Below are 140,364 nucleotides of genomic sequence, written 5' to 3'. Positions count from 1 at the left end.
TGCTCTCTGTCAGCCATTGCATTATTCACTATTGTGTCTTGTTTCCTCTATATCCTGAATATTTCCATGTCTTTCTGATCTTTTTTTCCAGCACTCCCCTCTGTCTCTTCCAAGACCATTATTGCAAATGATACACTATATGGACAAAAGTATTCGGACGCCTGACCATTACATTGTAATGACATTGTATTCAAATACATATACTTTAATATGGAGTTGGTCCCCATTTTGCAGCTATAACAGCTTCCACTCTTCTTGGAAGGCTTTCCACAAGATTTTGGAGTGTTTCTGTGGGAATTTGTGGCCATTCATTCTATAGAGCATTTATGAGGTCAGGCACTGATGTTAGACGAGAAGGCCGGGCTCGCAATCTCCGTTCCAGTTCATCCAAACGGTGCTCGATGGGGTTGAGGTCAGGGCTCTGTGCGGGCCAGTCAAGTTCTTCCACACCGAACTCATCAAACCATTTCTTTATAGTCCTTGCTTTGTGCACTGGGGCACAGTCATGTTGGAATAGAAAAGGGCCTTCCCCAAACTGTTGCCACAAAGTTGGAAGCATAGCATTGTCCAAAATGTCTTGTTACGCTGAAGCATTAAGATTGCCCTTCACTGGAGATAAGGGGCCTAGCCCAAACCCTGAAAAACAGGTGTGGCCAAATACTTTTGTCCATATAGTGTATCTCCCTAATTCTCTGGCCTTGCTTCTACAGCCCCCGTATAACTCAAATGTCAATTCAGAATGGACATTTTTAGACACGACTCAAATCTGACTTTCTGAAGCATGCTAATACAGGCTGGATAATCAAAACTGAAAAAAGCCATGGTGCTATCTATATGCTATGAGATGTTAATCTGCTCTTATATTACCAGGCAAATTCATTGTAAAAAGAAATCACACAAGATTATAACAGGCCATTTGCCTAATTTCAGCTCATTGTTTGGTTTCAGTATAGAATGAGTAACTGCATCAAATTCGAAGATTTTGATTAAGAGCCTCTGACTCCACCACAAGCACCAGCAAGTTATTCTCTGCACTTATAACTGTGAAGAAGTTATTCTGAGTGTACTTTCATCCAATTACCTCCTATTTCCTATGGTTCTTGTCATCAAATGTAACACAATGCATCCTATTCATTTCACATGATTAATGCCCTTTAAGATTTAAATGCTTTAATCAAACATTCCCAAGCCTTATTTTACAAAATGAAAGGGCTTTCAGGCTGAATTAACTAAAGGAGAAAGCACAATATTGATATATTTGTTTTAGTCCCTCCTGTGCCCTAAAGCAAAATCAGTTAAGTAAATACAATGATTAAAGATGGTTTACATTGCCATCTTCCATGATAGTGTGTTACATATTTTCCAATACCCTGAAGATGTTGTTTCTAAATCCTATTATGGTCTATAACAATATACATGTAATAATTTAACTGAACAGAAAATGATTCGAAAACGTATATTCTCCTCTGTAATACAGGTACAGAAGTGCAACCTTAGGTGTCCAATTTTAGAAATATTTATTGTAGTGCATCGTTGTAGAGCTGAGTTTGTCTTAGGCCTATTCAGAGAGCAAGTGATACCAAGTTCAAGAAGAGACCATTGCCCCTTTGACTCAGACTAAACCTCTGCTGGTAAAACGTAACCACTACAATCTTTTGACGTAACGGTCCACTGAATGAAGTCTCTAGAGCCCGTGAACATATCCTTGAGACGTGCATGTAAAATTTCAATAACAATAAACAATTAACAATAAAGGTTATCAGGTCACTACTTTCACAACAACACACACACAACGACACCAAAATACACGAAAACAGTGAGAGGAGAAAATAAGCTTTTTGTTTATTATTTCATTTATAGAATCACACATTGATAAAACATCATTCTTTATAGACTCAGAGGTTAATCTAAAGCGAGTGTGCTTTCAGACCATAATCCTGTCTGTTAATGGATCAAGACATATGTAAAATGAAATAATGACCGTTGTCAGTGGGCCGTTGATGTGGGCCCGAGCTGCACATATAGAGAGGAATGCAGGGCTGAATATGTTAAAAACAGACCTGTATAACCTACATAATCTTTTTTCTGAAAATGATAATATACTCTAATTAAAAAATATCTTTGGTAAACCCGCTCGCAGCCCGAGCTGGATATGACCGTGGACGTATACTGCCCTCCGCTGATAGTAAATGGAAACTATAATACCCATCATGCACCGTTTTAAAAGCGCCCGTTTTACGTCACGACGTGCGAAGTGAGAGCGAGCGAAGGAGGGAGAGGGTGGCCATATTGAATTGCAAATTTCTACAGAGAAGAGACAATAGAGAACGGAGTTGACCGAAGTGGATTTCAAGAGAAAAGAAACCTGTTTAAAAAGAAGGAATTCAAGCCTCAACTGAATGATACAACTGACGAAAAAACATTCACAACGACAACGGGTAGATATATATGTAAATATTCCTTGCTTGGTCAAAGAGAAACAAAACAAACTTAATAGTTAACAGACCGATCTTGCTGGCAAGCTAACCAAATGTGTTGTAGCTATCTGGCTAAACGTGCAGTGAAGCTAGCCCACAGCGATTAGCTATCGGCAACGATAGCGTAGCTAGCTAACTAGACTCTACCTAGTTAACGCCAGTGCGCGGTAGACTGGACTTTTTAAATAAGTAGTTGGCTAGCACTGCAAGGTAACTCTTAATATTTATTACTGCGTTACAGCTAACCCGGTAGCCAACTGGTTAGCTTGCTACTAAGTCGAATCATTACCTAGAACATCTGTAGCTAGCTAGCCATAGCTAGCCAGCTAGTTGCTGTAAATTTGCCGCTTTGTTGGCAGCCTGCTAGCCAGCCAGTTTGTGCGCCTGTGGGCTTGAATCGAAATCTAGAAAGTTTCACGAGTTTCTCAGAACTTACTCTCGCTACAGGTGACGTTACGTTTAGCCGTCTAGGTATAGTTAAATTTTTCCATTTTATTTGTTTTCTAACTTACTGTGTTTGGATGTATAGTGATCATAGTCTGGCTAACTAGCTAGCTAACTGTCTACGTAACCATTATTTGATTTTGGTTATAGCTAGCAATCGGTCGCTGTAGTATTTTTATACGTTTGCTAATGATGTTGACTATATGCGGTTGATGTTGTAATGTCGAAATGAGGGTCCTTTGGTTTCTACACCTGCCTTGTGTCCAAATGTCAGTTAGCTTCAGACTCAGCTTTCTAATAAATGCTGCGCGACGATATGGCTGAAATGTATGAAATGGTATGTTGTTAGCTGGGGAGCTAAGTGTCGCTAAACTGTCGGATACCTGTGTACCGTTAATGAAGTTAGCCATCTGTCATATCATTTGTCTTTCTTTTGAATGCTTTGCCGCTTCGCCAGCGAGCAAGATAACCAATCAGATGTGGAATAACGAATCTCCAAGCTAGTTAAATTAGCCAACGTTAGTATTAATTAGATGAGCTAACCAGTTGCTCAGCTAAACTTATTGTAAAGGATAACTAGTTACTTAGATAGCTAACTGGGCACTGTTTATGTGAGACAACGCGCCAGCTAGTGAGTGTAGTAGAGAACCAGGCCTCGCACAAAGTTGGAAAAACTTTGGGACATTTCGACACTCTGAAACACTTTGATTTTTTTTTTAAGATAAACATGGCGGCAATCCTACAACTAGCTAACGTTAGCCGTTTTGTTTGCTAGCTAGCTACGATGCATTATTGTTGTGACGCAAGTTTACTTTCTTATTCAGCTAGCAGTTACATTAACAAGTTACATCTCAGTTTTTGTTGAAATGTATTTTTTTCCCCAAGAAGGTCGTTTTACTCGACTAGCCAGGAAGTTATTAGTTAGCACTAGTATTCGCGATCGTGTGCGCGTAACGTGTAAGCACTACGGAGAACCAGATTTTCACGAATAAACCCGGTCTATTTCATTTTGTGTAACAAAGTACCTGAATACTTTTAGCATGGAATTCTGTGACGTTTTTGTGGTTAATGGGATTTACTTTGAAGAAGGGAGCTTGTTTTGTTTTGTAGGCATCCCATACATGTACATACACAAGGAAATGTGCTGCATAAAATGGAAGTATTTTTACAGTAATGCTTGTACCTACAGTGGTACCTGTTGCCCCGGTTTGGGACTGTAGTGTAGCATAGGGATAAGGACCAGGACTCATAACCTCAAGGTTGCCGCTGGGGCACTGCTGTTGTACCCTTGGGCAAGGTACCTCATCCAGAATTGCCTCAGTAAATATCCAGCTGTATAAATGGATAAAAAAATGTAACCTATGTAAGTCACTCTGCATGAGAGTTGTCTGCTAAATGCCAATAATGTAATGTAATGTACTGTGAGAGTCTGTGGTGGGAGCTGACCTGGATCATCCTGAAGCAGTTAGTCTGAGTAGTTACATGAGTGACTTTGCCACCTGTTTGTCCTTCTGTCTGTGCATTCTGTGTGTCACCTAATACTCTTCTCCTTCGTCTGGCAGGTGAGACAGATTTGAGTTGCTGGCTTAATTCATTGAGAAAGCCGCAGGCTGCGACATCCGTACGTACGCTGGACCGAAAGAAAGTCAGAGGGGCCAGAGACACTGTGAAAAGAGTTGGCAAGACCAGTCAACCCCATTTTGCTTTTGGACTCATGATTGCTCGTTGATTTATCTTGTGCGATTCGCCTGTCAAGAGGAGGAACTTTTCTGTGAAGCAAGGGACCCATCAAAAGAACCTGAGAACTTGCAGATAAACATAAGCTTAGTTTGCTGACCATTAAGTGCAGGAAGTGTAATCAGAAATATTTCAGAGATAAGAAAATTAAAACACGAAAGCTTTGAACTATTTTGAAAAAAAAAAAAAAAAAAAAAAAAATCACAGCTTTTTGAACTCAGAAAAAATCAGTTCAAATTGCCTTAGCAGTTCTGACACAGGACTTATATTCCACAATACACGTTCACATATAATTTTCTATATTGTGTACGGGTATATCATCTATTTATTCTTATAAATACTAATTTCTCTTCGTTTGGAAGAGTTGATGTGTACATAGACCTGTTCATGTGTCAGGTGCTCTCTTTTTTTGAGAGGTCTGCGTTGTACATATTGTATGTGTATATAAATGCTATAAGAATACAAAAGCTCAGAACTAAGTAAAAACAAAAAAATCAGTTCTCAATTTTTTAGAACTGTTTACACCCCAGGGCATTAAGATAGCATAAGGAAACCTACAACGAAAAGAGTATTTTGAATAAGGCAGGTCAAACTTAATTGTATCTGCCTAAGAGTGTCCAGGAAAAAAAATGGCTACAGCAAGAACAGAGAACCCTGCCTCTGTCGTCATGGGAATGAACAAGCAGAACGGGCAGCTGAGAGGACAGCCCAAGCCAGCTGCTCTTCAGTCAGGACCCGCCAGCTCTCAGGCAGGAAAGGCACCCAGTGTCCATCAGAAAGGAGGGACCGCCACTCAGAACAGTGGTGGCATCAGGTGAGGCCCTCTTAAACCGCTGGCCTTCCCTTTCTCCTCCGAGACTAAGGTCTGCCACCATATCTTCTATGTGAGCTCACCCACTTGCTTGCTTCAGACTTCAGCAGCTTTGTCATCCTGCTCGGGTCTGTGTTTGCAGGTTCGGTGATGACTGGAAGAAGTGCCTGCAGCTCCCACCCAAAGACACGCGAGTCAGAACCTCAGTAAGTCTCTGTGAACACGCCGGACCTCTGCTTCATGCCTGCACTGCAGTCGTGACTCAGAACACTGTATTTCGGCGTTTTCAAGGGCTGTCATGGTTCATTGTCTCCTGGGGCTTTTGAGGGTTTAAGAGCGTGGTGTGATCCATGTGGAAATGGGACACCAGGCTGGCTCATCTTGGAATTATTTAACACTTGCCGCCCACCACATAAATGCAGAGTGGGAAATGCAAAATTTGTGTCCGGGACACATCATTTATGTGCTCCATAAATGTTCGATTTAATGACTTGTACCTTGCATTATAAACCACATCTCTGCAAATGTTGCTGTAGTAGCTGTTGAAACCAAAATCATGTAAACTGCTTTGTGCATACAGTAAGTCTTCATGGTCTCAAGGTCTCAAGATTTTTGCCTTTTTTGATTGATTGAAAACAATCAATCAATATCAAAACTACAGCGCTTTTAGAATCTTAATTATTTCCATTGCTTTCATTTGTAATTATTGCTGATGCACAGGTAGACCTATTGTATGGTTGTCCTTGCCTGTATATGGTAGCTGTTGAGTTGTAAGCATGCACCCTCAGTGTTTAGTAGGTGATAAAAATGCCGTCTCTGCACACATCTCTGCTGTATTTAACTACTTAATACAATGATGCAGTCACCTCTGGACTTTAGTGAAATGTTGTGCTGCGTGCTGAGCGCTCTCCTCTCCCCGTCTCTCAGGATGTGACGGCAACGAAAGGTAACGAGTTTGAGGACTACTGCCTGAAACGGGAGCTGCTGATGGGCATCTTTGAGATGGGCTGGGAGAAGCCCTCTCCTATTCAGGTACTGCAGTTTGACCCTCCTCATTTCCTGGCATCAGAGGCCCTTACTGTCCGTGGTTTTAGTCCCTTGCACCCTTTGCATTGTTGAGCCTCTTGCATGGGGAAGTGTATGCCGGTCTCATCTGTCGGAAACACGCCTTCCCAGGCATCAGCCCTGTTTAATTACAGATGTGAGTGTGGCTAATGGCTAGCTTTAATGGCCGGGTGTAATTGACAGCACGGTATTGGAAGAAATAGGTCTCTGTTTTGGTCTGGATCATGCAAAGTAATAGTGCTGATTTTGTATCATTAATGGATTGAACAAAATTGTTTTGCTAGAGGTCCAGGTAGCTGATGTTGCAGCTATACCATGAGAAATGGAATATCTGACTAAAGAATTTCCATAATCTTAATTGATGTTGCTTGATCATGGGAATAATCATGCTTCATCAGCTTGATTGTGATGTGGCAATGTAGCAAAAAAGAAGAACATTTGAGATGAAAACATAAAACTGAAACGAGAGTAGTAAGTTAGTTGGCTACATTTATTCGTTTGGCAGACGCTTTTACCTTTTGGTACCTACCTTGGTCTTAATTTGAAAGTGCCTGTTTTCGTGTCTTTGTGTTAACCCGTGTGTTCATCTCCAGGAGGAGAGCATTCCCATCGCTCTGTCTGGCAGGGACATTTTGGCCAGGGCCAAGAATGGCACAGGCAAGAGTGGTGCCTACCTCATCCCCCTCCTGGAGAGGATAGACCTGAAAAAGGACTACATACAAGGTGAGACAGAGTGCTGCTGAAGTGTACCAACAGACTCGCTCTGTCACTGTGTGGGTCTACCACAAGCGATTACCGCATGCGCTCAGAGCAACGTGTTGATTTACACTCTGATGCACACACACTGCACATTTGCAGTTACCTAACAGGATGCACCCCCGCAAGGACTTAATGCGTGGTGAGACATTCAGGAACTAACATACGGACAGATCTGCTGGCGCCGACATCTACGCCCACGTACTCCCTCTGTGGAAGTGGATGGGCTCCATGAAACGTTGGCACGCGCCCTCATTCTGGTGCCTTGTGCGCTGTGTTTTGATGACCCTCTCTCTCTCTCTCTCTCCCCCTCTCTCTCCCTCCAGCTCTGGTGATGGTCCCCACCCGAGAGCTGGCCCTGCAGGTCAGCCAGATCAGCATTCAGCTCAGCAAGCACCTGGGCGGTGTCAAGGTCATGGCCACCACAGGGGGCACTAACCTGAGGGACGACATCATGAGGCTGGATGAAACGGGTAACTGAAAACAGATCACCATCTATACTGGAAGGGGAGGGACAGGGGTGTCACAGCAAGCCACAGGGGCTGGTTACATTAGCTAGCTACATGTGTGGTTTAATGCTTTCTCCACTGCTGAACAGGCATCAGACTTTAGCCTGTACAAACAGCGGGGAGCCGGTGTAGGACGTGTGTTATTGGTACTATTTGCAACCCTGTAGCCTTTTATAAAAATACAGCAATGGCATTGGATGCATCAGTGACACAGAACTGATGTGGGGTGTTGGACCCTTTAGAAGAGAACTAGTCTTATCCCCTTGTTCCCTGAGGTGAGAGCTAATCTAATGCTCTGGTGTCACACATCCTGCAGATGCTCCTTATTTTATGGTTTTATGCAGCTGGTGTGTGTTGATATCCCGTACTGGGGATGAACAGGTGCAGGTCCACCACATGCCATACTACTGGTTTACAAGGGTGTTGACTCTGTATATTTATCAGCTGTGTAATTGAGTTGTCATAATTGTGGTTCATGCTTTTTTTTTTTTTTTTTTTTGCTTCATTCTTTATTTATTGTGGGATATCTCAATAGAAAAGATGATTGGTGCAGCTTTGCTGTGTAGTAACACATACTGTTCGTTTACATGAATGTTCATTACATGCAGCAGATGTACCTACAAAAAAGGCTATTTCAGGTGGATGCTGTAGGTGTAAAATCAGGTCAGAAAGTCCGGCATTATGTTGTAGGACTCATGTGGATGATGCATTCAGCTCCAGGCTGCTGCTCTCTGCAGTGAGCTGTCCAGGCCGCAGGAATGCAGCAAGTGTGGGTTGTTCATGAGGACACGCTAAAGCATGGGCCTGGTATTTGATGTGCTGACGGGCGTTATCACACAGTGCTACCGGTCCTGTATTGTTTGCCCATGCAAAAGTGTGTGGTTGTGTAATTCAGGAATGTGCAGCACAGGCTTGGGTAGGCACCGGAGCTGTGCTGTACTTTGGATCGTGCTGAATTTAACGCTCGTCTACTGGTGTAGATTTGCCTGTGTGTTGTGCAGTGGGGCTTTGCGGAGCCCCACACAGGCCTGTGCATTGTGCCTGGTCCTGATGACCGTCCCTGTCCTGACTCTTCATCTGTCCCCCATGTCCTTAACAGTGCACGTGGTGATAGCCACCCCAGGCAGGATCCTGGACCTGATCAAGAAGGGCGTGGCCAAAGTCGACAGACTCCAGATGATGGTGATGGACGAGGTGAGGAGGCCCGAAGTGTGCGTTTGACAGCTGCTGTTGTTGAATCTGGAGTGCTGTGTGGAGCTATTGAGAAAAACACGTGTTGTTGTCTCCACTGCAACTATCATGAGACAGGAGGAAGTGTTTCCGCCATGAATAGAAAGTGTGCTAGCAGCTGTTTACCATGTAATGCAGACTGATTCCTGTTCTGATAAAGGCTATGGAGGCATGCTCCTCAGCCCCCATCCTGCTTCTCACTACATCTGCGCTAAATCATATAGGGATGGCTGAGTTGGTTTACTGAAGTTCTCTGCCAGGGCCCACGTTGAACTGTTCGTTTTCTGTGTCCTACAGGCGGACAAACTCCTGTCTCAGGACTTTGTGGTCCTTATTGAGGACATCATCAGCTTTCTCCCCAAGAACCGTCAGATCCTGCTCTACTCTGCCACCTTTCCCATCAGTGTGCAGAAGTTCATGGTGAGGGACAGCACTTTTCTTTCTTTCTTTCTTTCTTTCTTTTTCACCCCATCATTGCATCCTGTGTCCCCGCTCTGAATGCTGTACACAGGAAACCTTGACCACCTGGGGCTGTTATCTGCTCTGGCTGTTTTTTTTTTTTTTTTTTTTTTCCCGTTAGCCCACCTGTGCTCACTCTCCCTGTCCCCACCAGGCCAAGCACCTTCAGAAGCCCTATGAGATTAACCTGATGGACGAGCTGACTCTGAAGGGCATCACCCAGTACTACGCCTACGTGACAGAACGGCAGAAAGTGCACTGTCTCAACACGCTCTTCTCCAGGGTGAGCACACTCATGCGTACTCATGAAGGAAAAACCCGCTCTCACAGTCAGTGTTGAATACAAGGACACGGGGTGCGTTTCCTTGACATGTTTCTCTCAGAGAAAGGGAATGCAATGTTTCTAGGCTTGAATGTCAGTCTCGGTGCACTGTTGTCATGAATAGCCCGCCATACTATTATTGGTTCATCTGATCCTTCTGATCTCCTGATCCTTCCATCTGATGCCTCCTATTGCTTTTCAGCGGCATTTGGAAAGTTGGCCAGTGCATTCAGCTAGCATGTTTTTTGAGATTTATGATTTCAGAAATTTTCATTGACTAACATGGATAGAATATACAGAATCTGAACATTCTGTCATGTGCAGCTGATCTAACAGGCTGCTGCAGCTGTCCACCGATAGTCTTTTGCTGGAAAGTTGGCTGCTGCAGTGGCCAGAGAGAGACAGGCATGATTCTCATGCATTCAGCCTCAATTGCATGCTCTGGCGCTCCCTTAGAAATCTGTTCACAAGTCTTTCATTAAAAGAACAACTGGGCTAGCAAGCAAGATGGCTAGCAAATTCTGTTTTCAGCCAGGTGGCGCACTCCTGGCTTAGCTAGCTGAGCTAAGGTGTGAACTGGAACAAGGTAATGATGTTGGTACTCTGTGAGTTGTCAAGCAGCTGGTTAACAAGCTGACCGACTCAAAATCAACTAACTTGCGGAACTAGCTATGAAAGGTGTGCGCTTGTCGGCACGATAAGGTCTCAATTTGAAAAGCTTGCTTCAGCCAGTTGACCGCAGTTGGCAACCCTAGTAACTACTAGCTACCATGCTAGGCCTTTTTCAAGCCAGCTTAGTTCATCCACAGACTTTCCTATCTGGTTTCTTGTCGCTTTTTTCCAAGCGTACTCTACATCTGTATACACACGTCCAACCCACGTCTCAGCTCCTTTTGCCATTTTTACAGTTGCAAATCAACCAGTCCATCATCTTCTGTAACTCCACCCAAAGAGTGGAGCTGCTGGCCAAGAAGATCACCCAGCTGGGCTACTCCTGTTTCTACATCCACGCTAAGATGATGCAGGTGAGCATTCGTTCTTATCGCACCTGGAGCCTTCAGGTTCCCGAGCCAGCAAAAGAGGCAGGAAAGGGGAAGCAGTGATTGGTAGAAAGGCAGAGCTCTGTGTGAGTCAGCAAAGCAGATGCAGGAAGTGAAAGGATTCACGGCAGCATGAAGACATTTTCACATTCACTGGTCTTTAGTTTCATGCCTGCTGGTCTTGGTTTGAATCAGACATTCTGTCATACCCTGGTCGTAAGACTTTCACCTTCCTTTGTCTTAGTTTGAATCAGACGTTCTCACTTACGCATTCTCACTTATGCTGGTTTTAGACCATTCTCTCATACAATAGTCTTAGATTGTAAAAGATTTTCACTTTTCCTGTCCGTCTTAGTTTTAATTACACATTCCATTACACAGTCATACCCTGGTCTCCGTTTTAATCGGATATTCTCAGTTCTGCTTGTCTTACCAGTTTGTATGTGACATTTACAGGAGTATAGGAACCGTGTTTTCCACGACTTCAGAAACGGACTGTGTAGGAACCTGGTGTGCACAGGTAGGCATTCCATTCTGTTCCACCTGCTATACCTGCTGGCAGACTTTCATAGCCTTCCTCTGGATACTTCAACATCCCAGTGTCCGTTGCCTTATTGGTAGGTGGTGACAGCTGCTGTGTTTCAGTCTGGTTACCGTTTTACAAGTTTTGCCTGCGAACGGTGTGCATTAGCTTCCATGTGTGTTGGAGGAAATGTAGATAATCAGCGCTCGTGACATACAGAGCTGCCAAATCGGAGCCAGAGCCGGGGGTTTTGCTGCAGAGGGATCATTTCTGCCTGTGCCAATGCTGCCTTTACATACTTTTGTTGTGCAAAAGGTACAGCCTTTTGGGTTTCCTCACTGCAAACAGATGTGTGTCGATTTGTGGTGTGAGACATGGTCTATGCCGCCACTGTGGTGTTCTATATGAAGGCTTCCGTCACAATGTGGTTGCATGTAATGGTACTAACATTCTCAGCGTACATGTGCCAAATAGGAAACAGTTTTGTGTGTGTGTGTGTTTTGAGACTAAGAATTTCCTAAGCTGCAGTACTCGGTTGAGAAATCCCTTTTGGGCCGACTTCCTGTAAGGCCGTAGCACTTGAGTAATGAACAGTAACTGTAGTGATGTCATTGGTAGTGCAGGAAGATTTTGACTGTCTGCTCTAAAGTTTTCACTAACATCTAGAGAGGAAATGGGGCAGCATTAGTGCTGTTGTTAGATTCTGTTATCCTGGGTAAGGGGTATTCAAAAGTCTTGAATTGTCCACGGAGTTCATAAAATAGAAATTTGTCTTTGCGCTATCTGGTACTCATGCTGGGGCTTGATAGAAAAACACTTGACATCTCACGTATGTCATAGATGGCACAGATTTGGCACAATAAGGGCCACAGTGCAAAATACTATTAACCTGTTAAGTAAAGAGAGCATTAATTTGCAGAAGAAACTACTGTACTAACTACTGCAATTTGACAAATGTATAACCAAAAAAAAGACATTTTATAGGCAAGGGCTCTCAATCTACTTACACTTCTGACTTCAGTTTTGCCTAATATTGGAAGTCTGCATACTGTGCACTGTATTTTAATTGCATGACAAATGCTCTTGCCCAGCAGTGTTTAAATTGTTTTCATTTCCCATATTACCCCATATTATTGGCATTTGTCACATAGAAATGTGCACTGAACAGCACTAGCATGGTATGCTCTTTTGAAAGGGCTGTTTGCAGGGCTTGCTAGTTTCAGATATCCTCAGTGCTCTATGTTGCCCTTCATGGTGCTCTTTGTTCTTAGAATTAAGAAACCATTTAAGAAATAGACCATTTAAGTCTATTGACGGGCAACTGTTCGTTCAATAGGTGTGGGAAATGGGTTATTATGGTTGTCCTTTGGTAAGAAGTCGTCATATTTGTATGTGTTTTATTTGTTTTTGTCCACACTTCCTTGTCTCCCTTTTCAGATCTCTTCACTAGAGGAATTGATATCCAGGCTGTGAATGTCGTCATCAATTTTGACTTCCCCAAAAACGCTGAGACTTACCTTCACCGCATCGGGCGATCAGGTGAGGGGGGCATCTCGGGCTCCACCTGTGGAGGGTCTTCTGCATGAGTGTAGCCCAGCAGTGCCACTCTTCCTCTCTATCTACTGTCGTTTCATGGGCCCCTTGTCTTTTTTTCTACCTCCTTTGGTTTCATGTTGTTCAATAGATACTGTTATCTTTGCCAACTAGTTATATATCAATATATACATGAATATAAATGGGCAAATCAATATGTGCACAAATATGGCTTTGAAAAGCAAATGCTAAAATCGCAGACATTACAGTTCTTGAGACGTCTACTTTTTAATGCAGTTATTGATCCTGTTCTTTGATCAGTGAGGCCCAGATGGTAACAGGCACCTGTTAGTCACCTAACATCCACTTTTCATCGTGCAATTACTAACTCCCGTCACTCTCTCTTTCTCAGGGAGATTCGGCCACCTTGGTCTGGCCATCAACCTAATCACGTCAGAGGACCGCTTCAACCTGAAGGCGATCGAAGACCAACTGGTCACCGACATCAAGCCCATCCCTGGCAGCATCGACAAGAGCCTGTATGTGGCCGAGTTCCACTCCGCCAACCCCGACTGCGAGGCACAGGAGGGCGAGAGAGACGCCGGTCACCAGCAGGGGGAGCTGCAACGACCATAACTGGTGAGACAAAGAAAGTGGCATGCTGAAATCAGTCAGCTGGACAGAATAGCACAGTGAGAAGAGGAAAGACTCATTGTTTTAGTCCCTGTGCCTAACTGAGGTCTGTATTTGCACAGTAGCTTGGATGATAGCTTGACAGGTTGAAGATGGGACAGAAATATGACCAGTGGAAAATTGGTGATGATTACAGACTGCTAAACTAGGAGTTGCTGACAGAGAAACTTGATTAACTGATTATTTGTGAGTGACTGCTCAAGGTTTGAGGGGGAGTACAGACTGATTGAAATTGTCTGACCGAATGATTAGAGAGAGAAAAGAGTAGAGACTCTGACTGAAGTATGACCCGCCGCTGTAGGAGGACACGAGTGTGATCACCATTTTTAACTGAATGCTATCTTGTCTGTTTTCTAGGAGAATAAGGCACCTGGCTTATGCACGCACATCTGCTTCTGCACAGACATCAGACTCCTTTTCCTTTTCCTTTCATTGTTCATTCCCTCCCAGTTTTTTTTCCATCTAGATACTCTGGTCATTCTGTTTGTTTTTAGTCTGTCAAAATTTGCAACACGTTTGTAAGACCAGCTGTTTTGCTACCAGCCCCCAGTCAGTTGACCAACATTCAGGGGCTACCCAGCCAACCAGTTTACATTTCTAGAGTGCAGCACACTTTGAGGTCAGGTTATTTCTCTGCCAAAAAGACTACAGATGGAGGGTCTGAAATTACAGCCTGTTAATGCAATACATAACCAAAGCCACGTGGAATACAGGTACAGACACGGTGCTCTATAAAGAAAACTAACCTGTTGTCTTCAGACTTTGCTGAGAATCATCGTGATCCGATAGCTCTGTACCTTCCCAAGTGGAACAAAGAAAAATGCTGAATATGAACTGCAGATATTCAGCAGAGGGTGCTAGAATTGTATAGATGAATGCAGGTGGGTGGACTGCAGGTCATAACCATCTTGCACCTGTACGTAAGGAAGGTACAGACTAGTTATTCACACCTCTAGAGAGGGCAGTTATCAATTATGAAGGACATTGCTGTGTATATTTACTCACCACCCATGTGCAGAAAGCACCATGTAGTGTTCAGTGAATAGGCAAGTGCACAGGTTGAAGCTGACACGGCACATCTGTTTCGGCTCATTCCGCAGGGCACGTATTTGACCTCTTGTGTGCTGTCCGAAATCCAGCCTGGCAGCTCAGTAAACCAGCCATCCGGCTTTCCGTTGTGCTGAAACCCGTCACCCAGCTAACCACCCACACACAGTTCACTCAAGTGCCTTAATCGCTCATTCACACGCTCCCACACTGCAAGGACCTGACGGCACGTGGCACAGACTGATCTCAGGACAGTGCTGTTCCTTTTGGAGAGCGCTTTCAGCAAGCGGCTCATTCACACGTGGAGCAGGTGATTCAGTTCAAACTTCCTATCCAATCAGTGACTCCAGATGAACAGTTAATAATGAGGTTGAAGACTAGATGCAGACTGCAGATTTTCAGTGGATGCCACTGCTATAGGGGAGTGTTGGTCACTGGCACATTGCTCAGGGACAGCCTTGATTTAATAGGTTGTAGCCACTAGGCTCAACAAATCTGTCTTTACGAATTAAGACAGGCAAAAAAATTCTCTTCAGTATACAGTTACCTCAAGCAGAATGTTTGACTAGTTGTGATAGAGGGACTTTCTCTGTTCAAGGTACAGTGGTATGGTACAGTGCATTACTGTCTGACAGAAAAGGACGCTGCATTTAATTTTGAGATGACAGGGAGCATAGTGTTGATGTTAAAGCTGAAATAGTTTTTTTTTTTTTTTGTTTGGTTCCTGTAAAGATACTGAATTGCAATGATGTAGATCTTTCCTTGAAGGTGGACAGGCTCATTTTTGAGGTGTCATCTTATGGTACAAGTACAGTTGTTGCTGTGAGAGGTAGGGTGTGACTATCAGTGGCAAGCACTACATCGGAAGAAGCATGGTTTCCTGTGTTGTACTCTCTGGTGCTTTAACTGAAGGTGTTAGCTGTTGGACCACATGGTTGAATTTAACCACCTGGCATGCATTTAAATCGAGACCCAAGGTAAACGTCTGACTACACGCAGCCAGGCAACACCAGCACGGTAAAGAACACAGAAATGGGAAGGCAGTACTATGTTTCCCATAGTAGCACACAAACGCGCACCCTGACACAGCAGCGCACACACGCACTCACATGACATGATGCATACCAGCTACAGACAGTGGACACCGGAATGGCTGGTGCAGTTTACAATGTGAAATTTCTTTTTTCCTGAAAGAATCTGGGGGTTGGTATCACAATGACAGTGTATCATTTTGGACCAGTAATGTAGTTTTTTTTTTTTTTTCTCCCCTGCCCTTATCCTGAAATAAGCTAAATATAGGAGGAAAGTTGGACTCCTTTCCTGGTTCCTTTTTTAGTTTTTTTTTGTTTTGTTTTTGTCTTGTGCAAGTAGATACTGCCTGTTCGGCTGCTGAGTTCAACAGGCTGATAGCCAAAGCTTTTTGCTCCATGTGTCTGTGCCAGTGCCTCCATTTTCAGAGAAAATAAAGTCCAGCTCATTCTCCAATACTCTTCTGTTGTCCTGATTTTTCTTTTCCTTGCATTTGAGTTTGGAAGTAGTGATGGAACAGTGAGCTTTCATGGACTGTGAGCGCCGCTCTTGTGCTTATGCATATGGTTCAGACCAGGGAGCCATGCCGTGGAGACCAAAGTCATTTGTTTAGTTATTGATTGACAGCGCACACTGCAGACTTGTAAGTGATCTGATTGGATGCTTGTAATTAACATTCTTGAAAGGATAGGGGTCTGTATCAGAACATCCAGGAGCTGAAGATTTTGTCATAACTTATAGCTGTGGTTGCTCCAGCCTTGATATGGGGTTCATCCAGTCTCTCTACTCTCACAAGTTTAGGTAGTGTGCCTGCAGCCTGGAAATGGCAGGGTGAAAAGTGTATTTGACCAGCATGCTGTTAAAAAGGAACACATCAAAATGGACTGGCACACTAGGACACAGTTGTCACTTGAAATGGTTCCTTTGGAGGTTACAGAACTTACTGAAGCTGTGAAATTCAGTGAGTTTCTGACTATGGGCTAGAATTGCACCATGACACCTCTGTAGACCTTTTTGCTACTGCCTCTCACATTCATTTTAATGTGAGAGGCAGTAACAAAAAATATTGTTCAGAAAAGCAGCTATGGGTGAAGTAGAAGTGTAAAACTACAAGCTGAGTTCTCAATCTTGGAACTTTTTTTCAGAATGAATCTCCTGTTTGGAAGAGAAATGGAGACAAACTGAATTGAACTTAATGTGGAGCAAAAATCTGGTGAAATCTGACTTGATTTGTTCTTGCAGGGAACGAATTATTGCCTATATGCTTTTGCAGTGATAAGCAAGTCTCCAACATTTTTTTAAACTGATCAACTGGAGGGTATTTGGAGTTAGTATTTTTTATTAAAACCGAAAGGTCATAGCATATCTATGAACAGGCAGCTTTAAAAATGGAAAAGGCCTGATAATACAGATTAAGATTTTTTTGATAAACCTTTAAAGAAGCCTTTTTTTTTTTTTCGTGGTAAGATAACTTGCATATTTTCTCTTTGGGTTTGAGAGCTAAAGTTGTCCTCTGTTACCTATACCATCAGTGTTTGGTTCGTTTGGATCGTTGATCTTGATTGTTGATTTTGTAGCCCCATGCTGCAGCACTGTGTTATTTTTCCCTGATTAAAAAGCATTAATATCAGTGATTTTGGCAGGTGCATCGGCGCATGTATGGAAGAATCCGGCCTGGAGACATCAATCATTTTTATGGTTTTGCAGTGTTTTATTACCGTTTGCAACACATCAGACAACTCGTTATGTATTTCAACTTCTTTTTTTAGTTCAATCTGATTTGTTTCTGAAATGAAAACTTCCAGAATGAAGAAGATGTTAGTTTGCATAACAATTTCATAGAACATATTAAGGGGCCCCAGTACAGGAAATTAAATTTGGTGTGGTTCACCATTTTACTGTCAAATTGAACTGAGGCATTTTAGAGCTTGAGTCTATTTAAAGGGTTTCAAAATGCAGAGTACTTGGAAGTTGTTGTGAAAACATCTGGCCTGGAGCAGCTATTGCACAAAGTTGTTTGGAATCACATACTGAATCTCTGGAATACTACTAAATCAAGCAATGGCCTTGATCTGGATCTGCTTTGTTGTCAGCTTCTCCACACCCAAGCAAATTAATGAGCAAATTAATAAGCTTACTTTTATGATTTTTTTCCCCCTTTATGCAACCCTGTTCTTGATCACCAGTTGTATGTTAGGGTCATCCCACCATGACCTCTGTTCTCACGCAGGAACGCAGAAGAAACAAATGCAATCCTTCGAAACATACAGCCAGTGGCTATTTTAACACAGTGTGACACAGCGCACGACAGGGGACTGGACTTTCATTGGAGGATTTGCTATTATGTCATTGGCTGGCTGAACAGAGCCATGTGACATAGCCAATAACAGACTTTTGGTAAAAAAAAAAAAAAAAAAAACATTGAAAGAACAGTTATCAATTTGACAGCAAATCTGAGAGCAGATTGCCTACCCAAAATCGTTACCAGCACGCTGTTTAGTGTAAAAATAATATTCTGACCCAAGTTTAAAGCAAGGGGCAGAAAGTGCATACACCTTCCAGATGAGTTCCAGATTAGTTTATTTTCTCCAATATGTTCAGTTCATTTTTAATGCAACTATATGAATATGATTCAAGATTTCAAGATTTCCGAACACAGGGTGACTCCGCGGTGAAAATAGAAAGTGTCACATAACACTAAAATGTAACATCAACAGTACTTAATACTCAGATTTCATCATTAAATAAGAAATAAAACATAACATTTTGCAGCATCATTACTAAGTTAAGGTAAATGTAGATTTTACTGAAGGACTGTTCTTTCCCTCATTCTAATTTGGAACAATCAATTAAAAATTCGCAAGACATTGCAGAGATGATTTTTAAACGTTATTACTATTTTTGTTTAATCTTTGTACCGTTGTCTACCTGATGAGTGAATCCGGCCCTGAACTGCTGTGGCATTGTCATCAGCCGCTGACAGGAAGGTAACTTTATCGCCACTTACACGTCTCTATTTTTATTCGCTGAACTGGCTGGAAACGCATGAGGTGACATCTACTGAACCTAATCTTCGGACTGAACTCAACTCAACTGAGTGAACGAAAAACAGACGCTGGTCGGTGGCTTCCAGTGTGCAATGTCTAGTCGTCTCATTAACAATTTTTCCAACAGATTTTCTTCACAAGTTCTTTGCAAAGTCATTGCTGAAAGAACCAGACGAACTGAACAAACGCGATCTTCACGTTGAACTGAAAGAAACGAATCTGTGTTAGTGGAAAGGACGGAAGTTTACCCTCGCTGCAGTGATCTTTATTTGGTTGCCCCTATGAACAGTAATGTAGTCGGTAAAATAGCCAACCATCGCACAGATGTGTCATGAAAATAGCCAACCCACGGGCAAGTTTGTAGCATGTGGGCGGTCCTAAGCAGTAGTCCTTTAGGTTGTCCCTTAACTCTGAGTGTTTTCTGGCCCCAACAACCGCTCCAGGATCACATTTTCGCCCCTTAATCGTATCTTCAACGACTGTTTAGTGAGGGAGGGTACTGATCCAGAATCAGTTCAAGTGTCTGACTGTAGCTACACCCTTAAGCCTTGTGCTGCCGGAATATATCCGTCCGCTTGGAAATACAACGTGAGTATTACACGAGGTGTGAAAGATCATTACTATAACCACGGAATAATGGAAAGTTCAGATTGTTTGCGTTGAAATCCCACAGTGCCGTAAATCTGCCAAAATGGGAAATGACTACATTGCCCATTTTGTGAGACCAGTTGACAGGGAACGTCACTTGATTCACTGAACGGTTGGCTGGCTGCTTAGCTAGATTGCTAACTCGCTACTGCAGTTTGCCATCAAGCAAGTGAGATTGGTGTCTGAAATACTATGCTTGTCAGATTGCTTGAAAATGTATGCGTAGCTAGTCTTTGTAGCTATCGTAGCTAGTCTTTGTTGGGTGAAAATAGAACAGATGTTGTTAATTTACGATATCTAAGTACACTGATTGAGCCTGCGGTAGGTCCGGCTAGCAAGCTAGGTGGATTTCTGCGCAAAGCAACCGCAACAAACAGTAACCTTGCTAAACTGCCAGTGGCAGTTAATCTTCACTGGTTATCTGTTGCTGTCCATTTAGTTGATGGCTGTCATTCGCCTTTTAGTGGATATTTTCCTTTTGTTTGACATCCTAATTGTTTCCATATCTTCTGATTTCTATTAGAGGCTTTTGTGGCTTTTGCTAAGTGAATAAACATCAGATAACCTCACTTAGCTGCCATGTAGTGAAGTCTGGATTAAGGTAGCTATAGTTAGCTGTCTGTTTTGGCAAACGTTTTTTCGTGACCCAAGTATCTAACTCGCTGATGTCGTTTTGACTATAATCCATTTATACTGTAAAAGTTGTGTGGTTAAGGTGTGACGTAAGAGATAACTGGGGAACTATGAACTACACGGTTTCGGGTATATACAAGTGTATGAGGCTGTTTACTATACTAGAAAAAAATGTCCTAAGCTCAGTTTGGACTTGTTTTGTGTCAACATTTGTGGCACCCCACTTGATTCAGTGACTTCAACTCAATTTTGAGAGGTTGCCAGACAGTTAAATGTTGAGTGTCATGTGTTGCATGTTGCATTGTGATCAGTCAACTCTCTCTTCTTGCTAGGAACTATGCTATACTGAAATTATCTTATGCTTAATAGCTGAAGCTAAGCAGTGATGTGCTTAGTTAGTGCTTGGATGGCAGACTTCCTTGGAAAAGCCAGTTTGCTGTTGGAAGTAGTGTTGGTGGGCCGGTAGGGGGCAGTCTTCCCTGTGCACCCAACAGGAGACCATTGCCCCACTGAAATGATGGGTACATTGTGTTGCAGGAGATGCTGTCTTTCACATGAGACAATAAAACTGAAGTCCTGATTCTGTGGTCATTGGAGAGCACTTATTACAACAGTGTCTTTGTCTTTAAATTCCCAGCCAGATTTTTTTCAATCTGAACATCTGATGTTTGCCCAGTTGTTGTTTTCTTGGTTTTCCCTTTTATTCATTCCTGGTTTGGAATCTCGCTGCACTCATGCAAGCAGCCAATGGCTGTTTTCACGCTACACGTTGTACACTGTGCCTTAGTGAATTGGGCGCTCATTGGAGGATCGGTGGTACTCCATCGGTCCATTTCTCCTCCTCCAGTTTCATTGGCTAAATAATTCTTTCCTTCTCCACCTCAATTGATGTGTGGTGAGCTGCTGTTGATCCGTTTTGCATGTTCATGTAATATATCCAGTTTGATGTTTGATGCTCACGTTGGATGCGTGAGGTTCAGCATGCTAACTTTAAAACACTTTTTGTATTGAACACTATCAGTTGACATGAAATGGTTTTTGCTCATGTCAGACCTCACTGGTATATTACAGTATGATTTTCTTTGTTATGTTTTAAATGTGCAATATGTTTGTGCAGTTGCTGACACAGAGAGCCTCATATGGCTGATGCTCGACTAACAACGGGCATTCTTGTTTACCTGGTCGCATTTTATGCTGATCAGGACAGCAGTCCAGTGGTACTTGAACTGAATCCCAAATTAGAAATGCTGTCAATAAAAATGAGACATTGCTGTTATTCAAAAAGTGTCATAATTAGTGAAATATGTTCATCGTCTTTTCAAGCCTACATTTTAAAATAATGTTCGAATGAGCATAAATTGTGTGGCTTGATTCAAGATGCATGAACTTTCAGTAGTTTGCAGTGTCTCTGTGAACTGTAAACTAATACACCAGTCAAATGTGTTGTAATGTTGTCTGCAAAATGTGCCTGTATTTCATTACAACTCCAAGTGTGGTGAGTCCTGTAATATTTCAAGGCTTTCCAAGTGAAAGATATCTGTCTTTTAGATGTCAGATTTTTAATTTCAGCATCAAAACGTAAGCGTTTTTGATGTGCTTTGCTACCTGTATTGGTCCACCCAAAAAATCTACTCCTTTCCTTTACACCTAAATCTGTTTGCACTAAAAACACTGACAGCATTTTGCTGATGAACAGTATGTTCTTTCCATTTGATTACTGTCAATGAAATGCGATCAATCAAAATGATGTGCCGTTTCAGTTTGAGGTCATTTTTTTCCATAATCTCCGATGTAACCATCTTCATCATATTCTTATTCTCTTCCTTTTTTTCACTGTCTTATTTTTCCTCCCTTTCTCACTGCTTTTACACCACTTTCAGCCAATCCAACACTCAACAGTCCCTGCACCTCACACTTGCCCCTCCTCACTCTCTCTCTCTTTCTCTCTCTCTCTCTCTCTCTCTCTCTCTCTCTCTTCCCCTCTTCCCCTACCCTCTCCTCTCTCTTAGTATGGGCAGTGTGTTGGCTGCCAGCTCACCGAATCCCCCTCCAGCTGCAGGGGGCGGTGCTACAGGGGGGTCAGGGATGGTATCTGTGCCCCCTGGGTTCACCATGCCTCCAGTGTCCCCACCATCACCGTCCTCAGCCACTGGTGCTAGTGCTTCCAGCGAGACAGAGAGTTCCCTCCCCAACCCTGGAACCTTTGAGGAATGTCATCGCAAGTGCAAAGGTAAAAAGTGGAGGAAGTGTGTGTGTGTGTGTGTGTGTGTGTGTGTGTGTCTGTGTGTGTCTGTGTGTGTCCGCGTCCGTGTCCGCGCATGTGCGTTCCTGGTCATGTTCCTTTGTGTGTGTGTAGATGTCTGTGTGTAGTATAGATCATCAGTGTGGTCAGATGGCCCGTGTATGTATGTGAGTATTTTCAAGTTACTTGGAAAAGACTGAATCAGCCATCAGGTGATGAAAGGGACTTTCAAAGCGCAGAGGAGATACTGTGCTTTTACAGTGTGGATTGAAGACGTACGGGGTGAATGTGTTCTCTAAAATCCATCACTCTATTTCAGAGGTCTTTCCCATGCAGATGGAAGGAGTGAAGCTGGTGGTCAACAAGGGCCTGAGCAATCACTTCCAGGTCAGTTAAGTCACAGCAGATCACCGCTGGCAGGTTGACGATCAATGACACAGGGCCTGCAGTGTAGCATAGTGCAGTGTAGTGGCAACGAGCAAGACTTGTAACAAGAAGGTTGCTGGTTTAATTCCTGCTAGGGCGTTGCTGCTGTACCTTTAGGCAAGGTACTTAACCCAGAGTTGCCTCAGTAAATATCCAGCTGTAGAAATGGATAACATGTAAAAACTTTAACCTATGTAGGTTGCTCTGGAATAAGAGCATCTGCTAAATGCTTATAATGTAATTTAATGACAATTGTAAAATCATGTGGGTGTTGTTAATTGTTTAAGTGTTTCTGTTTGAATTTGCACAGAAATATACCCTCCTGATGCACATTTGTGTGACATGTCAGACAGCCAGGCTCCATAACAGTATTTTTTACCATGACAATTCAAACTATTTAATCTCTTTATGGGAGGATTTATTGTGAAGTATATAGGGTTAAACTGTCTATGATCCAAAATATTTATCACATATTATTTACGAATGTGGTTTGCAGACTTTCTGGCCCTAAAAGAACCTGTTGGGATGGACATCTTACTTGAGTACTTGTAAGGGAACCAACCTCTTTCTCCTGTGTCACCAGGTGAATCATACAATTACTCTCAGCACCCTGGGAGATTCTGGATACCGGTTTGGCACCACATATGTGGGATCCAAACAAACAGGACCTACTGAGGTACGCACCATCCACTGATGGAGCTATATCACGTGTGTTGTTGCTTCCACTCATTTCCAGTTGTCCGGGTTAAGTGGTTGTGCTTTTCAGGTGCATGTATCATCTGCGTGCTGTGAAAGTTACATTTGGATGAATTTTGCCCTCGTGCATGTTGAATAGTGCACACTGACAGAATCTGTGTTTGTCTGTGTGTGTGTGTGTGTGTGTGTGTGTATGTGTGTGCGTGCGTGCGTGCGTGCGTGCGTGCGTGCGTGCGTGCGTGTGTGCGTGTGTGTGTGTATTGTCATGCTGTACTGTGTATTGTGTTCATCATTAGTCCTTCCCAGTCATGGTGGGAGATATGGACAACAATGGCAGTCTCAACGCCCAGGTCATTCACCAGCTCACCAGCAGAGTGCGCTCCAAAGTGGCCTTCCAGGTAGCAATTTGCTGTACATTTATTTGTGCAATTACACTGTAGTTCAGTGGTGACATTATTTAATCAAGGTCCCTAAATAGTGGTATCAGTTACTTAATTGTACATTTTTGTTGGATTTCAGTAAAATATGGACCACTAAGTAGTATGGAAAGTATTTAAAACATTGTTGCATTAATGTATTGTCTCAATATGTATTGTGGTGTTAGACGCAGCAGCACAAGTTTGTGAACTGGCAGTGTGACGCAGAGTACCGGGGACAGGACTTCACGGCGACTTTGACCCTCGGAAATCCAGATATCCTTGTTGGATCTGGTACTGCATTTTCTGTCAATGCTTATCACTGCTCACAGACAGTTCTTTGTCCCATATTAGTTTGTTTATAATCGTCTTACTCCCTTTTGCCTTCTCTTCCAAACAGTTGTTCAGTATCTGTAGCCAGCTAATCTACAGTGTTCTAGCTCCAGTCTTTTTTAGCATTCTGTCTCTCTCCTCACTCCAGCTATCATGCTGTCTACAAGTTTCCCTGACTTTGACCTTTTCCATCATATTCTGCGTGCATTATGTGTATGACCTCCACTTTCAGACAATTTAATCTCTCAGTTTTCCTCATTCAGTTTATTTTCTGTCAGGTTAGTTAGCTATTTCATTACGTACCACTCTCTGAGGAAACAGCGTCGCTGAGAGCCCAACACTACACATCTAAGAAGACAATGAAAAAACAGAATCCAGCATGTCATCCCTCTACACTTTCATTGGGAAACTTGTGCTGATGCGCTACAGATAAACCTCTCTGTTGACAGACAATGAACAGTTGAGGCCAGTGAGGAAGTCAGTGCAGTGAAGGAAGTTGCATCAATGTAGCAGCAGTGTACAGGATCCCAGAGTGTTCACACTTCCACCCCTGTGTCTCCCAGGCATTGTCGTAGCACACTACCTCCAGTCCATCACCCCATCCCTGGCACTTGGAGGGGAGCTGGTCTATCATTGCAGACCTGGGGAGGAGGGGACAGTCACGTCCCTGGTCGGGAGATACACAGGTGAGACTGAGTAGCTTTACACTGCAGCTACAGTAACCATAGGAATAGCCCTTTGGACTACATTACATAAGTTGTGTGTTACTTCTTTACCAAGTATACGTGCTGTATGGCGTGAACTCATGCGTCAAGTGTGCCATCCCAGTTAGGTAAGCACTTAATTTCCATAAACGTTTCCAACCAGCCCGTGTAAAGTTACTGACAGAAGTACCTTGTTACCCCTTTCTCATGGTGCAAATAAATATAAATTGTGTTGCATGGGATTAGGAGTGCAGTATTAGGCAGCTAAATTAGATGCACCGTGCTGCTGTAAGTTGTTCTTTTTATAAGCATCACCAAGAAATAAATTAAGAGAAAATTATGCCTGTATAGTGACTAATGTTGGCATAGTGGGGCATTGTGCCTACATATTGGCCAGTGTAGCACACCTCTCCAACGGTAAGTGTATGAATTTAGCCAGTACTGAATCTTAAGTCAGCTGTTGCGGTGCCCACAATTTATTGTGTCAGTCCGAGTATAGTAATGACATCCTCTGTTGCTAGGTTAACAAAAGAGGTGATAATTGCTGATAGGACTGTCATTTTAGTATTTAGATAGTAGCTAGATAGTACAATACATTGTTGTTGTGGAGATGCTCTTGTCCAGAGCAGCACATATCTTACAGCTGTTGCATTTTATCCATTTATGCAGTGAGATATTTACTGAGACAATTTGAGTTAAGTGTCTTTCCCAAGGGTGGAACATCAGTGGCTCACCACAGCCCTGCTCGGCACCATACTGAACAAATTGTACCCTCTGTGTCTCTCTCGTTCCTTCAGGGAATAATTACATTGCAACATTGACTGTAGGAGGCGCTGGGGCACATGCTTCCTACTACCACAAAGCCAACGACCAGGTAACATACTTCCCGAACATGCCCTTGTAGGACCAGAGTCTGTAGTATCATGTCTATGTGTGACTCTCCACGTTCATCTTAGGATGAGGATGATGTACTGGAATGAGGTCTCTGTCAGGAAAGTGTTAACACAGCCTACACAGATCAGTATTTTTTGTCCATACCAACCCCCATAATGCATCACTGCAATGTTTAGCTCATGTGTAACAAACATAAAAGATGTCTGCACCTCCGCAGGTTAGGCCAGAACCTGTGTTTTCATCGCACAATTCACCTCTAACCACCAATGTCATTACCAGTTGAGCTAAGGGCAATTTGACGCTAGCTCTGAGGGGAAAAAACAATAGCTAACTAGAAGTAAGAGCAAAAATAAAGGAAACACCAACACTACTTTATACATGACCTTAAGCTTGATGGGAGGTTAATTGCTTAATTAACTTAGGAACCACACCTGTGTGCACCTGCTTTCATTACACTTTTTAGCCTTCATTTACTCAACTGTTTCCTTTATTTTGGCAGTTACTTATGTATCTCAGGGGGTGACATCACTGTTGAAAGTGTTTGGCTACCTGATACCCTTCTGGCTTCATCTAAGACCCAGAGGCTACCTCATTCAGCTCTACTACATGTGTGTGTATGCCATCTGTAATCCCTCTGTACACATGCCTACACATGCCAATTTTTCTCCCACGCTCAACAGTTGCAGGTGGGCGTGGAGTTTGAGGCCAGCACCAGGATGCAGGACACTAGTGTATCGTTTGGCTACCAGGTGGACCTGCCGAAAACCAACCTGCTCTTCAAAGGTATGTCAGTGCAGTGGAAACACGGCAAAGCACACCACAGCTTATTCATCCCCACCACAATGTGCACTAGACAAACATCGATCACTTAAGAAAATGAAAAGCATAAAGTTAAATGATGTTAAATACGGGTCATTCCATCCATATGGACGTTTCATTTTGCATATAGTATGCGGTGCATCCGGTACTGTGTCAAGGGATCTAAGTATGTCTGCTTCCACTGTGAGTCCTGGCTCACTATTCCAAGTAGTAAGAGCCCCCCACGACCGATTTCCCCAACAGGCTCAGTAGACAGTAACTGGGTGGTGGGAGCGACGCTGGAGAAGAAGCTGGTTCCTCTGCCCCTCTCCCTGACCCTGGGTGCCTTCCTCAACCACCGCAAGAACAAGTTCCAGTGCGGCCTTGGCGCCACCATTGGATAGATGTCGGGCCGCAGACCACCGGGACAGCAGAGGCCCGCTCACCCTTAGGCTGACACCCAGCGACACCGAGGATATATAAACTCTGAAAGGGAGTGACACAGCTCAGCACTGATAGAGTGCTGTGAGATTGTCTGAACGGCTGACACATGGGGACGCAAAGACAAAGGGGCTCCACTGTAAGACTGTAAGGCGGTCTGCTGACCCAACTTTCAAGAAAAAAAAAAAAAAGCACTCAGGGTGAGGAAAACACTGACGTTGTCCCTAACAAACTCTCAAATCATGGCAGTTTGTCAATGCTGACTGGTTGTCTCCATGTCAATGTTTGGGGTGTACAGGGCAGTTTGTCTAGTCATGTGATGAATGTATACATTGTTTTCATGCATGGGTGTGGTGGACCAGAGCGCATATGTCATGATAGAATCATTAATTTTAGTCCAAAGTCAAAGTTTTGTTCTGATTGTTTTTTTTTTTTCCTCCTACCTTATTTGTTCCTTTTCATTATGGTACATATGTAATCTATATTATATGTATATATCTATTAAAAAGGATGAATTACATTTCTTACAAAACGATAAGAAACACCTGGATTATATGTGGGTGATGATTGCGTACATGAGTGACCTTTCAGTCAAAGCAGTTTGTTTCAGTGTGAACTAATGGTCTCTGTAGCACAAGGGTTTTTGTGCTGTGAGTAAAAACAAATTAATCAAGCAAAAGCTTCCATATGTACAAAGAACATGTCACCTACAAAAATCTTTGTTTGGTTTTGTAAACTGCGCCAGCAAAGAGGCATCATTCATTTTCCTTACAGCAGGATTACAATAGAAGTTCTGTGATTTTCTTGCCCATTGTAACTTGAGAACTATTTTTTAAGTTTAATAGTTCAGTAGTTTAACTAGTTTAACTAGTTACTGTAATCTTATTACTGACAATACATTGCTCACTAGCAATGATAGTTAAATTTATTTTCAGTTCTCCCACGCAAGCATTTTAACCACAAACATGGTGTTAAATGTATTTCTATTAAGTATTCTGTTTGAATTAGTATAATATAAATTGTAACTAGTTTGCTAGTAGACAAGTTAACTAACTAGTAATTTACTAGTGAATATCACTAGTAAGAAAATAATTATCACTAGTGATAACTGAATTGCCACTAGGAAGATCACAGTAGCTGGTGAACCAGTAAGGGAATTGACTCGTCCACTAATAATAACAGATAATTTAGTGTTAGGGCTTGACATACATTCAGCCCATTTAGAACAGTCCCCCTTATACACTGGAGTGTTTGTAGCACTGTATCAAGCCTGATCTTGAACACTGAGGGGTCTCTACATCCACCATAGGTGCTTGTAAACTACTATGCATTTGTATCGTTTTGTAGTTTTTTTCGGAGGGGTGCAAGAGAAGTCAGCACAATCTCCTGCCATGATAACTATCTTGTAATACTGTTTAACAGCACTGTAAAATGATCCATGAAAGTGTTTTACTCTGCAAATGGGTACATGCTTGAGGAAGAAGTCAGTACCAAGCATTCTGATTTATGGCTACTAAAAGATTTCCACCACACACATCCACCACACACAAGGTTAATTAAAATCAATTCATTTTATGTGGAAGATGTTTTTCTCACTTCATTTTATTTGTTTTTTTTATGCTATCTATGCTTTATAGATTCCCCCTTTTTACACCCATCCACTCTGGTGTATTTTTTTGCTGTAACAGCAAGATACTTCACCATAAAGAAAGTGTGCATTGAATGTAAAGATTTAAAACAGGTAAATATACAGCAGCATATAATAATTAAAAATCAGAGTGAACTTCACTTCTAGTTGACTCTAATGAGAACCAATATTGTACCGTTATTCAGTTTTACAAGAGAGACTTACTCGTGTCTCTAAATCCTGGACAAAAGATCAAAGCAGATCTTTAGAGAGAGACACCTCAAAATAAATTGTCATGCTGAAAAACTTGATGACGTCAAAGTTTTGACCTACTCCAAAAATCGTACAATATGAGCTACAATTGCAAGACGTACATTAAGGAAGTAAAGGTTCTGTCAAGCACACAGTTTGACCCCATTATTATTCAGTGATTGATTATTCATGCTGAACCGTGACGATATGAAGGTGAAAAGCAGGCCACCCTGCAAGGTGTGTCCCTTAGTGACTCCACAGCAGTGCCAAGGCCGTGAGGAGGACGATTGCGGGAGAGGACACCATCCTGGGAGAGAAGCTGAGGTGCGAGAGAACCAGGTAAAAAAAAAAAAAAAAACAACAGTCTTTCACCTTATACACTGTGCTACTCGTTCAAAAGCATTCTCTGGCACCACGTTCTTTCATTCCATTGGATGAAATAATTTCGTTTAAAAAAATAATAATAATAATTCAGTCATTTCATTCTGTATGACTGTTGGTTGTTTAGTAGGACCTAAGTTTTTTTACCCAGCTACTCAGAAATCAAACATTACCTCGTGTATTTGGTGAACAAAACATGTTATTAGTGTAGCTTATCATACATAATCTGTTACTGGATTGTATACCCAGTATGTTTAGAATCCATTTGCTAAATGTGAAAGAGAGCAACTCTTCAATGCAATAGTAGCTAGCTAATAAGAGCTACACACCTGGCAGTAGTTGTAGTTGTGGGAGGGACTGTCGTTTCGATCTTCCTGGAGAAAAAGGAAACATTTCATTTTAAAAACTGTAAATATTTAAAATAATGTATTGTTGAAAATGTCCTTTGTGACTCAGTTGTTTGCTTATATGTGACCATATATATATATTTGTCAGGAACAAATAAGGTAAGACTGATTTCATTCAGAAATGACATTAAGTATGAGTAACAGGCATAACGCTCATTTACTCTTAAACATCATTGCTCCCTCCTCTACACAACTTTTCAACCCTCTCTAAAATTACTGTAGACTTACAGTCGTACTACAGCAAGTGAAGACTGAAATTCAGTAAGTAAAATGGTGTTGGTACCACTAAAGAAATTGTAATAATGAGGTAAGCAAGCGGCAAATACATTTTGCATCATGTAAAATTACAGAGTTAGTGGCATGCTAGCTCTATTTCCAAATATTATGAATTGCACTTCAATGAAAATAATCTTACGGAATCACACATGGACCATCGTCCTTATGGTCACCAGAAAACAAGGTGAAGTTCTGTGAAGGTAGCTCGGTGGAGCACTCAAGAGAATTATTGAAAAGCAGTCCAGAAATGTCTGTGAAGAGAAATGTGAGGAGGGGAGGGGTTACACACATGAATATTTTAAACGGCATTCCTTGCTTAGCAGACAGCCTTATATAAAGTGAATTACATTGCTTATAGTTTTACCAGTTCTGTAGCATAGTGGTAAGGAGCAGGGCTCATAACCAAAAGGTTGCTGGTGCGATTCCCTGCTGGGGCACTGCTGTTGTACCCTCAGGCAAGGTACTTAACCCAGAACTGCCTAAATGGATATCATGTAGAAACTGAAACCTATGTAAGTTGTAACCTATGTAAGATAAGCGCGTCTGATAAATGACAGGAATGGACAGGAACTGATTCTGTTCAGATTCAGCACGTTGCTGGAGGGCTTCTCACCAGCAGTTGGTCAGCTGTAAATTGAACTGACCCCAATTCCATATTTTCCAAGCAGAAGCTCCTTGTGTGACATGCACTTATACAGTCAGATATTTATTTACTAAAGCTATTCATGTTAAGCACCCTGGTCAAGGCACTGCCCCACCTGCGATTCAAACTGGCAAATTTTGAGTTTGAGTTACCAGACTGGCTCCTTAACCACAGAACCACTCAGTTTTCTCTCCATGGCTTATATAAGCCTTGCTAACTTGCACGAATTTTTGTATATAGTCACAAAATATAAATATACACACCATGCATCATTTACCTTATGATGAACTACACCACTACTACTGAATCTTTTCAAGTGAAAAATCAATTGGCAAACACACAGATTGTACTGGACAGCACTGTTGGAGCAGTTTATTGCAAACAGAAGGTTGGGCTTCTTGTTCTCAGCCTAATGTGAGTATCTCCAGCTATTTAGAATACACCTGTGGTTGCCCATGAGAACTCAAGAACACCTACCTTGAATGGTGATGAGGAGGAAGATGTCCCCTCCCTTGATGAACGCTCTCCTCATGAGGTTTTGCTGGCCCATTACAAAAAGGCGAAATGCCTGATTTGCATAGAATGTCGCGCCACTCGAGTCAGTGATGAGGTTTCCGACTTTCCGAGGGTCATCCCAGGCTGTTGACAATAAAGACGTGGGAGGATTCTGAACCACACAATATGTGTAAATTGTTCTCCATCTACAAATGCATTTCTACTTGCAGTAGAATACTTTTGCTAATGAGCTCTCAGCAATAAGTATATCAACAGCCTTGGAAACAGTAAAAATAGTGGGAGACTTCTGAGCTATAGAATATCTGGCCACAAAGTTTATTTCTTTGTGGGGAGGAAACCAAAGGAATTTTGCATCTATAGATGCACTTCCAGTTTCAGAACAACGCCTTGCCAATGCCAATGAGCTGTGGGCAGTAAGCACAGTAGAATATGTTTAGATGCTCTGATGCATTAATGTAGACATACCAAAAAGCTTCATGTCCCATTAAATTCCACTCTATTTGTTTTAACTCCTTGGCTGACACTTTGATGGTTCACCCACAAATGTAAATTTATTATCGCTCGCATCAAGTTGGTGCTTGCATACAGGACAGTGAATGGGTTAGCCCCCTCATACCTAAAACCCCTCTTCAAACCCTGTGTTAACCTCAAGATCGCTGCGCTCCGATCCCGGCCGTGTCACTAGCCGACAGTGACCGGGAGCTCACAGGCGGAACACATTGGCTTCGTTCCGCCGGGGATAGGGGTGGGTACATCGGCAGGGGCTTCGGTCCATTAGCAACAGCGACCCCTACTGGTCGATTGGGCGCCTGTGGTCCACGTGCCAAAGCTGCATATGAAATGTCTTCCTCTGACTCATCTCTGTGCTAGCTTAGCTTGTGGACTGCAGTGCGAAAAGAAGCAGCAGCTGACATCACATGTCTCAGAGGAGGGCACGTGCTTGTCCACGCTCTCCCGGATTGACAGTGGGGGTTGCGCAATGGGACCGAACATCGATGACAAATTGGGCATTCCAAAAATTCGGGGAATTGGCCATTTCAAATTGTGAAGAAAATGGAAAAATGAAAAAAAAAAAAAGATCGCTGCGCTCTGCATCTACAGGGCAACTGACTGTCCTGACCTGAGGGGATTACTCTTCTCAGACACGATCCCTGTCTGTACTGGCCCCTCAGTGGTAGAATGAACTCCCCATGGGGGTTAGGACAACAGAATCACTGGCCATTTTCTAACGCAGACTGAAGATCAACTTCTTCAGACTGTATCTCTTTCGACTTCTATTCCCCCCCCCCCCCCCCCCCCCCCCCGCCAACACCTGATACTTCTAGCATTTGATGTTAATTTTACATTTAGTATTGTGATGTATTTTGATTTGGTGTTCTGGGGACTGTTGTATCATAGTATACTTGGCTTTTGTAAAAATTTACTTGTGGTAAGGCTTGAATAGTGTTATGCTCACACTCACTGGTTTGGGAGTGTTATTAGCTTGGTCTGACACTGTTGCTCACTTAAATTGAATGGATATACTTATGTTCTATTGTGATAGAAGTCGCTCTGGATAAGAGCGTCTGCTAAATGTAATGTAATGTAATGTAATGTAAATAGATGAGTGGCAGTGTAGTGGTACACTGCTGCTGTACTCTTGGTGAAGGTTCTTAACATAGAATTGCCTCCAATATCCAGCTGTATAAATGGGTAATATGTAAAGTTGTAACCTATGTACGTTGCACCAAATAAGAGCGTCTGATAAATGACAATAATATAATGCAATGTCATCAACAACCAAGCCTTAGTAGGAAGGATTCCAGTGGCTTTCTATATTCTTCCTTAGGGATTAGTTTTTGAACTTAAAATGTAAAGTTACTCACTTTGCTGTGTGGGATCAGTGGTGATGCTCACTTGATAGGACATGCGCTGCTGGATGTGGGGATCCTGGTCCAGCACTCCTACAGTGATCTGCCTCCACGCACATGGCCATTGTAGCTGATCATCATTGTTTCCAGACACTAAGCGAGTGTAGACAGCAATGACATCCAAACCTACAACGGCCAAAACCTGGAAGCCATACCCATCTCTGGAATAATATCTTGGGCTGTTGATAAGCCTGTACATTCTGTCAGCAATGAGCTGCTCTGCATTCCTTATCTGCAAGATACGATCGGGGCACTCAGTCTCGGAGAGGTTGATGTCATCGATGGAAAAGCCACCGGTGGAGTTGCCTGCTCCTTTAATCCCCTCAAATTCCACCTGGAACGTCTTTGTGGCGTTTAGGGGCACATGCTGCAACTGCCAATAGTCAGCCGGGGCACCTGTTAAGAAGAGGTTGAATCTTGAAGGTGCCAGTATTGTAAACACCAGTAATTGTAGGTGGCCCTGTAGCATAGTGGTTAAGGAGCAGGACTCGTTACCAAAAGGTTGCTGGCACTGCTGCTGTACCCTTGGACAAGGTACTTAACCCACAATTGTCTCAGTAAGTATCCAACTGTATAAATGGATAACATTGTAAGACGCTAACATTGTTTAGTGTGTGCTAAATGCCAATGATGTAAATGATGCCCAAATCCTGTATGAGTGAGAAATACTTCAGAACATCATTTTGATCTCATGTTGTGATATGCAAAACTCTGAATCACAGCCATAATTTACTTAAGTATAAAAGTATTTCATAGTATGATACAATATTTTGCCCACGTAAAGAACTATATGAAGTAATAATCATTTTTATTCCTTTTTAAACATGATTGGAAAATCTACAATATAAATATTTCCCCAGTGATGTAATAATATTTACAACGGATTTTTAAATAAGGCTACAGCCTTTTGGCATGGACCTTTTTTGGTGTTACTAGACGTGGTAATTTTTAAATGTTTTTAAGTCCTGTTCTGTCGTCATGGCCACATTAGTGCCTCAACATCATGGGATTTGTGAAAGCTTTAAGTCAAGAAAGTTATCATAACAATTAATCAGTGTTATTATTTACATATTAGGGATAGTAGCCAATTACAAGAAATTTGTGATGAGGATCGCTTCAACTCAATGAAGTCATATGTCATTTTGTTTTGTTTTTTTGTTGTGATGTATGTTGGCCTGAACACTTTACGTGAACCTGTAGGAAGAATGTTAAAAACAAATTAATCACTGGAGAACTGCACACCATTCATGAAGTCCTGAGATGTCACTTCATCAAACATTAACCAGAGTTTGAAGGAAAAATAAGGATAAACACAATGTTTTTGACAGCTATCACTGTCCAACGAGCACAATTCTTTTCAGTGGTAAATTTTGTTACTGTGGATGTCACTCAATGAATCAGGGAATGCGGGATGTGACCCTTTATTGAGCAGTCTCCTCTCTGACAGAAAAAAAACTATGTTAAGATTGTAATCTTATTCATAATAATTTCTACCTGTAATCTGGCCCACGAGTCTCCGAGTTCCTGTTGGGTCTCTGTCATCTTCGAACTCTCTGATCCAGACGTTGAGCTGATCAGACTCGTTCCCAGTGTGGTAGTAGTAGAACTGCAAGCATTGAACTGTGCAGGCTCTCCTGGGAGTCATCCTTCTGCTCTCCAGTTTGGCCCTGTCTCCCTCCTCGCCTGTGGCTGTGCTGAAGTGCATGAAGAAGTCTGTTCCTGTGGATGCAGTGAGGCACAGGAGAGAAATCTCTAAGAAACATCTGCCGACATCATAAAATTTTTTTTAAAAAAATCAGCATGAAACAGACTGTGTTGTGCTTTCACCAAAATACAATCCTCAAACATGATCCTTAAAACATTCAATTTAGTACCTAAGTATTCAGATGAGATTCCAAGTACAAAGCTAAGAGTAAGTCAGTGGTTTTGGTTTGGTGTTTTCCTCACCCTTCAGCTGAGATGAAGAGAAATGTTTAAGACAGCATGTAATGCAAATACAAAGGAGGTCATCTTATAACAATGACATGGAGCGTGGAGCCCGCCAGCGTACTGCTAAACTTTGAACAGGTTACAACTGAGTGAAATACAAATTCCAACCTGGAATGAGATGTTGTAAAAATGCACACACGCATAATAGATGATAAATGTGCTTACCATTTTGGGGAGATGTGGTATTTGTTTCATTTGTACCACCGAACGAAGATGTGGACACTATGTTATAAGATGAAAGGGAAGGAGACATTTGAGAGGGATAGAATGACTTCTGAACATTATACTGTATGTTACATATTGCATATATGTATACATAGCATTTATGGTTTTACTGAAGTGGTTCACTGAGGACCTAATTCCATAGTCTCCATAGTCTCCATAGGTTATGGATTTTACACAAGACTGAAAGGAGATATTTAGAAAAACTGCTCCTACAGCAAACTGAGTAGGGATGGGGTGACCCCAATATTTACTGTATGCCGACTATGTTCAGCTCCTCACATTTCAATTTCTGTTTATTCACCTGCAAGCATATCAAGCGCAACAATGCAAAACAGTTTATGATATGATATGATACTGATATAGGGGCATGCGGTAATTGATCATGTGAAAAAGGTAATTGAAAGGGAGGTCGAGATGTGCATATTAGACTCATGAGTGAAATGCTGAATGAAATACAAATTCCTGGACTAAAAATTGACTAAAATATCATAAAAAATTCACACAGACAAAATAATTCATAACCTTCCTACCACTGTAGGAAGATGTGGTATTGTTTTCATTTGTACCAATGAAGGGAGATATGGACACTATTTTATAGAATGAAACAGAAGGAGACATTTGAGAGAGAAGTATGACTTCTGAACATTATATATATCATATACTGTATGTATACATAGCATTCATGGTTTTAGTGAAGTGGTTCACTGAGTACCCATTTCCATTGTCTCTACAAGGAGGTTTTTTTTTGGGGGGGGGGGGGGGGGGGTGATTTTAGAACAGATTAAAACTGCTCCTTCAGCAAACTGCATGGGGATAGTCAAGGTCAAGATGTGCATATTAGGATAGTACCAGCATTATGTGGATGTCACCTTACTCAGCACACAATAGATTGTGATGGATAAAACTATAAAACTATAGTGTATGGAAGAATAGAACTGGCTTTTCAGCTTGTTACCCAGTAAAGATAAATTTCATCAGAGCGGTAAATTTCTACATTGGTATCTGACAATTTGCAGGTTGGCAAGAATGGGACTTAATGGGGTCAGAGGGCTGTACAGAAATAGACACCTGTTGACATCCCCAGGCTGGTGTGCCCGGAAACAGGACCTCCAGGGCTGTATGTCACGCTCTCCCAGGTGGCATTGCTCCTGGAACACCGGGCCATCTTACACAGAGTCTCATTCTCGAAACTGCACTGCTCCAAAAAGGCGATAGAGGATGCTGCAGGTAATGTTGCAAACAAGACATAACACATGCTAGTCAAATTCTGTCAAATTATTTTATTTGAATAAGCAATGTCCCGTGATAGCTTAATGGGAAACGCACTGCAAGTCATTTGTTTCGACTGGAAAACACTTTCCAGACATACTGTTGTTTCTGATGGAGTATGTCTTACTGTTGAGTTTACTGATGTGCACAAACAATCCATAAAGAAACAAAGCTGACAAAAATGTACAGTTTGTACAAACCTCCTAAATTTCACAGACTTCCTGACAATTTATTTATTATTAATATCACTTTCATTGCCATATTTATATATGTCATTATTTTAGTTGAATGTATGTTTGAATGAATGTATATGTTAAACTGGCTCAAATACACAAAGGTTTAAATAATGAATCAATATCAGTGATACATCCATTCATACTGTAAATAATGGATGTCAATAATGCATAAATCACTAGTGCTGTACAACCAAGCACAAATAGCTTGTCTCTTTTAGTGAAAAAAAAATCACTTACTGCAATTGTATAGCCGATTGAGCCTCACAACATCGGTTTGACTCATTTCCAAGCGCTGTCCGATCACATCCTGGAACTCGGGTAACTTCGTAATAATAGTCGGCCCTGTTCTGTTAGCAAATTCGTTCTTGCCATAGTGCATCACAGAGGTGTAGTCATATTGAGTATCCAGTGTCGTGGTTTCATTTTTAGAGTACTTCAAAAAATTGTGCTCTCGACCTTCATAACACATGACAGTAGAAGTGAGAACCTGGCTTACTGCAACAATTTTGCTTTGACTACTGCATTAAAAACTTTCAATAAATGGCTTTGCACAAAGCACAAGGAGCTCTAAGGCAAAAAAGGGCACCTCCCTGCCCGCCCCCCCCCCCCACCCCCTCACTAACCACCACCAACTTCTCTGTCTTATGAGGAAACACGCAGATGTTTTCATCATTAAAATGTTATTACTTTTATATGAATACATTTGTAGTTACGTTATTTGCAAGTTTAAATTCTAAACTAATATTATAAACAAATTTAAAGACAAATATTTTGTATAATGCTACTCGATTGTATAGGTCTCAAAAGTTTATTAATAAATGAAATGACGAAAGACTAAAAAATTACTACTCAATTCCTTAATTTATCTTCATTTTCCAAACAAATGTAAAAAATGAACAAACCTGTTAAAATGTTTTCCCACACAATGGTGACATAGTCATCCCTGTCATACCTAGACTGCTCATGATAGAAGCCTAAGGCATGTAAAAACTCGTGCTCCACGATACCAAGATAATCACATCCGAGGCCAATTGAAAGGATCTGCCCACCTATTCGAGCATTCCCAACATAAGAGAAGCACCTAACAGGAAGAGAAAAAGAAATTATTCATGAACCATGAGCCATATCAGAGCAATCCTTGATTATTTGGCTTTCTTAATTGCGTGAAAATTATTACAACAATTAGGGACCATACCCTGCATCTTTTTTCACTGACACATAGTTTAGTTCTGTATCCCGAGGCTTGAAATCCATGCATGTTTTCAGACGAAATTGTTCAAATGCTCTGAGAATAACTCCTTTGGCATTCATTTCTGCATTAAAGATGTGAAAAACATTAAATAAATGAAAATAATTAACCATATTATAGATCACAGCTTCATGGTAAATATTCCTTTCGTGATTGTTATTTAAAGACCAAGAATCCAACACCTCACAAAGGAAATGAGCAATATCACTGCCAGTGGTGGTGCCATCAGGACATTTTTCTTTCAGTAAGTCTAAACACAGATCAGTCTCAGTCCCCAGACAATCGAAAAATCCCACACTGGCCAGTATTAACTGTAACTTGTTTGCTTGGCTGATTCTCCTTTCCTGTGACCTCCTTTGTCTCCAGCACTGAGCTCAATGCCAAGACATCATTGAGTGGCCGCTTGGCAATTCTCTGAAGCCTTTGTGCTGCTATTTCCCACCACTTCACTTACCAAGACCACTTTCAAAAACGTAGGGCACGGGGGATGTCCATCTGTACTCATTTCCCAAAATTGCACTTCTCCGTGGACTCTTCAGTTAAACAATGGGAAATCCAATCAAACTTAACAGTAAACAGACACCCCTACTGTACAGACACAATCAAAAATTATCCACTGATCAGAGGTGGACACCCCGGCTTCAGAAAGTAAAAGTCCTACCGTGTATTTGTTCTAGCCATTCACTAAACAAGATGATTTCACTAATTAGCTCCTCTACCCGGCTGAAGAGTTGTGCTAATTAAATTCAGCTGGTGTAGTGCAAGGGTGGAACAAATACGTGGCAGAACTTTTACTTTCTCAAACCAGGGTGTCCACCTCTGGTACTGATAATACATATCTACATATACAGAAAACAGTGACTAAACTGTATAGTTAAAATTCCAGTTGGAATATCCATATTTATTTATTATCTGTCTCATACTTACACAATAGAACATGGAATGTGATTGTGATGTATTACTATGATTATTATAAATAATAATAATAATGTGTTACTATGAATCATAACAGTTTACGTAATCATTTTATGCATACATTGTGTACTTTGCGGTGCCCATAGTCTCACCTTGGATGGGGTTTAACCCAAAATGGGCATTTCTCCATTGTTCCAAAAACTGTGTTATTTCTGGGTTGCCATTATACATGTTTCTTAGACCACTTAGCCAACATGCTTTAAAAGTCACAGATAGAAATGGCAAACCCGTAGAATTACACTTTATAAAGCTAAAATCACTACTAATGGTTTACCCAAGTATGAACAGACATGAATAAAATCACCACAATCCACACATAAAGTGACAGCAGTGAAACGTGTCCATCATATATCTGAGTGCATTACAATTATTTAATATTAATTATTATATATATAATTTAATTATTGATTAAACTAAGGGAAATTGTGTATCCTTAACTCCGCATTTCAAAATCTGAACCTGGCCCTAATATGCGAGAAGCTCTTATACAGGGTGTAAGAGGAGAAAAAAATGCAAAATACAAAGTGCATTGTGAGGCACAAAAAATTAAGCAGTTTGAATTGTACAATCACCATGGAATAAATAGGTTTATTAAATCTATTGATTGGCAGAAGAATTATTTTTATGGTATCCACTTCCCCAGAAAAAGGTTTTCGGTTTTCCCAACAAAGGATTTCATGTCACTGCAACTGAAAGTGTGCTAAACCAATGCTGAAAGAACATCCATTCAAAAAACAATTATAAATACAAATAAAAAAGTAAACTCACCTGCAATATATCACCTTCAAGAAGATTCAGGTCTAGATTGTGAAAATAACAATGCGATATTAATGTTTTGTCTGGTAGTGCTCACTTCTGACCATCTCCTTTGCTTATTGTCTTAATGCAATGGCACTATGTATGACTGCCACCAAATTACGAGTTGGTTGGCATACCCCTTGTGAATAGCAGCAAGAGATCAGCCCATTTGGGGGTGTCCTATGGTAATATGTGCAAAGGACTAACTCATCACAAACAATTGCTTGTGGTCCGCATAACCTCATTTAAACACTCAAAACGTGGACCATTTACCCTGATATTTCGTACTAAGTCTATTTTAAAAAATAATAGTGTCTTACCAATTCTGTTTTAAAAACAGTAGTAATCTGGCTGTACCTTTGTTGATCTTGGTTATGTCCAGGTTGTCAATTTCCTCAAGAACACTTACTGGACAAAACAAATAAATACATTTATAAAATGAATACATTTCAAACATGAACAACAACAGGAACAACAATGCATTTCTTTATATGCAGGGCCCTGAAAGTGCTTTCCAACTTCTTTCAAGTAAGAAAATCTAAAAAAATTAAAGGAAGTGTTGAAACATACCTACATACATATTGTGTACAGATTGATTCAAAAGTCACTAATACACCTTGCTGGTTAAGATATCTTTTGGGACTAGGAGCACTACAATAACCAACCCATCTTGCCTATGATATATTCTTGACATTTTATTTAAATCTTCTACAGGTGTGTAAGATATAAAACGTTCCTCACTGAGGTGTTGCATTGGCGACCCATATAGTCAGATTATAGTGAAGTTGGGTGGCAGTGTAAGTCATTCTGGATAAGAGCGTCTGCTAAATGCCAGTAATGTAATGTAATGTAACGTAATGTACGTACATTACTCCTTAGCGAAGTTGACGCCAGTGCCAAGCAAGCTGTCTGTCTCACCATTATACTTTGAAACTACACATGTGGCCATGTTTAGTGACATCACAGCTCAGGCCAGGAGCCGATGAATTGCATTTTTAAACAAAAAAATTTAAAAAAAAATGTAGAACTCAGAAGAGCATGCAACTATTCTTTTCTGGTATCCACCAGATGATATTTAAATTCATTCAACTACATTTACATTTATTCATTTAGCAGACACTTTTATGCAAAGCGACTTACATAGGTTACAGTTCTTTACAATGTTATCCATTTAAACAGCTGGATATTTACTGAGGCAATTGTGGGTTAAGTACCTTGCCCAAGGGTACAGCAGCAGTGTCCCAGCGGGGATTGGACTGGCAAACTTTCAGTTACGAGTCCTGCTCCTTAACCACTATGCTACACTGCCGCCCCATTTACATCTAAACTATGTTGAGATTGTATTTAGTTCTAACGATATTTTGGGAAAATGTGTTATTATAACTATGCGGTAAATGCACATAGCTCCTGGGGACATTATTTTTTGGAGCTTCACACATGCTTTATGACACACTAGGAAAACTGATCACTTGCTTTTACATGGTATTATTTCCTTTATGGAATATAAATTCATTTAGGTCTTTATTTATGCAAACAAAAAACACCTCAGTTATAAATCAAACTCCAATGGAAGCTAAAATAGCTCACTACAATGTCAACTGAAAGCATGCACTGCAAGCGTTAAACACATGCGTATGACCTGAATAGTATTCTGCTCATACTGACTGGTTTGGGAGTATTGTTAGCCTGGACACTTTTGCTCATTTGACTTGAATAGCTACGCTTCTGTTCTTTTGTGCTGGAAGTTGCTCTGGATAAGAACATCTGCTAAATGAATGTCACATTACGTAATGTCTAGTTATTTCAGTTCTAGTCAGCAGTGTTTTATAGTGACAAGGAACTGGTCCTACAACCCAAAGGTTGCTTTTTCTATTCCCAGGAGGGACACTGTTGTTTTACCCTTGGTTGACATGCTTAGTAAGAATATCTTCAACAAGTTGATATGACTCTTGCCAAGCGAAATTATCCCTAATATAGATCCCTGGGGCAGTTGGCGGGTTGTAGGACCACACCAGATAAGGAGCTAGGCTTGTACAACTGAGGGCTGCTGCTTTGATGCCCAGGTGGACCACTGCTGTTGTACCATTAGGCAAGGTACTTAACCTGAATTGCATCAGTACATATCCAGCTGTATTGATGGATAATAAGTAAAAATGTAAGCTTTTAATCTGGTTTCAACCTGTTAGGCAAAAATAATGTAAGGCTAAAAATTTACAGTTGCCAGATGGGTAAATAGCCAGCAATACCATCCAAATGGATGAAGTCCATCGTGGCCTGCCACTCCAGACAAACTTAACTGATGACATACACAAGACGTCGGTTACAGATATTTGGGCTGGTGTGTGTGTATGTGTCTAACTTAAACAACATGGTGCTCTGTGGGGACCAGAACCACAAGCATGCATTTATTTTGCGCTTTCATTCCTCTGAATAGCCATTTCCTAACTCAAAATGTGTGCTCACCGTTGAAGAATGGTTGAGGCTGTTAAGATACAGAGACACACACACAAAAAAAGAAAAAATAATGTCACAATTACTTAGCATGGAAGTAACTTATAAAATATAATTGTAATAACATTGTAAAATATAAATTAATGTTTCATTTAATGTCCATGGCATACAATTAAATATTTTCTGATTATTTCAATATATAAACGCATACATTTATTTAGTTATTATACATATAATGTATAATAATATACATATAATACTATACATATCTCTCCCAAGATCATATGAAATGATAAAAAGCACATGTGTGGATGCTTACCATAGACAAGGTTTCCTGAAGAATCAAGCCCACAATGAGAAAAGACCCAAAAGACATTTTTTTCTGGTTGTCCTGATTTGAGCTTTGAGATTAACTGACAGCACTACCTGTGCATGACAATGGAAACAAAAAAGCTTGCCTCAATAGGTCTGTTTAAACAGGAATTAATATGGGATAAAAAACATAAAAAACAAACTTGCCTGAATTTGACCACATAATCTAATGTACTATACCACAATAAAACCATCCAAATCCGTCAATACCCAGACAGTGTCAACAACAACCTGTCCATTTGAAACATATTACCTTTGTTGGGTTGGTGTTCCTGATTTCTGAAATTGAGCTGTTTTTACCTTCAGTAAATCGCAGATATAATGGAATTCATCTACAGTTCAAACACTGCTCAAACATTCAACCTCCTCTCACATTAACTTCTTTTCTCTGCTCACGAGTTCTCTGTATTTATACTGGAAGGAAATACAGGGAAATACCTGCAAAAATTACATCCTTGTTCTAGCTGATACATTGTCAGACAGGTTTCTTATGTACTCACAGTGGTGAAGAAGCCTGATTTTTTTTTTACTTGCACGTCATCATTTCTTCATGGGTCCCCTCACAGGTGACAGCTTACAGTCTTACAAGTATGACCCACCTCATGCATTTACACTACACAGACTTTGGTTTCTTTTTGGTTTCTTTTCTCATTGGCATGTTTCCTTTGAAATTGATTCTTGGACTTTCTTGTCATATTCAAAAATGCACCTACCCTCTTCAGTAAAATTACACCTGCAAGAAATACATCTTAAAAACAGTACATTTGGTCAAACAGTAGTAAACGTTGTTCATTATAAGCCATGCTCAAGTGAACCATGATGCTAGATTAGTCATGCAATCAACAAACTGGGACTTGCAACAGTCATAAATAGTACATTGCTATAGACAAGAATTTAATGAATAAACTATAATAGTTTTCAGTCTGTACATTGTTTAAATGGAGTGCATGAGGGCTGTAGCTATCTGTCAGTCCCATGTTGCTGAAGCTGTTGAGCGTACACCAAATGAAATGCACAACTACAAGGTCTACTGCACATTCAGTTGGACCAAATCTTTTTGTGACACTTTAACTTTTATTCATAAGTGCTTACTTATGAGAGAGCAGTGGAGTATTTTTACGGTGAAGAGGAGGACAGACTGAACAAAAACAAACAAAAGTAATGGCAGAAAATACCAAATTGGCTATGCCCATAAATAATTTTTTATGTTATCTGAATGTTAAATAGCAGTGTAGCATAGGGGTAAGATGCGGGCTTTGTGACCCAAAGGTTGCTGGTTTGATTCCCTGCTGGTGTACTCTTGGACAAGAGCATCTGATAAATGACCATAATGAAATGTATTGAAAACAATGTTCACATGATGCTGAATACATCTGTTTGCACCTCATAGAAATATTTGACATTAATCATTCATAATCTGGTGACAATCTACATGCATTGACTACAATACAAAGGCTTAAACACCCTTTACCAGTGAGCACTGCTGCAATACTGATCAGCTGCTAGGGACAGGCTGACTTCATGTTCGTGATCCAATGAATGCTTCAATGACTTGTGCATTTCCTCAAGTAAAAATAAAATCATCTTACATTCAGTGACTGATGTAAAACATTCAAATGGAAGAAAAGATAAAGGTTTGTTGCTCAATCTTTTATTTAATCATTTATCTAAGAAGAAAGTGTTGGTCCACTGCAAAATGAAAAAAAATCTATTGGCTGTCATGCAAGAACACATTTGAAACGGTCAGTGATGATGGTCATGACAAGATTAAAGCGTTAAATTTTTAGTTTGAGGCAAATCCTGCAGGTGGTCTGGATGCAGTAGGGAGGATTTATTTTCTAACAAAGTAGTTAGATTTTTATGATTTCCCAGAGTAACTTCATTCATTTAAAATATTTCTAAGAGCAACCCTCTTTGACATACAGAAGCACTCCATAAATGAATGACGCTTCTCAAGAGGGTTTAGAATGAATGGGGTCCTGGGTTCCAAGCAGATCACACAGGTGAACCTGCTCTTCTGTCCTTAGCTGAGCCACTCACCTGTTCTGAAGCTGCATCTATGTCCTCTGTCCTGATTCCCCTGGAGCTACATTTGACACAGTTGACCATTATGTGGCCTTGGCCACCCTAGCCAAACTCAGCACATCAGGCTCTACACACAAGCGGTTTCCATCTCACCTTTCTGAACATTCCTACCAGGAAACATGGCATGACCCTCTTTTTTCACCAACTTTTTTATTCATGCATAGGAACAATTTTGCGTGCATATTTACATATTTTACATACTTATGACCTGATTCATGGTGTCAAACAGGTTTCTCAAAGAAAAAATAAAGAATGTGTATCTTTTGTGTTGACAACAGCTAGGAACCCAGATGTTCTGGTCTTGCATCTTCCTTTTATTCCCTCCCATGTGACGGTATACATACCGTTTCGTTGAGCATTTCTAAAGATGTCTGCACATTCCAGATAACAGCACTGAGAAAGAGAGAGAGAGATCCACTTCACTGATGACGATGGTGCTGCTCCCCGCATCCACTTCTCATATTTTGTCCTGCTTTGACCTGTTTTATGACCAAGGTCATGGAATGACCTTCATTACTATGGAAACAATGACAGACTCCAAATGACAAGGGATTTCCTATTCCATTCGCTATTACCAAGGCTAGTGTGATTAATATCCTTGTAGAATTTCCGCAAAACTGCATGCAATATATACTGATCACATGGACATTGTACTTCAACATGCCCACACAGCAGCAGCAGTTACAAGATTCTCTGTCATATACAGTACCACTTAAAAGTTTGGACACATCTGATTACGATAATGGGAAACATGCATGCAAAGACATTTTGATCCGAAGACTTATGCCTAAAGCTTGAAATTTGTTTCTTAGACAAATATAAATAGCGAAGTTAATACCTATGCATGAATGTCTTTCCAAAAAAAATATTTAAAAAAATATTTTTTTCCTATTTTGAAGAATCAAAAATATAAGATTTGATAAGTTTTGAGTTGTTTAACACCTCTTTTGGTCACTGCATGATTCCATTTGTGTTATTTCATAGTTTTGAAGTCTTTACTATTATTCTAAAATGTAGAAAACAGTAAAAATGAAGAAAAACCCTTCTATGAGTAGCTGTGTCCAAACTTTTGACTGGTACTGTATCATCACCCATTTATGAAGATTCTGACTGATGGCACTGACGGACTAAAATAAGAGGGATTTCCATCGGCTTCAAGTAAAGTACTCAGAAGCTGACGAAGTCTGCACTGCGTGTGATGCAGGGTGGTAAACAGCAACAAAGAACCTGCTCTTTAAGAATGTTAGACCTCATCTCCTTTGATGTCCCCAAGTGATTCCTGGTAGAATGGGTGCGACAGGCATGATAGTGTGTTTGATTGTATGTTTGGTCATGTGTTCCCACATCAGCATTGCATTTTTCAAGGTTACTCGTTGCACATTCCGTACTTAGATTTATGCCCTGAGTCGATCAAGTGGGACTCGGGATCAGTGGGAAAGTGGTACTCTAGGCAGCATAACTGGTTTAACGCATTTTAGGTCGGCATGATTGGTACACATGACGGCAGTATCAAGGTTGCTTAACTTTAGTTATGTACCAACTAAAGACACATTTTTGTCTTTCAAGTGCTGCAGTCTTCCTCTTCCTTTCCGTCTTTAAGTTCTGTTTTACCACTCTCGCCAGAGATTGAAGAACACAAATTGATTTTTCAATTTCAATTTTCGTCGTGTTCATTCTCACCTAATTTTTTTTGCCCCTGTTCCTTGTGTTCCAAGCACCTAGTAAAGTTCCTAAATAGTTAAAATCATATACATTACCAGTTAATACTGTAAAACATACACAACAGTTGAAATGGAAGAGAACACACATTAGTGTTTCAGTGATAAAACATTCTATTCCCCACCAGCACTACCTCTCCGGTTTCAGGTCCTTCCTTTGAGCTTGTAGTAAAAAGTGTTGCAGCTGATGAATTTGTTCATTCTTGGATAAATGCCTTTTTTTGGTCACAGTGCCAGGGCAAAATCACTTGCATATAGGGACTTTCAGCCATCATAAATTGTACTTTGCACCAGACAATAGTTTAATAAAAAAAACTAATACATTTCAATGTGATCTTTATTTAAATGGAGTGAGTATGTGAGGACTGTAGCCATCCATCATTCACATCAGGCAAGCCCATTGTCTTCCCATGTTGTTGAAGCTGTTGAGAGTATATACCAGATGAAACTCAAAATCAAAGGCCTACCCATAAATAAGGAAGTGGAGGGGGCACTCAAAAACCATAAATGGCATTTCCTCACAAAATCTAAAACAATTGCCATTCTCCTCTAAAACAAATCGAGACTCTTGGCCATAAATCACCTTCTGTTTGCTAATGGCTGAGGGTGTAGCTCTGTTTGATGAGCTGCTAATGTGATAGCACAGACAGGTTAAGTCAGGTGCTTCATTGCATGTTTTATGAAAACATTGGAAATTTCTGGTAGGTGTATTATTGCTTGTGCACAAGGAGGAATTTTGCATGTGATGAAAATGGCTTTAAAGTCTGTAAATTGTGTTTGGTTGTGCTGTTTTGCCTTCTCTTAAGACAAAAGAATTTTTGACAGTCAGATTGATGGAAGATCAAGTCACTGAGTTGATTTAGGTTGTTTCAAGACTGTTAAGCAATTCACTCAAGTTATATATTCAGCAGGAATGGGGAAGTTCATCTCAGAGGATTGCCTGGTTTTCAAACCACCTCAAGGCTAAATTGCAAGTGATTGATAGGTTGGAATGATCTGCTATCTCTATTGTCATTCAGCTGCTAATTTAAACGTATTTGAAATATCTGAAGCGTGCTGTCACTTCAGGAAACCACCTGAAGGCATGAAGACAAGCAAGTATTGAGAGGTTAACTGAGAGCACACGTTTACCTAACCACCTAGTCTGCCAGTTATAACAGACAAATGCCTCATTTTGCATCTATTTTCCAATATACAGTATATGAAAAATGTACATATTAGATGTTTTTTACTTGTGTTGCTTTAAAACTTAGCTTTACACTTTGATCTTATTAGCATTATATAGAGCCAAGTCATATTGAAATGAATTGTTCAGGGGTATTTATTTCTTGTGTCCTGTGTTAGTACAGGACTATGGTACACACATGAACGTTTAGTGTTGGGCACTTATAGCAAAGATTAATTACATATTGTTTAATCATAATTTATTTTTTACAAACCTGCCCTTAAAACTGAACGGGCACATCGTGTAACACGCAAGCAGGAACCACAAAGCGATACCTAGAGCTTCTCGTTTAGTTTCATTTTGAGTTAACCTGCCCATGTGTTTGTAACTGCATTAGGATACAAAGAAACAAATGGGAGCTTTACAGTAAAAACATTTGATTGTTCTAGTTGTGAAGGAACATGGAGGCAAGTCCCTTTGCATCCCTGTGCATTGTTTGGGCATTTCTGCAGCTGGTTTCGATGGGTAAGTTTAACTTTCGCCATGTGAGGAAACAACAGACCCGCTGTAATCTGGTCTTAATACAATTTTAGAGGCAGTACGGGTGCAGCATTGTTTCTTAGATGGCTGTTATGGTGAAATTTTGATCATTCTGTTCCTCTGCTATTTCCTTTGTATTCTTATTTCTTCATTTTCACTTCTGTCATGACGCTGTGGCACCCCCCAACAGAGTCTCACTCTCTGCGCTACTTTTACACACTGATTGTGGATGGAGGAGGGGCGCCCCGCTTCATGTCAGTGGGTGTCTTGAACGGGGTCCAAATCGATCGTTACGACAGTGACGTACGTGAACCTAAAAACGTGCCGACTCAGGAATGGATGGCACAGAACCTGGGCGCCGGGTTTTGGGAGTCGGAGACCGAGACTAGAAAAGAGGACCAGAGGGACTTCACTGCCATGATGAGGGACTTTTTCAACCACAGCCATGGTAGGCTGTGCACTGTGCTCATGGTCGCTGTGCAGGCCTGAACCAGCATAGTATGTGACATTGAAAAGTACCCTAAAAAGGCACTGAGGGTTATTCAGGGATGCCAAGCATGTAGAAATCACCCACGGAGAGGCCTGTCCTGACCTAATGCTCATCTGGTACATCCCTCAAAACACTTTCCCTGAGATTTATTTCCAAATATTTTTTTTTTTCAAGAAATCTTACACCCAATTCAAAGATACACTTTGTTCATGTGAGATGGTAGTAACACACAGTCAAATTTTCAGTTAGCATCCTGAAAATTTCAGGCAGTCTGAAGTTTCACTTGAAACTTCAAGAAATCTTACACCCAATTCAAAGATACACTTTGTTCATGTGAGATGGTAGTAACACACAGTCAAATTTTCAGTTAGCATCCTGAAAATTTCAGGCAGTCTGAAGTTTCACTTGAAATAAGTCTCTGTCTCTCCTTCTCTATCTCTTCACCCCCCCCCCCACCCCCCAGGGAAGATACATACCTTCCAGGCCATGTGTGGATGCGGCTTTGCAGACGACGGCTCCAGCTGGGCCGGCATCAGTAACGCTCACGATGGGAGGACCTTCCTGACCTTTGACCCCTCGTCTCAAGGCTGGTTGGCAGTGGCGTCTGGGAGGCATCAGGCTTCAGCACAGCGTGTGAAACGGCAGTGGGATGGCAGGAGCTCGTGGAACCAGGATGTGGGACACTACGTAAAGACAGCCTGTCTCGAGAGGTTGAGGAAGTTCCTTCAGTATGGAGCAGAGGCATTAAAGAGAAGAGGTCAGGCTGGCCTCCACCCTGGTCAGGAGACAGGGCTCCTGGTTTGCAGACAAAGGGATATATTCAAAGATGGGCCATCTTTAATTCCATTGTTATTATTACATTATATTATTTATTTGTTCATCAGACAGCCTTACCCATTGATACTTACATACTATACATATCAATTTATACAGCTGGATATTTGCTGAAGAAATTCTTATTAAGCACCTCAACATTTACATTTATTCATTTAGCAGACGCTTTTATCCAAAGCGACTTACATAGGTTACAGTTCTTTACAATGTTATCCATTTAAACAGCTGGATATTTACTGAGGACCAATTGTGGGTTAAGTACCTTGCCCAAGGGTACAACAGCAGTGTCCCAGCGGGGATTGAACCAGCAACCTTTCGGTTACAAGTCCTGCTCCTTAACCACTATGCTACACTGCCGCCCACCCTTGGTTGACACTGTCAACCAAGGGTAAAACAACAGTGTCCTTCCTGGGAATAGACAAAGCAACCTTTGGGTTGTAGGACCAGTTCCTTGTCACTATAAAACACTGCGGACTAGAACTGAAATAACCACACTAGAACAAAACATCATACGCATTACATTACGTAATGTGACATTCCTTTAGCAGATGTTCTTATCCAGAGCAACTTCCAGCACAAAAGAACAGAAGCGTAGCTATTCAAGTCAAATGAACAACAGTGTCAGACCAGGCTAACAACTCTCCCAAACCAGTCAGTCTGAGCAGAATACTATTCAGGTCATATGCATGTGCTTAAAACTCTCAGTGCATGCTTAAAGGAAATAATACCGACTAAAGCAAGCCATCAGTTTTCTTTTCAGTGTGTCATAAAGCATGTGTGAAGCTCCAAAAAATAAAGTCCTCGGGAGCTTTGTGCATTTACATCATAGGTATAATAACACATTTTCCCAAAAGATAGTTAGAATGAAACATAGTCTCAACACAGTTTAGATGTAAATGTAGCTGAATGAATTTAAATATCATCTGGTGGATACCAGAAAAGAATAGTCTCATACTCTACTGTGTTTTACTTTTTATAAAATAAATTTTTGTTTAAAAATGCAATTCATCGGCTCCTGGCCTGAGCTGTGATGTCACTAAACATGGCTACATGTTTAGTTTCAATGTATAAGAGTACATGCATTTAGCAGACGCTCTTATCCAGAGTGACTTCAGCACAATAGAAGTGTATCCATTTAACTTAACGAGCAACAGCATCAGGACAGGTTAACAACACTCCCAGACCAGTGAGTGTGAGCATATGTGAACCATACCACAAGTTAACTTGTACAATCTGATGAAAGCTAAGTATACTACGATACAACAGTCCCTAGAACACAGAATCCAAAATACATTACAATACTACATGTAAAAACAGTATCAAATACTAGAGATATCAGGTGTTAGGGGGCAGGGATTGAAATGCGACCGAGATGCAGTCTGAAGAGGTGGGCCTTCAATCTGCGTCAGAAGATGTCTAGTGATTTTGCTGTGCTACCCTCCGTGGGGAGTTCGTTCCACCACTGAGGGACGAGTACAGACAGGGAGTGTGTCTGAGAGGAGCAACCCCTGCAGAGTGAAGTGATCTTGAGTGAAAATAGGGTTTGAAGAGCAGTCAAAGGTTTGAGGGGGCTGTCCCATTCACTGTCCTGTGTACCAGCACCAAGGTTTTGAACTTAATGTGAGCAATAACAGGAAGCCAATGAAGTGAGGTGGGGAGACTGGGGATGACAAGTTGTGTGGCTGCATTCTGGATTAGTTGTAGGGATTTGATTGCGCAGGCAGGAAGGCAAGCAAAGAGGGAGTTGCAGTAGTCCAGACGTGAGAGGACCAGGGCCTGAAGCAGGACATTAAAATTGATGGCACTGTGATTGCTGGAAAAACTGGCTGGTATTTATAGACTGTTGGAGGTTTGCACTGAAAGATATTTCATTTTTTGGCAGATGCCCCGAGAGTGACTGTGCTTTCCAAAGGAGACAGAGTAACCTGCTTGGCCACCGGCTTCTATCCCCAGGGGGCAGAGGTGACCTGGGTTGAGGAAGGAGGAGACCAGGTCCCGGGACACTTGGTACTGGGGGGTGAGGAGCTGCCCAATGAAGATGGCACTTTTCAAATCCGACTCACCCTGAAGCCTAGTGTGACTGAACAGACAGGACAGAGGTTCATCTGTCATGTTGAACACAGCAGCCTGGATACACCAATTCAAAAACCATGGGGTAAGAGGGCACATGAGCACTTCTCTGGTGAAGAGAAGATCTCTTCAGCCATTCATTGTTTTTTCCAGCAATGTGATACTATGAAACAGAACATTGCACGTCTTGGCAAGCAGTAGGTGCCATTGATAAGATTACTGTACTCAGAAGCAGATAACAGTGGCACTAAGGTCTCATTATACAATATTTTTTAACATATAGTAAGACAGTAGTATTTAGGTTGACTACATTGCTTTTACATAATCACGCTCCAAAGCAAACTCCAGTCTTAACTCTTTGGTGAAACATTAGCTTTTGCTAAACAAGAGTTTAGTGAAAAAAACATTGTCATGATAAACCAAGACAATGGAATAAAGTTTTCATGACTCGTTTATTTATTCAGCAGACACTTATGCAGATTGAAAAATGCTATAAACCGTTATAAGCACATGGTTTGTAGCATTTGATCACTGAGGGAAAGCCTTTTCCAGAATCGATACAGCGCCTAACAATGAAGCATAAAGAGAAACTGTAAGAATTATTGCGTTAGATTAGAAACATCGAATTATGTTTCTATATGAATTTAATCGATCTGTGATTCAGTACCAGCCATAAGCACATGTCACTTTGTGCTTCTTCTTCATGCAGAAAAACAGAAGAACAGCAACGATGCTTCAGGGATTGTCATGGCCACCGAAGGGAGTGTCATGATCATTTTGTTTTGTTTTTCTCATTTATTTATTTTATGACGACATCTTATGTTTATTTTATTAATGCATACTTATATAGATAGGACTGACAAGTTGCAAAAATAATTTTCTAGGTAGGATCTGAGCAGTTTAGTAGAGGGTCATCACAAGCATGAGTATTGCATTTTATCTCATTTCTCCATGAAAATAAAGGAGATAGGAAAAAGAAAAAGAAAAGACAAAGGCGTGCATGGGGAAAGTAACAATAAATACAGAAGTGAGGAAAGTAGGGAGTGTCTTAATCTATGATTTCAGAAAGTGTATATACAACATTTCTCCAGAAGGAGTTAATAGGTGAGCAGAGCCATGCCGCATTGAATGCATACTTCTAAATCCAATGAGAAATAGTTTGAGTTTGGTTTGATGTGACATATGAATTACTTTATATTTGCATTCAATGAAATGGAGAAAATTGTTAATAGGTGGTGTCCGGATTGTTTCATTGAGTGATTTAAATCACCTGCATGTCTTTCAGTAGGTATGGACATAGTGTTCCAGCTGGATAAAAGTTTGTATGAGTTAGATTTTCCTTGTGAGGCTCCTGCTGCTCATAACACCCCTCCAGGTTACGCAGATGACATCAGAGAAGCCGTGCCCATTCCCCAGCTGTGACTTACTGTGCTCTGGTGCACTTATGGTGGCTTATAGCGTGAGAAGTAATCACTGTTGCTGTGCAATTGAATGTGAGGATTTCATTTGTGACATACTGTGCTCCTGTGTGAGTGCTTGAGGTGTTGTGATTGTGACAATGGAGCAGGCTCTTTTGTGGACTCTGCAGGACATCTATAATCAAAGAGTCCACAAAAGAGCCTGCTCCATTGTCAGGGACTACACCCACCCCCAGTGCGAACTGTTCACACTTCTACCCTCTGGCAAGAGGTACAGAAGTGTGAAATGCAGAACATCCAGACTCAGGAACAGCTTCTATCCAACAGCCATCAGACTCTTGAATGGGCCAAATACACAAATACACACCTCCCCGGCCTAGCCCATGCATACATTCACACATACACACCCACACTGCAACCAACTGTGCCATGGAATGGAACTGACATTGCATCAACATTGCACATTCTACACTGCACTGATGTCCTTTTTTGCACATTTAATGTATATATCCTTTATTTATTTTTTTCTTACACTCTCTGACCTTTTTTATACTTTTTCTTTCTTAAATTCTTGTGTTTTCTTGTGTTCTACTCCTAACGGCACTCATAAGTGGAAGGCAAAGGAAGAATTTCATTGTACAGGGAACTTGTTTCTTTACTGTGCATATGACAATAAAACACTCATTTTGTTCCTGCTGTTGGTTTGTGTAGGCTGGTTTCTTTGTCTTTGGTTTTAAAATAAATTATTGTTTCTTTTAAACTTTTCTGCTCATTAATGGGTGAAGCGTTGATCAGCTTCTCTACAGTGATGTTCTCATTTTTTCTCTGTCATTCTCTGTCAGCAGTTTACTGCAGGTCTTTAAGGTTTACTTCCTTGTAGGAATTCATACTCTTATCATATTAACTATTACAAATATACACAATTAAGGGATTGAAAAGAATCCTTCCTGCTTGCTGGCATTTGTTTATTTACAGAGTATTGCAAGATAACATTTTATTACATGTTTGTGATTAGTTTGATGTCTGAACCATTTCTTTGTATTTCTGTAAAGCTCAGGCAGAAGGTAGCTTTCATTCCATTCTGAATGCTTTGGCCTTTTCTGTTGAGCCCTGGGGCTTAACTGTGGTTTTACATTGAGCTTCTAATTTACATAAGTTATTGCTCAAGCTGAACAAAACATGGAGGCATCTAAAATATTAGATTTTTTGCGCAACACGAATGTCATAAGTTCTTGGAAAGCTAAACATAGAAATCCAGCTAACTATTCTACATACAAATTATATTTACATTTATTCATTTTACAAATGCCTTTATCCTATGCAACTTATAAGTGAGGCAGAGTACAACACAACCAAAAAGCCATATAAGGTGTCAACAATACCAGAAATGCTGCACGGCCAGACACAGCACAAACTAGCCAGTAGAGATACGAGTGCATGAAACCATAGATTTGAATTTTTTAAAGAAAAACAAATTTTAAGACATAAGAAATTGCTTTAGGCGGTGGTGTTTCAGGTGTTCAGTCTCAGCTGTGTATGCATGCATGCCTGTCATTCTACTTCTTTCACTATTTCAGTTTCTACATCTTCTCGTGCATTCACTGAAATGAAATTAACTGAAACAACAGGATATAACACATGCTGGCAAAAATAATGCCGAGTGAATGGTTGCGGTGTCATGACTGAGCACTGAAATACCAACAAAGGCATGTGCAGTACCCAGTCCTACCCACTGGATGGCAGAAAAGACTATGGTGTCATTTAAAGGACCTGCCCAAACTCTGGCCTAAACATTACCCAAATATCAAGGAAAAGATAATAACAGTATTCAGCTGACTGGGTCACATGATTGCCTTGTTTTGATCCACTAATTTGTCTTTGTTTATACACAGGGCAATATATAACCCTAATAATATATACACACATATATGCATAGACACATGTTAACATCAACATGTTATTCTTGTAATTAATTATTATTCCTGTGAGGAGGTTTTGGTGCCATTTTAAGTTTTATTTACTTCTTTATTTATTTTTGGTTAAGTCTCCTAGAATATCTTGATTAGTTATGCCTCCCAGTACCTTTGGGGCATAATGGGAGGTTACATATTTTTGTTATAAGCTTCCCAGTAACTTTGTGCATATATTTCCTAAATTTTCATAGATGTAGAGTTCTTTCATTGTTATAGGGAATATTGAAGGTGCCATTTTAGCTAAATCCATTTGAAATAGTTTATGTGGTGTACAAAGGAATTGTTCCTATTATTTATCAACTGTTGATCTATGCTTGTACAAATGTGTTTGTAATACTTTTGATCATGTAATGAAAAGGAGTTAACTATCATTTTTGAACATTTTGTTCAGTTGTTTACTCTAAATACAAACTGACATAATATCAGACAAGCTGTGTGTAACTATCTGATCAAAGTTGATACAACATCTTGAATGGAAAGACAGTCATTCTGAATGCTTCAGTGGACAGACAGTCAGGCAGAAAGAAATGGGCTTACATTATTCCTGTCCACTCTGACAAAATACCAATCCCGGAACAGACCAGTTGAATCCTGAATGCACCTTTAAAGAGCTTGCAGCACCTCAGGGTATTCAGGGCAAAATGCCCTGTGCACATTTGAAAAACAAGCAGCCAGCAGTTGGCACATGCTTTCGTCCATCTCTCTCCGTCCTGCACAGTGCCCAATCTACCCATCAGCCCAACGAAAAGCGGACGTGCGCAGCCTCAAAGGCAGAGGCCGCTTATCTCCCACGGAAACGATGTCCATCTCGGAGTTCCATCACAGTGGGCGCTGCAAGAGAGAGCTTGTTCAAAGAGAAGCCGAAAAAAAACCACCTCTTTTGTGTCCCGCAGTGTGTACCCACTCTCACACATTCCTGGCTGATGGTCCTCCCCATGGCAGATTCAATGGTGAGGATTACCCTATCACTCTCCCATCTGCAGGTTATACAGCGGGGGGGGGGGGGGGGGGGGGGTTCGATTGTTTTCCCCATACTGGCTTTTTGTTCTGTGGGCTCCAGGCTTCCAAGGTGTGGGTCTGAACGGAGCCTCGCTAATTCCTCCAAGAGGGTCTTATTTCTTTGAGTCAAACCAGTGCCAGAAGCAGACGATGGCTAACTCCTGAATTACATCATTCTTTACATTACTCGTTTCTTAATCTTGATTTGATTGACTGCCTGACAGACTCTTAACCTCAATGACTTACAGTCATTTGGATGAGTCAGGGGCCAGTCAGGAATCCATTTTGGCCGATGGATATTATGTCAGGGGCAATCGGGGTAAAATGCAAACAGGGTACAAAGGCTGGAACTACGAGCACAAAGCCTCAAACATTCTTACAGGCTGATGCCCCACATCTATCCCTCCATTCTGTCTTTGTGTTAGGCTGTATGTCTGTCTATCCACAGTCTTTGCATGTGTGTGTGTGTGCGCATGTGTGGTTGTTTGTGTGTGTGTGTAAATGTGTGTGTGTACCTGTGTAAATGTGTAAAACAGTGACAGGATAAAGGGCCAGTGCTGTGTTGTCAGTGGACTCTGCCCCTCCACGCTGGCCTGGGGTGATGGCGGGCGGTGGGGGGTAGAAAACGGTGGTGACGTGTCGGGGATCTGCTGTCCTTGACTGATCAATCAGACGCTCATAAACAGGACTGTTGGGGATTGGGGAGGGGCCGATCACATGACTAGAACCTATGACACGCTAAGACTTCTCTGGAAGGATGGGAAAACAAGCTCTGAGATACTACACTACATTAACACAGGAGAAAGGCAGAGCTGCCCACAAACAAAGCATCTGAGATTTTTACCAATGCACACAACTAAGGCTAAGCCTATACCTTTGGCTGTAATGTATAGATTGTATATGAGATGAAATCAAACATGCTCCTAAACTATTTTTAAAACACGAAAATAGGAAAATCAATAATGTGGTTCTACTGAACATAAGCATCACATTTTTAAAATTCTCCAAAAACATATTTTGAAATTCTCCAGTTTTTGAAATTAATACAAGGAGGGCTTCTTCTCTGTGACTCATAGAAAATTTACTGCACCGTGAACCTTGACACTAGGAACTCATAACTGTATAACCAGGGGAACAAGTTCCCTAACCTCTGTTGAACCTGCCTTGAATCACGTCAGAGAGCAACAGTTAAAACCAACTTGTGCAGACCTGTGGAGGCTTTTTTTGAATTCTATGGCATGATAATTAGACACTCACATTCAACTTGCCCTGGCAGTGACATTTCATGTGTATTTAGATGAGCATTCCACTGTCATGTCCCACATTTCTACAGCAGCAGGAGAAAAAAAATCACAGGAAAACCCTTTCCATAACAACAGTTTTCATGAAGAACCAGATCTACTTGGTAATATTCCAATGTTGATTATCATCATCACTCACGATAATCTGAAAGCATTTTTAAAAAGACATTGCATAGTTGTTTAACCCTACACTGTGTGTCTGTGTCTTATCCAGAGAGAAACTAAAATGTATCTTGTATGTCTTACATTTTACATAATTATAGAATTGGATGTATACTGCAGGAATCCAGGATAAGTACCCTGCTCAAACATACATCACAGCTGCTCCATCTTGGAATCAATCCTGCAGCCTGCTCACAAGCTTAAGTTCCTTAACCACCACACCACACTTTTCATATGAACTATAAATGTATATTTATGTGTGGAAAGCAAAGCTGGCGCCCTTTGCATCATATCTGAATCATCTGTATGGGCATAGCAGGTGATTGGGGTGCATCTGTCATGTGGCCCACCCACTTCCTCCCTATGGGCCCCTCTTTTCTCACATTACTGTCAGCATAGAAGTTCCCCAGGGTGGTTAAAACCCAGGGAAATAGTCCAGAAAAATGTTCCTAGCAAAATGCAGTCTTAGTCTTTTTAAGGCAAAAACATACTGAACTGGTTATAGCCGACCAGATACTCTGTCATGCCATATGAAAAGTGTGGTGTGGTGGTCAAGGCAGGAGGTGCTCGTTCTGCCAGACATCGGCGTTTCACCTACATCGCTGCCCAGTGGTGGAATGAACTCCCTGTCTCGCTACGGACAGCTTCTTCACCCCATTCCTTCAGACGGGGCCTGAAGACGCACCCCTTCAGACTCTACCTGGACTGACCCAGCATACAATTGCTGCCCCCCCCCCCCCAATCTGTGCTGTCGTAAATTGCTGTGCTCTTTAAATTGTACTTTTTAAATTGTTTCTTGTTGCCGCCTTTACCCTGATGCTCACTGCGCCGTTTGAAGTTGTTGTATTTTGCTGTTTGAAAGTGTATCGTATTAGTTGCCCTATAGGCTGTAATTGTACAAATCTAATAGTACTGTGTCCTCAAACAGACCTTGCTCTCAGCTGAGAACTACTGTCTCATTGTGGAACTGTACACATCCTGTCCCCGTACTGTCGCTATACTTGCTGTATGCACTTTTGTAAGTCGCTTTGGATAAGAGCGTCTGCTAAATAAATAAATGTAAATGTAAATAAATGTAAATGTAAATAAATGTAAATGTAAATAAATGTAAATGTAAAATTGGCGGTGCGTGTTTATGTTCTTTGTTTATGTTCCATTGTGCTGCAAGTCACTCTGGATAAGACCGTCTGCTAAATGCCCGTAATGTAATGCACAGGTATAGTCTGGAGCCATCTTTCCTACGTCTGCTTGTAGGATTTTGATTAGCTTCTCGCAAGTAATGTTCAGTCTCTGAACCAGGCCGTGACTTGAGGACCACTGGAGCTTCAGTTTGAAAAGAACAATGAAGGGTAAATGTAGATAGTGCTTTCACTATTCACTATCCAAATCAGGAAACAAAGTGAACTTCTCAAAAAAAATCATTTGAAGGGTTAATATGTAAACATTAAGATGAATGGAGGATTTTAAACATTTCAAATAATACAGTTTAAGATAAATAAGAAATAAAGCATCTAGCATCACCTCCACTGTCATCCTTATTTGCGTTATGTATAGACAAAATTTGACCTAGACCCATGGACATTCATTTAAGGAGATGTATGGTGTATGGTGCCTGTATTCCCTGACTGTCATTTTTATAAGCAATGATAATTAATGCCAGAGAATCATCAATCCGGGGTCCATTGGGTTACAGGCTGGTGGAAAGGGGTCACTTTGTTTGTATGACGATAACTTTGGGGCAGCTAACTTGGCAAGTGTTTGAAATGTCTGTTAAATATTTCCAGAGGGATTCATTCTCAGACCCTTATTGACATTTTCAAGACAACATCAAATTAATTCCAAGTTCTAATAATGCATGTCTAAAAATGACACCTGTAAGTGAAAATGCTCATAATTTCATGAATCAGTCTTCAACAGGAAAATCTGCGGGAATTCAGTTTAGTGTAAAATTTCAGAATGGAAGGGTGAAATTGTGAATGAATGAAACATGACTTCGCATAACCCCGCAGGGCCTTATCAGGGACCGTCAAGAGGTAACTCTGAAAGCGTGGTGTAATGTCTCATGCAAACCTCTGCCTCTCGCAGTGGTCAGAACTCCCCCACCTCGCGTGAACCCAGGACCTCGCGCTGGCGATATGAAAGAAGGCCATGGCCTCACGTTACCCTGCCACAGTGGAAACCGTCCACCAGACGGAACTGCGCAACGAGCGTGTCGTAAGGCTGCAGTTGGACCGGCACCGTGGGCATCGACAGGGTCCAGCTGGACTCAGAATGCGTGTCTCGCCAGGGTCCAGTCCAGTTGAGCGTGTGGTGTGGGGAAGGAGTGACAGGTAGAGCAACAGCAGAGGTGACAGCAGGGCGGTCGCGTGTGGACTTTGTGTTCTCTGCTCCCTATATATATAGCCCTGAAAGTGAGCAGCCGGCACGCTCATACCTAGGCCACACGCCTCACGGCTCACGCATACAGGTAAGGCAAGAGCTGGTCTGTTGCAGAAGCTCAGAATCTCATCATAATTAGTTTAGAATATGAGGTAACTCATAGTCTTTTTTTTTTTGGTCTTTTTTTCAGGATCTCAAAGGCAGTCATGAAGTTTATTGTGGTGCTTGCACTTGTGGCATTTACTGGTGTGTTGTTATTACTATTACTCCCTTGCAAGGTTGTATATCTGTTGTATTTTTATCATAATCTTTATCCACATGGCAGCTTATGAGGCATAACATAACAAAAACAAAAATGTTGCAAAGAGGCCATTTAAAGAATTGATAGAAAAAGCTTAAAAAGTAATGCTGGATGTCAAAGGAAAGTTGGAAGTATCAAAAATAGAAATATAAATTATGAAATTACATGAAATCACAGAAAGGTATCCAAACAAGCTTTGAAGTTGCGATTTTCAGTCTGTTGTATAGCATGAGTTCTTGCAAGTGTACTAGCAGGTTTAGAATTCTTAGTCCTTTCAGCACATTCAGCAGTAAAAGTCAGGCATCTGGAAATCGACAATCAGGAGTGACCTTCACACCTGTACTGCCATGATGATTAACTAATCTCACACCCCAACAGGTTGCCATGCCAACATTCTGTGGGCAGATGAACACCAGAAACAGCTGGAACAGGCAAAAGATGCATTCTGGGATTACGTTGCCAGGGCAACCCGAACTGCAGAGAGCACGCTGAAAGACATCAGAGAGTCTCAGCTGGGACAGGAGGTCAAGTAAGTCTCAGTCTAGTAACAACAGATTGATTATACCTGTCGTCACCCAAGTTTATACAGGTGGCCTTTCTTTTGCTCTCCTTCTGTCCCTCACATTCTCACTTTACTGTGATAACTTACCTCTCTTTTTCCCTGATTCCAGCGCTAGGATCGCAGAGAGCGCAGATGTGGCCAAGCAATACGCAGTCACTCTGCACAGTCAGGTGACCCCCCTGGCACAGGACCTCGTGACCAAGATCTCCCAGGAGGCCGAGCTGCTGAAGGAGCGTCTGGGGAAGGACCTGATCACTGTCAGAGACCAGCTGGAGCCCTACAGTGAGGAGCTGAAGAGCAAAATTCAGCAGCACGTGGAGAAGCTGAGGCAGGAGCTGGCCCCCTACACGGAGTCCCTGGACACTGCCGCCCTGAAGGCCACCCTGCTCCAGAAGAGCGAGGAGCTGAAAGGGAGCCTGGAGCAGAGTGTGCAGGAGCTGCAGTCCCAGCTGGGCCCCTACACCGAGGAGCTGAAGGAGAAAGTGGACCAGCATCTGCAGGAGTTCAAGAAGAGCGTGGCTCCCCTGGCTGAGAGTGTCCAGACCCAGCTGGCCGACAGAGCCAAGATGCTGCAGCAGAGCCTGGCACCCTACGCTGAAGACCTGAAGGAGAAGCTGGACCCCTACGCCCAGGACCTCAAAGCCCAGCTGACCGCACTCTGGGAGTCTTTCACCAAGAGGGCCTAAGGCATAAAGGAACTACTCCCTGCTTCCCCACCTATCCCTTTGGCATTCTCAGTTTAAATGGGACTTGATCTTCAATAACGCATCCTGTGATCATCTTTGCCTGTTCCCCCTTTTCACAACCACATTCAGTTCCTGAGTGGTGCTTTCTTTCTTCTTCTTTTGAAGAAGACCTTTCCCAGAGTCACGATGACACATCCGTGGTTGTGTACCCTCTTCTGTGCAGGAGGCAGGAGGTATTCTCTTATTCAGTGAGAAAACTCAGAGAAAGCTCTGATCGTGAAGCATAATTTTGCACTTTAGTTCATCCACAAAATATGTATATAGTTGTTTTATTATGTACTGTAAAGGTGGATAGATGATGTGTCCTCAGTTTTCTAATTTATTCAACTAAAAACAATAAAATGAAAAAAAAAATCTGTCGCTGTTTTCTTTTTCTGTCAAATCATTCTTGATCCAAAGAACTTAAAGGGCTTCAGTATAGCACCAAGACCATCTAAGTAATATTTGAAATCAATCTTTTTCTGATTGAATTATGAGGTTATGAGCTTGCCTTTGCGTGTGTATGAGGGCCAAATCATTAACAGCTAACTACATTGTTACAAACATACCCATGGTACATTACATTACATTATTGTCATTTAGCAGATGCTCTTATCCAGAGTGACCTACATATGCTACAATTAATATATGTCATCCATTTAGACAACTGGATATTTACCGAGGCAATTGTGGGTTAGGCACCTTGCCCAAGTGTACAGCACCAGTGCTCCAGTGGGGAACTGAACCAGTAACCTTTCAGTTACAAGTCCGACTCCTTACCACCATGCTACCCCTGTCTGTACCTAAAGCAACCATCCAACTTAGCTGACGGCAAGTTTGTGAATCATGTCTTTGCATCACTGAAAATCTGTATCCACTGAAAACACAAAGATGCACACATTGCAGATAAACAGGGCGGGCTGCAAGCTGTGCTAGAGAAGCTAATCAGACGCAGCTTTAGCCTGGATAAGGGCATCTGCCATGCAAATACCAAAAAAACAGGACATGCTCAATGCTTAGCTCTTGGTACCGCAATACCTGCATGTAACTCCACCTGGTACCTCAGGTGGAGTTACATGCAACATTATCATTGCACTTTGAGGCTGGCAGCTTCATATTCTTCATGTTCATAGTCTAATCATTTCCAGGAAATACTGTATGTGCTGGCAGCAGATGTCAAAGGTAGATCCCCAAATCATCTAATTGGTCCTGTCCACAGACATCTGAGATGGTCTCTTTCAGTTCAGTTACAGTTAGGGTTAGGGTTATGGCTAGAGAGATCACATCTGCCTTTTTGGACAGATCACTCTCTGCGACCTTAATATACCCAGTGATGGCTGTGAGAAAGTTTGAATTTATCCTATAAAATTCACATTCACAAATGTGGGATCATTCTATATGATTCCATTTGATCTAGCACATGTAACACACCAATTTCTGTAAAATCAGTGGCAGTGTAGGCTAAAGGGGTTTTTGGAATTATATGATTCAATTAACTCTATACAAGTTACATAGGTTGGATTATGTTTACCAGTGACATTGTAATGACTTCAGATCTGAAGTTTGCCAAAGGATTAATTGGTTAATGGAGAGAGACTTGATACCCACATAAATGAACATGATCTTTTAATATTTTATCAGTGACTTACATTTCTACAAGGTTGGATAGATGCAGACATGGGAGATTTTTTGAGATTTCCCATTAGCTGTAACAAATAATTTCCCACTCAGGCACAGGGCAAAATCCATTACCTTAAATGAACTTTGGCCCGGATTCACTTGTCCTCAAGCCGATGTATGTGTGGCTGTTTTTCCATACATGCATTCATTTTGTTAGTTAGTTTTGGTGATCCCAGGAACGCACCCTTGTATATACAGCCCTGATGTTCTGTGTCTGAAGCAGTCTCACACATTTACACTCACTCATACAGATGAGGCAGGATCCCCTCATATCTCGCCTCCAAAAAAAATCTTTGAAACAACTTTGATATCTGAGCTGAAATCTAGAGCCTGTTCCAGCGAAAGGATCACATGTACTTTGAGTCCTTTTCCTTAGAGGGTTTGTGGTCCTTTCATCTGTGCTGTTCACATGAATCATGTCTTACACTAGTAGTGCAGTTTTACTGTGATCACATATTTACAACTTGCAGTTAACATTGATATTCAAAGAATGCAATAGAATGTGATGAGACACATACAAAGAAAACGGTTTTAAAGAGACAGAGAGCTGTAACAAAAACATTAGTGGATGTAGGGGACCTTAAGATACACTTGAAATTAACACAGATACTATTAGTTCTCTTCAAATATTAAGTAACAATATGGAATAAATTAGATAGCCACCATAATGACATGTTAATGTTCTGTGGCCATGGCAGCCAAAGTTACAGATAGATCAAGTGAAAGAATCACTCTGGGACTACGTTACCAAGGCAATGCAAACCATCAAAGACACTCTCCAAATTATAAGAGGCACTCACCCAGTATGTTAAGTACATTTTACATTTACATTTATTCATTTGGCAGACGCTTTTATCCAAAGCGACTTACATAGGTTACAGTTCTTTACAATGTTATCCATTTAAACAGCTGGATATATACAGAGGGAACTGTGGGTTAAGTACCTTGCCCAAGGGTACAGCAGCAGTGTCCCAGCGGGGATTGGACCGGCAAACTTTCGGTTACGAGTCCTGCTCCTTAACCACTATGCTACACTGCCGCCCTAGTAAAGTGTAATGATTTCAGAGCACTTAACTGTCTCAGCCCTGCTGTGATCTGAACCCTCTCTTTGTCCCATGCAGAAATTACAGAGAGTACCTTTGAGGCCAGTCAATATTTATTTATTCATTCATTTATTTTATATGCAGTCATACTGTGCAATCAGACATCCATTTTAGCCCTTGCACTACTGGAAATGATCTCAGCTGAAGCTGAATTTCTCTGTCTCTATTTTGCTTCCAATGTGTTCAGTCTTTAGTCAAATCTGGCTTTGAGTAACACTATCTTTATATTAATTGCTGTGCAGATCAAATTTCAAGCGACACATATATTGAGCATAACCATATACTGCATGGTTATTTCTGCACTTCCAAGTACATCTGCTTTACATGTGAGAAAGAACAAAAATATTTTTAGTTTGTTCCTTTCATGAAAGATACATATTTGTATTCTTGCAGACAATAAACTTTGAATATGTCCATGGTAAACTTGCCTACATTTTTGTGTAAAAATATCTCAAAATTGACATTCTTTGCTTGATTCAATAAAAATACTTCCATGCTTAACTGAGCCACTACTTAGCTTTGGTGTGGTACTTGTGTAAATCACATGTCCAATTGTAAAATATTGGATACAAATGCACACAGTGATTACAATATATTATGATCAAGAAAATGAGACATTAATAACTGATTCTTTGTTGACACATTAGCAAATAACAATTTTTTTTTACAATGCTGTTGAGTCCTGTGAAGAAAAAATTTAGGACGGCCAAATAATCCATAGAAATACCCAACTGAATTTTTGATTTATGTGAAGTAGAGATTAAAAAGATCTTCATAATAGAACATTGAGCATGTTGTCATTGAATTCCTTCTACTGAGTCCTTAAAAATCGAATCCTATCTTCAAAAAGACACATTCCAAGGTTTGATGTCACTGTAATGCTTTCAAACCTGTCCAAGGTCCTACAGATGGATACATTATGAGGAATGTGATGATGTATCTGTTCTGGGTGTTTCTGGGTAAGATGAACCGTGTTGAGGAGGGACACATGGTGCGCAGAATCTGCACATTGGTTCTGCGAAACCGTGTACAGCGTGGAGGGTACAATCCATGTGCGGTGTAGAGTTCAGCAACTCGTGTTCCCATGCCAAATCAGGGGCATTACCGAATCATACATACGTGACTTGGAAAGTGCTTATCATTACCATCATCATAAATGTAAAATCTGTTGCATGTATAAAAGAAATTAATGACCTATGGGACGAGGACTTCAACCCCATGCAATACGGTTTATACATATCTTATCAGTGACTAATGTTGCTGGTAAGTTCCCAAGATGCAAGCAGGTAAATTTTTACTGTGAACCAACTGCTAGTAGCCCATAGTTTCACAATGCGGCTTCAAAAAATACCTTCACTTTCATAGTGGCCAAGCTCCATAACCTTAGATGAACCAAAAGGCACAACTGTGAGGAAACTTGCTCCCTTAGCATAATGTGTGTTTGCTTCTGTGACATGAGCGCGGTTTCAAAGATACAGTGTAAATCTTTAAACAGTAAAGTACCTCCATTGAACAGTCAAATCTAAGGTGTGCATGAGGCCTTTATACTAAGGTATGATGTTATATCATGGTAAATGTGGGTTATCATTCTCAATCTGCTGTAACATGCACTCTGCCAGTGTGGAAAAGGTCAGTTTTAGCCTAGATTTCTGTATTGCAGAGGTCGATTCTGCTGTCATACCTATGTGCTCTCGGCGGCCAGTTGGCCCTGTATCTCTGCGTTATCAGGATTCAGGTGGAGCTGAGGGTGTGATGTGGAACAAGAGTGACAGGAAGAGGAACAATAGGGGTGACAGCGGAGCAGTCAAATTTGGACTTTGTGTTCTTGGTCTGTTATAAATACGGCTATCAAACTGCTGCGACCAACAGACTCATACAGACAAACTTGGCGCTCACACACAATCAGGCTCACAGGTAAGACCAGCACTGATCCTTCACAAAATCACTGAATGTTTATGTCTGGACTCTGGACTGAAATGTAAAGTTTGTCATAAAGTGGTTGATCAAATTATTTACTTATTTATTTTATTTTTTTTTTTATGAAGGATTCCAAACGCAATCATGAAGGTATTTCTGGTGCTTGCATTTGTGGCATTCACTGGTAAGTGAACTGTATTACTATTCCTGTTATAAGATCTGTGACTATTCATGTATATGTATGTATACAGCTAATAATTTATTCTAGCTGTATGAATTAGATAGTACTGTGTCCTCAGACAGACCTTGCTCTCAGCTGAGAACTGTCTCATTGTGGAGCTGTATACATCCTGTCCCTGTACTGTCACTAACACTTACTGTATGCACTTTTGTACGTCACTTTGGATAAAAGCGCTGCTAAATAAATAAATGTAAATGTAAATGTATATTCTTACCCAAGTATTGTGGCTTTGCTGTAATTATAGCTTTACTGTTTGTAATTTACATGTGCCGTCTTGCAGAAGACATTACAACATACTGCAAAGTAAAAAGTAGTAATGTGTAGCAGAAAGCATTGCTGAGTGTAATATAAATATTACTATAACTGATTAAAGAAATGTATTTATATGAAGGAAGACAATGAATTACTTTGTTCAATTAAATCAACTGGGAGAAATTGCATTTAACAGTAATAAATTCATCACAACTGTGGTAGAGATAATGTAACTGGTGGCAGCAGTTGTAAATTCACACCTAGTTGTACCCTTTGAACTTGGATAGTCATAATTGCTGCATTACCTTTATAGGTTGCCATGCCAACCTTCTGTGGGCAGACCCACCCAAGTCACAGCTGGAGCAGGTGAAAGATGCATTCTGGGACTATGTTGCCAAGGCAACACAAACTGCTGAAGACACCCTGAAGATGATCAGACAGTCAGAGCTGGGCCAGGAAGTGAAGTGAGTCAACACTTATGAATATGAATATCATTATACACACCACTTAACTGTCATGGCCTTATTCAGGAGGCCAATCGTTATCACTCAGTTTACTGTATTAAGCACTTTCTCTATCTTCCTCTGACCCCAGTGCTAGGATCACAGAGAGCGCAGATGCTGCCAGCCAATACGCAGTCACTCTGCACAGTCAGGTGACCCCACTGGCACAGGACCTCGTGACCAAGATCTCCCAGGAGGCCGAGCTGCTGAAGGAGCGTCTGGGGAAGGACCTGATCACTGTCAGAGACCAGCTGGAGCCCTACAGTGAAGAGCTGAAGAGCAAAATTCAGCAGCACGTGGAGAAGCTGAGGCAGGAGCTGGCCCCCTACACTGAGTCCCTGGACACTGCCGCCCTGAAGGCCACCCTGCTCCAGAAGAGCGAGGAGCTGAAAGGGAGCCTGGAGCAGAGTGTGCAGGAGCTGCAGTCCCAGCTTGGCCCCTACACCGAGGAGCTGAAGGAGAAAGTGGACCAGCATCTGCAGGAGTTCAAGAACAGCGTGGCTCCCCTGGCTGATAATGTCCAGACCCAGCTGGCCGAGAGAGCCAAGATGCTGCAGCAGAGCCTGGCGCCCTACGCTGAAGACCTGAAGGAGAAGCTGAACCCCTACGCCCAGGACCTCAAAGCCCAGCTGACCGCACTCTGGGAGTCTTTCACCAAGAGGGCTTAGAGCTAGAGGGACTATTTCTCTTTGTTCATGCTTCACAACTCTCCTTCCCAGAAAGAGACACATCATCTGTCTCTCATCATTGCTTTGTAACGTCATTGTCAACACAACACAACACAACACTGCTTACAGTTTATAACGACTCCACTTTGGTCTATGCTTGTAATGTGTGTAAATTATTTATGAAAGTCTCCCTGTGCTATTTACAAGTGCACTGAACATGGATTAGAAACTATGTATAACTAATGTATGAAAATAAAAGATAAGAAAATGTATCAGCACTGATTAGTACATGGTCTTTAATCGCTTGGTGAAAACACAATTTATGTATTTAGCATATACTACATTTGTAACAAGCAACTTATACATTTGTCGGTCTCACTGTCCACCATCATCATTTTTAATTCCAGGCCCCTTCCTTTCAATGACACGCACATACACACACTAACCTCCAGATGTGTGAAGGGTATGCAGTGGATATGACATGACATCACATGCAATTACCAAACACGTACTGGCCATTGTAAAACTTTTGTGCTGACACAAAGAAGTAAAATTTACACCTCTGTGAAAAACATTGGTCACCTCTGCACCTCAGTGTGATCTTTTTTCAATGCCTACTCATCACAAGACGAAGTTGAGCACACAGCAGATTTTTTTGTGTTTTCCCATGCTACTCCAGCAGTGCTTACACAAATGTGTGGAAGCGGCAATGTTTTTTCAGCAGTGCAGGGGTTACATTGCTATCTGTAATACTTCATAGGTTTTCTGGTCACATGTGTTTGGCAACATTTCTGTACCATATGTAGTGATTTCTCCCTGGTCCTCAGTGCTAGATCCTGTGGAGGTGCTGCCTGTAGTGCTGAACAGGCTGGCTTTCCTGGTTTTTACTCACCCTGAATTAGCCTTTGTACACCATCACATGTTAGTGGAAATGCAGTATACAGTATGTGTCAATGTATTTTCCCATACATCGTGAAATACTTAACATCCAAGCAAGCAAGACCAGGGTGAGAGGTGCAAGGAAAAACACCTTTCCAACAAGGAGGAAGAAGAAGACAACAACACAGAATTCAGCCCTCTATGTGAGAACAAAATATATTATATTCCTTAACCATTTCAATCTGAGCCAATGCAGTTACAATTAATGTTCTCACCATTTGATCATATTACAGCTATTTGACGTTGCTTGTGTCCTACTCAGGCCTGGCACTATGGGGGTGCTTAGGGGTGCATTGTACTGTGCACCCCCAGTTGTCTCCTTATATCCCGATGTCTACATAGTATTTATGACTTTTTGTGCACCCCCGTGGAATGCAATTGCACCCCTCTGTATTTCTCCTGGTGCCGAGCCTGGTCCTGCTCTCGATATGGAGTAAGTGTCTGTCTCAGGCTTCTTGGCATTGTTTCTCTCCTGAACTAAATGCTGTCCTCTCAATGCAAATGGCCTTCAGCCAATGACAATAAATACCACATATAAGGCATGAAATATATGTGCCAATAAGGCAAATAATGCATCCCCAAAAGTAAACACTGACAAAGCATTATGAAATCTCAAAAAACAATGAAACATTTAGGGTTAGGGCCTCACCTAACATATACATATTTAGGATAGAGGAGAGCTAGGTTAGATGGGCAATGCCAGTATTTTCATCTATCTGCCATGCAAAAAAAAAAAATTAGTTGAGTGACTTTAGTCTGTTGAAACACAGCTGAAGCTTCAAAATGCCCAGCCATAACTTCATCATACTTGTCAAACGTTATTGGCAGAATCTTTGCCCTCAACGTAGCCTATACACAAGTACCTGCGTCTACTGCCTGCTTAACAGTTATTATTCCCACTAAGGTTACAGCTCTCACAAAAACACAGAGATTCTCAAAGTCTGTTCTTGGCCATGTCTGCAAACTTGGCAGACAAAATCTAATTTAATTTAATCAAAATCAATTTTTCTAATAGATTTCACTGAGAATCTGGGCTTCAGGGGCAGGGCTAAATTGATGTCATAGCATAGTTGTCGTTCAGTTAGAGCTAGCAAAGCATCCCATTTGACCTTAATTTAAATCTTTTTTTTTTTTACAGATTTCAATGGGAAGTCAACTTCCATGGGCCAACCTGAACTGGACGAGAGGGGATTTTAAAATCTTTCATATTTGGCAATATTTGGCGAAATATTTCAGTTGAAAACAACAACTGTAAGTGCAGGCCATACTCCTTTATACTTGCACATTTTTAATTATGTATCCAGAAAAAAGGGGAATATTGAGACAAAAACTTTGATTGATTTTCAGAGGAGGCTTGGCTTCCCCTGCCTCCTCTGAGCAGCTGCCCCTGCATCTGACATGTCACCACAACCTATCCCATTCCCTTTAATTAATCCTCTCGGTGTTTGTATGAATATAGTCCTGAAAAAAAAAAACAGAGATATGGCTATAATACGCTCAAGCAATTCTCTCAATTTGGCAAAACAACCAATAAAAAAATATTCAGACCCTTACAAGGTTTAAATTCACTCACGGTGTAGAGTCAGTATATCCAGTTTACATCAGGTGTGTGTCTGACACCAAAATGAGGAAATTTGCTCATAAGTCTACGCATGATTGATCATTTTCTATGGGTCTGGGATTGTTCTAATTGGGGAGGTCTGAAATTCACCTCAAAAAGTTTACTATACTATGAAACAGAATACCACAATGTGATATAGTGCACTGAAATAAAGCCCAGATATGTGTAGATGTGGGCTCACCGTCTAGTGGGTATAAATAAAATGCATGTTGTAGAGAGTGGATTTCAGTATGGCCCTGTGTCTGTGGTTCGTGTTGAATGTTTACACTCCTTCTCCCTGGCTGGTTGCAAAAAAGCCCACTGAGCCCTGATGCATGAGTAAAAATTACAATCACTTGTACAGCAGGTGATGCTTAATGTAAGTTATGTGTTGTTATGCATGTAATCACTGTGCTGTGCATAATCATAATAATAAACATAATAAACATAATCAGTGTGTTGCTGTCTACAGCAACACACTGCAGTTCAATCTATTCATGTTTGGGCAGTACAAGTGACTAACACAAGAACATAATGCGTGAGCAGGGAAAGCATCGGCCGCTTACAGTGTAGTTAACCTGCCGCAGGTGCGTGCTTGGCTAATTCAACTTTTTAATGTTGTGAACACCTCCAGCGTGTGTAGGGTCTAAAGCTCTTGAATGAAAGGTCAACAATGAGGAGGCCGAGGTTCCATCGTGGCACTGCTTCTGCCCTGCTTATGACAAAGAAAATGCAATACTCTGTGTGATACTATGGCCTGACCCAGATATCCAGTCATCAGTCAGCACAGAGCAAGTGTTATCTCTGGAACTGCCATCCCTGAGAGTGTCTCACAGCTCCTGAGTGTAATAAAATGCTCAACACGGTGCGTGCAGTTACATTTCACTGCGAGTGTAACGTACTGTAGGTGTGTTGCCTGGGAACCCTCGAAAGTGTTCCAGAATAAGGCACGGAACACAAACTCAGCCCGACACACAGCGCAAAAACACCACGGAAAAGTACCTGTTGAAAGGGTCCTGGGCAGTCTGGTGTATGTGTGTTTTCCGGGGGGCCTCTGAACCTCTTCCCTTCATGCCGCACAATGTGCTGAAGGGTCAAGCCACCCCCAGAGAAGAGTGCCGGAAGGGCTTCACCCCGCTACAGTAGCGCGCGGTTACAGTAGGTTTGCACGTGCTTGCTGCGGCTCGGCTCAACATGTGACAGCCGAGGGCAGATAGCGATGTGGGGCAGCGCTGACACAAACAATAACAGCCGGTGGTGACAGCAGGGCACTCGCCCCTGGACTTTGTGTTCTCCTCATAAGCATTCGATTCCATCTGTATAAATAAGGCCCTGATGCTGCCCAACAAACACACACTCATACACACGCTCAGGTAAGGCATGAGCTGCTTCTTCACAGGACTCAGCTCTCTTTCAGAGCTGCATTACAATGCAGCTTTCCTAGAAAGCTAAACTGTTCTAGGTTCTACTGTACTCAGCTGTTCTACTGTACTAAACTGTTCTCAGCAGTAGCACCGGCAATGCCAGAACTTGCTTACGATGTACTATCTTCATGCAAATTTGTTGTAGTGTTCAGTATTTTAGTGAATTTTTATCTTATTCTCATTCAGTTCTCAGACAATTGTGAGGCTTTGTATTTCTTGTCTTTATAATCTGTTGGCTAAGAAGACAGGGGAATGCAATTACTATTACACGCTAACTCCACGCTATATTAAAATGATGGATCTTGTCACCACAGAAGCCAGACTGCAGACATGAAGATTTTTGTGGTTCTTGTACTGGCAGTATTTACTGGTAAGTAACGTAATCATCTTAGTCATCCAGGCTGTGGCCTTGTTATTTCCCAAAAACATTAAAGACCTGTCATAAAATATTACAGTGGCAACAGCTGATCAATTACTAGCTCATCAAATAGCAGGAGAATAAAGTTTGATCATTCAGATATTTCTGACAACAATATAAAGTATCCCATTAGTAATGGCTGTTCAGAGGTCAGGAGCGTGTAGGAGAACATTGTGAAAACTCATCTATGCAAGCCGCAAGGCTCAAAACATTATTGAATATAATCTGCAGAAACTGTTGTGTCCTAGTTACCTTTATACAATGTAATGGTCATCCCCCCCCCCCCCGCCACAGGCTGTCATGCTGATGTAGCACAGCCCCAGCTGACACAGTTCAACACTGTGAGGGAGGCGTTCTGGGATTACGTTGCCAAGGTAACGCACACAGCTCAGGAAACCCTGCAGATGATCAGGAACTCCGAATTGGGACAAGAGGTCAAGTAAGTGATGCCATGCCTTGTACAGAAGTTGACACTCCATGTGTAGGAGTACTGACACAGCAGATGTGTCAGACTGAAGTAATGGCATCCCGGTGCCAACTAAAGACACACAAGAAAAGTCTACATATGGTTTACAGTGTTAGAAAACACAACATAGGAACAAGAGCCACTGACTGGGAGTAGCAACCTCAGTGTCCAAAATCTGTTTTTCTCATCTTAACATCATCATCATCCAGGCTAAGCATCATCCAAGCAAATTAAAGAAGTGAAGCCTTGCTCACCACTTTGTTAAAAGTGTGTGGATCTCACATTTTGTATACAACACCCTTACACCTCTTTCCCTCTGTGATAACACCCTTTGCCTGTCTTTATTTACCTCGAACAGCGCTAGGATCACAGAGAGTGCGGATGTGGCCAGCCAATACGCAGTCACTCTGCGCAGCCAGATGACCCCCCTGGCACAGGACCTTGTGACCAAGATCTCCCAGGAGGCCGAGCTGCTGAAGGAGCGTCTGGGGAAGGACCTGATCACTGTCAGAGACCAGCTGGAGCCCTACAGTGAGGAGCTAAAGAGCAAAATTCAGCAGCACGTGGAGAAGCTGAGGCAGGAGCTGGCCCCCTACACGGAGTCCCTGGACACTGCCGCCCTGAAGGCCACCCTGCTCCAGAAGAGCGAGGAGCTGAAAGGGAGCCTGGAGCAGAGTGTGCAGGAGCTGCAGTCCCAGCTTGGCCCCTACACCGAGGAGCTGAAGGAGAAAGTGGACCAGCATCTGCAGGAGTTCAAGAAGAGCGTGGCTCCCCTGGCTGATAATGTCCAGACCCAGCTGGCCGAGAGAGCCAAGATGCTGCAGCAGAGCCTGGCGCCCTACGCTGAAGACCTGAAGGAGAAGCTGGACCCCTACGCCCAGGACCTCAAAGCCCAGCTGACCGCACTCTGGGAATCTTTCACTAAGAGTGCATAAATGTTCCTTAGTTTACAACTGCTTTGCAAGACTTTATTTAATTCCTTTCATGATATTTATAAAAGCATGATTTTTATTAATGTTCCATTCAGTACATTCCATTCAGTGTAAGGATACAAAATGTGTATGTATTTGTGCTGTATTTAAAAGCTGTGGTTGGTGATGAGTTACTGTGAATTGTTCAGTGTTAGATGCATTTTTGTGTTTTCCTCTAATTTATGGCAATAAATGCACAAATGAATGCTCAGCTTTGTATTTGAAAGGCTAAACCTTGAATGTATATCTACTGCAGGTGACAGTGTAAGATACTGTCCTCTACAAAAGAACACTAAACTTCACAGCACATTCATATGTCCTGCTATAGAGGACACCTGCAGTCTTTCAAAAGTCTGCCATCTGGTGGTAGATTATTGTATTTGCACATACACTTCAGAGAATGTCTCTTTGAAAAGTTCTGAATCGCCACGAAGCTCTGAGACTCTGTTCTTTTTTCTGTTACTAACTAGCAAACTAGGTGGTGAGATAAATGTCTGCTCTTAGTTAACCCCTCAATATTTGTTTGTCAGCATGAATTCAGGTGGTGTCCTCTAAAGACTGCACTCTTTAGATATTACAGATGTATTTAAATGCAGCAGTTGAGTGACACCAGAGGTAGTAGATAATTCTAACCTACCAATCACATGCAATTCAGACTTAAGGTGGTTTGAAAAACAGTTCAGCGTCCACCATAACTTGAGTGAGTTGCTTAACAATTTTGTCAAGCGATGAAACAACCTCAATCAACTCAGTGACCTGATCGTCAATAGATCTGACTGTTAACAATGCTTTTGTCATGAGAGGGAAAAACAGCACAACCAAACACAATTTATAAACTTTAAAGCGGTTTTCATCACATGAAACATACCTCCTGGTGCACAAGCAATAAGATACCTGCCTGAAATGTTTCCAATGTTTACATGAAAACATGCAAATGAGGCTCCTGGCTTAATCTGTCTGTGCTATCACATTAGCAGCTCGTTAAACAGGGCCACACCCCAACCACCAACAAACAAAAGGTTATTTACAGCTAAGAGTCTCGATTCGTTTTAGTGGAGAATAGCAATTGTTTTAGATTCTGTGAGGAAATGCCATTTATGGTTTTTGAGTACCCACTCCAAGTCCTCTTTTATTGGTAAACCATTGATTTTGAGTTTCATCTGGCAACTCTTATGAGTGCATAGAAATCAATTGTAATATTTCAGTTCTCACTGTTCTGGTCCAATATTCAATTCATTTTCAAATGTAATCATTTCCATTTGACATGTTAGAGGAGACCAGTGCAATACATACCTCCTGCAAATGATCACTGTGGCTCTGCATTGCCTCATTCCTGCAGGCATTTTTACACAAGGCAGACATTTTACACAAGGTGGAAACCTGGGGTGTAGACCTTTAAACATCTTTGCTGAAAATTGTCTGGCCTTGCCAAGCAACTAGCTCTTATTGTTGCCAACACCTGAGCACTAGCTTTCGAGCAAAGGAGGTGAACACACCCAACTCAAGACAGACCTGCAAGGGTGTCCCTCCATTTCGAAAGAAGTAATGGGGTACTTAAATTCATGTAATCCCAATGTCTGATTGTTGGAATGCAGAACCTATTTTTTTAGAACCTATTTTTCCAACATGTGTTAAACAGATGAACCCTGTTGTATTAAACATTGTATTTTGTACAGTAAATTGTTCCAATGCATATATTTACAAATGTCACTGTATAATAAATGGGCAAATACATTACATACAAAACATTTTAAGTGTTCTTATAATTTTTAGAATAGATTTTATAATTGTTTTCACTGTAATTTATTTTATTTCATTTATTCAACAATTTATAGCAAAACAATACACATGAATGGCTAATCTTCTATCATAGACTTCATAAAAATGATAATAATAACACATATCTAATGGAATTCTTTTTGTTTGTTTGTTTGTTTGAATGGACAGTAACTCTACTTAAACAAACAATTACTACAGAAATGAACCATTTTTGTTTTACAGTACAGAGTCTGCTCAAGTGGGCATGCACAATCTCTCAAATGCATGAACCCCTTAAATTTATTAACTTAGACTTCTCCTTGCAATGAAAGTCCTAAAATGTACACCAGTGATAATACTGGTTAAGGTTTAGTGCATGCAGACAGACAGAGAGTCCTCATCCTTCATCTCTGCATAAGTGCTTTTGTTAGAATTCTTCCCAGTCCCTTTTCTAGCTTTTTTCCCCAGTGCAGGTGGGAAATGCTCTGCAACCCCCTTTCCTTTCTCTCCATGCTGTGACGAAAATGAAAACAGTTTAACGCTGTCGATCACCCAATCTTACACGGTGTCGAGCACACACGCGTACACACAAACTTACACAGAGCAGGGGCATGTTGAGATCTGTCCCTGCAAATTGAGGTCTGTTTGTCCCACACTCCTCAGCCTCTCCCACGCTTGTTTACCGAAACTTGCATTCCTCTGCCACCAACTGCCATTGGCACCGGCGGGTCTTAACCCTTCATCCACCTTTATACAATGTAATGGTCATCCCCCCCCCCCCCCGCCACAGGCTGTCATGCTGATGTAGCACAGCCCCAGCTGACACAGTTCAACACTGTGAGGGAGGCGTTCTGGGATTACGTTGCCAAGGTAACGCACACAGCTCAGGAAACCCTGCAGATGATCAGGAACTCCGAATTGGGACAAGAGGTCAAGTAAGTGATGCCATGCCTTGTACAGAAGTTGACACTCCATGTGTAGGAGTACTGACACAGCAGATGTGTCAGACTGAAGTAATGGCATCCCGGTGCCAACTAAAGACACACAAGAAAAGTCTACATATGGTTTACAGTGTTAGAAAACACAACATAGGAACAAGAGCCACTGACTGGGAGTAGCAACCTCAGTGTCCAAAATCTGTTTTTCTCATCTTAACATCATCATCATCCAGGCTAAGCATCATCCAAGCAAATTAAAGAAGTGAAGCCTTGCTCACCACTTTGTTAAAAGTGTGTGGATCTCACATTTTGTATACAACACCCTTACACCTCTTTCCCTCTGTGATAACACCCTTTGCCTGTCTTTATTTACCTCGAACAGCGCTAGGATCACAGAGAGTGCGGATGTGGCCAGCCAATACGCAGTCACTCTGCGCAGCCAGATGACCCCCCTGGCACAGGACCTTGTGACCAAGATCTCCCAGGAGGCCGAGCTGCTGAAGGAGCGTCTGGGGAAGGACCTGATCACTGTCAGAGACCAGCTGGAGCCCTACAGTGAGGAGCTAAAGAGCAAAATTCAGCAGCACGTGGAGAAGCTGAGGCAGGAGCTGGCCCCCTACACGGAGTCCCTGGACACTGCCGCCCTGAAGGCCACCCTGCTCCAGAAGAGCGAGGAGCTGAAAGGGAGCCTGGAGCAGAGTGTGCAGGAGCTGCAGTCCCAGCTTGGCCCCTACACCGAGGAGCTGAAGGAGAAAGTGGACCAGCATCTGCAGGAGTTCAAGAAGAGCGTGGCTCCCCTGGCTGATAATGTCCAGACCCAGCTGGCCGAGAGAGCCAAGATGCTGCAGCAGAGCCTGGCGCCCTACGCTGAAGACCTGAAGGAGAAGCTGGACCCCTACGCCCAGGACCTCAAAGCCCAGCTGACCGCACTCTGGGAATCTTTCACTAAGAGTGCATAAATGTTCCTTAGTTTACAACTGCTTTGCAAGACTTTATTTAATTCCTTTCATGATATTTATAAAAGCATGATTTTTATTAATGTTCCATTCAGTACATTCCATTCAGTGTAAGGATACAAAATGTGTATGTATTTGTGCTGTATTTAAAAGCTGTGGTTGGTGATGAGTTACTGTGAATTGTTCAGTGTTAGATGCATTTTTGTGTTTTCCTCTAATTTATGGCAATAAATGCACAAATGAATGCTCAGCTTTGTATTTGAAAGGCTAAACCTTGAATGTATATCTACTGCAGGTGACAGTGTAAGATACTGTCCTCTACAAAAGAACACTAAACTTCACAGCACATTCATATGTCCTGCTATAGAGGACACCTGCAGTCTTTCAAAAGTCTGCCATCTGGTGGTAGATTATTGTATTTGCACATACACTTCAGAGAATGTCTCTTTGAAAAGTTCTGAATCGCCACGAAGCTCTGAGACTCTGTTCTTTTTTCTGTTACTAACTAGCAAACTAGGTGGTGAGATAAATGTCTGCTCTTAGTTAACCCCTCAATATTTGTTTGTCAGCATGAATTCAGGTGGTGTCCTCTAAAGACTGCACTCTTTAGATATTACAGATGTATTTAAATGCAGCAGTTGAGTGACACCAGAGGTAGTAGATAATTCTAACCTACCAATCACATGCAATTCAGACTTAAGGTGGTTTGAAAAACAGTTCAGCGTCCACCATAACTTGAGTGAGTTGCTTAACAATTTTGTCAAGCGATGAAACAACCTCAATCAACTCAGTGACCTGATCGTCAATAGATCTGACTGTTAACAATGCTTTTGTCATGAGAGGGAAAAACAGCACAACCAAACACAATTTATAAACTTTAAAGCGGTTTTCATCACATGAAACATACCTCCTGGTGCACAAGCAATAAGATACCTGCCTGAAATGTTTCCAATGTTTACATGAAAACATGCAAATGAGGCTCCTGGCTTAATCTGTCTGTGCTATCACATTAGCAGCTCGTTAAACAGGGCCACACCCCAACCACCAACAAACAAAAGGTTATTTACAGCTAAGAGTCTCGATTCGTTTTAGTGGAGAATAGCAATTGTTTTAGATTCTGTGAGGAAATGCCATTTATGGTTTTTGAGTACCCACTCCAAGTCCTCTTTTATTGGTAAACCATTGATTTTGAGTTTCATCTGGCAACTCTTATGAGTGCATAGAAATCAATTGTAATATTTCAGTTCTCACTGTTCTGGTCCAATATTCAATTCATTTTCAAATGTAATCATTTCCATTTGACATGTTAGAGGAGACCAGTGCAATACATACCTCCTGCAAATGATCACTGTGGCTCTGCATTGCCTCATTCCTGCAGGCATTTTTACACAAGGCAGACATTTTACACAAGGTGGAAACCTGGGGTGTAGACCTTTAAACATCTTTGCTGAAAATTGTCTGGCCTTGCCAAGCAACTAGCTCTTATTGTTGCCAACACCTGAGCACTAGCTTTCGAGCAAAGGAGGTGAACACACCCAACTCAAGACAGACCTGCAAGGGTGTCCCTCCATTTCGAAAGAAGTAATGGGGTACTTAAATTCATGTAATCCCAATGTCTGATTGTTGGAATGCAGAACCTATTTTTTTAGAACCTATTTTTCCAACATGTGTTAAACAGATGAACCCTGTTGTATTAAACATTGTATTTTGTACAGTAAATTGTTCCAATGCATATATTTACAAATGTCACTGTATAATAAATGGGCAAATACATTACATACAAAACATTTTAAGTGTTCTTATAATTTTTAGAATAGATTTTATAATTGTTTTCACTGTAATTTATTTTATTTCATTTATTCAACAATTTATAGCAAAACAATACACATGAATGGCTAATCTTCTATCATAGACTTCATAAAAATGATAATAATAACACATATCTAATGGAATTCTTTTTGTTTGTTTGTTTGTTTGAATGGACAGTAACTCTACTTAAACAAACAATTACTACAGAAATGAACCATTTTTGTTTTACAGTACAGAGTCTGCTCAAGTGGGCATGCACAATCTCTCAAATGCATGAACCCCTTAAATTTATTAACTTAGACTTCTCCTTGCAATGAAAGTCCTAAAATGTACACCAGTGATAATACTGGTTAAGGTTTAGTGCATGCAGACAGACAGAGAGTCCTCATCCTTCATCTCTGCATAAGTGCTTTTGTTAGAATTCTTCCCAGTCCCTTTTCTAGCTTTTTTCCCCAGTGCAGGTGGGAAATGCTCTGCAACCCCCTTTCCTTTCTCTCCATGCTGTGACGAAAATGAAAACAGTTTAACGCTGTCGATCACCCAATCTTACACGGTGTCGAGCACACACGCGTACACACAAACTTACACAGAGCAGGGGCATGTTGAGATCTGTCCCTGCAAATTGAGGTCTGTTTGTCCCACACTCCTCAGCCTCTCCCACGCTTGTTTACCGAAACTTGCATTCCTCTGCCACCAACTGCCATTGGCACCGGCGGGTCTTAACCCTTCATCCCCCTTAGGGAGACCGGGAGAACAGGATCCCGTGTCTCAGCTCTTGCACAATGCTCCCGACAGACAGTCACGTCACATTGAAGCAGCAGAGTAGCATAGTGGTGATGAGCAGGGCTTGTAACTGAAAGGTTGCTGGTTCAATCCCCCGCTGGGGCACTGCTGCTGTGTCCTTGGGCCAGGTACACGACCCACAACTGCCTCTGTAAATATTGAGCTGTATAAATGGATAACATGTAAAAATTATAATTTGTGTAAGGCACTCTGGATAAGAGTGTCTGCTAAATGCCAATAATGTAATGTAATGTACATTGCATGCAGTCCTCCATCAAAGAAAGCTGGAATGCCATCACAGATGCATTGTGGTACTATGGCAGAGGCCACAGCTCTGGCTGAGTTTATTTGAACCTGCCTATGTTTACAGTTATGGCTATAGGTATGTAAACACTCCTAGGATATCCACAGCAAACTCTGTTATTAACTTAAATGAATCACTGATGTTTACAGGTATGCTGATATTCATATATGCCTGCTCTGCTCTATCCATCTCACTGCCAAACATTGCAAGACGAAGAATGAACAGCTATATACTATAAAAAAGTCTTTGAAGTTACCTCACGGTCAACGCTCACACGCATTCTTGTACATATACACATGCACATAAGCATGCATGCACATGCACATATACAAACACACATACAACTCATGGGTCCACAGTATTTACTGCCGCAAAACAAACACCGACATGGTAGCTTTTATTATATTGTACCATATTCCATGCAAAAATCCTACTTAAACTAACCCCTTCTCTTTTACCCACAGAAAAGCCATACAAATCTGCAATCATGAAAAAAGCCTGTCTTTAATGCACAGTCTGCATTAAGTTTGTGAGCTGTGGAGAGGGTTAAAGTTTTAGCTGGGATATGGTTCACAGCACCTCAGGACAAAAGAACAGGACAAAGATGTGAACGAGAGTAACCCAAGAGAGGGCTCGCATTTTGGGAAGTGTTGTGAGTCAGACAGAGATGACGGGACCAAACAAAGACACCACACACACACACATGCACACGAGCACTTTGGCTCTCTTTCCCTCCTTCTGTCTCACACATACATTTTAAACCTCCAGAAAAAGAGGCAAAACAAACTCCTTGGGAGTCTGAAAGCCCAGCTGTATGCCCTTGCCCCCAGAATGCAAAGAGGAGGTGATATCACTCCAAAAACAGTTGCCTTCCCACACAATTAATGGACACGATCAGACAGCCAACAGTCTTGTGACCAATGGAGTTATCTTAGTTCATTGCTCTCCTCTGCTTTTACAGATTTAAATTAACATGAGGAAAAATGAGCAACATGCACAAGTTTGAGAAACCCAGCACTTTTCTATGTTCTTCTTTATTGCACAAATAAGAAAATTGTCTTTTTTAGACCGCTATGCTGTCTTTTCCCATCTCTCCATCTTGCCCTGTGTTTCTCCTCTTCATTCTGAAAACCATCCTAATTCTTCGACAATGTCACGTACAGCAGATGTCATTTTCCACATCAAACATAGCGGCAGTGTAGCATAGTGGTTAAGGAGTAGGACACGTGACCGAAAGTTTGCCGGTTCAATCCCCGTTGGGACACTGCTGCTGTACTCTTGGGCAAGGTACTTAACCCACAACTGCCTCAGTAAATATCCGGCTGTATAATTGGATAACATTGTAAAGAGCTGTAACCTATGTAAGTCGCTTTGGATAAAAGCGTCTGCCAAATGAATAAATGTAAACACCAAACAAGCTCTTATACCCTTTGTTCGCTTAGGGCAGCAGTGTGAGTTTTTTTTGCAAGGACTCTGGGCACACTGCTGTGGTGAAAGCACAACTGTGACATGATCAAAAGTCCCTTATCTCCTATAACTATGCCATTCCACTCCCGGTCTACATTCAGCTACATTTAACATGCATTAAGTTGAATGTAAAACAGAACCTCTCCTCCCCCGACTGAGGATGTCGGGAACAAGTAACAAAGGAGCCTCACAGGACCATCACCAGAGCATGAAAAACGCAGTGTGATGTTTGCACAATGCTAGTAGAGCTACTAAAGAATTCAACCACTGGGCAACTGAATGACTTCTTCTTCTCACAGAATGCACCCCTAATATTTGTGGACACTCCAGTAACTATGATGTACCACTCACGTTCCACCAAAAGAAAGCCTTTGGACCGATGTGCCATAAATTTATGGTGCTCACGTCTACAGTCATTTACTGACGAGTAAATAACTTATTGTGTGAATTGTCTGTTCATAATTCTGCCTGTTAACAGAACTTTCTGTAAAGTTGAATTTCAAGCCAAGACCAGTCTTATCAGTCTTGTCAACACAGCAACACAGTCTTTCTGTTTTTGAATCAGAAAATCTTTCAGTTGGATAATGGACCTGTGTTTATGAGGAGGGGGATGGGTTGAAAATAAAAACCACTTATTCCATTACTGAGAGTCCAAAAGAATGTGAGAAGTTTTGTTAATACAATTAGGTGACAGACCAATTAACGACTGTCTTGTTTGGTGACAAAAGTCTGGTCCCCCTAAAGATTCCTGCCTTATCCCTCATCTGAAGGGAGATTATCCTCGCCATGCCCACAGCCTGGTTGTGGGGGCTCTGAGAATGTTTCATTGGTTTGGAGCATCGTTGTTCTCTCAGTCTTGTCTGATCCATTGATGACTGTATCTTCCCTGATACACTTCCTAAGTCTGCTCTTTCATGAGTTTGCCTTGATCACACATTGATTATTTTATCCTCTGCTTGTACTCTGTGAAAAAAATCACATAAAATGTGACTGATCAATTTAATTACCTACTATCCAAGCTAATGTTGTGTATAGAAGGGGGCATTAACCCTCAGTACCTGGAAAATCAAACAAAGGCTTAGATTCAGTCTAGCCACTGCTTGCTTTTTGCATCAGTTTGAGCATCAAGGATAAGGAACTGTCATCATGCCTAAACATCATGAGATCAGTGATTGCTCAAGCCAGTGAAAATATTGAGCAAGAATGGAAAAAAACCACATCAGATTAAACAGATCGAGTGGAGGCCAAAAATTGGGTTTACCTCTAGCTCAAAATGTTTCTGTTCATGTAAGATGTCACTGAATGTGGCTGAAGGCACATCCCTTTTTTGCAGTTTGGTCAGTAGGGTTCCATTACATTTCCCCCAGTCAATTCAACAGAAGCGAAACTGACTTTAATGTTGAATCAGCAAGATGCTATGGTGAAATCAATTCACCAGTTATAAAGGCTACAGACAATAACAGAAATGTGACACAAACTTCACACCTACTCATACATGGCCAACAGAAGGCATATGCATCGTGTGGGGTCGCAGTGTAGCATAGTGATAAGGAACAGATTTCCTAACCAAAAAGGAGCTGGTTCAATTCCATACTTCAATTCCCTTGCGCAAGGTACTTAACCCAGAATTGCCTCAGTAAATATCCAATTGTATAAATGGAAAACACACGCTGGATAAGACCATCTGCTAAACGGCAATAGTGTAATGTAATGTAATTACATCATGGATGGTTCTCCAGTATATTGACTGCTTTTCTACTGCTGTTATGTTCTATTCCATTGGCCAGTGAGCTTATCACTAGAACATCCTGTAGTCCTGTAAATCAAAAGGCATTTACTGACGTGGCTAAGCAGTCTCTTTATCAGTGTTCGGAGGCCTTGGTGTTGTTACACACCAAGGTGTGTAATGCTGACCTTTACCTGGACTCAGGCCTGTGCTCCCTGTTGAGTAATGTCAGAGACCCCTCAATCTGTGCATGCACTGACAGGCATACACAGAGTCAAATGTGTAACTGTGGTATAATGTTTTAATGTCTTGGGAGGGATCAGTATTAATTTAGAGAAATACTGTCAATTCATTTCTCTGTCTCTTTCTCTCATACACAGAGAATCCAAAAATGTGGGGTGTCAACAGTATGCTACAGATTTTATCCAGTATCTTATTCACTTGAAAATACCAGGTTAGCGGTAATTCTGTATGAGGTTTTATTTCAAATAGCTTTTATAGGTCTCTCCTGGTGATGAACATCTACACATGTCTCTTTAATCTACGTTTGGGTTCTTTGCCCGCAGAATAGTAGCCTGGCGCCCTGCGCTAGATTAGAGAAAGATTAGGGCTAAACGTTTCTGAACCAGTCTCTGGTTGCAAAAACACCTATTAAAATCCCTTTGTGCTGTGTAATATTTCGTTATTTTTCGCATCGCAGTATGCCCATCACAATAATGGGGTTTCCTTATTCTGTCTTTTTTGCTTCGTTATGATACCATTATTCACGTTATTGAAATTTTAACTGCATAAAGTCCGCGACATGTTGCATCTCTTGCAAGGCGGCCCTGTTTGGGTAATAGATCATTCAGACTAAACAACAAGAACAAGAGTCTTTAATACGATTAAACAATAAAATGATTAAGTTAATTATACGAACAACACGGGAAACGTGAAATGCCGCTTTAAAACGCAGGTTTTAGCGTTTAACCACACGACCATTGGGTCTTTGCCCGCAGATTATTGTGATTGCCAACTGATTTCAAGAATGCAAACAGACCATTGCAGTCGCATGGTACCTTAAAACCAGAAACGTATTCGGAATACCACAATGAAAAGTGATCCTGCTGTCGAAATAGGCATTATTCTTTTGTGTGGTTTTGAAGTCTTAGTAAATAGACGATAAAATCTTTCCTTAGTCAGGATCAAGGATTACATTGCACAGCTATAGAAAATAGCTATCTGATTGAAAGGAATGTTCTCTGCCGCTGTTATCTGATTTAAAGGGTTGCCGCTATGTACAGAGAAACGATGCTCTGGACTACTTATTTTGAAATGGCATGAAAGAAAATACAGTTATTTGCTCGTTTATACGTTTGATGTGTTGACTACCAAAATTGCTCGTTTATACGTTGGACAAAAGTTGACTATCAGAATGGCTTTTATTTCAATGCACTGTTGCACACGTATAAGACATTTTGGTTGACAAACACGGGTGACAAAAATATGTTAAGTAAGGGGGCGCAGTATAATTTCCAGTAAATCAGACAGTGTATGTGCAATAGCCTTTCTTTAAAAAATCACAACAAAACAACGAGAGTTGAGAACTTCGAACGAAGGGGCGCCACTTCACCGAGTTGCAAGAAACGCGTCCCGTGTACACAAAGACTCACGTGCGCACGCTCAAAGACACATGCGCGGGTGTCGCGGTACAGTATAAAAAGAGGTGCCGGCATTGTCTCACAGAAGTCAGAGGACGCAGGACTTTGGTGAGTGACAATCTGATCATCTTTACAGAGATCCTTCTCCCAGGTCAAAAACTTTTTTTTTCACAGGACGTACATGTTACTACTGATATAGCACTTCTGGTTAATCTCTAACCTGCATTGTTTGGAAGTGTTCATTATGTTTTATGCTGTGTTTATGCTAACATTCTCACAAGTTTTGTTTTACACATTTATGTATATACCTGAATGTTCTATTTTTAAATTAATGTTGAAAAAGAAAATAAAATCAGAAAAATAATTGAAATAATAATTTAATTGAAATAATAATTTAAACTATTTCATTAATAAGCAATTAGAAATAAGAATAAGATTGTGAGATTGTGAGATTAAGAGTGTTTTCAGCTGTGTAACTGTTACTGATGTGTTTAACTTGGGCTCCTTTACAGTCTAGGTCAGGTACCTTGTTTAAGGTCATGTAGTTTCATAGTAAAACATCACATATTTTCAGTTACAGTGCAGGATCTCAGAACCAAAAGGCTAGACAGACTGGGAAAGGAGTGCCAATTGTTCTCATGCATGCCGTTCACAAAATCTCACCTCTCACCCACCGTCCGTTTTGTCATTTGCATTGAAAGCTGATCCCTCACCCATTGTTCCCTGGATGGGTCACTGTCCCCCTTTTGTTCTTCCACTGCCACAGCCATTCAACGGATGCTTCTGTCGTGCCGAATAATTCATTTTGGCCTTTTGTTTTTCTCCAGGTTTTATTGACTGCTGATCACAATGAAGTCTGTGGCAGTGATTCTTGTCCTGGCAGTCATCTCAGGTGAGATATTCCACACCGCCCCCCCCCCCCCCCCATCACCTGTTGTCACCACAGTCTCTGCCATAGGGCCCGAACGGTGGCCGCAAGATTAAAATTCAACCATTCAGGAACCGGTCGGGAACACACTAAACATTAACATTGTGTCTTCTGGGACAGAACTTTGGAATGCACGTCATTAAAAGTGTTTATTCACGCATTTTGATTGCCCTACATGATGCACCGCAGCCGTATTTTTAGGAAAACAATGGCAAATCTTCCTGGAGTAACTGATAACCTAGCTGGCACTCATTAACCACCAACTGACACAATGATGCCTTCCAGACACATTGAAACTGACACATTGGCTCAGAAGTTAAGAGTCTTATGAAGAGCATTACATTACATTATTGTCATTGAAAGCGACTTACACAGTTTTTATATTTTTTACATGTTATCCATTCATACAGCTCAATATTTACTGACACAATTGGGGGTTAAATACTTTGTCCAAGGGTACAGCAGCAGTGCCCCAGTGGGGAATTGAACCAGCAACCTTTCAAGCCCCACGCCTTACCACTATGCCACGCTTCTGCCCCTGAGTAACTCTTGCGCTCTCGCGCTCTCACCTGTAGGCTGCCAGGCTCGAGCGGTGCTCCGCGATGAACCCAAGAGCAGGTGGGAGGAGGCCGTGGACCGCTTCTGGCAGTACATGTCCGACCTCAACAGCCAGGCCGACGGCGTGGTGCAGAACATCAAGGGTTCCCAGCTCAGGAGAGAGCTAGAGTGAGTGTGCTGAGTTTCTATCGCTTCCACTGACCCCGAAACCGCAGTAGAGATGCAGTCTGGGCCAGGCAAAGGCAGTGCACAAATGAAGCACGTGTAAATGGACCAGCCATGCCCCATGATGTGTCATTTTTATTAATGACTGACTGTCATTCTTTACATTGAACACACCCTTCATATGTTACATCAGCAATAATTTCAGTTTTTTACCATCAGGTGGTAAAATCTGCCACGCTATGCTATTCCCCACTGTGATATTATTGCATGATTGCATTTCCTAGTGGCACTCACCACTATGTCCTGTCACTGACTGTGCCCCCCTGTTCCCTTTCCAGCACCCTGATTACAGACACCATGGCAGAGTTGAGCGTCTACAAAGATGAGATCCAGACCAAGCTGGGCCCGTACACCGAGGGCACCGCCGGGAAGCTGACTGAAGATCTGCAGCTGCTCTTCAACAGGCTGCAGACAGACATGAAGGACGCCAGCGAGCACGCCACCCAGTACTTCCACGAGATGAAGACCATGATGGAGCAGAACGCCGACGACGTCAAGAACCGGGTCAACACCTACACCCGCAAGCTGAAGAAGAGGCTGGGCAAGGATGCGGAGGAGATCCGCAAGTGAGTGTAGAGAGAGAGGGGGGCTCGATCGCAGAGCGCAGGGGCTTCGGCCCTCATCGGCCAGCTACCTAGTCTGGGTGGCAGTGTAGCATAGTGGTGGCAGGGCATGTAACTGAGTGGTTGCTGGTTCAATTCCCAGCTGGGGCACTGCAACTATACCCTTGGGCAAGGTACTAAACTCAAAATTGCCTCAGTAAATGTCTAGCTGTATAAATGGTTAATGTGTAAAACTGTAACCTAAGTTGCCATAGGTAAGAGTGTCATGACAATAATAATGTAATGTAAAAGTAAGAAGGGGCGGGGCTGCTTGGCTGTCACATTTTGTGGCCATTTTAACCTCTAGTCTTTGTTTGCTCATAAATCTCAATCTTAGTTAGCAATTTACCTTAAAGGGTCTTTGCAGTTTTACTCATGTTATTTATCATACGTTTTCCTCAGGTCTGAGTATGAATTAGATCACTGTGTTCTGTGGCTGTTGTCAGATTATGACCCACATGCTGACCCACCTCCCCCCCCCCTCCAGCACTGTGGCCACCTACCTCGGGGAGGTGCATTCCCGTGCGTCCCAGAACGTGGATGCCGTGAAGGAGCACCTGGAGCCCTACGTCAGCCAGGCACGCGAGAAGGCCGGGGAGAAGCTGGGCAGCCTGACCGAGATGCTCAAATCCCAGTCCCAGGACCTGAGCGAGAGGTTCGAGTCCCAGGCCGGAGCCATCCGCGAGCAGCTGGAAAAGACCGCCCAGGACCTGCGCGTCACCCTGGAGGGCCAGCTGGAGGAGCTGACCAACTGGTTCACCCCCTACGCCGCCAAGATCCGCGAGCAGCTGCAGGCCGTCAAGGAGAAGCTCGAGGCCAGCTCCTAAGAGCCAGAGGAAAGGGGATGGGAGGAGAGGGAGGTGATGGGGAGTGGGGCTGGTTAGCAACACTGCACCCACTCTCTGATTACCGAGAGAGGAAGGAGATAAGAGTGACTGATGGATCGCCCTGTCTACTTTGTGTTTTTGCGCTTGTCAGTTACAAACAGGGAGGCTGGTGTGGAGAGAGAGAGCTGGGGCACAGGCCTCTATGAGTTACACAGGTACAAACGGCCAGGACATGCAAAGCTTTCTTCGGCTTTGTAAACTGAATGAAAGCTGTAGCTCATACACTCTCTCCCTCAGCACCAGCTTCTCGCTGTGTTTTACTGTTTGATCCCTCCACTCCTGACCTTTTCTACGAATCAGGTGAAAGGACACTGATATAACCTGCTTGCTTGTCTGCCTAAAGGAATGTGTTAAGAGTCTTTAAGGATTGTGTGTATGAACCTCTAATGACACCCCCTAATAGATTTTGTGAGACCCAAGCTGGGAGGTAAGTCTTGGCAAAAAATCCAACTGCTGCATGTAACCCTACCTACTTAGTCTCAGAGAGACATCGCTCCAAGTATTTCTTTAGACTGGTAACTGATGAGAGATGGTCTGTTGTAGCCACAACAGCAGTGTGGTAGTGTGGCACACACACAAGTGGAACCAATGGACTGCATTAGCATCACTGAGACTCTTATTGTTTTACTGTCTGCTCGTTGCTGTATCTGTAACGGTTCACATTGGTGGTAGATGTCGTGTTACTCTTGAGCGATGCCACTGTACCCAAAGCTCTTGGTTTCTGTGAGACATTCCACTGGACCATGGTCTGCCTGTCTGCGTTCCTGTCTGAAAGGCGCATCCCTGATGCGTTTGGTGTTGCACCGTAAATCCCTCCGAGCTGCGCTGTATCGCACACCGCAGCCCTTGCAGTTATAAAAGCCATGGTGTGCAGGTCACCGCTGAACAAATAAAGAGTTTCGAACTGACACTGCGCTGCTGGTGTTTTGTCTGTTCTGAGGTGGGAGACTTATAGAACTTTAGATCTCATATGTGAGATCAAGGAAGAATCATAACAATCAGCACCGATATACTGACAGATTTCACTTGCTTCCATTTATTTGCTGTAAGCACATTATCCTGTACAGGGTGAGCTGAAGCCAATCCCAGCAGGCCTTGAATAGCATAGTAGCAGGGCACCAAGTAACCTGGACAGCTAATCTTTCAATGGTTGTAGTGGGAAAATCCTCTCACATGGAGAATCGGCAAATTCCACATAACTGCAAACCAATAGCCCTGGAGTTATGAGGCAAAACCGCTTCTCCACAACACTTATGTTACATAAAATAACATAATGAAGAACACATGAATAACAGCAAGAAAAATTATGCACAAGATATTTCCACACAAGTCTTGTGGGCGGCAAACGGAAAGTTTACAGGTTACAGTTACATAACTGACAAAATAAATGTCTCCTCTGAAGGTGCCTTTCATTGGAGGTCTAGAAAGACTTCAAGACTTAATGAACAACAAATATCCCTTCAGATCCATGACATGTACATGAGAGGGAAAGATCTCTAAAATGTACATGAGAGGGTATCTCAAAAATAAGTAATGAATGGAGCTCAACATTCTCCCTCACTCTTGTTTTTCCCCCTCTTCTCCTTCCCGGACCTTTCCGCCTAAATCTGGTTCTGCATAACTGGCAGCTGTTTATCTGCTCCAGTCACCTCCCATCTCTGCACCCTCCTGCTGCCCTTACATAACAAGAGTGACTGTTTGATTCTGTGCTCTCTGACCACCGCTTCAGCATCTGTGCCGGGGCTCCGCCTCCCAACCGACAGCCACCCACTTTCTGCAGTGCTTGAAGCCCCGATTTGAGGCCTCCCCCACCTCCCTGCCCCCAGTTTCTCTTTTGTTTCCTCTTTCCTCCCACTCTCTCAGTCCTTTGACTGGTCTCCTGCTCTAACATGTTGAAAGCTGCTCCCACATTCCTGTCCCTCCCTCCCCCCGGCGGGACACAGGAACACATTGTGCTCTTGTTGGTGTTTCACTCTTGTTTTGAAGATGATCACTGTCCTCCCCACACAAGCACTCACGCACAGTACACACAATCTTGATGAGGTATTTTCAGAGCATCAAAAACACACACATACACACACACACACACAAAACCCAAAAATCTGTTCTTTTATTTGACATTCTTAGCCTTCTTATGAGCCTACATTTTTACAGCGAGCAGAGGTGATGAGGAGGATAATTTGATTCTTAATATCACTGTAGCATTCATTGACAATTTGGGTCCTTTACAATATTTAATATTTCCCTATTAACATCCTGCTTTTGTACAGATACACAGGAAGAGTCAGAGCTGTGAACAGATCCAACCATTACAGAGGAGTATGCACAGGTAAGTCAGTGTATCTGGGTGAAATGCAGGTAGTGAACCAGCAGATGACACTCTTTCCTTTCTCTCTCTCTCTCTCTCTCTGTCTCTATCCTCCACTCCTGTCATCACTTCTCTCCCGTATCCCCCTTTATTTCTTCCTTAGTCAAAAGAAACCAGTAGTTTTTCCCTCTCTCTCTCCGACTTGTCCGTTCTCCATATCCCTCCTGTTATGCTCACAGAATGGGACAGGGTGCACCAAACCTACATGTACAGTTATCATTGATTTGATTCATTTCTATGTCAGTGTCGGACAATAAGTTCATGTTACTTTACTGACACAATATTGGTCATTACTGTTACACTGCTGATTTTATTCTGGATTAAAATGTCATGTCTCCACTCTATTCCTTACTGCCGTGTCTCTAGCTATTTTTTCTTTTACTCAGATATGTCTCATGTAAGGTAAATCCATAGGTATTTACTTTGTTGTTGTCCACCGTGTTGTTGACCACAGTGGTTGATTCTTTGATAGGGTTGTGGTTACTAGATTGTGTGGCCCTGTGATCAGCACCACTGCAATAGTGGAATTACCCTCAGAGTCTGTTCACTCCACTCTGCCCCAAGTACAAAGTGTTTCGGAGGCTAAAGTCCCCAGCCAACTAACACTCCACGTCAAAGTCTGCTTCTTTATCATCATCTGCCATGCTCACATAGGGGGATGAATATTCTCTTTTGCTTTCTCTACATGTGTGTCCTAGTATATGCTTGTGTGTGTGCGTGTGTGTGTGTGTGTGTGTGTGAGAGAGAGAGAGAGAGAGAGAGAGAGAGAGAGAGAGAGGGGGCGAGAGAGAGAAAGGCTGGCAAACAGACTGTAATGTCAGCTAAATTTTTTTTTAAGTAAACAGGTATGACGGGGTACTGGCCTATTTTATGGGACATTTTTGAAAGTGTCTCTACCTGTCTAAGTTGTCTCATTTCAGTTTCCCGGTTTCTGTGTGTGTGTGTTTGTGTGTTTGTTGCTACTTCATCAGCAGCCCAAACCATTTTCTCATCTCTTACCTCTGACCAACATCTCCTTGCTCGTAAGTAAACTCCCTTTAGGAACAAACGTCCAAACAGCTGCAGGGGTTTAGGAATAGCAAAAAAAAAAAAAAAACAGGAAAACCACAAACATTCAGCCAGTCAGCACTTCTATTCACTGTGTTTCTGCCCAGAATACAATATGCTCCAGCAAGCAGGTGCTGAGGAAGCATAACCTATAATAACCCTCAGCATTCTGATGTATCTTTTTTTAAATTCACCCTCAAGGAACACCTAAACAGACAAATCAGTCATTATAGAGGCCATTTCACAACCTGTTTTTATTCCAGGGCTGCTATGTTCCTCTGTGTGGCACACGGCAGAGACTGACATGCTTGTTCATGCCTTTGGTACACAATTTTGCAGAGGGTTTATGCATCCACTGAAACACAAGGACTCAGACATCGGAAAAACAATGGGGAGACACACAGTGAGTACTGGGTACTGGGGACGCAAGCACAGGCCCTGGTCAACACAGCCGTAGAGGAAATGCCCTGTGGCTGACAGCCTTATGATAAAAAGCAATGCTAAGTTGCCCAATGGGCTTAATGCTGGCAGCCAGCAGTTGAACCCCCCCTTCACCCCCCCCCACCCCCCCCCCCCCCCTCCTCAGCCAGTCAGGGGTTACCACGGTTCACGGCCTCTGACTTCACTTCCTCCCAGACGTCTGGCCACGTCCACACACAGCAACCAGAGTGCACTGCCATCAGAAACGTGGGACAAAAATATATCCCCAGATGAACACGAGTCAGATGTGCAAATGATGCATGCTCTGGGAAACGATTCAAAGTTTGGCACACCCTTTCGAAATGCAGAGGGTTACCTCCACAAAGAGGAATGGCTATGCGTAGAATTGGAGCAGTCCTACATCCTTGCAGCTGGGATCATTTTGACACAGAAAATCAGTACGTGTGGCCCAGTTCAGTTCAGTGGATTGATAGGTGGGGTCACTGACCTCTCCAGCAGTGCAAAATTGCAGAGTTCAGATGCGTGGCAAACATGGACTTCTTATGTAACTATAAACATAATTTCATGCTGTATCAGTTCACATTACAACATTGATAAGGGAGCCCAATATTTCAATAACAGATAAGCAAAATAAAAGTCTGAGGTGCCAGTGTGAATGTAGAATATTTTGGATAAAATGCGGGTGAAAAGCAAGCTGATGTGTATGAATGTAGACAATATAGGTGAATATGGGTGAATGCAAGCAAGTTGAGATAATGTGGGTAAATTTATATCACTATTAGTGAATGTAGACCAGCATGGGTACATGTAGGACTAGTGTGGGTGAATGCAGATCACTCTGGCTCAATTTACAACAATATCGGTTAAAGACCACCTGCATGGGTCAATGTGGAGTTGTGGTTCGGACTGGTTTGGCATAGGGACCATTGCTAGGTTGATTCCTTTTTTCTGGAGACACAAACAGAGCACTTGATTAAGCTGCCCTTCGACATAAAACAAGTTATTCATGAAAAAGAAGGGGCATTATTAATGTTTTTTTTTTTCTCTTGGGTTAGTTGACATTTCTCCTTATTAAAAATAATTTCAAAATCATTTGCAAGTTCTTCAATTACATTTAAAAAAGTCAAAAAAGTCTGCCAGAAGAACCAGGAAGATAAAAGCTGAGACGGCAGTGGAAATAAGCAGCAACCACCGCTGCTGGGCAGCTACTTGTACAGACAAGCCATGAATACATGGCAAACAAGAGAGCTGCACCAAACGGTGTAAAACACATTCGTGAAAAAATCCCTATACATGACAAGTTCTGTTGTTCATTTGCATACTTATTATGTGTAATCATGCATTCAAGTGTCATAAGCTGTTGGCAGGGATGGCGTAAGTCAGGTTTTCTGAAGTCAATGAATAGTCAGATAGAATTGAGAAAACATTTTGGCGAAAAATAATTCTTTCCTGAACATATTTAATTGTGACATGTGTAAAAAGATGCACTGAACACGCAATACACAGAAAACCTGACGTAAAGGTCAAAGAACACAAAAACTCATGAAAAGAAATATTCCTTCTCATGGGGAATGAGGATTGGCCGGAGGACACCGCATTGGTCCTGCTGTCAATGTTCCAGATGTTTACCTTACCTACAACTGCTGCCAGTGTCTGGAGACCGATACTGGGTCAGACAGCTTTACAGATGCACGATCCATATGCTGACCTCTGAGACAACAGAACATAATATATCTTTATAAAAGTCTATTGATAAAAGTCTACCTGATAAAAACTGCACTTTAGTCTGTTAATTTCACCACTGCCTCTGTGACTGGTATAGGGCCATGCCATACGTTTATCTGTCAGCACAATATTTCATCACCTCAGGTTACACCATTTCCCTGACCTACATACATATTGATTGATGGAATTTTATTTTAAAAATGCCAAGACACTTTTGCACTTTTGTACGTCGCCTTGGATAAAAGTGTCTGCTAAATAAATAAATGTAAATGTAAATGTAAGACAACTGAGAACGTTGTATTTAATCATTCATTTACATCTGTTTACAAGAGCTATCCCAATGAGTTTAATACTTCTTCAATGTGATTGTTGCTACAGTAAAAAAAAAAAAAAAAAACAGACACATTTGAGGCTTCCTCAGACTGTGGGGTTTGTAACATAACATTGAAGAATGCTTCAGCAGGACCTTGGAAGGAGGGGTTCGACGTCCTCACAGGGGTAAGAAATCAGGAGGTCACTATAGGTCAGAGGCGGTAATTAACGGTTACGTCAGCATTTTGGAGAGGGTTTATAAAGAGGGAAGTCGTAGCGTTCCGTTACACAGAGACAGAGAAACACTTTTTACCTCTGAAAGACAGGAAGACAGGTACGTTTATCATTGGTGCTTTTATTATTATTATTATTATTATTATTATTATTGTGGTCGCTTTTATTATGGTTTGCATTATTCAAAGTTATTTTAAAAGCGGAAAATCGGAAGTTAATTCACTCCTACCTTTCAAACGTAAACTAACGGTACATGCAGACACAGTTTAATAGCCTCGGGTGGTATTTGGGCGACATCTAGACGTCGCATGTCTTGTAGTGCAGCTCAGTGGCATATTTTTACTCTAGAACTTAAATAAGAATGCACTAACATCAGCCTACAGAATCGATGCGCGCCTACTCATTTCCAGGAGTCAGTGCACGTTAAGCTAATGAAATCAGGCACGACAAAGGCGCCGAGAAACCTGGAGCTAGTGAAAAACAGAACGACACAGCACCATTATATTCCAGTAGTAATTATGTCTCCGAACTCGAAATATCAAACTTCTTGCAAAGTTAGTGTTGTGGCAGCGTGTGCAGTTACGCTGTGATAAAGAACATGTGTGATCGACACATTAACGGTGGTTTTCAAAAACCATGTTAGGTGAGACATTTCTGACGAATCATTGTAACAAATTTCTTTATGGTCACAGCGTCTGTTATCACATGTGACCTCCGTTTCAGTGACTGGTGCTTCATTAAAAGCTAACTTAACGGTGTGTAGTTGAACACTGGTTTTTAGCCGTCACCCAGAGGGGAGCTGTCCAAGCCTTTGGGTGCTGACGCTAGAAGCGTACTTGTCTAAAGTTAGATAGTGAGGAAGCAGACAGATATTGAGAAATAAAACAAATAAAGAAGAAGGTCGTACATGATGTCACGGGTTTGCACTGTCTCCTGTCGGTTCAAAGATTAAAAGGGGAAAACATGAATCGAAGGTAGTCACAACATGATGAATTATCACTTTTGAAATGCTTCTAGCTCATCGTATCAGCACAGTAACAGTGTGATCGTAGTTTTCTTTTTCTGTGAAGTGTATGAAGAGTATAAGCGGTGTTGTTATGTTTGTAGGACGATCAAAATATTTCATTGACATTAATGATTATTCGTTAATAATTAATTTCATTTAACGTCAATACCACTATTTACTTTGCACTGTGTAACTTTGTAGATCACGCAGTGAAGATGAAGCTGCCCATTGCCATTGCAGTGCTGTTTTTGGTGCTGGCCGCACACACAGGTTGGAATTTCTCTCTCTTTCCTTCCCTGGAGGGGACTGTCCACATGCATGCCTTCTGTCTAGCTGGCTGGGTTTCAGTATTCCTAAACAATGAACAATATCCCTGTTTATTCTTTTCTGTTTTGGTTGGCGCTGTGGTTTTAGCAGGGAAGAGCCACACAACATGAACCGTTCTGATCTGTTTTCTATTGGCTCACAGATGCCCAGGAGGCGGAGCCAACTCTGGAAGAGCGCTTTGCAACCTTCCAGACTCAGGTGAAAGAATTTGCTGACGACCTCACAGAGAAGACCAAGGCCACCTTCGAGCAGATCCACCAGAGCGATTTTGCCGTCAAGACCAGGTGACACAGGGGCACTCCATCACAATGCATTAAACATGTACAAAACCCATTGGTGCCATGATGCCGAGACGGCCAGCCCAATAACCTTCCAGAATCAGTGAAATCCCTCCCCAATAGTATTAACATCCTGGTTCAGGATAACACATGCCCCCAAGGGTTTTAAGAATGGCTACCAGGCAACTAGCTGACATAAGTATGAATGTACTTGAATGAACCCAACAGAAAAGTACTAATTTCTCATGGACCACATGGAATACTTGATGTCAGTGAAAAGGAGTATATGCTACAGGAGTCAAATGTCAGATTGAGACACTTTTCAGATTTTTTGTGCGTGTGGTGACAAGTGCGGGTGCCCTGTACTGTTAATAGTGACACTGGGGTACTTTACCGCTCCACGGAATACAACAATGCAAGTCCACCAGAGCCAGTTTAATGTTGTCACTTGATTGGAGCACTGCCACAACTCTGACAATGGACTGAGACTAGCTGCTCATTACATTACATCACATCACATTACCCAGAACGACTTACATAGGTTACAGTTCTTTACAACGCTATCCATTTATACAGCTGGATATTTACTGAGGCGATTATGGGTTAAGTATTTTACCCAAGGGTACAGCAGCAATGCCCCAGTGGTTACCTTTCGGGTACAAGTCCTGCTCCTTAACCACTATACTACGCTTCCACTCCTAAGCGATACGCCGCTGCCTCATTAGCAATAAGACTACAACGAACACATGGATAATGCGAAGATGTGCACAGATCCCAGACAACAGCCAATCTTAACATACATCAGCCTAATCATTACTCCAGGACGGTTGTAGCTGATGATGGTCCAGTACGCTCAGAATATCATGAAAGGACAAACTGCTTAGACCGGCTGTTTCTGACATTCTCTCTCTCTCCCTCTCCCTCTCCCTCTCCCCCACCTCTCTGCCTGTCCACGTGTTCCTGCAGGAGCTGGTTCGCTGAGCAGTTTGAGAAGATGAAGCAGAAAGTGGATGAGACCTTCCAGAAGCAGTAGGCTGCAGTCCTGATGCCTTCTGCTGGCCCTCTTTCTGGCCTTACTCTCTCTGTTACACTCTACCTTAATCCCATTACTGAAAGTCCCAGATAAAAATGCTGTGCTAAAATGCTGACACATTCTAAAACAATAAAAATGAAAACTGTGATAAGGATGATTGTTTTTTGGTGATTTTATTTTCACTGATGCACATTATTCAAATGAGTAAAAAAGGTGCAGACTGTAATAGGAGCAATATCGGGTCTTATCTGGGGAAGAGTTCCATGAGAAAACGTCATTACCAAAAGACGATAAAGAAGTCTTTATCTTATATATATTATCTTATAATGATAAAGACAAAGCATTCACTACGTTAGTGATATGTGGTCAAGTACATACGCCCCTCTCCATAGACTTGAATGAAAAACATAAAAAAAACATATTCTGAAAATCTCAGTGAGGGCCCACATTGTCTGCAGCCTGGCCCTCAGAATTCACTTACATCATCATCAGGGGACAGTGAACTTTGATCAGTGGAATTGTCTGACACTACAACGTAATACCCAGACACAGACATATTCATAGCCACATTCACAGACATATCTAAAGGTTGCTGATTTGATAGCTGGCCACTGCTGTTGGACCCAGGTTTAGGTACTTTCACTGAAATGCCATAGTAAATAACTAGCTGCATAAATGGATAAAATGTAAAGCAAAAAAAATCTGTATGTGCGCTGAGCAACTGTGATGTAACGTACCTGACCATGTACTCTCATTCAGTGAAAGAAATGTGTGGTAACAGTGCCCCCTATTGGGGGGATGGAGATAAAATGGAGGGAGGCTGGTGAAACAAAGATGGTTTACCTCTGACAAGCTTAGAGAACAGGTACATATTGGCAGACACACCTGTCAGTTCTGTGTGATAGTAGAAACACAAACCCAATTCACTTAACAGAATTTATCAATCTTAAATGCCTTAAAGTACATTGTATAACTTGTCTTTCACTCTATCTGCCCAGTGCCAGAAGCAGATGGGCTCCCCCTCTGAGCCGGGTTCTGCTCAAGGTTTCTTCCTGATAGGGAGTTTTTCCTTGCCACTGTTGCCTTAGGCTTGCTCTCTGGGGGTCTCAGGCCTGGGAACAATGTAAAGCTGCTTTGTGACAACTTGTGTTGTAAAAAGCGCTATACAAATAAAAATGAATTGAACTGAATTGAACTTATGGAGAGATGTTGCAGTATTAGTCAAATTTTACCAAAGGGATACCACATAAATGGAAAGCTACAACACAGCCTGACATGGCACGGAGCAATGTCAAACAGAGGGCAAATTGAAAAATAAAAAAGGGCAGGCATCACTGTGCAATCATTTCTGTATGTTGAAGCATGTTACAAAGCATCATGCCAAACATTGCTGGGACTTAACAGTTTTGAGTAGCAATGCTTTCGATTGTTGACTCACTGAGCTATGCTGTATGCAAATGCTGAGCTCAATATCTGTGTTTTGTATTTCTGTGGAGCACGAGTAGATGCATTTGCCAATTGTAACATTTATGAGAAAAGAAACTGATGATCATTTATACAAACATATAAGCAGCAGATTGTAAGACAGCACAGTCATATTATCGGCCTTAGAGTTTTGAAAACAATAGTGGGTTTTCCTGCACTGGCATCCTAATACATAAGAACTTTCGCATTAAGTTAACAAATGTCACAGGAATAACCTGTGATGTTGAGGTGAAATCTCAGATCCACCCACTGGCCCAGCATACAGCTCCCTACACAATCGTATTGCATGAAATGTAATATTGTGGGGTTGCCATAATTAAACCCCTTCTAACTTCACTGGAACAGCAGTGTGGTGTAGTGGTAAAGAGCAGGGCTCATAACCAAAAGGTTGCTGGTTTGATTCCCTGCTAGGGTGCTGTTGTACCCTTAGGCAAAATACATAACCCAGAATTGCCTCAGTAAATATCCAGCTGTCTAAATGGATGAAATTGTAACCTTCTACATGTTAAGTTGTTGTGGATAAGAGCATCTGCTAAATAACAATAGCGTAATTTATTATTTCGTTTATTTTCACAACAATACTATAGCAAAATGGCAACTGCTTGCCAGCAAGACTTCCTCAGTCTCACAAGCGTCCCCTGGTTAAAGTCACTGTTTATCTTCTGTTAATGAACAGCCGGTTGTCCCAATTTAACTGGGGCCTCTGATCCATTTCAGGAATCATCTGCAGCTGTCTATGGAGAGGGTGAATGCTCAAACACTGCCTTTTCATAGAATTTCCCTCAGCTATTGAATTTCTCTAATCTGAAATCACAAACTGTAAAAAGCTGTCTTTTTTTTCCCCATAGTACAGTTTAAACTGGCACCTCACCAAATTTTATATCAGAACAGAGATGGGACTGAGAACTGTCCAGAAGGCAATAACTGCTCAAAATTCACCAAAATGCCACAAATATCTCAGATCCCTCCCTAGCCATTATATTCTGCCTAAACAACACAATGAAATCACATGAATCAGTTAGGCTTGTGTACTGTTTTTAGTTAGGTAAAAACCATGCTGACGGTGAACTGAACATTGCTATTTCAGTGACTTTATACAAGGAAAGTGAGGGCCATATGAAAGATGCATCCTACATTTGCATTTAAATTTATTCATTTAGAGGACTTACAAGTGAGGCAGAGTATAACACAAGCAAAAGCCGTATATGGAGTCACAATAGTAGAAGTGCTGCATGTCCAAGTTTCAATAGTTGGCCAGACAAGGTACAAGCTAGCTGGTAGAAGCACAAGTGCATTAAACCATGAATTTTTTTAAAAGGAAAAAAAGGGAGTTTTCAAAACAGAAAACAGAACAGAACTCCTAGTTAAAACTTCTGCTGCAAAAGGAAAAAAGAGTCTTTGCCTGGCTCAAGAACACAAACTATGCTCAAACACATACCAGATTAACACTACACGGCAAAAAAGTGTGACCTAACAACCATAATGACAAACATTTGTAAATGATTGAAAGTGACAGTAAAAACTCAAGCTTCATGGAAGATCTATTGATTGCTGGGTTGAAATATTTAAAGTATCAAAAAACAAGATTCAAAAGCAAAGGATTTAGAGTGAAAGAAAGAATACAGAGAGGGGGAAAAGACATTGCAGTGTTTGGCTGCTCTGTTATGCAGAATGAGAATTCCAGTAAATGTCCTCCCAATCGGACTGAACCAAAATCCACCCACCCTACCAAATATCCAGCTTTTCCAAAACAACCACGCGTGAGGTTAGAGGTTGAGAAATCCAGTCCAAATTAAATTACAGCCAGTCAAACCCTCCAGACAGGACTGATTTTGTTGCTTCTGCCACTAAAGAGACAGGTAAAATGCTTTCTCAGCCCTGAGAAGGATGCTCATATGTATCCATTTATGAGTTTTTTTTCTGCAGGCAATTATCACTGGACATATATTTGAAAGAGTGTCTTTGATTTATCATCTATCTCTCAGACATGGTGGGGAAGCTGATGATATTGGTGCTGGTTTTGGTGCTACAAGGTAAGGCAATAACCGAGAGAAAATAACTTGCCGAATCAACTTTTCACTTAGTCATATTCACTTAATGTTGTTGTAGGCTGAACTGACAGAACTGTATCTGAAAACCCTCACTGAGTTGGCACAGTGACATGAACTGTGTGTATATTCCTTGTCCTTCATGAAGGTTTAACTCTTTTCTAGTACGGTTCAGGTTAATTTGCTAATCCTCTTCAGGTACATTTTTTAAATAAAGATAACACTCCTAAAAGTGTAGTTCTAAAGCATATTATTTAAGATAAGTATAGAATGTAGAAGAAATGTTAATGCATAAATATTGAAAACAGTCAGGTTCTCTGATTAATTTTTTGTCTTCTCTCCTCTCTCTGTCTGTTTTTTTCAGTTTAATTCAGCTTGCTTTATTGACGTGACAAACATACATTCACGTAGCCAAGACATGAACGTAACAAATAGAGCAATAATTATATAATACCTCAAGAACACAATTTTACAGTGATATGGTAACTGGAGGATAAATAAAATACAACAGAATAAAAAATGGAATTAAAATAGACTGAAATGCAAAATGTTTGTAAAGTTTGACTGGGGTGCTTTTAGATCGATCACTGAAGGGAGTTTCATACAGTACCAAGCTGATAGAAACTCATGCCTCTGCTCCTCATAGCTAATCCATCAGTGTCCTGCACCAGGGGGAGTGCACAGAAAGATTTGTGAGGGGTGTCTCTGTCTTTCCTGTGGTCCTCACCTTCTGTGATGAAGTGCAGGCCTGTCTCAGCTTCTTGTGGATTTTGATGTGTGTGCAGCTTGCTGGGTTTGCCTTCGTCAGTGAGCAGATTGCTAGTTTGTGGTCAATGAGTCTCAGAATATTTCACAGAATATTGCTTGATATGTTTCTATTTTAGTCAGATAATCTGTATTTTTGGGCCTGGTGGCATTTAAGCTTGGTGTTGTGCTTTTCTGTGTCCTCGTTATGAAGCACAGTACATAAAACTTAGAATACACAAATGTACAAATGAGATAAATCTGGCTTAAAATATAATAATAATAATAATAATAATAATAATAATAATAATAATAATAATAATAATAAATCCCACAATCCAGGAGGCAGCACTCATATACTGACTGCCTCCAAAAAGTGCACACTTCTAAAATATATACACACACACACACACTTCTCACATGGACAGTTACAGAATGATTACAACAAAGTTGTTTCAGAATAGGTTGACTGAAAAAGGCCTGTCATTGAAAAACTGTTAACTGAAAAATATTGATCCTCATAAACTTACATGAACACTCACAACAGAAATGTATGCTTACAAACAGAAACATTTTAAAGACAAAATTTAAACACTTGATGGTGATGGTATTTTTTTCCTCTATATTATTTTATTTTACTTGCCTGTGTTGGACTGGTGCTCTTCAGAGACAGCTGAATTTGAGAGCGGGTCAATGCAGTGAACCTCAAGTTTAGCTGGTTGAGGGGACCCTTTTCTAGGCTCAGTTCTTGACAGGGCCCTCTCTCTCTCTCTATTTCTCTCACTCTCTCCCCCTCTCTCTCTCTCTCTAGAATTTGTGCCAGTGTTGGCTGACCAGGATGACGAAGCTCCCATGGAGTCGAAGGTCTGGTGGGTGGTGGAACGGGCAGGTGAAGCATACCAACATGTCCGGGAAGCATTCGAGGAGGTCATGGACTCCATCAAGACCTCTGACCAGTGGAGGACGGCCAGTGATGCCGTGGGTGCTCTGACTGACACCAGGTCAGGGGTCAATCCATGTACATAGGGCATGAAATATACCTTCTAGAACCAGTATCATGATCCTTGGACAGTATTACCACTCTCCATAAAAACACTCACACTGACCCTGTCACAGAGTAGCAGCCCAAGGTGTTGAAGTCTCACGGCTCGTTTATGGCATAGCAGTGTAGCATAGTGGTAAGGAGCAGGACTCGTAACCAAAAGGTTGCTGGTTTGACTCCCTGCCAGGGCACGTAGCCCAGAATTGTTTCAATAAATACCCAGCTGTATAAATGGGTAACGTTGTAACCTATGTAAGTCACTCCATATAAGATTGTCTGCTAAATGCCAGAATGGTAATGAATATGTGGAGTATTACTGACATTTTATATGCATATATATATATTTTTTTTTTTGCACTAATGATCACACACACCACAGATGTCCACACTTTTTTCCTTTGAGTGAAGCAAACTTTTGTGTGCGTACTGCATACATGAATTACTGCCTGTGTGAGTTAGCTGTAACAAGCCTGGGTGTGTGTGTGTGTGTGTGTGTGTGTGTGTGTGTGTGTGCTTGTGTGTGTGTGTGTGCTAACAGGGAAACGCTGGCTAAAGTCAGGGGACATGTGAAGGGCTACGCTGAGGCGTACTACAGCGATCACATCAAACCCGTCACTGACCCCTATGTCAAGTGGGCCTCTGAGACCACGGCCTCCGTCTGGGACAGCGTCAGCGGTCGCTGGAACCGATTCTGGTCCGTGTAGCGGACCTTCTTGACACAGCAGCGGGTCTGGAAGCACCACCGTAACGCAGAGGAAGAAGCACGCCGGTACCCCCCATGCTCAAAGCGGCCTGTGAGTTTCGAGGGAGGCTTGAGATGGGCGTGGAAAAAACGGTGGAAGTGAAGATGAATTACCACTGAATACAAAGCAGCCATGAAATCACTAACCCTCATGCACTGACTCTAACATGGTATAAAGACACAAAGTTGGGCATGCTTTACCGTGGGCCCACACATGCAGTTGTGTTACCGGACCACCTTAATAAAACCAGTCGCTAAGCCTCACGTCCCTGCACTGTATTTTATTTTAAACCTGCTGATTCGATGCCAGTGTTACAATGACATCAGAGGTGGGGCTGCACCACCTGCAGCATTAGGTCACACATTAAGGAAATTGGAGGCCACATCCAAAACTGTACAACAACCAAAAAAATTACTTCCATAAATCTTCAACAGCTCTACAATTTATATCTTTTCATATGGGCATTTAGCACAGCTGCTGTAACAAGCCATTTCGCTGCACTATGCAAGCATTCAATACTGGAGATCAAAGTGGCAGCTGAGTGGCTCAGCTAACAAGATGAGCTCCTGGAGCACAGGCTGAGCCCTAGGGCTCAAACCAGTCAAGTCATTTACTGACAAAGACTGGGATCTTAACTCAGCCTGGACTGGGACATGTAGGAGCCTTTCGTGGAAGGCCGACCTCAGCTCTTCGTACTTTCCACCAGCTCCTTATCTGGCCCTGGCTACTTGCAGTTGCACAGAGACACCACTACAGATGAATTCACAAAGTGAACATTGGGCTTGTGGTGATAGTCCTTATCATGGGCAGGTTGCTGAGCTCTCTTCACCACAAGAGGATGCCAGACATACCCACTGATACTGATACTGCAAAAACAGTCAAAAGTCTGGACACACTTTTCCTTCTTTATTTTTACTATTTTCCACATTTTAGAATAATAGTAAAGGCATCAAAACTATGAAATAACACCGAAGGAACTATGCAGTGACCAAAAAAGTGTTATAAACAAATCAAAACTATGTATTTTAGATTCTCCAAAACAGCCAAAAAATATTTTCTAAAATTATTTTTTTCAAAATCAAATCTAATCAAATTTCTTTGAATGCATGTTTCCCAGTGGCTAAATCAGGTGTGTCCAAACTTTTGACTCGACTGAGCAGATTAACCCCATTCCTCTGGGATGCTAAGGTTTCCTTGTCTCACTGCTGTCAGACACCTGCATATGGCTTGGAAGACAACAGTGGAGTACCTCCTGTCTATTAATGGGTGTTGGTGCGCTGTGTTACTTGTAGCAAAAAAAAATAGTCTACACGCAAGTGCATTGGTGGATTGTCTTGACTATCACTCCTGCATGGGTGGGGCTGTTGTCATGGTGAGATGAGCCTAATATACACCTGGCAATTCCAAAAGAGGGCTACATGAAGGGGGAAAATACTGGACATCAAATCATTGTAATCATTCAAGTGATTATATAATTAATTATGAATTTTCCAACATTAAGCTTGCAGATTTTTCAATGATTGTAAAACTGTGAAAATAACCTTGAAATTACAGGGGCAGCAGCAACCATAAACCAGTGGAGAAGCATGATGTGATAGGGGATTGCTATATTAGCAGCAATATCTATATCTATATGTGTTTGTATCTATGTCAATGTACAAACAGCCACCCTCAAACAGTTTTCTCTCCTGTTAATTCAAATTACCTGTAAACTAGGTAATATGATACATATATTCATTATATGTGTCCCTTTCATATTATTTTAGTCCACTGAGTATTTTGTGGAATTTCAGCCCCATATATCTCTACCTATCTGGCTCTGCTGTTGTCAGTTATATAGCTTTTTATCGGCATCTTAATTTTTTTTTTTAATCCTTGTGGGCCCATCTAGAGTGTATCTTCATTAAACAGACTGTCATTGGCCATATATTGTTCAATCTATGTATAATCTTTGATGTGCCATTGACCTAAATTTTCTTGTATCATCATCAGCAGCACAGCTGATTAATTTTTCAAAAGATAACAAGCAATTTCCATGCATCACACCTGAGCTTCAACGCATGCTCAGAGGGTCCACCCCTCCACTAACCTTTCATTCTACACAGACAAGGACATTAGTAGGTTCAAAAGCACAGTTCAAGTAAGGTTCAAAGATCACAATCAAAACAATTATCAGCGATAATATGCTGGCATTAGTACTGTCAACCCATTCACAAGAATGACTGAAAAGCTTGCGCAAATCCTCCATCAAGCATATTATCAAACAGATTCTTTTATAGATGGTATGTGGGACAGCCAGTCTTAATTGGGGCAGAGGTGGATGGGGGGGGGGGGGGGGGGGGCGAGGTCAAAAGTCTGCCACTTTGTCCAGATGTCTGAAACGTGGAGGTCTTTAGACAACCTGCCGGCCATGTCTCCGTGCTCCCACTGCGTGGGCCGAGCACATTGATTTTGGCAAATACAGTATTCAGCAAACAAACCCAGAGAAACCCATCCATGGTACAGCTCTGGTGTATCTGAAGCACACTTCTGCACGCAGTTTTCGTGCACAAGCACATAGACAAGAGTTAAAAACAGCCATGTAAGAAGTGCCAAGCCTGTTTGTGTGTTAGCATGTTTGTGCATACATTAACGCATGAATACATGTACATATATGTGTGTGTGTGTGTGTGTGTTTGGGGGTTGTGGAAATGCTTTGATAACAATGCAGATAATGCAGGTGCGTTTGCATTTGCAATAGATCATTATAGTTAAAGACACTGTGTAGAGGTGGGACGCATAGTCTGTGCATATTTGTGCTATGCTAGCATTTCTATCTGCAAAACAGCTTGTCTTTCACAGCACAATTAATTATGAATATTTGACACGCACAGGTCAAAGAGTTTGCCAAGTGTTCCGTGGACTTTGTGCATGTGTGTGTGTAGGTGTTATGGTGCAGAGTGTGTCTGTTTGAGAGACAGGGACAGCGGGTGCTTGTGGGTGTCAGTTCATAAGATGACGTTTGTTTGCCCTCACCCCTATATCACCGGCGGAGTTTAACCAGGCAGCAGTCCTGCAAACTCCCAGACAGAACCTGCTGCCCTGCCTGTCTGTCCTCTCTGTCCACTGCAACTCTCCACTTGGATCAGTACAGCCACAGAAAAACAGGTACCCGGAAACATGCATCCCATTCTGCTGATGCATCACTCCTGTCATGTCCTCTTGCAATCGTGATATGTTTTCTCATTCTCATTTTTGTAAGTCTTTATTTTGTTTTCACACTTTTGACAAAATTAATTTAACTCCTACGGTGATAATAATCTATTCTTTTTTTATTTGGTGTTGCTCAGAGGGGGGACGTTTTGACATGTTTGACGTAGGAGCTAATAATGTCAAGGGATAATAATGTTGAATTTCATAAATGCCTTTACTTTTAAATGTCAGCTGACTCTAACTGCAATTTCTCTCACACTCACTTTCTTGCTTGATTGCTTCTCCTTCAGAAATGTCTTGGAAACTGGTGGTAGTTACCGTCCTTGCACTCCAAGGTAAGAGCTGGAATCTGGGAGTGGATGATGATCTCAGTGCACATTACAGCTCTCCATCTCTGGCCTTTCAAAAGGGTGACAATGCTGGGGAGCAAACAAACAGCCAGTGAACCTCCCTCAAAAGCTTCACCCTGTCTAGGCAGGCAACTTAAGGCAGGCTGCTTCCATCTGTTTTTGCAGCATCGTTGGGTATCTCTGGCATCTCCTCTTGTGGTGAGGAGAGCTCAATAGCCAGCCCATAATTAAGACTATCACCACAAGCTCAATGCCCACGTTGAGAATGAGTCTGTAGAGGGGAGGGAACAACTTAGCAATTAAAATCTCTGACCAGCGTGCCAGAATCTGACTGACTCTCCTCAAGCAAATTAGAGTTAACTCCAGACTTAATATGTTGTTGTCTGTTGAGTTGTACGGATGTGCAGAGCCTCCACATGGGTCATGATTAGAAAGATTTGTGCGAGGCAGGACTGGTCTGAGGAATGTGGCCTTATGCCTGTCTCTGCCTGCAGTGTCCCTATGCCTTTGCGAGGTGCCGGAACCAGAAAAGGAGCTGGTGGAAAAGTACGAAGAGCTGAGGGGGGCCTTCTACAAAAGGCTCCTGAGCATCTATGGCAAGGCCAAGGAGGTGGTGGGCCCCATGGCTGAGGGTCTGCCCCAAACCCAGACCGTTAAGGAATACATAGAGGAGCTGCAGGCCAAACCCGAAGTCCAGAGTGCCGTCAAGATCGTCACGTGAGTTCCCGCTCCGACCCCCCCCCCCCCATTCCCTCCAAGAGAGGAAGCACCTTTGTGTCTATTTCCCTCTTCACCAATGAAGCTCCTGAGTCCAGAAAATCAGTGCTGCAGAGCAGAGCTCTGAGCTGATCCGTGGTAACCAAAGATTACATGAGGGCAAAAATGACTACTCTTCAAATGTTGCTACATATTCTTTGAACACTTCACTCAATGTCTTTTATGTTTTATAACTCAGAATCATGCGATAACTGTTTCCTCAAAAACCAGTCATGGTAGCATCTTAAGGGGTGCTGTGTGCTAAAGAGTAGCAAAAATGCACTAGTTCAGCAACCTTTGCAAAAGAGAGACCATAAAGCGAAAGACCAAACACATTTCAAAAAGGTTGTGAAGTGAAGTTTGGTGTTTTTTTTTGTTACCATTGCTTCAGAAAACATACATTACATCATCTTATCAGTTCAAATAAGCAATGATACGTTCCGAGCTGAAGTACCTCCGCATACCTCATCAGCCGTCAGCAGCCGTTAGTGTGATGCGTGAGGTTCGTGCTGTCCGCGGTGATGATGTCTCACCTCACATTCTGCCACCACAGGGGCGTGGCCCAGGAAGTGACACCGCTGGTGGACAAGGCTCGCACGACAGTGCTCGGCCTCTACGGACATTACGTCAGGCCCTGGGCTGGGTCCTACCTGGACCAGGCCATCTCAACCTTCAGGGCGGCCCTGCACGCCGTGGCGCCACTCGAGTGAGCAACGAGCCCAGGATGGACCCCCACGCTTGGACACCAGTGCACGCTTAACCAGAAGAATGTCTTTCCAATCCCCCGGCAGTGCTGATTATGTAGAGAAACGCCGGTGTTCAGCTGTGGCCACATCTGATCTCACAGAACAATGTATAATGTGCACTCTACTTGCACTGCTCAGACTACGCTACATTAAACTCAGTAATTCATTATCACAATAGCAATAGCATTATGAAAGCATGCAGGGTTATGACTGACCATATCCAATGAAAAAAAGTCAAAGCTATGTGCATGTATATAACAGTGTATTTGATATTCATATGTCATGGAGTAAGACACATCACAGAGGTAATTTGTGTTTATATACGAGTTCAATAAAGTTACCGTACCACACTGCATTGCTAACTGTCTAATTGGATTCTCTGTCTGAGGATGTGTGTGGGCTTGTGGATGTGTGTGTGCATGTGTGTGTTGGGGTGGGGGGGGCAGGGTCATAGCCACTATGTTATTATTAGCACTATGTTATTATTTTAACATAAGCTGCTTTAACCTGATGTTGATAAATGGGTCCAATAAGTCCAACATAAGTGGGGGCACACTTTCAGTATCAAATGGTAAAGTTCACTGTCTGTGAGGGCACAAGTCAGTTAATGTTTAATGCATTGAGCTGGACTATGTAACGCTAGCAGTGATAGGATTATGTTTGCATAACACAACATTTAACACAGTATTGCACAAACAATTCATAAACAATAATTAACATTCTACAGATAGCAACTTGAACAGTGCGTGGTATTAGCTGTAAAAATACTTTACACAGGCAGATGCCATTTAGGGCTTAAAAAGGAATATACAGGTACAGAAGTGAATCAAATATTTCTAAAATACTAATTATTTATGAATATTTGGATTCTTAAATATACATATATATAAAGTATACTATAAATAGTTATTGTTAAGACATGCATGGCATGCCAGTTGACACAGAGGAGAGGTAGATGCAAATTATGCTCTTCAGACAGACATTTTTGCTAATAAAAAAAAAAAACAAGAACATACACACACACAAAGGATACAAAAATGTATGTTCTTCAGCTCCTACTCACAAAGTCACTGAATGCAAGCAATTAACTAAAACCAATCCACATGAGGGTTAAAATGGCTCTTTCTCTCACTAATACACAATCTCACCAGTCAGGGTTTTGTGTGTCCTGAAACAATTATTGGTTCAATTAACATATTGTAATACGCCTGCATTATGCTAAACAGAATCATTGTGAAATGGGAATTCTGTAGCTACTTGAGAAAGGGGGAAAGGCATGACGCTAGTCTTGGTGATTTATATCAGAATTTTACTGAAATCACACACAAAGTTCTGGATTAGGTATCTGGCACAAGGGTACAATGGCAGTGCCCCAGCAGGGAAGTGAACCAGCAACCTCTCAGTTATGAGCCTTGCTCCTTACCATTACGCTACACTGCCACCCCTGTGTTATCACTATGCTACACATAGCCTGACATTCTCTCTGCTGTATTTTAAGCAGTAGAAGTAATTTTCAATGTTTTTTTTCCCATTCACTCCATTTAAATCCCTAAATTTCTCTGTGGGATCTCAGGGTACTGGAGAGCATATCTTGACATACTTCTTGGCAGACGTCGTGGTTCAGACAGGAATTGTACAAGTTTTCTCTCAGCCTGATAGCTAATCAGCTCTGCTGCAGACCAGCTGACATCAGTAGATCACATTAAATCTGCATGTGCACATACCTTTCCCATACCTGTGTAACATATCAGGCCCTACCCCAGCTCATACAATGGCCCTGGTAGGGAAAAAGAGATTACACTAGGAACATGCTGTACCTAGCTGTACCTTCTCTACTTTCCTGAAACCCCCTTGGCCCAATCAGAGTTGCCGTGAAAGTGCCGGTCGTCCCACCTGACTCATATCCTGATCCGGATGGAGTAACAACCCAGGTGAACCGACCAATCAGAGAAGAGTAGCGGCATTACCATAGAGGGGCTGGAGGTCAAGCACAGGGTGGTTGCAGGGGGCTTCGGTGAAGTCACGTGCCTAGGTTAAAAGAACATAGCAACTGATCTTTTTTTAATCAGGTGTTTTTAATCAGTGTCTGTTGGTTTAACCCCCTCCTCCTGACCGAGGTGTCGTTTATGAGTCCAAAATCAATACACAATTCTGGGCATGAGCAAAGCAGACTGACATGCAGATTATAAAGTTTACATAGCATTAAGCAAACATGGCACTGGAGTAGGAGCGGAAGGGCAAACGAAGATGAGCACAAAAGTTACCAGACTGTAACACTACACGGATGAAAATCCATGCAATTCCTGTAACACTACATGGATGAAAATCCATGCAATTCTGCTATTCATGTATCCCTTTCAGCCCTGGCAAAACCCTCAACAAAACCCTCCAGCTGTCTCACCACACAATACCATCACTTGATTCAATGCAGTAATGCAATAATGCTGAGTTGTGAAATTCTAGATTTATAATGTGTGTTAGTATATGCACTGTACATGCCTTTGCACATGTCTGCGTGTATGTGTGTGCGTGTTAACCTGTAGACTGGGTGACGTGTCGGAACTGATTTAGACTTAGGACTGCTCTGAATCAACATTGATCTCCATGATCTTTGTTAAGTAATGCAATGTTTCTCAACCCAGGTCCAGATAGAACACTACGTGTGCTTTTTTTTTTTTTTTTTTGTTCAAGCATGGCACTTAATTAGTTTTGATTGATCTGTGAACTGCACACTCATTTTGATTTGACATGACTGATTTGGACATAACTAATCTGACAGGTATTCATTATTTGTAATGTGTATTTGGATGCATGTTTGAGTAGAAATACAGATGGAAGTAAAGATTTTTATTGAAATTAATTTATATTAATTTGTGCCCACAAATCAAAAAGATTGATTAGTAACTGAATTAAAGGTTTTGGGCCCAAGAATAATTATTTAACACAATTAACACATACTAGAGCTCCACTGAGAAAAGAAAATGTTAAAGGGGTAGATATTAAGAGATGTGAACTCTTTCACTTGTATCATTCTACTACCACAAACATATTTATATCACACAGACTTTAGAGAAAGCAGACCACTAAATATAGTAGCCTAATTAATTAAAAGCAGAAGAAAAAAAACAGATCCTAAGGGTCAAAATTGAGAAACACTGTAACACACTCTTTGTGTGTGTGTGTGTGTGTGTGTGTGTGTGTGTGTGCAATTATTTCGCTTTCTGATGGGGACTTTGGACTCCTGATTATCACTCCATAAAAATTTATGTTCTGCATTTTAGTTATTGAAATCTGGCTGGCAACACTAATCAACAAAGCTTTGAGGATGCAACCACAAATGCTGCCTCAGCTAACTTGCCTTAGCAGGAAGAGCATTAAAATAATGCAACGAGAAAGAAAGATCTCTGCGGTACAGCACCACAGTGATGGGAATTTCTGTCAGCCCCCTTGCCCCCTCCAGTTTTCAAACTAAAGCCCCCCTCCTTCAGACACAGGAAAAAAAATCACCTGCCCAGTAATTGTTATCTGAAAAGAGTGCACTTTGGCATAGAGAGTGACAGGTCGACATGACACTCATATATATAGAGGCTAAGTCACCGGTGCTTCTCACCAACTACTGTTCACATTTCCTGGGAAGGAGAGACGGTAAGAACAATGGTCTTGTTACCCTTGCCTAGTATGAAAAATGCTAACAGCAAGAATAGCAATGCATGCATTCTAGAGCACCTGCTGAGTGTTGCATGAAAACAGTTAAGTGAAAGGCTCAATATGTTCTTTTTCTCAGCACTGGGTAAACTTAAGTCTGCTCTGAATCAACAGCCTGTGCTTTCAGTAATGATTCGATAGAAAAAAAGTCATTCAAAGGTTCATGCAAAGTACCAAACAAATAGTAATCAACCACCAGCAATCTACCTCTCTGCACAATCAGCAAAAACACACAGATAGCCTTTGCACAATTGTGTAATCAATATTGTCAATAATGTTTATCTATGTTCTTATATGCTGTCATCTGTAGTTGTTTACACAACGTGTCAACATTGGTACTGCATTGCAGAAAGCTGATGTAGTATTTCAGACAGTTTAAAATAATGTGCTTCGATGCCAGTGGTCCTATCATTTGCGCTTTAGTGCCATAGGGCACCGTGAATATTTTGCGTTTACAGTGTGTCTTCTATCAAATGCTCTTGCGCAGAGCAACTTGCAGAAGCGCACACAAGACATTTAGGCTGAGAGCAAAGACGACACAAAATTATAAGCATCACGATCACAAGTGACAAGTGTTAAGTTTTGTCCTGCTGTCATCTCGTGCAATTTCAAACACCACCTACATGGCGATACGATGCTCTTGGAACTGTGTAAGTGAAGTTAAACAGGGTTACTGAATCATGCAACATGGCCAAGAAATGCCAAATAGGACCCTGGAGGCTGAAAAGTGCTGTTTCTGTAAGAAAAAACTAAAAAATTAATCACCAACGCAACAAAGTTGACTTGATTCCGAAAGAGAGAGCCTGACACCTTGTGGACAAGTATATGATTGCATGTTATTTTCTCTCTAACTCTAATTGGTCTGTCATATTCTTATTTACAGAACCCAAAGGTCACAATGAACAAGCTTCTGGTCATCACCGTGCTCATAGCTCTCTTCTCCTTCGGTAAATATACATTCACTAGGTTTGCTTTCTAAGTGACACTTCAAAATTCTGGTGGAATAGACCAGGTCGTGTTTAATTTGAAATCCACCTGTAAGCACTTGTGTACAGTAACTGGGTGTAGGCTTTTCCATAGTTTGAATAGTCCTAAGTAATTAAACATTTTCATTATTCTTTTGCTTATGCAGAGCAGCCTGCAGAGAATGCAGGTTTATACAATAATACAGGTATACAGTAGGATACTACTGACTGAAGCTTTTCAACATTTAACTCTTTGCTCAAGAGAACAACCATAATTCAACACTGGAACCCTCCAGTGAAAGATTCACTAATCACTCATGTCAGTCAGTTAGTACACTTAAAGTTGTGTGAAAGCATTTTTGGGATCATTCTACATACATGTATATGTGACAGTGAGACATCAAGAGAGAGACTGAGAGTCAGAGAGTGGGACAGAGACAGACAGGGACAGGCAGAGAGAGCAAAAAAAACAGAGAAACAGAGTTAGAATAGGCATTGCATGATGGGAATAAATAGGCTGAGCTCAATAAAAAGCCTTGTGATGAGACACAAGCGGCAGTGTGTCACTACCTGTGGAAATCTCCTCCCCTTCCAGGCGCACAGGGCTTCCGTGTGCCAAGGCAGGCTGAGGAGGAGGAGGTAGTTGCCGGGGCGCCCGAGGAGGTGGTTGCTGAGGAGACGGTTGTGGGGGTGCCCGAGGAGGTGGTTGCTGAGGAGGCGGCTGCCGAGGTGCACGAGGAGGTAGTTGCCGAGGCGCACGAGGAAGTTGCTCCCGAAGAACCCGCTCCAGAGGAACCCGTCCCCGAGGAACCCGTTCCCGAGGAACCCGTCGCCGAGGTCGCCCCTGAGGAACACGCTCCCGAAGCTGTGCCAGATGTAGTCGCACCCGAAGAGCCTGAAGGACCCGGACCCTTCACCATGGCCTTCGACGCCATTCGCCACGCCTGGGACACCTCTGTGGACACAGCCCACGGCTGGCTGGAGACCGTCAGGGGCCTGAAGCTGGAGGAGAAGGCCAAGTAAGCCCTACCGAGACAGTAACGTTCTGCTCTGATGCGTCTGCCTGCCTCACATCACGCAGACTGATCATTACTAAGAACAAGGTGTTCACTGGGCTCGTTGACACCTACACCCAATGATAATCACACCAATTGGAATGGACACCATACACAAAAATGCAGTATAAGATATGCAGGTGAACACAGACAGACTGACCAGTAGTGAAGCATCAGGACTAGAATCAGATGAACACAGGTGCCTGCGATTGAGTTTTTTTAGCAGACTTGTAGGCAGACAAGCTGCCATTCCAGCCAAAGGCCAGGGGTGAGGAGAGTCCGTAGAACGAGACAAGTCTGGAGCACTGACTCTGTTGTACTAATGGTCCACTGGTCATGGCAGTCAGGGAAATTCTCTAGCTGTGAGTAACCATCCTGTTCTGTGTCTGTGTGTGTTTCGCTCCTCAGGAGCCTGTACGAGGACACCGCCAACGCCGTGACCACCTACTCAGGCATCCTGCACGACCAGATGTACCACCTCATCTACTCCCAGTAAATCCGGCACCACCCTCCCCACCATGTGGCGCTACCTCAGCCCGTTCCCCCCAAGAGCCTTCCTCCTGTCTGCGCGCTACGCCTCAGACGACACGCACTTCAGACTCTGTCCCGCCCACACAGACACAACGCTCCACCCGAAACACCCTCCCCCACCCCCCCCCCCCCACCCCCCCGACACCAGGACAAGGGTCCGGCCAACAGTGGCCCCCTCATCCTCCCCTGACAGCAAGTCGATGTGCCACGCCTTTACCCACACCGGAGACGAGCCAAACCTCAAACACCACAGTACGCTACACCACAGAGAAATCTAGCACTCAATGGTACAGCAAGCTTTACCAAACCACCATAGTAGCTTGGTCAACAAACCACAGAATACAAACGATTAACAGTTTGACAATACAATGGAGAGGAGCAAAGGAATGTGCACCACAATGGTGTAACCCTCACCTCTGAACAATAGAACATGTGGACATGACAGCTCAGGTCTATGCCACTTTCCTGGAGAGAAGATTATTTTTGTGTCACAGTTGATTCCTAAAAAATTATCCATGCAAGAATTTATTGAAATAAAACCACGCATTTGTAGAAATACTGGCTGTGTATACTGTGATGGAATTATCTGTTACCCCACACACACACACACACACACACACACACACACACATACACACATGCGCGCGCGCACACACACACACACACACACAAGGTTGCACAGTGGAATACAAGGGTATTCTCAAATATTCTTTAACAAACAAAATCAGGATTACTTTCAAAGCAAAAAGTGTGAACATTTATATTAATTTTCATACATTTTAATGATTCCATTGGCATATATAAAACTACATATTTACAAATGATGCATTTACAATATTCACGACATACAACATACATAAGTGCACAAAATATACATAAAATGTAATAAATATATACTATATTACGTTAGCATATTCCACTGAAATACATCCGTTTTACTTCTTTCCTGAGTCACATTTATATTTGATTAAAAAAGGAAAAGATTTTACATATGATAACACTAGAACAGTTCTACTACCTGAGTGTTTACAGGAAAGATCTTTTTTTGTCTGTTTTCTGAACACACTGACAGTATAAAAAATTCTGCTCCATCAACACAGCAGACTGGTATGGAGACTGGAGTTATGTTGTAGACATTATTGACTTTAAGTCTGTTTCAGAACCCACCTACTCAGTCCTGGCTGAAATCACCCGTGGTACCGTTTCCAACATGTAAACCTGTCTCTTCGTCCAGAGCACCAATGAAAGGACATGCCCAGTTTCATTCCTATTATATTACATTACATTACAATACAGTTACTTTGCAGACACTCTTATCCAGAGCAGCTTACACAGCTTGCATTATTTAATGTTATTTATAGAGCTGGAATTGCACAGTGATTTTCTAGTTAAGGGCCTTGCCCAGGGGTAGAACAGCAGTGGCCCACCTGGGAATCAACCCAACACCCTCTGGGTTATAAAACCTGATCCATATCACTGCTGTCCAGTGTAATACAGTGGTTTGCTGCCTGCATGGTCTCCAGTCTGAAGCTCTCTGCACCCGGATGTGTCCCTGCTGTTGGTCTGCTGTTGACTGGAACCATCTCAATGCTGCTTGAATTGGCCACATTTCTACGGGGTGCTCCCATATTTCCTGTCACAAAGCTCACCACTGCATTTTTTCACCCATTAAAGCCTTTCCAAAAGAGCCCGATAACACAGAAGCTAAACAGAACTGCAACAGAGACAAGGATGGGCAGACAATACAGTGGTTTGATGCTGTTCAACACAGAACCTGTAAATGAAATAATAAAAACACTACTTATTATATCGCCACACACCAATTTACCAAGCAGCAGTCCAAATGAGTAACTGAAAAAAACAGACCTTTTCAATGAATTGATGTTTGGTAGAATTGATAATTTTTTAGGTTATACCTTAAACTCAAAACATGAAACAGAGTAACACACTCATACCTTGGGCATTGACAATGAGCATAATAGAGTTGATAACATTTCCATGGCGATCCCTCACTGTGTATCTCCCAAGATCTGCCAGTGTGACAGCCTGCAGCGTCAGCTTATCATTGCTCAGCTGCAGTCTCCCCTCGTACCCTGGACCAGAGCTGTTCACTACGTTCCTCTCTACACCACACACCAGTGTAGAGTCTCCAAAATGAACCGTCACTGTGTCATGTGTGTATACAGAAATCAACAGGTCTTCACCCTGCATCAGCACAAGACGACCTTCATAACCTAAAAAACAAATGAGGTCAGCATCTTTGCTGCAAGGATGAGCTGGAATAAAAACTGATGCACGCAGACCAGCATTATGTACTTTCAATAACAGATCACAATCATGTGTAATTATAAGGTGTACCCAAGTAAGTGACCTCCAGCAAGATTAAAATATAAAATGACTGTGCTATGATAAACTTACAGCTGAGAAATCATAAAGGTTTCTGTAGTGCAGTAAATGCAATTCATTGCTTAGCTATGGAGCCTAATTTAAATGGTTTTAAAATATGCATTTACAATACCAGTCAAAGGTTTGGAAATACCTGATTAAGATAATGGGACACATGCATTCAAATATATCTAATGACCTATGCTTAAATGCTTGAAATTTGTTTCTTATACAAATATATACATTGAAGTTCATGCCTATGTAGGAAATGAAAAATGCCAAATTTCTTTTTTTATTTTTAAAAAATATTTTTTGCTACTTTAAAGAATCTAAAATATGAGATACTTTTTATTTGTTTAATCAACAAAATTCCTTTTGTGTTTCGATGACTTCACTATTATTCTAAAATGTGGAAAATAGCAAAAAAATAAATAAATAAATAAAAGTTATGGCCAAACTTTTGACTGGTTCTGTATGCTGATCAGAATTTGCTAAATGACTAATCTTTTACACCATATCTGTTTCAACCACTTGAACATCATACTGAAAGAATGGTTCAATGGTAGCTTTTTCATGATTTATTCTTTGAATATGAAACTTTCAAGGGCAGTGCATAAATACAATTACATGGTGTGTAGCAGGAGTCTTAAAACCAAGATATGATGTGCTTCCTTAAACAAAGCTGAATTGTGGGTCAACAGCCCCAGCAGTCATGGGCTTATCTAATAAACTATGTTTCCTTACATTACCTTGATGTGCAGTTAGCTAAGGAAGGATAGCAGATGTCTGCCTCTTCTATTTTTACCACTCTGTCGCAGTGGTGAAACACTAACAACCAGCGCAACTGCTTGCTAGCTAGCTAAAGAACTTGCACCTGGTCACTTACTAGAATCTAGGTAGCTAGGTGAAGAAAATGGCCAAAGTTGACCAATTTTAACATCCTCCTGCATCTTTTGCATCTGTAACTAGAGAATTCCTACTTTTCTGTGTTTTATATTTTCAGGAGTGACCTTTACTTTATACACAAACATACCATGAGGTATAAATGAAGGCAATTGAAAACCATGGGTGCTGGGTGGAAGGACAGTACAAAGCCACTAAACTAAACATACCAGGAAACATCTGACATCTTCAAACACTGTTTTCATACAGCTTTTTTTTTATTGAACTTATCTGAATCCATCCACTGTGAAAGATATAAAGCAGTATCAACAACATTAAAAATTCACATATGAAGCATACCTGAGATGGCCAGATGGACAACACTGCAGAGTTTTAGCTTGGAGGATTCAATGCATGAGCATCTGTACTCTTCTGCATCTGTGAATTTTATTTGTCTGATGATTAGAGAGAAGTGGCCCATGCTGATGTTCTCCCTGGGGATCTCCACTCTCTCCTCAAACCCAGGGCCCCATTCAAACAAACCTCTAACATATGAACAAACAGGACGACGGTCTGTTTTCCAGTAAACTCTGACCAAATCTGCACTCCCTCCAGGTCCAGAGCACGGCAAAGTGGCTGTGCTCCCCACCTTCACCAACACAGTATGTGGTTCAAGTGTGGCAACAGTACTCAGAATACCTGGAAAGAGACATAACAGATTGAACACAGTACATATCAAAAATCATTTAAACAGCAATTCACTCAAATAAATACAAACTATAATATAAATAAACACAAAGACCTTTAACACAACATGTACATGCATTTAAACTTAACTTACATAAAAGGAGAAGAAGAAAGGGCCAGCCACACTTTCCAATGTGAATCTTTCCTGAAAGAGAAAAGTACAGACATCTAGTGAGATTACAAAGAAGAAAATGAGTGAAAGTCAAACAGATTTGGTATGATTTGCTATGATACTAAAAATATTTTATTGAATTCAGGGGACTGTATCACAAACCAGATTCAACTGTATTGTATTAGACTCAAGTAAGATTATTCCAATTAAACAGCTGACTCTGTACCACTAATGCGGATCCAAATAAGAAAGGTACATTTCCCACTGTGTAGGCCAGACACTTTTCTCACTGTTCGGCACACTGTTTTTGCTTAGATGCATAGCATCTCTCACCGTCTGCAGGAAAGTGATGCTTGCAAGACAGTGTAGGCAAAGAACAAAGAACTTCCCCCACCCAAAACAGAGTATAAACCAGAGGGCAAGATTGCACAAGAGCTTGCTTTAACCATCAACAAGGAACGTGGTTGAGAAAATTGGGCAAATGAAGAGTAACAGGACATACAATTGTGCAGAAACAGATGAGCATAATGCAATAACCTTTTTGGCAGGGGGTTACATCATGAACAATATACTGTCACTATTCTAAGTGTCATTAAAATCAGATTAGAAACGGCTATTCCAGGCTTTGTAGAGTTCCACGGTGAAGTGGATTTAAATCCCTGATCATTTGGTTGCAGTTAGTCCATTTTTCGCAATGTACGTTAACAGATTCAGTTTAATTAAGACGATTTTTCCTTTATGTTCAAAGTGTTAACTTTACTTAAAAGTCAAACTAATGATAATCTCACAAAAAAGCACAAGAGTTAGAGGATACTGAATAGTGTAGGCATCTTAGCTGCATAGCTTCGTATGGCATTTCCTGGCATTAAAGCCTTGTCACATTGTGACTGGATACTGTCAGTGAGTGCAAGTGAGTTTTGCAAGCACACAAACTACAATCTGCGCTGTTTCGCGAGCATAATCATTTATCGTGAATTGTGAATTATTTGTTTTATTGTTAATCAAGGAGGATAAAGGGGGACAGGCTGAAAGTAATGATAGATTTAAAGGTAGTGTTTCCGCTTCCCCTGTTTCCAGCTCACCCGCAGCCACTGAAAAACATATGGGGAAAAAAACTAACGCCACATACCGGGGATAGCTGTTATTGCGCTAAAAATAGCTGTGCGATACATCACGACGGCTGTATCATTCAGCCCTACCCAGTGCAATTGCAAACTGTATTCAAGTGGTCCCAAGTATAGCCTCTATATGCCCAGCGCAGGTTTGACTTCCTTTACATTTACATTTAGCAGATGCTCGTACCCAAAGTGACTTACAGAGGGCTATTTAACAGGCCGTTTTACTGGTTTTTACATCGCTTAAAGTAGAAAAAAAGTAAAATTAATAGTAATTAGTAATAGCAAATAGTTAGGGGGGGCTAGTTTGTATTGTCAGTTCCGAAGTCCTCGAAGGAGGTAGGAATAATGATGAAATGACGAAAGAGGAGAGAGAGAGCCTTCCCCCACCCAACCCCTAAATAGAATATAAACCAGAAATCTGCGATTTCAAGACACGATTCCTCAAGACAATAACAACTTGCTTTAACCACGCTCCCATCGGCTCTGTAAGAGCTAAACAGACCAATACGAAAATCATATGTGTCACATGCGAAGACCTTTATATTACTTCTGGCATTTTTAAAAGCGGGGTAGTTGGTTAAAAGTATTTTTGCGTCTTTATGGCCATACGTTTTGAGCAGGCACTATGTCAGTCAAATAATGGAATAGTAAATCTAATTACCTGCGTTTGGTATTAGTCTATACCAAACATAAACAATAAAATCTGCGCATTGGCTACTGCAGGTGACAAGCAGCCTTTAACTGCCCAGAACTGGTCTCACTTCCTTGTTTATAGTTACAGAACCATTAACGTCGCATTATAAAACAATGCATAGACTTTTGTGAATTGACTGTACATGCAATGTAATTTTCCGTTTTTCACCTAAACTAAGTAACAAAAACACATTGATTCCGAATTGCATTCGTCGTATTGGTAAAACTATATTCAAGTACACACAAGCGACCTTTAAATTCCTAGCGCATGTCTGACTTCCTGGATTGCATGTAATCATTTGGCAGACGCTCTTACCCAGAGCGATTTACAGAGGGTCATTTAAAAGGGCCATTTCAATGTTTGTTTGTTTTTTTTTTACGTCGCTTAAAGTAGAAGATTAGTAAAAGTAGTAAATTAGTCCTCTACCATAAATCTGCGTAGAATTAAGACATGATTCCACAAATGCTCCGATGCTCCCATCGGCTCTGTAAGGTACCCTGCTTAAGAGCAAATGAACAGCAGTAGGAACTATTATTTTTCTAAAACTGGTTAATTACTTTAGCTTTAGCAGGGGTTTACGCCACAGACGAGGTAACTGCACTCTTTTAGAATTGGGACAGGTGTCATTAATAAATGAGATTCAGAAGTTATATGTCAAACTTCATAGGGTTCAGTGATAAAGTCGTTTAAATCCCATATGCATTTTCTTCAATGTTTATATTTATGTTTTGCACAAACACACCACATTACTAGTGTATTCATTTAATAAATCCCACATCCAGGTCAGTTTCAAGTCCTGTTCGAACTAATGATAACCTCACGAAAAGCATAAGGGCCACAACATACTGAATAGCAAAGGTATATTAATTACATACCTTGGTATGGCATTGTCTTTGCGATGAAACATCAGATACAGGTTCTTTCAGCTTTTCAGCAGTTGGGTACTCTGACAAAATCGCTAACACATCGTACAGACCAGTTGTCTGGTCTAAAACGAAGTGACTAAAACGAACACAAAATGAAAGCAACTTAGATCAGCTGACGCACTTTATGATCCTGCCATACATTTCACATTAAGCTTAACACACAGGCTTATGTCAGTTTGCTGTACGTATTCTTTTGCATAAACTAAGTAAAAAAATATTCCAAATAGTATTCGTTGTGTTCGTAAAACTGTATGCGTCACATGATTATATTATTGCTGAGCACATTCTGCGCAAGTTTAAATGGGCTAAACTGGTTTCACTTTGACATCGAAAATGGGTTTTGGTTTCGCTGTTATATGAATACTGTTGATGATACAACACACGTGCGGACACACTCTTGGGTTTGTATTATTTAAAAAGGGACTAGTTTTGGCGCGTTATAAGTGTCTGTCTCAATGCTGCAGGACTCATGACATCACCAGCTATTGCTCAGTTATGAGCTTAGTCCCGCTCATTGGCTCCATGTGTTTGTATGCATTCATTTCAGATCCCTTGTATGTGCTTACTGCTGTTCCCTACTGAGTTTCCCTTCATCTTCATTGTGTCACTTCATCCTGTATTCTCTCCGGTGCCTTGAGATCGCCTTCTGCCAACAGACCACGTCTCGTATTTTCTGGCACCGCTCTAAAACTCTGTCTTTTCCCTAGGAGATGAGATAAAGTCAGAATTAAAATCATCTCCCATTACCTCTTATTGTCCGCCGACATGCCGTCCTACTATGCGCACTTACAGCAAGGACTGTAATTTTCTCCTGTTCACACCTCATTTCACACATTCTTTTTGCTTTATTCTTTGCTTTACCCTTAAAGTCTTTACTAAATATGAAATGATTCCTTCCTAACAAGTACTGTTTACTGATGTTAAGCGCTTTCTTGCTGTTATTGTTTATGTGGCGTTCAAGTTTCATATTTGATGTTACATTTTATTGCATTGTGTTTTATGGTAATTTACAGTATGTGCGATGTCTTTGATAAGGGCACCTAATTTATTATTCATACTCCCTCTTTATTCAGCACATTGCACATGTAACTTGTGGGAATAAGTACAGAGAAAAAGACCAGCACCCCCACTAAAACAGATATAATCCAATAAATATATGTTAATATTTATACCAGTTGTCAAGGCCATGCACTGACTTTCTACATGGTAGGGGCTCACATTTATAAAATGGCAAGGCTGAGCACCCTGATCAAGGTGGCAGGGAATCTGTTTTCTGGGAATTTTCCATAGCAGTTCTTATAAACACATTAAAACAAACTGAAATTGGGTGATAAAGGGAAAGTGTCTGGTGCACAGGTGACAGATATGCCCGTTTTTCCCTTGGCTGCTGTGCATAGCAAGGGCAGAGGTATAAATGTAAGCCTGGGCAGACACACACACACACACACAAACTCACCCAAAACAGAGGGACATGAGATTCATTCTGCTGGCCATCGCTCTAGGCTGCGCAGGTAATCCACGGCGAACACACAGCTGTCTTGCAAACTTTTCTGTAATACATTCTGCCACACAAACATTAGATTAATGCATTACATTACTGTCATTTAGCAGACACTCTTATCCAGAGTGATTTACATAGGTTACAGTTTTTACATGTAAAAACATTTATACAGCTGGATATTTACTGAGGCAGTTCTGGGCTGGGTACCTTGCCCAAGAGTACAGGAGCAGTGCTCTTGTGGGGAACCAAAACAGCAACCTTTTGGTTACAAGTCCTGCTCTTTAGCACTATGCCATGCTATCGCCCCCATTGTCACCTGACCCTCTGGTGTTCTCACCCTCAAGCGGCTGACCTGACGGAGGACGGGAGAGTAGTGAACGGCTACGACTGCCGCCCGCACTCCCAGCCCTGGCAGGTGTACCTCACCTACAGCGGGGGCAACCGCTGGTGCGGCGGGTCCCTCATCAACCAGTGGTGGGTGTTGTCTGCGGCCCACTGCGCCAAGCCGTGAGTATGCCCATCCGCCCAGTTCAGCTGATTCATGAATTAGATGCCCTTATCAAAGACCTCGCACATACTGTCAATTACCACAAAACGCAATGTAATAAAATGTACAATTAAATATGTAAACTTGAACACCATATGAGCAATAACATGAAGTTGGTGCTTAACATCAGTAAACAGCACTTTTTAGGAAGGAATTTGCACTTCAGCCAAAAAGCAAAGGGAGGATAAGCACTGAGGTCTAACACAGGTACATGTATAAGTAGAGTAAGGAGCCCTGAAGGCTTTAATGCAGTTCCCAGTTTCAGAAAACTGAAGCTGTAATTATAGATGTCCTGTCTACAGTGAAAAAGCTACAAATGGAAGTGAATAGCGAGTAAGAGAAAGTGCTGAGAATTGCTGAGAGTGAAAAAGTTAAGTTCTTAAACTGAGAAAACAACCTCTCAGGGGGTTCATGGTTTGGGTTAATAATATTACTTTACATTGCATTTTTGTCATTCATCAGATGCTCTTATCCAGAGCAATTTGCATAGATCACAGTTTTTATATGTTATCCATTTATACAGCTGGATATGTACTGAGGCAATTGTAGGTTAAGTACCTTGCAGCAGTGCCCCAGCAGAGAATTCCGCTCTTATGGAAGGATAGCCTGAGAGAAAGTCAGAATGTGATAAAGTTACTCAGTGATGGATGAGGCAGAATGATCTAGAATGTCATAGTGCTATATCGCAACCCCCCCTCATAGTGCAAGCCAGTTGGAGGTGCACCTTGGCGAGCATGACACCTACCGCGAAGAAGGCACAGAGCAGCGCTTCTGGGTGTCAAAGGTCATCTCCCATCCCTACTACAACCCTCAGAACCTGGACAACGACATCATGCTCATCAAGCTGGCCCGTCCCGCCCAATACACCCAGTACGTCCAGCCCATCCCCCTGCCCACACGCTGCCCCTACACAGACGAAAACTGCCTGGTGTCTGGCTGGGGCAACACCATCACCAATGGAGGTGGGTGGAGAGGCCTGTGTGTGTGGGTGTGTGTGTGTGTTAGACCCAGTGTCATGCATTTGCATCAAAACCATTGCTCATGCTTGCATTATTATTATATAAAAGCACCCAGTTTTGTGTCACATAAATTTACCAAAGAACTTTAGCCCCACTTTGGCCAAAAATTGATTTTCTGCTATCTGTTGATGGTCACCTTATGTGGGTTAGGAGTGTGCTCCACAGGAGAGGTTATTTTCCTGGGTGGTAGCCAGTGGGTTATGAGAGCCAGTCCAGGGAAGCCTTATGTGTAAGTGTGCTTGTTTTCACAAGCTGAAATGAGCGTGCTTGGACCTTTGTATGCATAAACCCCCTCTCCACTCCACTCCTCTCAGTCCAATACCCTAGAGTTCTGCAGTGCCTGAACCAGCCCATCATCGATCATGCCATCTGCCGCAATGCCTACCCCCATCTGTTCACCGATAACATGGTATGCTCCGGGTTTATGCAGGGAGGAGCCAGCAGCTGCCAGGTCAGTCCATTGCACAGCACTGAAATAGGGGTGGGCTGGTCAAGGGACTGGGTGATTACACACCAAGAGAAAATAAGAAAATAAACCCTATGGAAAGCGTTTCTATGGCTGTACTGAAGAATGAAAAACTCAGCCTTTCACAAACAATAGATGTGATCTGTGCTCGATACAGTATTTCCACAGTATACCCCAGAATACACACTTTCAAACCACTGATTGATTTTCAAATTAATGTCAAAATTCCAAATTAGCTGTACAGTTAATATCATCACATTTATACTTTTCATGACGGGTAATTTTTGAGCAAACTGTCCTAAGTGGCCAATGGTATTTGTGAGGTTACCTTCACACACTGGATGCTCTCCTGTGTTCTATAGCATAGGCTTTGGAACTGGGCATGTCCTTTCTAAGGCATGCATAGAGCTACAGGATTGTTGTCAACCCCATCAATGACATTTCTCTGCAATCGTACAACAATTTAATGGTGTGATTGCAGTCAGTGATTGCAGTGTTACAACGATTTCATGGTGTGATTGCAGTCAGTGACATCTCCACCCCCTCTACAGGGTGACTCGGGTGGCCCCCTGGTGTGTAACGGTCAGCTGCAGGGCGTGGTGTCCTGGGGCTACCAGTGTGCACAGACCGGACACCCTAGTGTGTACGTTCGGGTGTGCCGCTATAACGACTGGATCAACAGCATCATGAGCAGCAACTGAACACACACAGGAGAGGACATACACAGTGTTTCTGCACATGCTCACGTGCACACGCACACGCATGCATGCACGCACATACACACATACACACAAAAACCACACATTTACAAGCAAGCACGCATGCACACTCACACATACCCGCATGCAGGGCCACACACACAGACACTGCCTGATCACACTCACTTAACAAATACATTTGCAGGCACACTGACACTGAATAGATTTATAGGGTCTCACATTCACACACCAGCTTCGTTTTATGCGTGTTGTATGCAAATAAACAGAAAACAGTAACCTCAAACGCTGCCTCTGTTTTGCAAAATGAAAAGGTCTCTGTGGTTATTTTTGGTGGTTTTCCCCACTTGCTTTCCCCGGTGTGACTCAGTACATTTTTCTCTAGTCATTCCCTGTACAAGATGCCTCTCTGATGTCAATGCCTCCTGGCGAACGTTTCTATCTGGAAAACAATGCACACAGCAACACTTTCTAGGGGAAAATCTTTTTTTTTTCTTCAGGCATGTCATCAGCCGCCACCGACTGGGCCTCCACAGCAACAAAGCTAATTGGCTTTGTTCTGGGGGGGGTAGGGGTGGATAGGTCGGCCGGGGTCCTCTTGTCGCACTGTTTTCAGGCACCCTGCAATTTGTCAGTGGCCTGTGAGGTGCTGGGATTACATGAGCGGAACAGTGTCTATCCTCTAATGACTGCCCACTGCACTGTAGTGCGCTGTGTGATTTTCAGCGAGGAAAGTAGCCATTGGCTGCGTGTGAGTGTATTAGAGGATTACACTGGTCTTACCTCAGTGCTCCTGCTTGAGCACGTGGTGAGATGAGTTTAATATACAGTACCAGTCAAACGTCTGGACACACCTGATTAAGGTAATTGAAAACATGCATTCAGAGACATTTTGATCTGAAGACTTATGCTTAAATGCTTGAAATTGGTTGCATTGGGTTAATATTTTGATTGGTTCTTTATAACTGTTGATTCCAGAAGAGGGCTACAATAGGGGGAAAACAGCATTAAAATGTATTCACATGGATGGGAGAAATCAAACAACATATTCATGACACCTTTACTGAAACATATAGTGGCTTAAAGTACTGGCTTAAAGCTAAAGGAGGGTAACCACCAAAAATCTTAGAATGTATACAGCATACCTTAACTTTTAGCCCGTGCACTTTTTTTGATGTAAGGAACAGGTTTTACAGTGCAGAAATCTCTCATTTCTTTCTAAAGGAATATCTTTACATCTTCAATGTATGGCATTTCTCTGTCTCCAGTAGACACATGTCCCTCATGTGTGACATTTTTCTCTACGAGAAAAGAGAATATCTTCTCCTCGATCTTAAAATCTTTTAAATTACTACTTACTTACTTTTTTTTTACCAAGTGTACGTCACCTCATCTCTGTGTGCCTCCAATTCCCATAATGCACTGCGATGCCTCTGCGTATCGGCACCACACTGTTCACCTGTTAAAAAAGGTTGATTCATTTTGTAAAGAGTGAAGCAAAACTAGCTCAGTATTTGAAGACTAGACGACATGTACAGATTCCTTCATTTTTTTATTTGTAAGTCATCAAGTATTTGTTTTGGTAAGGATTAACGTCTACTGTAAAGGTTTTAAAATATGCAGTAGGTACCTATTATAGTAAAGGCAAAGAACAACACATCAAATTTGAGATTTATCATGATGCTACTCTTACTCTAGTTTTCCATACTTGACATTTTTGATAGTATACAAACAAAAGAGATGTGAATTGAAAGTAGAGCTCCTTTCAGATGTCAGTTTTTTGTCAGTCAGTTTGCATCACATTTACGTTACATGCATATATCAGCCATTCTTATCCAGAGTGACTTCCAGCACAATAAAACATAAATGTATCCATTCAAGTTAAATGAGCAACAGCAACAGACCAGGCCAACAACAGTCCCAATCCAGCAACTGTGAGCATAACACCATTCAAGCCCTACCACAAGTTAACCAGTGTGATCTGACTAGGCAACAGAAGCTGAGTACACTACAACACTTCATCACAATACTACACATGAAATAAACATAAAATACTATAAGTAGTAGGTGTTAGGGGGGAGGACCGAGATGAGGTGGAACCAAGATACAGCCTGAAGAGGTGGGTCTTTAGTCTATGCCAGAAAATGGCCAGTGACTCCGCTGTCCTGACCTCCATGGGGAGGTAATTACATCACAGGGATGGTGTCTGAGAGGAGTGATCCTTTTGGGATGGGACAGTCAGCTGCCCCATAGTTGCAGAGCGTAGTGATCTTGATGGAACATAGGGTTTGAAGACTGATCATAGGTATGAGGGGGCTGTTCCATTCACTGTCCTGTATGCCAGCACCAAGCTTTTGAACTTGATTTGAGTGATGACAGGAGGCCAATGAAGAGAGGTGAGGAGGGGAGTAACTTGAGGATGTTTAGGGAGATTGTAGAGAAGTCATTCAGCTGCATTCTGGATTAGCTGTAGGGGGTTTGATTGCACAATCAGGAAGAAAAGTAAAGAGTGGGTTACAGTAGTCCAGCCATGAGAGGACCAGGGCCTGAACCAGGAGCTACAGTTTCTGGTGACATATAATAACCAAGTTAAGGAAAGAAAGCTGAGCCTGAAATAACGCCTTGCTTGCCCCCTGTAAAACCTGATGCTGGGAGATAGTGATGCCAAAAGAGGACCATATGGTCAATAATGATTTCCACATGCTGCGAGTGGGGGCTCTGAGACGGCAATCGTCCCCACCCCCATCCTACACTGAGTTCACCGCACTGCAGTTCAGACACCTTATGTATTAGCTCAGGGTTTTGTGGTAAACGTACTGTCAGCACCTCTTAAGTAATCACAAGCCCAGGACAGTATAGTCCATCACACAGCACGCACTGGGGGAAAAGGGTCATTATAGCCCACAACTGAAATGCCAAGATGGGCCTCTGGCACAGCATTTTGTCAAATACTGTTGCCAAATTATAAATGCCAATTATAAATTTTAGAAGGGATGAAGGCCTCATACAATAGCTCAATTTAAACTCCTATTCCTCTTCTCCATTCCTTCTAATATCATTTTATGGCTGTGCTGTTGGTGTGTATCAGTATATATTACACTATATTAGTGTCTTAAATGACAGATTACGAGTAGCTCTGTATCGCTGTTGTGCTATTTGCTCAGTTTACGTGGATCTCTCTGTTTGTGCATGGTATAATGTTCAGGCAGTCCTCATCTCTCTCTCTCCCTGATGCACTGGCCTTTGTAGTGTGTGTGTGTGTGTGTGTGTGTGTGTGTGTGTGCGATTCCCATACAGCCATACACAGGCATAACATGTTCAGACACAGTGTATAGGAAAAGATTAAAAAAAAATGAGTGAAAGAAGTACAGTCTTGCCTTCTTTCACCGTGAGTTTACAGTTTCAATCCAAACAGATCAGATTCTCCGCCTGGTGTTTTTCTGCTGCTCTTTACATCGGCTGCACGACAGCACCTATTTTAACCAGCGGTCCCTGCTCTCAGTCCACAGTTTACACAAAGCCCAGATGTGAGTCCACTTTTGCCTGGGTGTTTATTCGCACTCTCCCTGTTCAAATAACGAGAACGGCACAGTATTTTGCATGCCCAGGACACGTACGTTTCACTCTGCGGAGGGAGAGTAACCCTTTTGTCTCAGTTCCTGGATGAGGGAGTGAAACTGGTGTTACTGGTGGATGGTGATGCTGGGTAGTACCGAGCAAGTCCAAAATGTTCCATAAAGGATGCAGTGAGCAAACGTGAGCAAATTGCCAGTGCATTATATGCCCTCTGTCTCAAATTTTTCCTCCAGCCCTTGGGATTCTGTCGCTTAACATGTAAAAAGGTATCAGAGACACGTGTATCAGAGACAAGTTTTTCTTCACTTACTCCAGTAGGTGGCGCCAGACAAGATGTTTCACTGTGTGATTTTTGTCTGTGTGCAATTCATTCAAATTCGTTTATCCACCAGATGGCGATAAAGACATTCGTTTTTTTTACATTTGCTTTGGCTCATAGTTCAGAATACTTTGCTGAAGTTCAAAACTCACAGGGTGGTCACAGAGTTTCGAACTTCAGACTGAAAATAGTCCCTCTGTTGGGTAAAGGAACAGTGAACACAGTGGGAGGAACATCACAGTGAACTCTGGATCTGCTGCAAACCACTTCTCACACAGCTGATGCATGTTGAAAATTTACTTTTGCATTAGGATGTGCAAAACGATAGTGCAACACATCCAGAAAATTCAGCTGATGAGCAGAGATGTATGGCTCTAGCAGAGATCATTGATGCATTTTCAGACACAGAAACACGCTTTGTTATATGCTGTCCAGGACAACCAATCACAGCGACTGTGGCTCTCTGGCCAATCACATTCCAACCAGCGTTTGCTCAGAATCCTGCTTCATCTACACACAGGAACCCAGGGCACTCAACACTTGCATCAGACTCCATCCTTGTCTGAAACAGTAGATACAGCACAATACATGCACACCAATGGGTTTTACAGAACAATGTTCATAATTGTCCTATGTTGTACTATCCAGCATCACTCACATGCCTTATTGCAAGTATATGCACGCAAGACACATACACAGTTCCTATCCACCAACCATCTCACTGCTCGTACCAGTACTGTACTACTTGCAAAATTGCTGTACACTCATACCTGAACATTGTCACGTCACAAGGCTTTCAGTCTGTCTTCATTTCCTGATCTGCTCCACAGACGCTTGGTGCCTTTCCAAAATGCATTCAGTTGTGGTTGTGCTGATGGCATGAGTCTGATAGAACGTGCTGTCATCTGCAGTGTTTTGCCGAATGTCCTTCAGATGTATGTCGTTCCTGGCCAGGGCCTTGTTCTCTACAGCCACCTCCTGCTTTGCAAGAACACTGCCACGCCCGTCACTGCCTTCTTCTCCTTTCCATTAAATTCATTCATTCATTCATTTCAGTTCTGATGAAGAGTTCGGAGGAGACATACAGAAAAAATGATTACACATCAAAATCACATTACTGTAACACACTTTCAGCGACATTGGCAGTACTGAACGTACAGTTCCGATGTTGTGTGCGTGACTTAAATTGTGGGTCTGGAGGATTACACTGGAGGATTACACTGGGTCTGTGGGAGTTAAAAAATCTCTTTAAAAAATCTCTTTATCGAGAAATATAAGCTTAACGTTGTTTTTAAAAAGATCATATTTTGACAAGAAACAAATATAAACAACCAAAACAATAAGAGGAAAAAATAAGGAACTACAAAAAAATCAGAAAGCATCAAATCTACATTTTCAAAAAAAAAAAGAAAACACCCATATCAACAGCAGCCTTAGGGAGAGAGAGGATCTGGAGGGTTAAGAAGATGTGAAGACAAGGAAAAAAAGACAAGATTTTTTTGGCTGATGTTCTAGATTGGTGCTTATACATGACCCAAAAAGGGATGTTGAGCTGCACACACAGATACACATGTATATGCAGTCACATACACACACACACACACACACACACACACACACACACACACACACACACACACACACACACACATACACATACACATACACATACACATACACATACACATACACATACACATACACATGCACTTACACGCGCACGCACGCACACGCACACGCGCACACACACACGCGCACACACACACACGCACACACACACACGCACACACACACACACACACACACACACACACACACACACACACAGGGATTGTTCAGCTTTGAGTTACTAACTGGACATTGCCATGATCCAAGTGTATCCAAGAGAGAAGCAGACGTAGATCAACAGTCATGCATAATCACACGAACACCAACTCCATATCACATGCAGAATAAATGTGATATGCAGTGTGACTATGGTACATCAAAATGGTATTTACCATAAAATAGTCATGAAAAGCAAGCATATAATGGTGATGCACAGAAAGAGCTTCACATTAAAGATGCACACGGTGAACAGGACAGCAATTCTTCATTTACTGTACAAGGTGTCTTTGTTGACCTTTTGCATGTGACAGTGATGTAAGCAAGAGTACAAAGCATACCATTCTGGCCTGATACTGGGTTACATAGTGCATCACACCAGGTAATAGACACACACACACACACACACACGCGCACACACACACACACACGCACGCACGCACGCACGCACGCACGCACACACGCACCCACACACACGCACACACGCACACACGCACCCACACACACAGACACGCGCGCACACGTGCACATACACGCACACGCACACGCACACGCACATGCACGCGCACACACACACACACGCACACGCACACGCACACACGCCCACACGTGCACACGCCCACACACACACACGCACACACACAGAGAAACAGTGACTGGCAGCTGTTACCATTAACACTCAGACAAGAACTTCAGGCCCACTTGACCATCTGTTTCCCTCCTGCTGCTCTAGTTTCCCCTTCCATCCGCCTTGTCTCCTTTTCCCTCTTACCCCACCCTGTCCCCCCCCCTCCACCCACACACTGTATCCTCTGGCACTGCTCCCCCCTGCACTCAGATCATTGCCCCACTCCCCCCCCTCCACTTCTCTCAGAGGGTCGGTCTTTCTCTCATCCACCAGACACCCCTCTCAGAGCTCTCTGGCTACCAGGCTATCTCTCTCTCCCCTACACTGAAACCCATGTCCACAACGGTCCAACTTCTGCTGTCCTCATCCCACACGTCTGTCCATCAATCAATACAGTATGTCTCTCACGTATACGCTAAATGTATACCTCAAATGTATACGTTCCTAAATATAAGTAACAAGTAAACATTGCCTAAGCCAGACCCAGGCGTGGAGTGTGTCCTACAGACATGCCATAGACTGCTCTCATAGTGTCTTAACCTTACTATGTGCTCCCAAAACCAAGTGTGACTCAAAATGCCCTCCTCAGCACCCCTCTAATGCACAGTTACATAAAAACAAACGATATACAGTGAGCTTCCTTCATGGTACAAACTGGCCATAAATTCACCTCCATCACCCCGCTCCTCCCTTTCTCTCGCTCTGGCTGGGTATCCCTGCACCTTTTCCTTCCTTCGACCAGCTCGCTCCCTTCCTGTCTTTATCTGGCCTTAATCTCGACCCCTCAGCCTTACACCCCTCTGAGTCAGTGTATGTGTAACACACCTCTCCCTCCCTACCTGTCATACATTAAAGTCCCCATTCATCCCTGTCCTCCCTCTCTCCATGTCTCTGTTCGGTGATACGGCAGTTCTCTCGCTCTCTCTCCTTCGCGGCTGTGTGAGGCCTCCCCCGAGTTCAGGGCCGTTGGGGCAGCTACAGAGACACCTCTCCTTCATCTTGCCTTGAACCCCCCCCCCCCCCCCCCCATCACCCCCCATCGCTCCCTCCTTCTCCCTCTCTCCGTCTCACTGTTCCTATCGCTCATCGTGGGTTTACATTCCCAGCATTCTCCGGTGACGCACCGTGCAAGTGGTCCAAAACGACAAGAGGGAGTGCAGGAAGCAGGGGGGAGATCGCGGGCAAGCTCACGAAGCAGCCCGGCTGATTAATGCCGCGCTAGCACTAACACAGCGTTAGCGCTGCTATCCTGATTAATAACGAATCGTACACTAAAGAAAGCCAGGAAGGAAGCTGAGTATACATCATTGTTTCTAACTCTGAAGACCTACATCTACAGCCTTCCTCCAATCCAGTCACACACCAGAGCAGAGACAGGGGATGGGCAAAGGGAGACGGGGAGACAAAAGGCAGAGGCCGGTACTGTACTGGGCTACAGGGTGCGTACACTGTAACATAAACCAGGCTCACACTCGGCGGGGGCCCTAATGGGCAGCAGTGATAAGATACAACGGAGCGTTAAACCCCAGTCTCCTTACAGCTCCAACAAGCAAGCGCGGTGACAGATTTCAGCTCGTTAAGGAAAATCCGTAGACGCCGCTGTGGACAATCCTGTCTTAATCTCCGGCAGCAAAGGCAGCAAAGGCCCAATAAAGGGGGGGGGGGGGGGGGGGGGGGTTTAGTTGAAAGATAATGAATCTAATGGGAGATTAAGAGAGTAAATACACTCGCCTGCAACCCTACTCCGGGCTTCCTCTCTGATCCTTCTGCATTTCTGTGCCCGGCCCTTCTGGCGTGACCCCCCCCCTTGCCCATCATCTGTACTCTAATGTATTCATCAAGAGGCTTTTAATAAGGTGCCCATGATGGAGCACCTGAGTGGGTGAGTCTGGATGGATGCGGGCGTGTTTTGCGGGGCGAAGCATGTGCACTCAGCATAATAAACTCTAATGAGCGCTATCACAACAATGGCAAACAAACCAAAAGCGAGGCCCTCATTCCCCCACTGTAATTACCTCAAATTGGACAGAATAATAACGGAGCACTCCTTCCAATGTTGCCAGGGTTACTCGCTTTTGTTCCCCCTCCCTTTAAAAAAAAAAAAAAAAAAAGAACAATGGCTCCAAAGCTCATACCAGTGCAAGCTGTAGCTGGTGCGAACAGGTCTGATTACGCTTTGGAACGCCGAGGGGATGGGGGCATAGTGACAAAATGAGTCAAAGCAGGCTGAACATGCAAATGCACAGCTTGTTGTGGCGGAGTCCAGCTGGCCACCTACATCACTTAGGAACGCTGCAGTATGAGAGAAGCAGAAAGCAATGCGGCAGCAGGGGCACCTGTAAGACGTTCAAGTGTGCTTCACGGCACCCGCCATTGGCCTTCATAGATGTGCCTTCTTGCTGTGGATGAGAGGCAAGCAGCATCAGAGCAAAAAAGACCCCCAGCCCTATCCCTGACACTGAAATGACCAACTGAAACAACCTTAGCAGGGAGGTCACATTACCAGGCCCCTGGCCTCAACTGTGCGGAACTCAACTCAACAATTATCCTGCCGCTAATGTGAAAGTCCTTGAACTGGGTAAAGTCAAGTTGTATTCTGTGCCATCCTTTTCTGCTGTCTATCTGCCATCGATCACTTGTTTTTTTTTTTTTTATCAAAGAGAAAAGTTTATTTTCACAGCTTTTTCGAGATTGCATAGAGAAGAGCGGCGCTCACCTCACTTGCAAATGCATTCCAAACATCTGAGTCAACTTCCCAACAGATACTCACTGTTTACTGGTAGCTGTGCAGAATGTCCTAAGCCATAAAACAGCGCATTATGTCTTCAGGGCTTCAAAGTTTTCTCGGTTAATTGAAAGGCAGCTAAGAGTTGGGAGTGAGTGTGCTAAAGGTATTCCAAATCTTTTTAATTTACTGAAATTTTTGTGTGGGCAAAAAATACCGAAGAAAAAATGAACATTGTGTTATGTACTCCTAGTAGAATGCATGACATTAACACAATTTTTTGATATTGAACTTGGATTAAAATTGATTCTTCTCTTAGAAAATATTTGTATGATTCAGTTATGTATTACGTTCATGTATTTATTTGAGACCTGGTACATACAATGATTTCAAGATTCAGCATTGATTGGTCTACTTTCTAGCTGAAAGTTGTTTTCTTGTTCTCAAAACTCAAAGTAGCTTTAAAAAGGTTGGTGGATAGATGCGTTACCAAAGCCAAAAGCAGGTGGACTTTCCCATTCCCAAAAATTATGACAGAGAGGGGGAGAAAGGATCTCCCCTAAAATCAATTCATGAACTGGCACCATGTAACTTTTGTGTGCTGGTTTCTCTATCATTTTAGTGGGAGAGAGAAAACTCTTAGAAATCAGGTGAGCATGATGTCCCAACAATTACAGTGTTATGGGAAGCCATAACAGTTTAGCCCTTTCTCACTGAAAAACATGAGAGATTATTATCCTTCTGTTCAAGTGTCTCTGACTGGGATTCTACATAATTTTAAACTGAGATGTTTTACCTCTTTCTGTCTGAAGGGATTTTCTGAAAAGCAATTACATTCGTTTCAAGGTTATCTGCAGTTTTAGGTCTGTAAATAAATGAATGTTACGTTTAATGCAAATTCTGTGGTTGCTGTATTGCACACTTGTAAATTACCCTTCTAATTTATTAAAAGTAGACATTAAAATTATCTAAAAGGTCACCCTCTTTCCACTCCTGTTTGTATCCCATGGCAAAAACCGTGATAAAGCCGGGGGGTGACATAATGAGTTTACACTAACATAACAGCATAACCATGTGTGCGGAGTAAGTGGGAGAAAATGATCGCCCACATTTCATTTTATGTATATTCTGACATTGTTTTGACATCAGTGGGGCATGTGGCATTTATCTTGATATATTTTTCACTCTACCCAGGAAGGCAGAACTGAAAATGTGATAACAGTCTCTCATAACTTACAGCCTCTCCCACACTGAAATGCATTTTACGACTTTGCCTTTGTGTGGCTTTTTTTTTTCATATTTCTAGGACACCCCTTATCTGGTCACAGGAAATGGCTGGCATGTAAAAATGTAATAAACTAATGCAGCTCCCCTCAAAAATGTGTCAAAAAAGCAGAGGGGCCGCTGCAGGTGGGCAACGGCACAGATGGTAGTAGGAGACATGGAGCACGCTGGTGTCAGACACTGATGTGTGTTGGAGAGGGGGGAGCGAGGACTCAGAATGTATACATATGACCTATTATTTATGGATGTTTCTGGGCTGCTCAGACCTTTTTCCACTTGAGTCAGGGGTGGCTGGCCAGCAAGTGAGTTTGCCACCCATTTGAAACAAAACAGATTTGATAAGCAGTGACAGCTCAGAATTTATACAATTTCAGGAACCTAGAGACCCAAGAGAAGTGAGAGCCGCGTGATTTAAACAGAGTGAGGGGAGCTAGCCTGTTTAATGTCATAAGGTGTTGCTTAATTGCAATCAAAATGTTACGTACAACTACGTTATACATGTTATAGAAAAATTGTTTGCCTGCTGCATAGTTTTAGACATCAGCCCCTCCATCTGACAAATTCATGTTCACAGGACACAAAATGAATATTTCTCCATATACTATACAAGGACAGTAAATCCAACCAATAGCCTGAAAATAATCATAGAAAATGCACCATTCAAACAGCCCTATCTGCAAAAATATATTTAAAAAGATTGACCCTAGATAAAAAAAATCTCTCCGTGACCTGACAACTCAGCCTCTCAAGGCTAGCTAGAAAACCCCTGAGTCCCTTCCCTACAGGGTTTTTAGCATATTACTGATGATGAGTGCATCTCATCCGCTGACCCGACTCACAGCAAAAAACTAATATGCAATGTCACAATGTCTTTCATGTACGTTAGGAAAACTATTTTTTACACAGTGCAATTGTAATGAAGGTGAAAGAGGTCAGCATCCCAGTGAGTGAGATCCAAACTCCTGTTCTCGTCTCACAGCTAAATTCTAACAGCCAACGCTGTTATCAGTTCAGCTAAAGGCAACTTGGCCCAAGCTTCAATGTCAACAGCGCTGGCTAACTAATAAGCCTCAGGGAGTGACGTCACCGACCTAAACTGCTCTGCTACCTGCTACCCTACGGGCTTTACGCAGGACTCCCACAAGCGGCTAATTTCAGCTCGACCAGACTAGAGAAGCCAGAAGGGAAAATTCCTCCATCGATTTTCATTTCGCATCAGCGGCAAAGCAGCTCAGCCAGAGCACGCTCTGTGTCTTATCAGACATGGCCGATGTCATCAGCTCCCGGGGGAACTGTGAGCGCCAGAAAGAGCAACAGTAAGATATGCTCAGGTCTCTGATTCTATATGGTCCTGTTATATAATGGCGCGTACCGTATACTATAGCGCCTGCAAAGTAGAGCAATTGATGCTGAAAACAAAAATTTGATGAGACTGAATCACTCTGGCCACACCGTGCATCCAACACAATTCAGCGGAGCAGGCCTACTATTACTGAATTTTCAGTAAATGCCTGAAATGTGTTGTGTTTAAATCATTAAATACGTTTAATGATATTGCATTTTGTGAAATATAGCTTGCTTTGGATTGGGTTGGTTTGGTTCTTTGTGAAACACCCCATACACACTGGGTTTCTTACACAAGGTGACAGACAGAAAGCAACACTGGGCAAAACATTTAAACTGAAAAGCAACAAACGCAATAGTTGAATCTGTACCAAAACACTTTGCAAAGAAAAAAAAAAAAACAGCATTGAAGAGGAAAGAGTCAGTGCGGTATAAACAAAATCTCTCTTTTATGTTAATACCTTTCCTGTTCTGCTCTGTTCTTCTCAATATGAAACCTGTGAGCATTAATGGAAATCCGTATGGGCAGGTGACAGTGGCTCGTAAAAGAAACTGGGGCACCAGTCATGCTGTATCAGGGATCTGACAGAGCAAGCCTCACCGGGAGGTGACTAAATGAGCTTGCCCCTGTGCAAGCTGCCACACTTCAGAAAAGCACCTATAGCACAGATTGGTGTATGTATGTGTGTGTGTGTGTGTGTGTGTGTGTGTGTGTGTGTGTGTGTGTGTGCGTGCATCTGATCACCTGAAACACCACCACCTAAAGCAATTATATCTTAACCTTTGTTTTCCTTCAAATCAATTCAAATCAATTGGTTTAAAGCACTTTAATCAATTGGTTTAAAGCTCTCTGCCAGCTACCTTGTACCTTGTCCGGCCAACTGTTGAAACTTGGTTGTGCAGCACTTCTAATATTGCTGACTCCTTACATGGCTTTTTGCTTCTGTTGTACTCCTACCTCAGTTATAAGTCGCTTTGGAGAAAACCATCTGCCAAATGAACAAATATAAATGCATCTATGTTTGCACCTGTGCATTTGCATGTGTGTACAAGAGGGAAGTCAAGACAAAATTCACTGTCATCAAGTTTTACCACAAGTGTAATCATAACCCCACAAACATGTGCAATTTTGTTTACCTGCCATGCTAAGGTACACGTGAGTGAAAAATGCATCAAAAGGCCTCTCCTGGCTCAGGCTTATCAGAACACCTGCATTAGCCTTAACGCCTGTCTGTGAGAGTCTCCGGTGGTGAGTGGGATTCACTGGGGAGCGCAGCACAGCTGTTACAATTCCCTTGTGGGAGAGTCACGCTTTCTCCTTATCTCCTCTCTCTCGCTCTCCCTCCCCTCTCTCTCACTCCAGCTCCTCCGCACCGCACCTCTCCCACCTCTCGCGCTAATGGAGTGACTGACACAGACTCCCACCGAGGGATCAGCGCAGCGTTGCCTACGGCGATGCTCTCAGCGCCACGGCGACCTGCAGCCGAGCATTGCCACAGGGGGGTTCGGTTTGCCCGCGTCCTGCTCTTCAGGAAACTTTCAGGGTATGTATTATCCATTTACCCTTTATTTAATTCAACCTGCTTCACAAGTGCACTGAGAAAGGGAAATTGTCTTCGGTGATGACCTGGCCAACAGGTTTGCAACAGATCAAACAGAAAGACTTAGGACAACAGGCAGATGCAGGTACCTCTGGTCTCAAAAAAAAAAAAAAAAACGTTCACTGGCCACCTGACTTTGGGAGTGCTTTTGACTGACAGTATTAGAGTGATAAACGTGTTATCCGAATGACTGGCTGATTACCAACACATTGCAGAACACAATACAAAGATAATGGAAGGGAAAGATTGAAAAGACAATAAAAAAGGAAAACTGAATAGAGATTAACTAACTCAGTGACTGGCTGACTAGTTGATAACAAACACAGGCTGGCAAGTGCAAAGAAGGATTAAAAAAGGGACCCATATGAGAGTTGACTGACAGGCTGAAGCTGTATGCCTCCCCTCAGTGTAATAACACAGTTCACCCCATTGAGCACAGATAGCTTTGTTAGAGCTGCTAATTACCTCATTTCATTATCTGTCCCCAAGAGCACCAGGGCGCTGCAGGGAGCTTAATGAGACACACATAAACACAACTCATGTACATCCCTCACAAACACATGCATTCTGTCACACACACATACAAGCACACACACTCACATACATACACGCCCTGGTTGTGAACATAAACACACAACCAGCGCACACACATACACGCACACACATACATGCACACACACTCACATACATACACGCCCTGCTCGTGAACATAAACACACCACCAGTGAGTGTGCACACGCACACTCACTCACTCACTCACTCATTCACTCACTCACATACACCCCTTGCTTGTAAACAGACATACACCAGCCCGCGTGCACACACACACGCACACATGCACGCACGCACGCACGCACGCACGCACGCACGCACGCACGCACGCACGCACGCACGCACGCACGCGCACACACACACACACACACACAGGCGCATACACACCCCACTCTTAGCCATACACACACACACACACACACACACACACACACACAAATTTGTATGAAAAAGAGAGGAGAGAGAGTGGAGAAGAGAGAAAATAGAATTGTGCAAGGACAGAATAAAAGGAGACAGGAGGAAATTGCCAGATCTCAATGGCAGGAGACAGATTGCCTCCTGGTTTAATGAGGGAAAAAATCATAATTAAATCAATGAAATAAGAGCAGCAGAGACAGAAAGAAAACCCTGCACCCGGAGTTCAATTAATTAGCAGAGAACATAACAATAAAAAGAAATTGAAAACTTTGAGCTGGAAAAGATACAAGCTGATTTACTGCCGTGATCGCTGACTCAGTCTCTTCCCCTCCTCTCCCTGCCATGCTCCAACACCTTCTCTCTCTACTTATTTGTGATTTCTGATTGCACCCCCCTATACCCCCCCACAGAACCGTTAACATATTATCGGTGACATTGAGAAATTTCAATATTGGGACACCCTGCAGCCTCCTCTTGCTGTCTTTCTCAATCACTCAATCTCAATCTTACTCTCTGTCATTCTCCCTCTCTCTGGCTCCATACTTCCTTTCATTTATTTTTCATCCTACAGAGCCCTCCGTCTCTCAGTTTCTCCTCCATCTCTCAAACCATTATCATTTCTGTCCCATTTTCCTCCTGTGCCAGCAATATCCCTTCTATCTTGCTTACTTAGTAAGCCCAGTGATTGAAAATATGTCATCAGTACTGCCATCGCAAAACTTTATTTAAAACAAATCCAATATTTATGAAGGTGCGGCACAGCCATTACTGACTGTAACATAAACTGCAATTACGAAGCATTGTAAGTCGTTCACATTTTTCAGGATATTAATA

General features: G+C 42.1%; 14 protein-coding genes and 1 long non-coding RNA gene across 23 annotated transcripts; 14 read left to right on the top strand and 1 right to left on the bottom strand.

Moving 5' to 3' along the window:
- The first annotated feature begins 4,926 nt into the window (after nt 1-4,926).
- ddx61 (DEAD (Asp-Glu-Ala-Asp) box helicase 61) lies at nt 4,927-16,123 on the top strand. Its single transcript, XM_036537930.1, has 13 exons — nt 4,927-5,472; nt 5,612-5,675; nt 6,397-6,501; nt 7,128-7,257; nt 7,617-7,763; nt 8,899-8,993; nt 9,327-9,449; nt 9,643-9,771; nt 10,719-10,835; nt 11,307-11,370; nt 12,811-12,912; nt 13,319-13,545; nt 13,957-16,123. Exons 1-12 carry the CDS (start codon nt 5,288-5,290, stop codon nt 13,540-13,542), a joined length of 1,485 nt encoding a protein of 494 aa, XP_036393823.1. The 5' UTR covers nt 4,927-5,287; the 3' UTR covers nt 13,543-13,545; nt 13,957-16,123.
- Nucleotides 16,124-19,191: 3,068 nt separating this feature from the next.
- Nucleotides 19,192-27,144, top strand: tomm40 (translocase of outer mitochondrial membrane 40 homolog (yeast)). 4 transcript variants are annotated; one of them, XM_036537942.1, is made up of 10 exons: nt 19,192-19,310; nt 22,013-22,233; nt 22,565-22,632; nt 23,255-23,347; nt 23,664-23,765; nt 23,972-24,077; nt 24,680-24,802; nt 25,618-25,694; nt 26,395-26,497; nt 26,777-27,144. In XM_036537942.1, the coding sequence occupies exons 2-10, from the start codon at nt 22,014-22,016 to the stop codon at nt 26,914-26,916; spliced, it is 1,032 nt and encodes a 343-aa protein (XP_036393835.1). In that variant the 5' UTR covers nt 19,192-19,310; nt 22,013; the 3' UTR covers nt 26,917-27,144. The 4 variants fall into 4 exon arrangements, with proteins under 4 accessions (XP_036393835.1, XP_036393834.1, XP_036393837.1 ...); XM_036537941.1 differs by having other exon boundaries at nt 21,884-22,233; XM_036537944.1 differs by lacking the exon at nt 19,192-19,310 and adding an exon at nt 19,317-19,326.
- An 824-nt stretch (nt 27,145-27,968) lies between these two features.
- Nucleotides 27,969-49,073, bottom strand: LOC118783974 (meprin A subunit beta-like). Of its 3 annotated transcripts, XM_036537923.1 has the most exons (18): nt 49,004-49,073; nt 44,570-45,007; nt 42,477-42,583; nt 42,170-42,188; nt 40,064-40,114; nt 39,677-39,708; nt 38,388-38,466; nt 37,880-37,997; nt 37,587-37,765; nt 36,922-37,140; nt 36,248-36,400; nt 35,120-35,176; nt 34,460-34,684; nt 32,921-33,361; nt 31,017-31,178; nt 30,036-30,147; nt 29,543-29,587; nt 27,969-29,151 (listed from the first exon to the last, which is right to left on the bottom strand). In XM_036537923.1, exons 3-18 carry the CDS (start codon nt 42,531-42,533, stop codon nt 29,079-29,081), a joined length of 2,022 nt encoding a protein of 673 aa, XP_036393816.1. In that variant the 5' UTR covers nt 42,534-42,583; nt 44,570-45,007; nt 49,004-49,073; the 3' UTR covers nt 27,969-29,078. The 3 variants fall into 3 exon arrangements, with proteins under 3 accessions (XP_036393816.1, XP_036393817.1, XP_036393814.1); XM_036537924.1 differs by lacking the exon at nt 44,570-45,007 and having other exon boundaries at nt 49,004-49,047; XM_036537921.1 differs by lacking the exons at nt 44,570-45,007; nt 49,004-49,073 and adding an exon at nt 42,783-43,303.
- Nucleotides 47,578-53,130, top strand: LOC118783983 (H-2 class I histocompatibility antigen, Q9 alpha chain-like). Of its 2 annotated transcripts, XM_036537946.1 has the most exons (5): nt 47,578-48,022; nt 48,228-48,485; nt 48,991-49,284; nt 51,244-51,516; nt 52,141-53,130. In XM_036537946.1, the coding sequence occupies exons 1-5, from the start codon at nt 47,959-47,961 to the stop codon at nt 52,239-52,241; spliced, it is 990 nt and encodes a 329-aa protein (XP_036393839.1). In that variant the 5' UTR covers nt 47,578-47,958; the 3' UTR covers nt 52,242-53,130. The 2 variants fall into 2 exon arrangements, with proteins under 2 accessions (XP_036393839.1, XP_036393838.1); XM_036537945.1 differs by lacking the exon at nt 52,141-53,130 and having other exon boundaries at nt 51,244-51,753.
- A 6,444-nt stretch (nt 53,131-59,574) lies between these two features.
- On the top strand, nt 59,575-61,626 carry LOC118783988 (apolipoprotein A-IV-like). The gene is made up of 4 exons (XM_036537950.1): nt 59,575-59,751; nt 59,854-59,909; nt 60,343-60,493; nt 60,636-61,626. Exons 2-4 carry the CDS (start codon nt 59,870-59,872, stop codon nt 61,210-61,212), a joined length of 768 nt encoding a protein of 255 aa, XP_036393843.1. The 5' UTR covers nt 59,575-59,751; nt 59,854-59,869; the 3' UTR covers nt 61,213-61,626.
- A 2,321-nt stretch (nt 61,627-63,947) lies between these two features.
- On the top strand, nt 63,948-68,886 carry LOC118783989 (apolipoprotein A-IV-like). Of its 2 annotated transcripts, XM_036537951.1 has the most exons (4): nt 63,948-65,948; nt 66,080-66,135; nt 66,758-66,908; nt 67,039-68,886. In XM_036537951.1, the coding sequence occupies exons 2-4, from the start codon at nt 66,096-66,098 to the stop codon at nt 67,613-67,615; spliced, it is 768 nt and encodes a 255-aa protein (XP_036393844.1). In that variant the 5' UTR covers nt 63,948-65,948; nt 66,080-66,095; the 3' UTR covers nt 67,616-68,886. The 2 variants fall into 2 exon arrangements, with proteins under 2 accessions (XP_036393844.1, XP_036393845.1); XM_036537952.1 differs by having other exon boundaries at nt 63,948-66,135.
- A 2,262-nt stretch (nt 68,887-71,148) lies between these two features.
- LOC118783987 (apolipoprotein A-IV-like) lies at nt 71,149-73,638 on the top strand. The gene is made up of 4 exons (XM_036537949.1): nt 71,149-71,527; nt 71,893-71,948; nt 72,291-72,435; nt 72,821-73,638. Exons 1-4 carry the CDS (start codon nt 71,490-71,492, stop codon nt 73,395-73,397), a joined length of 816 nt encoding a protein of 271 aa, XP_036393842.1. The 5' UTR covers nt 71,149-71,489; the 3' UTR covers nt 73,398-73,638.
- Nucleotides 73,639-75,956: 2,318 nt separating this feature from the next.
- Nucleotides 75,957-77,329, top strand: LOC118784392 (apolipoprotein A-IV-like; the record flags this gene model as incomplete). The annotated part of the gene is made up of 2 exons (XM_036538624.1): nt 75,957-76,126; nt 76,512-77,329. Coding segments are annotated over 2 exons (747 nt in total), but the record flags the coding sequence as incomplete, so codon positions are not given.
- Nucleotides 77,330-84,884: 7,555 nt separating this feature from the next.
- On the top strand, nt 84,885-88,921 carry apoeb (apolipoprotein Eb). Its single transcript, XM_036537948.1, has 5 exons — nt 84,885-84,922; nt 85,642-85,706; nt 86,318-86,468; nt 86,804-87,091; nt 87,615-88,921. The coding sequence occupies exons 2-5, from the start codon at nt 85,664-85,666 to the stop codon at nt 87,952-87,954; spliced, it is 822 nt and encodes a 273-aa protein (XP_036393841.1). The 5' UTR covers nt 84,885-84,922; nt 85,642-85,663; the 3' UTR covers nt 87,955-88,921.
- Nucleotides 88,922-89,356: 435 nt separating this feature from the next.
- LOC118784003 lies at nt 89,357-91,478 on the top strand. The gene is made up of 2 exons (XR_005005216.1): nt 89,357-90,177; nt 90,285-91,478. It is a non-coding gene; the product is annotated as an uncharacterized LOC118784003 (long non-coding RNA).
- A 2,668-nt stretch (nt 91,479-94,146) lies between these two features.
- Nucleotides 94,147-96,939, top strand: apoc1 (apolipoprotein C-I). Its single transcript, XM_036537966.1, has 4 exons — nt 94,147-94,241; nt 95,349-95,417; nt 95,617-95,758; nt 96,719-96,939. Exons 2-4 carry the CDS (start codon nt 95,363-95,365, stop codon nt 96,783-96,785), a joined length of 264 nt encoding a protein of 87 aa, XP_036393859.1. The 5' UTR covers nt 94,147-94,241; nt 95,349-95,362; the 3' UTR covers nt 96,786-96,939.
- Nucleotides 96,940-99,655: 2,716 nt separating this feature from the next.
- apoc4 (apolipoprotein C-IV) lies at nt 99,656-103,107 on the top strand. Of its 2 annotated transcripts, XM_036537963.1 has the most exons (4): nt 99,656-100,129; nt 100,256-100,303; nt 101,874-102,063; nt 102,643-103,107. In XM_036537963.1, exons 2-4 carry the CDS (start codon nt 100,258-100,260, stop codon nt 102,806-102,808), a joined length of 402 nt encoding a protein of 133 aa, XP_036393856.1. In that variant the 5' UTR covers nt 99,656-100,129; nt 100,256-100,257; the 3' UTR covers nt 102,809-103,107. The 2 variants fall into 2 exon arrangements, with proteins under 2 accessions (XP_036393856.1, XP_036393858.1); XM_036537965.1 differs by lacking the exon at nt 99,656-100,129 and having other exon boundaries at nt 100,136-100,303.
- A 2,776-nt stretch (nt 103,108-105,883) lies between these two features.
- Nucleotides 105,884-108,246, top strand: apoa2 (apolipoprotein A-II). The gene is made up of 4 exons (XM_036537962.1): nt 105,884-105,994; nt 106,330-106,374; nt 106,884-107,106; nt 107,699-108,246. The coding sequence occupies exons 2-4, from the start codon at nt 106,332-106,334 to the stop codon at nt 107,853-107,855; spliced, it is 423 nt and encodes a 140-aa protein (XP_036393855.1). The 5' UTR covers nt 105,884-105,994; nt 106,330-106,331; the 3' UTR covers nt 107,856-108,246.
- Nucleotides 108,247-111,457: 3,211 nt separating this feature from the next.
- apoc2 (apolipoprotein C-II) lies at nt 111,458-114,705 on the top strand. The gene is made up of 4 exons (XM_036537960.1): nt 111,458-111,536; nt 112,480-112,543; nt 113,157-113,580; nt 114,025-114,705. Exons 2-4 carry the CDS (start codon nt 112,495-112,497, stop codon nt 114,110-114,112), a joined length of 561 nt encoding a protein of 186 aa, XP_036393853.1. The 5' UTR covers nt 111,458-111,536; nt 112,480-112,494; the 3' UTR covers nt 114,113-114,705.
- A 7,763-nt stretch (nt 114,706-122,468) lies between these two features.
- LOC118783990 (trypsin-like) lies at nt 122,469-125,245 on the top strand. Its single transcript, XM_036537954.1, has 5 exons — nt 122,469-122,522; nt 122,857-123,019; nt 123,762-124,021; nt 124,393-124,529; nt 125,096-125,245. The coding sequence occupies exons 1-5, from the start codon at nt 122,483-122,485 to the stop codon at nt 125,243-125,245; spliced, it is 750 nt and encodes a 249-aa protein (XP_036393847.1). The 5' UTR covers nt 122,469-122,482.
- The last annotated feature ends 15,119 nt before the right edge of the window (nt 125,246-140,364 follow it).

The sequence above is a fragment of the Megalops cyprinoides genome, chromosome 10, assembly GCF_013368585.1.
Source record: "Megalops cyprinoides isolate fMegCyp1 chromosome 10, fMegCyp1.pri, whole genome shotgun sequence".
Classification (NCBI taxonomy): Eukaryota; Metazoa; Chordata; class Actinopteri; order Elopiformes; family Megalopidae; genus Megalops; species Megalops cyprinoides.
The sequence above is the reverse complement of the archived record's forward strand: the minus strand, read 5'-3'. Positions and strand labels throughout refer to the sequence as shown.

Coding starts and splice junctions, on each gene's coding strand:
- ddx61 (XM_036537930.1), top strand. CDS start 5,288: ATGGCTACAGCAAGAACAGAGAACCCTGCCTCTGTCGTCATGGGAATG. Junction 10,836..11,306: donor TCCACGCTAAGATGATGCAG/GTGAGCATTCGT, acceptor TGACATTTACAG/GAGTATAGGAACCGTGTTTT. Junction 12,913..13,318: donor TCACCGCATCGGGCGATCAG/GTGAGGGGGGCA, acceptor TCTCTTTCTCAG/GGAGATTCGGCCACCTTGGT.
- tomm40 (XM_036537942.1), top strand. CDS start 22,014: ATGGGCAGTGTGTTGGCTGCCAGCTCACCGAATCCCCCTCCAGCTGCA. Junction 23,348..23,663: donor AACAAACAGGACCTACTGAG/GTACGCACCATC, acceptor GTTCATCATTAG/TCCTTCCCAGTCATGGTGGG. Junction 24,803..25,617: donor CCTGGTCGGGAGATACACAG/GTGAGACTGAGT, acceptor TCGTTCCTTCAG/GGAATAATTACATTGCAACA.
- LOC118783974 (XM_036537923.1), bottom strand. CDS start 42,533: ATGTCTTTTGGGTCTTTTCTCATTGTGGGCTTGATTCTTCAGGAAACC. Junction 33,362..34,459: donor ACTCGTGGGCCAGATTACAG/GTAGAAATTATT, acceptor TCTTCTTAACAG/GTGCCCCGGCTGACTATTGG. Junction 30,148..31,016: donor CCTCCTCATCACCATTCAAG/GTAGGTGTTCTT, acceptor TTCTCTTCACAG/ACATTTCTGGACTGCTTTTC.
- LOC118783983 (XM_036537945.1), top strand. CDS start 47,959: ATGGAGGCAAGTCCCTTTGCATCCCTGTGCATTGTTTGGGCATTTCTG. Junction 48,023..48,227: donor TCTGCAGCTGGTTTCGATGG/GTAAGTTTAACT, acceptor ACCCCCCAACAG/AGTCTCACTCTCTGCGCTAC. Junction 49,285..51,243: donor AGAGGCATTAAAGAGAAGAG/GTCAGGCTGGCC, acceptor ATTTTTTGGCAG/ATGCCCCGAGAGTGACTGTG.
- LOC118783988 (XM_036537950.1), top strand. CDS start 59,870: ATGAAGTTTATTGTGGTGCTTGCACTTGTGGCATTTACTG. Junction 59,910..60,342: donor TGCACTTGTGGCATTTACTG/GTGTGTTGTTAT, acceptor ACACCCCAACAG/GTTGCCATGCCAACATTCTG. Junction 60,494..60,635: donor CAGCTGGGACAGGAGGTCAA/GTAAGTCTCAGT, acceptor CCCTGATTCCAG/CGCTAGGATCGCAGAGAGCG.
- LOC118783989 (XM_036537951.1), top strand. CDS start 66,096: ATGAAGGTATTTCTGGTGCTTGCATTTGTGGCATTCACTG. Junction 66,136..66,757: donor TGCATTTGTGGCATTCACTG/GTAAGTGAACTG, acceptor TTACCTTTATAG/GTTGCCATGCCAACCTTCTG. Junction 66,909..67,038: donor GAGCTGGGCCAGGAAGTGAA/GTGAGTCAACAC, acceptor CTCTGACCCCAG/TGCTAGGATCACAGAGAGCG.
- LOC118783987 (XM_036537949.1), top strand. CDS start 71,490: ATGCTGCCCAACAAACACACACTCATACACACGCTCAG. Junction 71,528..71,892: donor ACACTCATACACACGCTCAG/GTAAGGCATGAG, acceptor TTGTCACCACAG/AAGCCAGACTGCAGACATGA. Junction 71,949..72,290: donor TGTACTGGCAGTATTTACTG/GTAAGTAACGTA, acceptor CCCCCGCCACAG/GCTGTCATGCTGATGTAGCA.
- apoeb (XM_036537948.1), top strand. CDS start 85,664: ATGAAGTCTGTGGCAGTGATTCTTGTCCTGGCAGTCATCTCAG. Junction 86,469..86,803: donor CAGCTCAGGAGAGAGCTAGA/GTGAGTGTGCTG, acceptor TTCCCTTTCCAG/CACCCTGATTACAGACACCA. Junction 87,092..87,614: donor GATGCGGAGGAGATCCGCAA/GTGAGTGTAGAG, acceptor CCCCCCCTCCAG/CACTGTGGCCACCTACCTCG.
- apoc1 (XM_036537966.1), top strand. CDS start 95,363: ATGAAGCTGCCCATTGCCATTGCAGTGCTGTTTTTGGTGCTGGCCGCA. Junction 95,418..95,616: donor GGTGCTGGCCGCACACACAG/GTTGGAATTTCT, acceptor ATTGGCTCACAG/ATGCCCAGGAGGCGGAGCCA. Junction 95,759..96,718: donor GATTTTGCCGTCAAGACCAG/GTGACACAGGGG, acceptor GTGTTCCTGCAG/GAGCTGGTTCGCTGAGCAGT.
- apoc4 (XM_036537963.1), top strand. CDS start 100,258: ATGGTGGGGAAGCTGATGATATTGGTGCTGGTTTTGGTGCTACAAG. Junction 100,304..101,873: donor GCTGGTTTTGGTGCTACAAG/GTAAGGCAATAA, acceptor CTCTCTCTCTAG/AATTTGTGCCAGTGTTGGCT. Junction 102,064..102,642: donor GGTGCTCTGACTGACACCAG/GTCAGGGGTCAA, acceptor GTGTGCTAACAG/GGAAACGCTGGCTAAAGTCA.
- apoa2 (XM_036537962.1), top strand. CDS start 106,332: ATGTCTTGGAAACTGGTGGTAGTTACCGTCCTTGCACTCCAAG. Junction 106,375..106,883: donor TACCGTCCTTGCACTCCAAG/GTAAGAGCTGGA, acceptor CTCTGCCTGCAG/TGTCCCTATGCCTTTGCGAG. Junction 107,107..107,698: donor AGTGCCGTCAAGATCGTCAC/GTGAGTTCCCGC, acceptor CTGCCACCACAG/GGGCGTGGCCCAGGAAGTGA.
- apoc2 (XM_036537960.1), top strand. CDS start 112,495: ATGAACAAGCTTCTGGTCATCACCGTGCTCATAGCTCTCTTCTCCTTC. Junction 112,544..113,156: donor CATAGCTCTCTTCTCCTTCG/GTAAATATACAT, acceptor CTCCCCTTCCAG/GCGCACAGGGCTTCCGTGTG. Junction 113,581..114,024: donor AAGCTGGAGGAGAAGGCCAA/GTAAGCCCTACC, acceptor TTCGCTCCTCAG/GAGCCTGTACGAGGACACCG.
- LOC118783990 (XM_036537954.1), top strand. CDS start 122,483: ATGAGATTCATTCTGCTGGCCATCGCTCTAGGCTGCGCAG. Junction 124,022..124,392: donor CAACACCATCACCAATGGAG/GTGGGTGGAGAG, acceptor CACTCCTCTCAG/TCCAATACCCTAGAGTTCTG. Junction 124,530..125,095: donor GAGGAGCCAGCAGCTGCCAG/GTCAGTCCATTG, acceptor CCCCCTCTACAG/GGTGACTCGGGTGGCCCCCT.